Below are 138,818 nucleotides of genomic sequence, written 5' to 3' on the forward strand. Positions count from 1 at the left end.
TGGCTGTTATAAGGACGATAAACCTGGTTGTTATAAGGACGTTAAACCTGGCTGTTATAGGGACGTTAAACCTGGCTGTTATAGGGACGTTAAACCTGGCTGTTATAAGGACGTTAAACCTGGCTGTTATAGGGACGTTAAACCTGGATGTTATAGGGACGTTAAACCTGGCTGTTATAAGGACGTTAAACCTGGCTGTTATAAGGACGTTAAACCTGGCTGTTATAGGGACGTTAAACCTGGCTGTTATAGGGACGTTAAAACTGGCTGTTATAGGGACGTTAAACCTGTCTGTTATAGGGACGTTAAACCTGGCTGTTATAAGGACGTTAAACCTGGCTGTTATAAGGACGTTAAAACTGGCTGTTATAGGGACGTTAAACCTGGCTGTTATAAGGACGTTAAAACTGGCGGTTATAGGGACGTTAAACCTGTCTGTTATAGGGACGTTAAACCTGGCTGTTATAAGGACGTTAAACCTGGCTGTTATAAGTACGTTAAACCTGGCTGTTATAGGGACGTTAAACCTGGCTGTTATAAGGACGATAAACCTGGCTGTTATAAGGACGTTAAACCTGGCTGTTATAAGGACGTTAAACCTGGCTGTTATAAGTACGTTAAACCTGGCTGTTATAAGGACGTTAAACCTGGCTGTTATAAGGACGATTAAACCTGGCTGTTATAAGGACGTTAAACCTGGCTGTTATAAGGACGTTAAACCTGGCTGTTATAGGGACGTTAAACCTGGCTGTTATAAGGACGTTAAACCTGGCTGTTATAAGGACGTTAAACCTGGCTGTTATAGGGACGTTAAACCTGGCTGTTATAGGGACGTTAAACCTGGCTGTTATAGGGACGTTAAACCTGGCTGTTATAAGGACGTTAAACCTGGCTGTTATAAGGACGTTAAACCTGGCTGTTATAAGGACGTTAAACCTGGCTGTTATAGGGACGTTAAACCTGTCTGTTATAGGGACGTTAAACCTGGCTGTTATAGGGACGTTAAACCTGGCTGTTATAGGGACGTTAAACCTGGCTGTTATAGGGACGTTAAACCTGGCTGTTATAAGGACGTTAAACCTGGCTGTTATAAGGACGTTAAACCTGGCTGTTATAAGGACGTTACACCTGGCTGTTATAAGGACGTTAAACCTGGCTGTTATAAGGACGTTAAACCTGGCTGTTATAAGGACGTTAAACCTGGCTGTTATAAGGACGATAAACCTGGCTGTTATAAGGACGTTAAAACTGGCTGTTATAGGGACGTTAAACCTGGCTGTTATAGGGACGTTAAACCTGGCTGTTATAAGGACGTTAAACCTGGCTGTTATAAGGACGTTAAACCTGGCTGTTATAAGGACGTTAAACCTGGCTGTTATAGGGACGTTAAACCTGTCTGTTATAAGGACGTTAAACCTGGCTGTTATAGGGACGTTAAACCTGGCTGTTATAAGGACGTTAAACCTGGCTGTTATAGGGACGTTAAACCTGGCTGTTATAGGGACGTTAAACCTGGCTGTTATAGGGACGTTAAACCTGGCTGTTATAGGGATGTTAAACCTGGCTGTTATAGGGACGTTAAACCTGGCTGTTATAGGATGTTAAACCTGGCTGTTATAAGGACGTTAAACCTGGCTGTTATAGGGACGTTAAACCTGGCTGTTATAAGGACGTTAAACCTGGCTGTTATAAGGACGTTAAACCTGGCTGTTATAAGGACGTTAAACCTGGCTGTTATAAGGACGTTAAACCTGGCTGTTATAGGGACGTTAAACCTGGCTGTTATAGGGACGTTAAACCTGGCTGTTATAGGGACGTTAAACCTGGCTGTTATAAGGACGTTAAACCTGGCTGTTATAAGGACGTTAAACCTGGCTGTTATAAGGACGATAAACCTGGCTGTTATAGGGACGTTAAAGCCCTTAAAACGAAACACACACACTCACAAATATAGTGTTTTCCATATACTGACACGCCAATTACAAATACGTAGGTGTATATAAGGTGGGTACCTATTAAATTCGGAAAAAAACTGACATGTATGATGCGATCGACTTTACTTGGTATTAACACAAAGCTCATACCTTAGTCAATCCCGGGAAATCATAGCTATAAAACATCTCCAAGGGAGCAAAAACTGAGCGTAAATACGCGCGAACCATTGTCTCTTTACCTTAGAGTTGAAATTGAAATGTCGGTTTGTACAATATTCGACAGTGCACGCGTTATTGTAAAACAACACATACTATTATTTGAAACACAAGTCATCTATTCTGAATTAGTTTTCTAGTTTGATAGTCGTTACCGAGTATTAACTGGGATATTTAACGATATCTGGTTCCTCTTTCCTGTGGATTATGCTTCCGTTGGTGCAGGTGTTTGATATTCCCAGGGTGGCACCAGACTGTCACATCATAACACGGTATGTTTCTATATCGGATTCACGGTCCGGTACAGAGTTTGGCAATTAGACACGACCCGAGTTACATCACACCCAACAGCCGGGAGGGAGTGGCCCCAAAACAATGGTCCGCAAACTTTAAACACAAGGAATCTAATGTCCTGTAAACAGATCACTTGAAACGGACACGTTAACATATTTGCATTGCTTCCTTAACATTAGACATTTGAGATGGCATTAAGTGTAGGGTATAGCTAGGCTGATCGTTACATACAGAGGATCTGTGTTAATTATCAATCCATTAAGACAGTATGTGTATAAGGTCACCAACATAATATAGATCCCTGTCGTTGGCAATCTCATTGAGAGAATGTCGGCGAATGATATCTTTAGACTTGCATTAGATACAATATTTATTGCATGGTAGAAAGACTGTCTGTTTTTGTTCCGATATATATTCAAAACTAATCATACTATAAAAAGCGTATTTCTAAATTTATTATTAAACATAGGCAAAATATGAACAACTATTTTATGAATATCCTTGAAAACAAAAATATGAACGAGAAGCATACTAACTTTTTTCTTTCAGGAGCGACTCGGTTATTAAATCTAATCATTGTAGAGAAGACACGAAGATCCGACTTCCAATATACAAATGTATATAAACACACATGGAGGTAATTAGTTAAACATATAAACTCCAACTGATATACGGGAAACAATCGTACTTCCCTGTTATAACAAAGCTTTACCTAAGTAACTACATTACTTGCCAAGTTTACAATCCCATCACAAACAGATACTGTCTATTATGTGAAAATTATCATGAGCAAAATATAGGGTGTTGAAAATAAAGTAAGAGTTCGGTGAGAACTGAGGAAATACACAACTATGATGTCTTTCTTCGTCTACATTGAGACTTCATGGAACATTTTCAATTCAGAGATGTTACAAACCGTATATAGCACCTTTAAAAAAAACTCGTACCCAGTTCCCCATTTAACGTTTAACGATATAGAAGCTTACACCTTTAAGAATCATTTCTAATACCAATAATTAAACTACAATCAAGTTTATAATCCCCAGTTAAATGTACTTTGTTGCACTTTGAATCATGTTACACTGTTTGTAATTACGAATTGGACGTCTACAATATATAAACGTGTTAAATAGCACGCTGATATAAACCATTCTATTGGGATTTCTTCACGCTATTTTATTGGACATTAGGAGCTATATTTCCTTGTGGTTTATAAGATTTATATGTTGTGATATGTAAAAGGGTTATACAAACGTGTAGACCAAGAGAAGGTAATGGAGTTGGACCATAGCCGTTTGCTGGGCATCGGCGTAAGATATGATATCAATAGTTTGGTTATCCAGTCTCTGTTTAAGGACAAGGCGAGTTACGATGTCTCTGTACCTTCAGCGCGACGTTGAATTCTAGTTATCTCATTAGTAGCCTGTATGTCCTTTAATGTCCGTATAATGGTGAAGATGTTGGGATGTACATGCATGGTGTACGATCTTTTTGAATTTCCTGTGCCAGGCTTCTAAGTGATTGGTCGTCCTTGGTCGTTGTCGTAGTGGTTTCAAACGGTTCTGTCTCCCTCTATCCTTTTGTGCTCGGAATCTTACGTCTTTTCATTGGTGTAGTGGTACAAGTGGCAATACAGCTGCGAGGCGAACCAGTCTCCTAGTGTCGTCGTTGTATTGGGTGAAATGGAAAAGCATCCCTTGATGTTGGTCCACGGGAAGATGGTGAGGAGTGCAAACTGATGATAATTTTGAAGTTTATATAGATACATACATGTAGCTCCGGTATTCATCTTCAAGTGTTATGCCATCCCGTAGCCAGGGCTACATCACAGCTCACCGTTTTAACTGATCTCGATCAGTAAAATGAGCGATTTTTACTTATCAACATCATTATCTTCAGTCTTTGTGATATCAGAGAGGTGTTCAAATGAGATAAGAGAGCCGTTTGGGTATAACTTGTAATTAAAAACAAAGCAAAGTATTTGATTTACATTTTGGTTGGATGAAATTGATAATTAAAGAATTATTAATGAATATTTTATAATATTAATTTCAATGAATTATTTATTTATATTTTATGCAATGAATTATTAATTAATTTTAATTTGATAGTTATTAATATTTATTAATTAGATCATTTCTTATTTGTTTAAATACGTATTGACAAATATCATGTGCATATATAGGTAATTCTAAAATATTATATTTTTGTCCAATATTTATTCATTGAATATTGACCTTTGATTTTGATGAGAAATACTATAAAATCTACAGGTAACACACACAGGTAAAATACAGGTGACTTAAGTGACTTCACCAGAACAGACTATAATTACTGTACAAACATACTCAGTAGGGTGTTATTTCAAAATGTAGGCGTTCAGGGAATCAGCCCTACGTATGGTGAACGACCTGAGCGTACAGGTAGATGTACAACTGTTTCACCCTTCTAGGACTCGTCATAGGCCTAAAATGTTGATACCGAGGCGGTGACAGGGAATAATAATATAGACCGAAAGAGATGTTAAAATGTACATTAGGAAGCACACAAGTCCCGTAATTTAATTAAGAGGTATGGCGTATATTGGCCTGCTTCGACCTAGCGGTGACCTTTTTAGACATAAAAAAAAAGAGAAATAAATATTCATAATTTAAAAGTTGACTTTTAGTATACACCTCAAATCTGTAACATATAAATATTCTTAAACGTGAAAAATGTGTTTATTAGTTACAATGAATGTTAATTTGCAATTTTGGAGGTAAGATTTCCCGAATTCAATTTTTTTTTTTTTTTTTTTTTTGACGTAGAGCTCTTCGGATGACCAACATTTACATTGTCTTTTTTAATCTATGTACCAAAAGACATCTAAAATCCTATTCCTTAAAGGTGGTCCTCCGATGTAAACTTCATTTTGCTGCAAGTCCACCTAGATCATATGGTAGAAAGATATTGAAAGATATTTTCAGCAGTAAAAGCATAGTTAATATAACTATTTTAGTATTAAAGCTGAAATGTCTAGAAAATTTTCACTTAAAAAAGAGTAAAATAACCGATTTACTGCGTATCGTTTAATATAAATTGCGTCGACAGGAAATATACATAGATGGGTGGTGTAAAATTTCTGTTTGTCAATTTTACAGTTTTTCATCGTCTTTATTGACTTCATCTACGCAATGTTTTCGTAACCCGTTTACAGTGTACCAATGGACCATGGCGACAGTGTACCAATGGACCATGGCGACAGTGTACCAATGGATCATGGCGACAGTGTACCGATGGACCATGGCGACAGTGTACCAATGGACCATGGCGATCTATGTTGGTGCTGTACTGTGGGAATCACAATAGGTTATATAATTACTTGATACATGGATCTTTCCGGTATTTTTATAGCAGACAATCGCTATACGTGGCTTGAGTCTTGATAAGCGGAAATGACCAGTATTCTTTCGTAATTTTCAATATTGTAATTCGAAACAACGTCACGTTTATGGATTAAAAAGTGACATAATTACTTCGGTATAGATCGGGGATAAAAGCCCTCTGTCAGTGAAGATATCTAATTGTTGTTTGTTGACGTCATTTCGATCTCACAGCAGTTATTCCAAACATTTTAGCACGAAGCTCATCAACAATTCAATAATGATATAAGTTATGGCAAACCACAGAGAGGGACTGTTGTATCAGACTACAGTACATATTAGATTATGTTAGTTAACCTGATTTGGAATGCAGCAGAAGTCGTTTTTATTTGGTTCCTATCATTATCAGAGAGACGAAGAAGTATTTTTGGTATTTCTTGGGTTTTGTGTATAGTTCAAAATCGTCAACTGACCATACAATTGTATTAGTGGGACAGTTTCCACAATATAGCAGAGCGATAGGCCAGACAATGACCGGTGACATTCAAACCACGTCAAAACGTGGTAAATGTTACTGACACCGATAACCAAATCACTCCAGTGCCTCAGTTAACGTTGTGCGTGGGCTGACACAGACATCATATTATACAGGATTAAGCGTTTCCCGATTATCGACATAGTACCAATACACCGATTTCCTAAATCTATATTACCACTGCATTTTTGAATAATGTAGCAAATACTTTCTCATGTTTTGAAAATATATCATTCCTGTCATCAGTATCAAGATGAATGTAATACTAATAAAAAGGCGTGCCTTTATGAATTGCATTTACACGTTATGATATTCAAAACTTTTTGTCAATTGACACGTGTGATATAAGAGATGACCTCAATATCCAACACACCATTTGTATTTTTTTCATATTCCTTTGGTACCATCGAGTACATGCTAGCTCTGTGTTTCCCACTGATGGATGACCAGAGCGTAGGTTCAGATGTGATGAATTGGTAGATATCATCTTTCCGTGAATATCTAGATAAATTTCGCAGATATTGTATCGTTATTATATTAAAATGGTTGCTTCATAACAAAAGTACATGTTGATATTAATATCACAATGGATTTATGTAGGTATTTATAACAAGTAGATCCAACTGGACAGTACAGACACGTGCCATTTCCGCGTTACTTACTTAAATACCAAATATATCTCACATTGTTGATCGGAGGACAAATCGAACCTTATAGACACAGCAGACATTGATTACGACGGCAGTCTGGTGCAAATGGAGTGGAGACAACGCCAACTTTACAAACAACCCAGGATATAGCAACACCATACGTAACTGTTTCAATCTTCGAATCCTTAGTGTATCAATATCGTATGTTATGTTTTGTTTCCCTTCTTTTTTTTCTCTCTCTCTCTTTTTTTTTCTTATTTTCATTTTTATCTTATTTTACTGTTGTATCTGTTCCAACACTAGCACAAACCTAAATCGAACAACAGACAGAAATACTTGTGGCTCATTTCCGAGCAGACTGGATGTCGACAGATGTCAATTAAACTGACCAAGATCTTTCGTAAATCACATTTTGTAATAGATCAGTTACATGTATTTCACCACTGGGATATTATCCAATGACAATTAACTACAGCACAAAAGCGAGATCGAATCCTGTTGTCGTGAGATGTTGTTGAATGAGCCGCGCTTTTAAACCAGGATGATGTACACGGTGATCATGGCCATACTTGACGTCAACTAATATAGTAAGTAATTTTTTACCCAAAAAAATGCCACTTATTTGATAAATAGAGGATATTGAATGGTTTCCCGTTTAATATAACACATTTTTCACGAGTATGACAGAATATCGATATTTTTACGAGTGCGATGCACGAGTGAAAAATATTGAAATATATTGTCATACAAAATTAAAAACATCGAAAAATTAATACAATGTAGTATCAAAAAGTGCGAGAATCAGTAACATTATTAATGACGTCATTTCTTTGTGACGTTACTCCACGTCAACTTGACGGCGCCATTTTGAAAGGACTGATCAAAGCAATTTAAGCGTTTTCTAGTGTTATCGGTAAATCTGTGCATGACTATCTAACGGCCAGTGAGTATTCTGTCAAAAACTAGAAATAGCTATCTTCGCTTCGACTGGAAAAATCAGCAAGTTTCAATGAGTTTCAATGTTTCAAAGCCCTCCTTCGTAACAAGCGTTGCTGGGAAAGTTCGCATACCGAACCTCACGGACCAGCCCCAGATTGTTAAGCGTAATGAACATTTCTGTAAAGTTCGAGCTGCTGTCGTACCTAACACGGAGGTACCTAATCCTCAGTGCCCGATCTCCTCAACTGTGTCTACACCAGCACCTTCTAACAGGAATCACAAAGGCATTCTGCAAATGTTAACCTTGACCCGGACAACTTGATGCCCCCTGAAGTGAAGGACAAATTTCGTGAAGTTTTAAATGAGTTTGACTCTGTGTTCAACCCAAATTTCAGTGGCTATATCGGTGCCGCTGGCCCATTTAAGGCAAAGGTCAATATGGGTCCTTCACAACCACCTCAAAGGAAAGGTCGCGTCCCTCAATACTCCCGTTCTCAGCTTGTAGAACTACAAGTGAAATTCGATGAGCTTGCGAAAATAGGTGTTTTTAAGGGACCCGAAGATATTGGTATGTGTGTGGAGTAAGTCAACCCATCCTTTCTAGTTAAAAAACCTAATGGTGGCTTTCGGCTCGTCACAGCCTTTGCAGATTTTGGGAGGTACAGCAAACCCCAGCCATCACTTATGCCCGACGTGGACTCAACTTTGCGCCAGGAGGCTCAATGGAAATACATAATCGCGTCAGACCTGACAAAGTCGTTCTATCAGATCCCTTTGAGTCGCGTCTCAATGGAGTACTGTTGTGTGGCCACACCATATAAGGGAGTACGCGTATACGTGCGTTCGGCCATGGGCATGCCTGGGTCCGAGACCGCTTTGGAAGAACTGACTTGTCAGGTTTTAGGAGACTTAGTAGAAGCCGGGTGCGTAGCTGAAGTTGCGGATGACTTATACATTGGTGGCAATTCCTTTGAAGAACTATGTCAAAATTGGAGAAATGTTTTGCAAGCCTTACACCGTTGTAACTTAAATCTGTCTGCCACAAAGACTACTATTGCCCCGAGGCAAACGACCATCCTTGGCTGGGTGTGGCGACTTGGCACCCTTCAGGCCAGTCCGCACCGTCTTGCGACTCTCATAACATGCAGCCCTCCGATTACAGTATTCGGCCTCCGATCATTCATCGGCGCATGCAAGGTTTTAGCCCGCGTTGTTAAAGGTTGTTCTGCATTGTTATCACAGCTAGATGAAATTGTAGCTGGACGTGAATCAAAAGACACCTTTCTGTGGTCTGATGGACTACTCGAGACATTCAGAAAGGCCCAGTCAGCCTTATCCCAAAGTCGCACTATTGCGCTACCTCGCCCAAGTGACCAGCTCTGGATCGTTACCGATGGTGCTGTGAGAAACCCCTGACTCGGTGCTACACTTTATGTGTCACGCGACAATCGAACAGAACTTGCTGGATATTTCAGTGCTTAGCTACACGATAACCAAGCAACCTGGATGCCTTGTGAAATTGAGGCTTTATCTATCGCTTCCGCTGTCAAGCACTTTAGTCCATATATCATTCAGTCATCCTTGAAACCATGTGTTCTTACAGACAGCAAGCCGTGTGTCCAGGCTTTTGAGAAGCTGTGTCGAGGTGAATTTTCAGCCAGTCCTAGGGTCACCACATTTCTGTCGACAGCTAGCCGTTTCCAGGTATCCATCCAGCATGTGTCTGGATCAGCCATTCTGCCATCGGATTTCGCTAGCCGTAATGCCCCGGAGTGCGACATTCCTACATGTCAGATCTGCACGCTTGTTATTTTAGAGAGGGGTGCCGTAGTTCGAACCGTGAACATGAATGAAATTCTAGACGGATCCACAAAGTTGGCATTCACAAGCCGCTCCGCTTGGTTGAACATACAATCTGAATGCTCCGATTTGCGTCGCACATGTGCCCATCTACGACAGAGAACACGCCCCTCTAAGAAACTTACTAACATAAAAGACGTCAAGCGTTATCTGAATGTTGCATTTCTTTCTAAAGATGGGTTGCTTGTCGTGAAGTCGAATACCCCATTCTGCGCGTCGAGGGATCGAATCCTCATTCCGCGGCAGGTGCTTGATGGTCTGTTAACTTCGTTACACATCAAACTTCAGCATCCTACCTGTCATCAGCTTAAGACGGTTGTCCATCGTTATTTCTTTGCCTTGGATATGGATACAGCTATACAGCGGGTTACTGACACCTGCCATAAGTGCGCGTCGCTCAAGAAAGCTTCTTCCTTTGCCCTTGAGCAGACTTCACAAGACCCACCTCTATATGTCGGGTGCATATTCGCGGCAGACGTTGTTAAACGGGAAAGGCAACTTATTTTGGTTGTCCGCGAGTGTGTCACATCATACACTGCTTCATCTCTACTTGAGAACGAACAGCGTGAGACTCTACGGGATGCACTTATACGTCTTTGCATTGAGCTTCATCCTCTTGATGGACCATATGCAGTTATACGCACTGACCCTGCTCCCGGTTTCAAAGGTCTTGTCAACGACGAACTGCTACGGAAATACAGGTTGACATTTGAATTGGGAAACCCTAAGAATGTAAACAAAAACCCAGTTGCGGAACGTGCGATACAAGAACTCGAGGATGTGATCTTACGTCAAGATCCGATGTGTCGCGCGGTAACCCCTCTTGTCCTTTCACTTGCCACATCTCGGATGAATACGCGCATCCGGGGTCGCAGGCTATCTGCACGAGAAATGTGGACCCATCGAGACCAGTTCATGAACAGACAAATCCCTATTACTGACCAGGACTTAATTATGTCACAATATGACCGCAGACTTTCCAATCACCTGTCTAGTCAGCACGCCAAGGCTCTAAATGGGCGTGTACCCACTGTTCCTACTATCCAGGTTGGTGATCTGGTTTATCTTTACGCGGATCGTAATAAGTCATCAGCTCGCGACAGGCATTTGGTGTCGAAGCTTGATGGTTTGTGGTGCCAGATACAGAAATTTGTTGGTAACCAGTTACGTGCCAATTCCTACAGAGTGAAGAAGTCTGACTGGTACAAAGTAACTGAGTGTGGCACAACTCGTAGCTCTAGAGATACTCCTACTGAAGACCTAAGCATTGATGATGATGATAATGACAACAACAACTCAGTCGTACCTATTGCAGCACTTCCAAACCCAACTGCAACTCCAGACGTTCCAACTGTCATCTCGATGCCACCCCCGGATACAAGCCCTCGCCCAAGTTGTGACGATCTAAAGAGATCAGGGATGAGCCCAGAATATATTACCAGCGATGATGTTTCCCCTAGTTCTTGTAGTTTGGACAATCAGACCAGTCGTCCGAGACGCCAAAAGACTGTGCCAAAACGTTATGATGACTATATCCTTTATTAGCGCTAAGTGTTAGTGCTCAGCGTGTTCCAGTTGTCTTCATTCGCTAGACATATTGTGCCAACGACTTTAGTTATTACCTTGTGCATAAAGTAAATATACCGTTCGGTAAACTGGTATACGATTTTTAAAGACTTTTAAGTTTACACCCTTCCATAATGTGCAGGACTTTTATTGTAAGGAAAAGGGGTGGCGCCAACATTAATATGTTGTGTAATATTAATTATTGCATTCCGAAATTCCGGACCCGGATCCGGCTTTATATGTATTATGATTAGTGTACTCCCTCTTGTTTCCGCTCTGCTGTGAGTAAAAGCCTATCGTTATGTCAGTGACTTGTTTTGTGGTGATTAACCTTACTGGCGGTGAATAAAAAGGTTCGGTCTGATTGGTCAAAAACGAAAACCTTTTTCATTGCAAACCTTATATTTTCACTGAAAAATCTTATATTTCCACTGCAAAATCTTATATTTCCACTGCAAAATCTTATATATTTTCACTGCTCATCGCTGTAATGAAAATATAAGTTTTATTAGTTTGATAAATTTCTATATTTCACTGGCAAAAATGCAATAAATTTTTATTTTACCATAATGTTCGTTTGATAATTTGATCATTCAAGACATTTCACCAAAATTTTACGTTGAATTAATCAAAGACAAAAACAATATCATTATGTTGAAGAAGACAGTTACCAGATAGCAAATGTAATTGTCTAAATTCATCACTAAGAAAACCCTACACAATGACTAGCCTGGCATTATACAAGAAAAACGCAAACATTAATGTGGGGAAATTGTAAATTTTCATATTTGATAATGTCATGATTTGGATATTGAACCTTTATCCTTTGGAGAAATATAAGTGGACATATTCAGTTATAAAAAGTGTGGTTTGCATCCTCCAACAACAATGGCAATGTTCACCAATGGCAAATTCATTTTTGCAAGATCAAGAAACAAACTGAATTATTTATTTCTAAATCCTAAAAAGTGAAAGTTAAACTTCAGCCGCTAAAGTTTTCCTCTTATATATCATACTATCATTTTGTGATTCAGATGCTTTAAGTTTCATGCATTCTACGCGATAAGTGACATACATGCAATGCCATGCTTAAAATCTCATTACAGTTTTTTTTCTGATACCTAAGTTGGGTTTAACCAGATTTCACTTTAAAATGTTTCACGTGTCCCTTTCGAGTTCTGTATAAGCTTCGGTTGAATGATTGATTGTTGGCGAGAATTAGGCATCATACATGCAGATAAACGAATAAGGCTCAGAACATTTAGCTAAAAGGGAAGGATAAAGCTAAGATTGATAGAGTAATAGAACTTTATAACCCTGCAGTGTAGCTCTTTGGGCACAAGCTTTTATATCGAAACTCCCTAGGGTCCAACATGACGATATGCTTTTAATTTTGTTTTCTGTACGCGCTGCACTGAGTGTCTGTAATTGTCCTATGTGACTGTAACTTCAAACATACACCATATTACAATCTGGATTGTATCATTAACATGTGACGCTGCCGTACATGCCTAACATTAACTATCGGATCTGATGGCTCAAAGCTTGGTTTGAAACTCATTGAATTTATTCTGTATATCAGCTCTAGCTACATCTACGTCATGTTTATCTGACTGGCATTCAAGATGATATGGAAATCATAATGGTTGAAAATAAGGTGCTTCTAAAAAAAAAATCAAATTCTGTATGTACGATATTAAAAACATGTCTTTCCTAAAATGTCCCGGTCATCATTAGTGAAGTATGGAGATTGACGATAAAGTATGCTTAGATGAATTGCTTCTGCAATCAATGACGTCATCAAATTATGATGAGTTACAGACAAGAGATTTTGTACAGAGTACAAAAAGGCCAGCATCCCATCAAATACCGCTTAAAATGATAAACAGAAGAGGTTTTATATTGATAAAATTGAGAGCACTCGCCTATAATCACACTGAATGTTGCGGTCTTGCTCCAATTTATTCCTGTGGCGCCACGAGAAATAGTGACCATAACCATAATTTTAGTATCGAATTATATCTTTCAATTGGAATTTATCTGCATTCCATACTCAGGATACTAAAAACATGGGAGGTTATATTATTCAATATTCCGGATACTAAAACCCTTAGAGACTATATTAATCAATATTCCGGATACTAAATGCATTGGCAAATATATTATTCAATATTCCGGATACTAAAAACCTAAGAGATTATATTATTTAATTGTCTGCATACTAAAACATTGGAAGTTATATCATTCAATATTCCGGATACTAAAACCTAAGAGATTATATTATTCAATATTCCGGATACTAAAAACATTTGATATTATTTCATACAATATTCTGGATACTAAAAACATTGAAGAATATATCATTCAATATTCCGGATACTAAATGCATTGACAAATATATTATTCAATATTCCGGATACTGAAAACCTTAGAGATTAAATGATTCAATATTCCGGACACTAAAAACCTTAATTAGAGATTATATTATCTATTCTTACACGATTCGTTTGCAACGCGTGCTTTGATTGGTTACGGACCATGTTCTAATCTGCGATAGAACCATGATCTATCGTGTTAAGCCACGCCCCGTTTCTAATCAAAAACAATATGGCGTCAAGTTCGACTCGTAGCGAAATTCAACACTCTGCACCATTTATGATTGATGACCCATGAGATCGGAATCGAAAGTGAAGAAATCGAAAAGAATAAATTAACTGAATACATTTAACAAAAATCGTTAACATCATTCTTACCGTCATTTATTGATTGAAACGTTCATTTCGTCCGTGTGTAGGCATCTAGCCAAGTAATATCCGAAATGAAATGAAACAAGTGCACACAACTTTCACATAACGGTTGAGCCTGTAGAAACACATCAACTCTGACTTTGTCAAAACGTCCATGTCGTTATGCATACTGCGTAAATCCAAATACTTCGTTAAATCTTCGGTAACAGGACTTTCACAACAATCCAAATACACCGCTTCGTCAACATACAGATCGAACTCTCGCGATTATGACCTATCGGTCTCGAGTTCAAACCAAATTTCATGTTCTAATCGCCAGTATAGCCACTCAAAACAACGTACTATCCCCTAAATATTCCGAATACTAAAAACCTTAGATTTATATCATTCAATATTCCGGATACTAAAAGCATTGGAGATTATTTCATACAATATTCCGGATACTAAAAACATTGAAGAATATACCATTCAATATTCCACATGCTAAAAACACAGAAGAAAATATTGTTCATTCTAACACGATTCGTTTGCAACGCGTGTTTTGATTGGTTGCGGACCGACTTCTAATCTGCGATAGAACCATGACATATCGTGTTAAGCCACGCCCTGTTTCTAATCAAAACAATATGGCGTCAAGTTCGACTCGTAGCGAAATTCAACACTCTGCACCATTTATGATTGATGACCCGTGATATTGGAATAGAAAGTGAAGAAATCGAATAGAATGAATTAACTTAATAAATTTAACAAAAATCGTTAACATCATTCTTACCGTCATCTATTGATTGAAACGTTCATTTCGTCCGTGTGTAAGCATCTAAGGTCAAGTAAAATCCGAAATGAAATGGAACAAGTGCACACAACTTCACATAACGGTTGAGCCTGTAGAAACACATCAACCCTGACTTTGTTAAAATGCACATGTCGTTATGCATACTGCGTAAATCCAAATATGTCTTTAAATCTTCGGAAACAGGACTTTCACAACAATCCAAATACCCCGCTTCGTTAACATACAGACCGAGCTCTCGCCAGTATGGGCGTGGCCAATTGACCGACTTTGATAGCTTCTCTCTGATTGGTCAATCCGCCACAGTATGACGCGTCACTAACGGAGGTAACAGAGTACTTAACAGCGTACTTGTAGCACTGTAAAACAATGTTTCTAAATATATGCGATAGTAAACGTGTTAGAATGGGGATAGTACGTTGTTTTTCGTGGCTATACTGGCGATTAGAACATGAAATTTGGTTTAAACTCTCGACCTATCGGTCTCGAGTTCAAACCAAATTTCATGTTCTAATCGCCAGTATAGCCACGAAAAACAACTTACTATCCCCTAAATATTCCGGATACTAAAAACCTTTGAGATTATATTATTCAATATTCCGGATACTAAAATTCTTGCAGATTATAACAAATAATCCATCAAGTTCACGTTACTCATGTTTTTTTCGTAAATCACACTATAAATTTGATTACGGTAAGGTTTGTAAAGAGTTAACGTTGAAATCTGAGCACATGTTCCAGTAGATTGATTATAATAGTTACCACTCCTGTACATGTACTATTGGATATCAAGTTAGTGTTTCTGTTTGCACAGACATGTATTCAGTATTCACCGTGTATTTTATCTATCCCTAGATTGATTCATACTTGCTATATATATATATATATATATACAGATAATAAATTGTTTTTATCCTTACGGACGAATTATAAAAGTAAAACGGAGAGTTTTTTTTTTTATTTTACTTATATATATACATATATACTCATCTATATTCTATAAATATGTAAGTATCAGTCCTTAGATTATTGTCTTAATTAACAGTTTGTATTAATTAATCGTTAAAAATACTGATCACAAGCTTAGTGGAGACGGATGGAAGCGCATTAAGGTTATTCCATCTCTTTAAACTTAAAATGAAAATAAAGCCAGGAACTTTTTTTCTAAAAAATAACAACAACAAAACGGGTATTCTATTGTACTTAAATACAATAATAAAAGTGGTGCTTACAACCCGTCAATTGGTGACGCACTGTCTTATACTCACCATCATATAGGTAACAACAGTAACGACATAAAATACCGGCTATCTAACGTCTAGGTGTCTCCTAGACGAAATTAATTATGATATAAATACAGTATATTTACAGTTTTATATGTTTTCTCTCCGTAATATAACCCGACTTAATTTCATTGCAATGTGTAGGATATCACTCTTTAGTTGTCTGGATTCCGAGTGGAAACTATTGCAAAATTACCAGAATCCCGAGTTCTATTTTAACAAAATATCAATACAGATCCCACGTTAAAACAAAGTCGTATATCATCTAAAACACGACTGAATGAATATAGACAATCATTTGTAGGTAGTTTTGAAAACATAATAGCAAACGTTCATGACGAGTAAGTGTCCTTTGCTTTATTGACGACTCCCACAATTGAAATCTGGTAATGCCAGTGGCGTAAAGCAAATAACAAGAAGGTCCAATACATGACCCTACGCAAGTAAGATTCACCTCTAATCATCCATAAACTTCAAATAAACACAATTTTGATTTGTCAATTTGATTATGACATGCTTGTGTTATTTACGTAAATCATCTTTACAAACTGTAAATGTAAATTATAAATTCATGATATTCGTTTGTTTGATTTAAAGCTGTATTGAACGATAGAGGACCCAACTATTCGTGGTTGGTAAAGCTCATCTGAATATATCTGACACAAATGACGCAGGAAAAAACGAACAATTTGTATTACGGATGTGTCTCGAAACCAACAACGCTTTGTAGCATTCCCGTGTGTAAATAAAGGAGAAATCACCATATCCAGAACGGCTGTTTCATTCCGCAAGCACCGTTTCGTATTTATTTGTCAGTCGAATAGTTTAACAGATACATATTTATGTTTCGGAAACAAACATTCATAAGTAAAGTGAACATGTTAATCATTTTATGATAAACACTGATCATATTTGTATAAAGCACATTTTAGTGTAAGTTTCACACGTGATCATAACTGAATACAAGTCTAGCTAAATTTAGGTCAGCGCTTTTGCTTCTGGGATATCATCGATCATCAATTTTCAATCGGCGGAAAACTATTATCAATATCTCGTTAATTAGGATAATGTCAGGGAAAATTAATAATATAAGGAATTTTTTATTCATTTTTTTCAACTTAAGAGGCTTTGTCCTGAAAACTAGACATTATCGTTTCCATGTGAATAGCGTAGATCCACTGACTTTGAAATGTAGCGATTTGTTTGTAGTTCTCACAGAGAAAGTGATTATAAGGAAATCTTCAGGGTTAACTTCTCTAAGACATGTCTCTCCCTTATACAGTTATGACATGCGACAAAAAAACGTGGAAATTGCATAAATCTAAATAAATATGGTCGGTAACGCAATGTAGCGTTTGTTCTTATCGTTGTGTTGTCTGTTGCTGTCTCTGTACGCATGCGTAATTATGTCCCGTTGAGGGATCAGGTCGATAAGGACAGATAGGGTCAACATTTGTGTGTCACCGTTTGATACTGTTTTACCATGCATGCAAATATTCTCAATGAATATTAACATTGTATTGACGGAGACTCCTCAACAGGATTAAGAGATCGCTAGATCTCTAGTAACACACCGATAACCTCTTTTCTGTATTGACATTTGATGGAGGACATTTCTGATTGTTCTATAGTTCCTTCTTTTTTAAACACCTGCTCCAGCGCTCTTTTTTACCGCTCAGTCAAAGCATTGTTATATTGCAGTCCTATAAGGATGGAACAGTTATATAATGTCCCTACCATCGCTCACAAATCTAAAGATTAAACAGCTATATGATGTCCCGACCATCACTGACAAATCTAAAGATGAAATAGCTGTATGATGTCCCTACCATCACTGACAAATCTAAAGATGAAACATCTATATGATGTCCCTACCATCACTGACAAATCTAAAGATGAAACAGCTATATGATGTCCCTTACATCACTGACAAATCTAAAGATGAAACAGCTATATCATGTCCCTACCATCACTGACAAATCTAAAGATGAAACAGCTATATGATGTCCCTACCATCGCTGACAGATCTAAAGATGAAACAGCTATATGATGTCCCTACCATCGCTGACAGATCTAAAGATTAAACAGCTATATGATGTCCCGACCATCACTGACAAATCAAAAGATGAAACAGCTATATGATGTCCCGACCATCACTGACAAATCTAAAGATGAAAAAGTTATAAGATGTCCCTACTGATGAATGTAGGATTGACTAATCTAGAAGGATAGAATAGCTGAATGATGTCCCTACTAACGAATCTAGAAGGATAGAATACATTTTGTACCTGTATGATTTCCCTACAATCACTGACGAGTGTCACAAAGACTAAACAGCTGTGTTTTAGGCCCCGACAATCACTGGCTAACCATAGAAGGATGAAATGACTATGATCTCCCCACCATCAATTCCAAATCCATAACCAGCTGTGGTTATCACTAGTACGTCTTTGGCCCAATCCTACATATTATTATTAATGGTGTAAATAATGTTTACGTTATCATCTCTTCTGTTTGAAAGAGTTCCTACCCGAAGGTGTATAATCAGTGTTATTAGAATACCACTCCCATCTCAACGGATGCTTTTGTCCATGGCGGCATCAATTTGTTAGGCTATAGTAGTTAAGCCGTTGACCTATGTTTCTGTACACGGCATGTGTTTCGTGTCTCCCTGTGTGCTGTTCCCTGAGGACTGACATGTAAGCGTTCCTGTCATGGACTTTATCCTTTGATTATAAATAAATGCATGTCGACAACACAATTAATCAACATCTAGAAGCAGCATATGTCTCTCTTACACCATGTCGTGTGACTTGCGCCATAAACGTATTCCCAATAACTCCACGAATCAAACATCCCAAAGGAACTATTTGAGAGTTTGTTTTGCCTGCCTTTCGGGACTACTGTTTTACGTGTATAGCTTTAGAAGAGTGTTTTGGTCATAGTCGGTATACAGCTATGGTAACAGGATGTTTCTGGTGGTGGCGAATGCATGTATAAATGATACTGCCGCCGTAAAAGCGTTAAAACATGTACATAAATGCAAGTAATCAATTACCAGTAAAAGGCTATTTGGGAGAAGGACAACATGCTTTCAGCTTGTAAAATGATTTTAGACATATCCAATCTCATATTATGGATAATTGTTGTATTTTGCATTAGTGTTTATTTTCCTTCGGTCACTGTTGTTATTAACCGAATAAAAATTCACACAAAATGATAAAATAACAACAGCGACCGAACGACAATCCAAATTAATGGATAAAATAACAAAAGTGACTGAAAGAACATCAAACTAAAGGGAAATATAACAACATCGACCAAAGGAACATCAACACAAAGGGGAAATATAACAACATCGACCAGAGGAACATCAACACAAAGGGGGAATAAAACAACATCAACCAGAGGAACATCAACACAAAGGGGAAATATAACAACATCAACCAGGGGAACATCAACACAAAGGGGAAATATAACAACATCGACCAGAGGAACATCAACACAAAGAGAAATATAACAACATCAACCAGGGGAACATCAACACAAAGGGGAAATATAACAACATCGACCAGAGGAACATCAACACAAAGGGAAATATAACAACATCGACCAGAGGAACATCAACACAAAGGGGAAATATAATAACAGTGACCAAAGGAACATCAACACAAAGGGGGAATAAAACAACATCGACCAGAGGAACATCAACACAAAGGGGGAATAAAACAACATCGACCAGAGGAACATCAACACAAAGGGAAATATAACAACATCGACCAGAGGAACATCAACACAAAGGGAAATATAACAACATCGACCAAAGGAACATCAACACAAAGGGGAATATAACAACAGTGACCAAAGGAACATCAACACAAAGGGAAATATAACAACAGTGACCGAAGGAACATCAACACAAAGGGAAATATAACAACAGTGACCGAAGGAACATCAACACAAAGGGGAAATATAACAACAGTGACCAAAAGAACATCAACACAAAGGGGAAATATAACAACATCGACCAAAGGAACATCAACACAAAGGGGAAATATAACAACATCGACCAAAGGAACATCAACACAAAGGGGAAATATAACAACGTCGACCAGAGGAACATCGACACAAAGGGGAAATATAACAACATCGCCCAGAGGAACATCAACACAAAGGGGAATATAACAACATCGACCAAAGGAACATCAACAAAAAGGGGAAATATAACAACATCGACCAGAGGAACATCAACACAAAGGGAAATATAACAACATCGACCAAAGGAACATCAACACAAAGGGGAAATATAACAACATCGACCAGAGGAACATCAACACAAAGGGGAAATATAACAACAGTGACCGAAGGAACATCAACACCAAGGGAAATATAACAACATCGACCAGAGGAACATCAACACAAAGGGAAATATAACAACATCGACCAGAGGAACATCAACACAAAGGGAAATATAACAACATCGACCAGAGGAACATCAACACAAAGGGAAATATAACAACATCGACCAAAGGAACATCAACACAAAGGGGAAATATAACAACATCGACCAGAGGAACATCAACACAAAGGGGAAATATAACAACATCGACCAGAGGAACATCAACACAAAGGGAAATATAACAACATCGACCAGAGGAACATCAACACAAAGGGGAAATATAACAACATCAACCAGGGGAACATCAACACAAAGGGGAAATATAACAACATCGACCAGAGGAACATCAACACAAAGGGGAAATATAACAACATCGACCAGAGGAACATCAACACAAAGGGAAATATAACAACATCGACCAAAGGAACATCAACAAAAAAGGGGAAATATAACAACATCGACCAGAGGAACATCAACACAAAGGGGAAATATAACAACAGTGACCAAAGGAACATCAACACAAAGGGGAAATATAACAACATCGACCAAAGGAACATCAACACAAAGGGGAAATATAACAACATCGACCAAAGGAACAGCAACACAAAGGGGAAATATAACAACGTCGACCAGAGGAACATCGACACAAAGGGGAAATATAACAACATCGACCAGAGGAACATCAACACAAAGGGGAATATAACAACATCGACCAAAGGAACATCAACAAAAAGGGGAAATATAACAACATCGACCAGAGGAACATCAACACAAAGGGAAATATAACAACAGTGACCGAAGGAACATCAACACAAAGGGAAATATAACAACATCGACCAGAGGAATATCAACACAAAGGGGAAATATAACAACATCGACCAGAGGAACATCAACACAAAGAGGAAATATAACAACATCGACCAAAGGAACATCAACACAAAGGGGAAATATCACAACGTCGACCAGAGGAACATCAACACAAAGGGAAATATAACAACATCGACCAGAGGAACATCAACACAAAGGGAAATATAACAACATCGACCAAAGGGACATCAACACAAAGTGAAATATAACAACATCGACCAAAGGAACATCAACACAAAGGGGAAATATAACAACATCGACCAAAGGAACATCAACACAAAGGGAAATATAACAACATCGACCAAAGAAACATCAACACAAAGGGGAAATATAACAACATCGACCAAAGGAACATCAACACAAAGGGGAAATATAACAACATCGACCAGAGGAACATCAACACAAAGGGAAATATAACAACATCGACCAAAGGAACATCAACACAAAGGGGAAATATAACAACATCGACCAGAGGAACATCAACACAAAGGGAAATATAACAACATCGACCAAAGGAACATCAACACAAAGGGGAAATATAACAACATCAACCAGGGGAACATCAACACAAAGGGGAAATATAACAACATCGACCAGAGGAACATCAACACAAAGAGAAATATAACAACATCAACCAGGGGAACATCAACACAAAGGGGAAATATAACAACATCGACCAGAGGAACATCAACACAAAGGGAAATATAACAACATCGACCAAAGGAACATCAACACAAAGGGAAATATAATAACAGTGACCAAAGGAACATCAACACAAAGGGGGAATAAAACAACATCGACCAGAGGAACATCAACACAAAGGGGGAATAAAACAACATCGACCAGAGGAACATCAACACAAAGGGAAATATAACAACATCGACCAGAGGAACATCAACACAAAGGGAAATATAACAACATCGACCAAAGGAACATCAACACAAAGGGGAATATAACAACATCGACCAGAGGAACATCAACACAAAGGGAAATATAACAACAGTGACCGAAGGAACATCAACACAAAGGGGAAATATAACAACAGTGACCAAAAGAACATCAACACAAAGGGGAAATATAACAACATCGACCAAAGGAACATCAACACAAAGGGGAAATATAACAACATCGACCAAAGGAACATCAACACAAAGGGGAAATATAACAACGTCGACCAGAGGAACATCGACACAAAGGGGAAATATAACAACATCGCCCAGAGGAACATCAACACAAAGGGGAATATAACAACATCGACCAAAGGAACATCAACAAAAAGGGGAAATATAACAACATCGACCAGAGGAACATCAACACAAAGGGAAATATAACAACATCGACCAAAGGAACATCAACACAAAGGGGAAATATAACAACATCGACCAGAGGAACATCAACACAAAGGGGAAATATCACAACAGTGACCGAAGGAACATCAACACCAAGGGAAATATAACAACATCGACCAGAGGAACATCAACACAAAGGGAAATATAACAACATCGACCAGAGGAACATCAACACAAAGGGAAATATAACAACATCGACCAGAGGAACATCAACACAAAGGGAAATATAACAACATCGACCAAAGGAACATCAACACAAAGGGGAAATATAACAACATCGACCAGAGGAACATCAACACAAAGGGGAAATATAACAACATCGACCAGAGGAACATCAACACAAAGGGAAATATAACAACATCGACCAGAGGAACACCAACACAAAGGGGAAATATAACAACATCAACCAGGGGAACATCAACACAAAGGGGAAATATAACAACATCGACCAGAGGAACATCAACACAAAGGGGAAATATAACAACATCGACCAGAGGAACATCAACACAAAGGGAAATATAACAACATCGACCAAAGGAACATCAACAAAAAAGGGGAAATATAACAACATCGACCAGAGGAACATCAACACAAAGGGGAAATATAACAACAGTGACCAAAGGAACATCAACACAAAGGGGAAATATAACAACATCGACCAAAGGAACATCAACACAAAGGGGAAATATAACAACATCGACCAAAGGAACATCAACACAAAGGGGAAATATAACAACGTCGACCAGAGGAACATCGACACAAAGGGGAAATATAACAACATCGACCAGAGGAACATCAACACAAAGGGGAATATAACAACATCGACCAAAGGAACATCAACAAAAAGGGGAAATATAACAACATCGACCAGAGGAACATCAACACAAAGGGAAATATAACAACAGTGACCGAAGGAACATCAACACAAAGGGAAATATAACAACATCGACCAGAGGAATATCAACACAAAGGGGAAATATAACAACATCGACCAGAGGAACATCAACACAAAGAGGAAATATAACAACATCGACCAAAGGAACATCAACACAAAGGGGAAATATAACAACGTCGACCAGAGGAACATCAACACAAAGGGAAATATAACAACATCGACCAGAGGAACATCAACACAAAGGGAAATATAACAACATCGACCAAAGGGACATCAACACAAAGTGAAATATAACAACATCGACCAAAGGAACATCAACAAAAAGGGGAAATATAACAACATCGACCAAAGGAACATCAACACAAAGGGAAATATAACAACATCGACCAAAGGAACATCAACACAAAGGGGAAATATAACAACATCAACCAAAGGAACATCAACACAAAGGGGAAATATAACAACATCGACCAGAGGAACATCAACACAAAGGGAAATATAACAACATCGACCAAAGGAACATCAACACAAAGGGGAAATATAACAACATCGACCAGAGGAACATCAACACAAAGGGAAATATAACAACATCGACCAAAGGAACATCAACACAAAGGGGAAATATAACAACATCGACCAGAGGAACATCAACACAAAGGGAAATATAACAACATCGACCAAAGGAACATCATCACAAAGGGGAAATATAACAACATCGACCAGAGGAACATCAACACAAAGGGAAATATAACAACATCGACCAAGGAACATCAACACAAAGGGAAATATAACAACATCGACCAGAGGAACATCAACACAAAGGGGAAATATAACAACAGTGACCAAATTAACATCAACACAAAGGGAAATATAACAACATCGACAAAAGGAACATCGACACAAAGGGAAATATAACAACATCGACCAGAGGAACATCAACACAAAGGGGAAATATAACAACATCAACCAGAGGAACATCAACACAAAAGGAAATATAACAACATCGACCAGAGGAACATCAAAACAAAGGGAAATATAACAACATCGACCAAAGGAACATCAACACGAAGGGAAATATAACAACATCGACCAGAGGAACATCAACACAAAGGGAAATATAACAACATCGACCAAAGGAACATCAACACAAAGGGAAATATAACAACAGTTAACATAGGAACATCAACACAAAGTGAAGTATAACAACAGTGACCAAATTAACATCAACACAAAGGGAAATATAACAACATCGACCAGAGGAACATCAACACAAAGGGAAATATAACAACATCGACCAGAGGAACATCAACACAAAGGGGAAATATAACAACATCGACCAGAGGAACATCAACACAAAGGGAAATATAACAACAGTTAACATAGGAACATCAACACAAAGGGAAATATAACAACATCGACCAAAGGAACATCAACACAAAGGGAAATATAACAACATCGACCAAAGGAACATCAACACAAAGGGGAAATATAACAACATCGACCAGAGGAACATCAACACAAAGGGGAATATAACAACATCGACGAGAGGAACATCAACACAAAGGGAAATATAACAACATCGACCAGAGGAACATCAACACAAAGGGAAATATAACAACATCGACCAGAGGAACATCAACACAAAGGGGAAATATAACAACATCGACCAAAGGGAAATATAACAACATCGACCAGAGGAACATCAACACAAAGGGGAAATATAACAACATCAACACAAAGGGAAATATAACAACATCGACCAGAGGAACATCAACACAAAGGGGAAATATAACAACATCGACCAGAGGAACATCAACACAAAGGGAAATATAACAACAGTTAACATAGGAACATCAACACAAAGGGAAATATAACAACATCGACCAAAGGAACATCAACACAAAGGGAAATATAACAACATCGACCAAAGGAACATCAACACAAAGGGGAAATATAACAACATCGACCAGAGGAACATCAACACAAAGGGGAAATATAACAACATCGACCAGAGGAACATCAACACAAAGGGAAATATAACAACATCGACGAGAGGAACATCAACACAAAGGGAAATATAACAACATCGACCAGAGGAACATCAACACAAAGGGAAATATAACAACATCGACCAGAGGAACATCAACACAAAGGGAAATATAACAACAGTGAACATAGGAACATCAACACAAAGGGAAATATAACAACAGTGACCGAAGGAACATCAATACAAAGTGATATAATATTAACATCGACCGAACGATATAACAACAGCGACTGTTTTGACGTCCTGTTTAAACTGTCACTTATTTTCCGTATTGTTAAAAGTTTTTACGCACAGGTCATTGTTTTATTTATTTATCTCTATTTTTGCTCCGTATGTGAATGATGAATCTGGACAGTCTCTGGGAGCAGTTTGGAAAATGGTGTCCTGAGGTAGGATTTCGGCAATGTTTTGAATGTTTTGACGGATTATTTTCTTTGGATGTAGGTTAAGGATAAATGTTTCTTCATGACGATGGTATATAGTATGCGCTGTATCAGTTAGATTGAATGTGGTTTTAAGTAATTGAAGTGAGGTGGGTGCCGTTTCGCTCTTAATGGAGTTATCAGCCTTGTACTTTCCACAGTGCACATACTTCTTTCCGTATAAAAAAATAAAAATATTCTAGCGCCCATGATTTAGGTGTAGTCAAAAGACAGTAAGTCATTAATGGCAACGTTTTAATATTACAAATTGAACATCCTACCGTCCAAGTAGCGACCGACCAGTCGGTGTCGCTGAGCCCAATCGAGATCATTAGTGCGATGACGTTGCCTTAAAACGGGACTTGTGATTCTTTTAAGACATCTGATCATAGCAAGAGTTGCCTTTTAAGACAAATTGTTAACCTGCTGAGTTTGGGGCCTTTGTCAGTAATATGCATATTTTACCCAAAATTCAATGGGGTTCAACATTTTTTACTAAAAACATTCTTCTTGTCAAGTCTAGAGTTCTTTATAGTATCTAATAAGTGGATAACATGAAACGGCACTGGCATCAGTTGTCGACAAATTAACATCATATAGGTTCGCTTTACATACATATTCTATCAGATTTGGAAAGTTAAAAACCTGTCAATTATTAAGAAAAAGAAAAATAATGAGTTTTTAAAGTGAATACCTATTCTAGGTAAATTTTCCCTTTTCTCGGAGGAGGACATTTTTTTATAGCCTTAAAAATGGAGAGAAAAAAATCGGCTCGCGCCTACTACATAAACTATCATGGGGATGTTGAAATGATAATTATTTGCTAATTTTGCGGAGATGGCATACAATTTGTTGAGTGCGTAAAAAAATATCGGTCAAGGAATAGCTAAGTTTCGTTTCGAGTTTTAGTGCTATGAAACGATTTACATCTGGATGCGATTGGGTTATAGTGCTATGAATCGCAAAAAAATATGAATACGGATGCTTTATAGTGTTATAAATCGAAATAAGTATGAACACGATCGGGTTATATTGTTATGAACCGCGAAAAGTATGAATACGGTCGGTTTATAGTGCTATGAATCGCAATAAGTATGAATACGGTCAGTTTATAGTGCTATGAATCGCAATAAGTATGAACACGAACACTTTGACAGAAAAAGTCGCTGATGTTTCATTCCTGATTAAATTATCAACCTGTATTACGTTGTTGGCGTAATTGAAATAACTTGTTTAAAACATTAATACATTATTATGTAAGTACAAACAACAGAGGAAACGGTTCTAATCATTCATTGTCAGCCATTTGTAGGCCCTAGTGATTGTCAGATTACAGAATCGTCTGAAATAAAGCAAGCATGTACGCTAACCGATATATTTTAAGAAATATTATTTGTACCCATATAAACAGTGAGGTCTATAAGTAATATTCATTCGGCTCTGATTTGACTAAATACAGAAACGCCGTTACTCCAGTTTGTACAATCAACCAGACGTCGACATGTGTTTCCATGATGACCGCAATAATGTGGTGTTACTGCACTTTAAGACAAGATGACATTTTTTAACTGATTCTCCTGACAAATACTGTTACGGTAGCTGCGTGTTATCTATCATAGCATTTCCCCGCGTTTCGGAGAACAGCGGGAAATATTTGTCTTGTATACACGGAGTATACATTGGTCCGTATCGTGCAAAGGTTTTGGACCAATCAGAAAGAAGCACTTGTTACGGGTTTATTAAGGGTACGTGTATGGTTCATTCTAGCTTCGAACGTCGCACAGTTTGAGAAAACCTTAAGCATTGTCGGGCTGGTACACCTTCTGTTCGCCTAATATGGTTTTTAGGTTGGGTGGCGCGCTCGGTTTTTTAACATATATTTACGGTGATGGTCCATGTGAGATTATGATCGGGAGGAATGTTGACCGAGAAAAGAAAAGAAATGCAAGCGTATTTTCAGTTAATAATTTCATTTTATTGAATAAATGCCGACTCTCCCCATTTAATTGCTATTGGTGTGTAGGTTTAATGTATATCGAGATAATTTACATTTACGTATAGGAGTATATAGAGGACCTATATTTCTCAGTACGGTGGGAAAAAAACAAAAACGTATGAAACGATTATGCTATGAGTTCAGCTGATTTTACCTCCAAGCAGTTTCTGAGAAATGTAATCTGTATTTACTGTAGTAGCTATTTTTCAGTATTGTGGTAAGGGTTGGACTTGTATAATAACTCCAGCGGTTCATGCTATTTTCTTGTAATTCAATGGATGTTCATTTGCACGTAACCCAATACGGAATGCAGTTTGATGTTTCAATGTAATAATCGGTGTTAAATCCAAGACAATATCGTAGTTTGGAAGGTTACAGCATATGATATTATGGAGCGAAAGGTTATTGCTCTAAATCAGTGACATTGTGTGGAAAATTACAGCAGGTTTAAATATGCAGTGAAATGTCATTACTCCAAATCAATGATATTATTTGGAAAATTACAGCAGATTATATATTGTAGCGAAAGAGTTGGTCCAAATCAATTTCATAATTTAGAAGGCTACAGCACATGGAATTATATAGCAAAGGGTTATTGGCCCAAATCAATATCATTGTTTGGAAGGTTACAGCAAATTTATTAACGTAATTATTGGTAATTTGTACGAGTCAATATCCTAGTGTTCAAGACGGCAGTAGGTTTACATAATGGTAGGAACTGTGTTTTGATGTTGGGATTTTATTTGTGCACTAATACTATATAAACATGTTTATATCAAACAGCACCTGCTATCTGACATTCATTGATGCTACTATTTTTTTCTCATTAAGACGTCTGCTTTCTTAAACATTATCCATAATGTTCAAAGGAAGTATTTCATCAACACTCGAATGTATAGAAAGTGATACCAGAAAATTACCTCCTGCTATTAACTATATGCTGAGATTTCGTGCTTCACACCTCCTCCTGAAACGCCCGACTGTTCCTTCTGATCAAGTTTAATTTTGATAGGAAAATAATTCCATACTACTTCAAAGTGCCAGTGGGTGGTCTAATAGGACAAATCCCAATTTGTCGGAATTGATTCAGCTAACATTTTTATTAATTATTAAATTATTTGCTATATCAGCAGGATTTTAAAGGATTTAGGAAAACCACATTATCTAAAGTGTGGCAAAGCTGATATAAATACGTAATTATACAGGGTATCTTATACACATATCAGGGAACTGTACTGTTATGTAGTTCGATGCAGTGCTAGTGACCTGGGTAAAATTTGTTTGAAGTCTTACACCTTTAAGTTAAATATGTGCTTTTGATATTGGAGCTGGCTATAAGAAAGAGGACACAATCCGATGTGATTTGAAATCAGGTATTGTTGTCAAGTGATGGGAGTTGATGCATATTGTGATTAAATCAATTAATATCATTGCTTTAAACAATATGATCATATGTATAATCGGGTACAAATCTACTCTGAAGCCAAAGAATACCGACATGTGAACCAAATCGTAACTCTAACTCAAAATCAATTAACCTGGTGCAGTGATGAACAAATGATAAATCTAGACTGATACCATTGAAAAATAACAAAGACGATAGTGTCAGTTTGTTCCGGAGGGGATAGCGTCTTCAACACTCCATACCTATAAGGTTATATATTTTCATTATTTGTGTTGTAATTATCAAATTCCTCATTGTATATCGGTCTGATCCAGCGAATTTCCCTATGTAATATTTCCACATGTCATTAGTGTTATATACCCTGGAGCGATTTTCATTGACTTCGCCAGTCATATATCAATTGTGACGTTATTTTGATATAAACAACAACGTTGCATCAGGAATTGAAAATGGCACAGCAAAATGGCTGTCTGCGTTTGTTTGCTCCTCCATATTTTGACTTTAAAACCTGTGAAATGTTTGTTTTGTTTGTTTTGTTAGCTTTTCAATCAATGGTATTTTAAATCGGTTAACATTTCACATGATAGTTCATGCTACAAGCTCTGCAAGGCTCACAAGAAAAACTTCCAAGAGTCGTTTCATTAGTCTCATATGATATAAAAATCATTGAAGATGCCATGTTTATTCTGATTTGGAACGGTTAGTGTATGATTTATTTTGTGCGTCTTAAGAGACTAATTTCCTTTTTAAAAGTTGCTATGTCGCATCAAGCTCATCAAATTTCCATTAACCTACATGCTCGCAGATGATTCGTGACCTGATTGGACCATATAGACAGCTTCACGTATAAGCCGCATTTTGTTGATGTTGATGACGTCAAAGTGACATTCTAACATTCTACCATGTTTGCTTTGCAACGCCAGTTTTGATTGGTTTAAAATCATGTCTTATTTTCCCAATAATACACGCTCGTGCCAATAATACACGCTCGTGAGTCACGGCTGTTACAATTTTATATATCTAATATGAACTTATTTCATATATGGTTACAATAGCCGAGTAGGCTAATGGGTTAGTCTTTCATTAAATTTTTATCACGACGCGAGTTCGAATCCTACGGAGGCCCCCTTTTTTTCTTTTTTTTCCCTTCTTTTCTTTATCCTTTTTTTTTAAATTTTCATAATCAATGCCATATTATAGATGCTCTTGATCGTAGTACTGTAGTGCCTGTAAAGAAATGTATATTTCATCAACAAATAATACGATACTCAAGAAATAAATTACAAGGTTTTCCCGGGGTTTCTTTGCTGTTTTTCTATTAGAAAGAGGTCGATCTCAGAACTAAACAGTACATGGTAGAATTGAAATAATCAACTTTGACTCGTGTATTGTTGCAGGATATACAACTCGGACTCGGATATTTTGCAATTTTAATTAATAACTCAGGCCTGCGGCCTTCGTTATTAATTTAATTGCAAAATATCCTCGTCCTCGTTGTATATCCTGCAACAATACACGAATCATCGTTAATAATTTCTTAAGTATATGATATATATATATATATATATATTAAATCAGAGTACAACTACGACATGACATTCAAATCTTGTGCTGAGAATTAGATACGTGAAATAGCAACACAACTGACGACGGAAGACAACTCTATGACTCGTGCCCTGACCGGGCTCGAACTCACGATCTACGGCCCCCAATCGCCTTGCCAGAAATACCTGCAGCGGATACCGCTTCGCCTAATCACCGTTCATAAAACGTATCATATGCACTATGTGTTGGTGATCCGAAGGTACATAATTGAATTTCCTGCCGTAGTTGTACTAGTGATGAATATTTGTAATATGCGTACAATTCGCATCCATATATGTAAATACATAGCGATCCAGGTATTCATATCATCTAATAGACGACTTGTCACTATAATCATGTCGGGGTATCTGGCCGACCATCCATGTGTCATTGATTTGGCGCTGCTGTATAAGCTTTTCTTGCTCAGCGATTAGGTGCCGTATATGGTGAGTTCGAGGCCCGGTCAGGACACGAGTCATTAAGTTGTCTTCACTCTATAAGGTTTATATTTGACGTCACGAAAAATTATCCTTCCGGATTGGAAAACACAAATGATCAATGGAACTCGCAACAAATATGAAGTTATGCTGTGTAACAAGTGATTATCCTGACGGTGTAATGTATTCATTAAAACATTAATCAAACCAAATGAAGATTTTGTATTTTTTCCAAGAGTTATATTTTTGGCCGGTATATGTAGTAACATTTTCACAAGATGGCAGGCAAATTAATCATAACGCGCGTCATTCAATTTGTCGTCAATCCTGTGATATACTTTGTATAAGCCTGTTTCTGCTTATGAGTGCACTCCTACACCGACAGAACAAAATTTACAAAAAAAACTTTGTTTCTGTACACAATGTATTTATGTTTATCATTACATATAGGCACGCTCTATTTGATTCCAGATTAGCTAACATATAAAAGAGGCATTCCGATTTCCGCATTGGCTGGATTTATAAAAACAATTAATTTATTTCGGAAATCAGCCTTCGTGGTGCTACATCCAGTAACTTATCATGGCAGCCATATTGAACAGGAGATTACAATGAAGTAGAACCACTGTTAAAATATACGAGAAAGACTCCTTATTACCAGACAAACCTAAGTATGATATAGAAAATCTACAAAATCTCTAAAATCAGGTCACAGTTAACTATTTTTTCACACTATTTGCATACTATGACTTTATATAAAAAAAACACACACTTATCTTTTAGAGAAAAATGGGTAAAAAATAATCTCGGGGGTGAAACATTTTTTGAAAAATGAAAAAAGGTAACATACTTTGGTATAACAATTTTATTACATGAGCAGGTTTTTTTTAAACAAAAGTTGATTTTTGACGTGATTGTACAATATGGTTTACATATGTATGGTCACAAATACTCTTGGATATGCTTCAATTACGGACATCTAACCATTTCATCTGAAAAGATTGTCATCTACACTTTCAAAACTCACCCGTGGAAAAGCAATTATTTCGTGTAGCCTATTCTCCATCGTACCGTGTGGTTAACAAGAGATTTACTAACGACCGGGGACTACTTTTACACGCGGAATGACACAGGGTCAAGTCACCCGGGAAACACTGATCGTTATAGGCCTACATCGCTGTTGAATCGGTCGTTATTCCATCATGGTGTGCGATCCAGGATCCAAATAGATAGTGCTGTCATGTCCATAAATATGAAGTGTTGATGGATTACTCCTCGTCGTCCACATAGCTCTCTTTGGTAGACAGCCATACCTCGAGGGATCAATATGCCATCTTACAACAATGACCGGGACACGTTAGTTATGGCTGCTACAGTTTCATCAGAAATTAATCACTGATGATGGGCTACCAACCAACAAGTTAGCATAAATGTATCTACAGAATGAAAATGATATAACGACTATGATTAATTTTGTTCCCAGCCAAAACATCTCGTTAATGACGTTAGACATATCAGTTCACAAAATCTCTCTCAAGGTTCTATGAATATAGGTATCGCAGACATTGCCCGCCAGTTAACACAAGTCTGACACGAAGTCTCTTTCCACGGGGCGGGCCGAGGTGACAGAAGCAGGGCGGAATAAAGTAAATATAAGCAAATGTGACGTAATTAAGACATTGGCCTTGGCCTGGGGGTTGTATAGACTTTACACACGTATAATTAACTTATGCGGATCACTCTGTCTTTGGTCATCTGTAAATAGACAAAAATCAAGCCATTAGTATGTGATTAATAGCACCGAGATAGTACAAAGTCTAGTTCGACATATGATCGATAACATCGATATGCTGGGAGTGAACGATATCTGTTTATGTATATGATGGATATGTATAGCTTCCAAATGTCTATTTAACTTTTTAAAATGCTGTTTCAGTAAGGGAAGTATTTCTTATAAATTTGAAGCCTTAAGATCGCATTTAGAAATACAGTTTTGGAACTTACTATGTTTTAGTACTTTGTAAATGTATTGTCAATGACATTGACTGAAAACACAATACCGTCAAGTAAGCTTCAACTACACTTTAAGTTAGTCAGAGAGGGGGAAACGAATAAAGTATGTACAACTTACAATAACTTTAATAGTTGATACATCTTAAGATTACTACTCCACCTTAGAATAGCTGGTATATTGCATTGCGTTATCTACCTTATCTACAAATGTACCTCGTTCAAATCCGGCGCATACCAGCAGAACAATAGGATGGTCGGAGGTTGAGATTCAAGCTTGGATACTATTGTTCCACCTTTTTAAACTTCCCGACTATCTTATCAAACAAACAGCATTGCTTCTTACCTATTTCATTTAATTAGTAGATCCAAGAGCTAGTTCATGTCTTCTAAACATCGCCAAAGTAAGGTTGTAAGGGTCAATAACTACAATGAACTACTCCATAAAATAAGATGGCATTAAAACCAGTTACAAACACGACGTTCTCTGGAGTTCATTCATCCGTAGAACCACCAGAACACGCTGAACATTCTCTGCTACTAGGTACAGGTTCAAGAAAACGCTTGTTATCATAAGTTGTTTGAGCAAACTGTTGCAAACGTGTTTTTGAGGTAGCAGATAATCGGTTAGTGTTGGTGTTCCATTTACTGTTGATGACAGTGCTTTGACGTCGGAGGATCACTGTTTCGTTCGTACAGGAGCTGCTGAGTCGGGGCATGGCATGTTTCAGACATCCACAGCATGGCATCCACATGTAAAACAGTGTTGCCAAGTCAGCCTGTAACAAAAAATTACATGGATAAGAAAAATTATAAAACATTAAAAACATGTATTTACCACTGTCATTATTATAATAAAATAAACAAATACAAATAATGAGTTATTTTGAATAATGAAACCATAACACGATATTTACACTTAATTCAATAATGTTCATGTGTTGATACTATACCAAAATCTAAGGACCTTCTTTTTACAAAATAAATTCCGGAAAACAGAATATAATCATCTTTGTTTCTTTTTTTCACACATATTATCGATTTTTAATTTTAAATACAGTTTAATTTGCTTGTTTGTATTTTCTGATGGTTTTTGCACAGTTTGGTGTAGTATCGTGTTCGTGTTATCGTAACGACTAAAAATCATCCTTTTATCGCGATAAAGCGCCAAGGGTGCAGTTTCCAGCAGAACGCTAACTAGACTTCCACATCTTCGTACCCCTTAACAACGATCTGAATTTGGAGAGTAACCTTATCCCCGTACTGTCTACTTATGTTCTAATTAGTAAATAGCCCAGCCACTTACTCTACCACATCAGCATTTGTCAACAAACTAAACAATGTCGACAATTACTATAATGTCAACAAACTTAACAATCTATCACACTCACTAAACCAAAAAATCCACCACATACACCCACCAAACCAAGCAATGCATAATACACAACAAACAAAACAATACATTACACTCAACAAACAAAACAATACATCACACTCAACAAACAAAACAAAACATCACACTCAGTAAACAAGCCAAAACATCACACTCAAAAAACAAAACAAAACATCCCACTCAACAAACAAAACAAAACATCCCACTCAACAAACAAAACAAAACATAACACTCAGTAAACAAAACAAAACATCACACTCAACAAACAAAACAATACATTACACTCAACAAAACAAAACATCACACTCAACAAACAAAACAAAACATCACACTCAACAAACAAAACATCAAACTCAACAAACAAAACAAAACATCACACTCAACAAACAAACCAATACATCACACTCAACAAACAAAACCATACATTACACTCACCAAACAAAACAAAACATCACACTCAACAAACAAAACAATACATTAATTACACTCACCAAACAAAACAATACATTACACTCAACAAACAAAACAATTCAATTCATCAAATTCAACAAACAAAACAATTCATCACATTGTCAGCTAGGAAAGACGTCTTCCTGTTTTGTTGATTTACACGCCCCTGCACGACAATTAGTTATTTTGGTATCATACATTGCTAACCGGTTTCCTAAATGACTGCTAATTTAGCTGTTAATACCCTACAATGTTTGAGAAGGAAGGAATTTTAATCTTGAGACAATTACGAAGGACCATTTTGCAATAAATAATGTTGAAAGTGGCATATTGTGATGCTGAGGTGCGTCATTGGCATTTTGCTATTTTTACTTTGGACCAGATACTGGGAGTCGTCTTCAGTCATACATAACTATACTAGTGACATGTCGCGGATGTCACTGCGTGATTGGCAAAACTATATATACAATAAGGAAGTCACTAAAGTATTGTTTTCAGTGCGATCTTTCTATAAATGGTTACTTTCCTATTTTCTATTTCCGGAAGGATTAATTGCTTCTTTTCTCTGACGTAAAATATGACCAGTTTTATGCAATAAATATTTAATCACGAAATGTGATATATTAACAAAACAGTGATGGTCATTTTATCTTTTTAAGAATTTAGCATATAATGATCAATACTATAAATGCTTAAAATGTTTTGAAATTTAATGATGCAAGAAAACAACTAAATAATTGTAAAGAACGCAGTCAGTATTAATCCCATTTCACGTAAAACTACAAATATTGATCTGAATGTTGCCCCTTTTGAAATAATATGTTCTTTTTAATCCGCTTGATCAGGTGCTTAACCGTCTCTCTGACGTACATTACGCAGATTTGTATGACTTTTAATAAACAGAAGATAAAAACACGCGAGAAAATGTATGTTATTAACAAGGTTTATTATCAAACATGCTGTCATTCCAGAAGCTGCCCAGATGGTTTCCTGCTACAACAAATGAAATGTTTACCGGGAGGCGTATGTTCGCACTGAACTCCGTGATGTAATGTGTTGTGATCACTGTAGGTGGCACCTGTTAGACAACCACCGTGAACCTTCTCCACATTACAAACGAACACCCTTAAATGTCGAAATCATCCTGATAGATAGCGTTAACCAGAGTGCTATGTGTATTACAGTCAACACTGTTTAAATATTTACACTAACTGGCCGTCCTTCCCATCACTTAAATCCTACCGCCGTTTATCATTTCGTTAGGGGCTGTCTACACTGAGGTTCACTTGGAGCATACCGGCGGAAAATCGTCCTTTATAAGGCTGATTAGTGACATCAGAGACAACTTCTGTTATTGGATAATTTCAGGAACGAGGAAGGATTTTGTACTTTCTGGTGGTGATGAATAGAGTCGATTCCTCGTGTGAATCGTGCCAGACATATTCTCTAAGCAACCAGCAAATTATTGATCTAGTCATTAAATGGTCCATTTAATGGACATTTCTCATAACCATACCATTTTAACCTAAAAGTAAAACATTAATAAAATGTATCGATCACCCTACAACTCCGTATTAATTCTAATTAGACATCAGCTATAAAAATGCCGAGTAGCCAAAACAGAATAATGCGATTTATTACCAATCTCGAAATCGTGGTACAGTTCCCAGAAATTTTACTGATAAAATTGAGGTATAAAATTGTATAGCATTCTGATTATAAATCAACGGACGATACAAAATAGCGATATCGATGTGGTACACAATCCAGAGTAATTTTATACGCCATACCCTGCAATCAGACTACGCTGAAAGCGATTTTGTTGTCATCCTCTAATATGCATTACACTATATCATGGAAAACAAAGATTAATATATAGTTAAGTGTTGTACATAGTTTTTGTCAGATTTAGTCTCATTTATGATAAGTAATATTTGGAATTGGAAGATATAACACGAGCATGTATGTTTGGCTGCTGATTCCATCAACCCAGTGTTATACTGATTTGTACCCCCTTTCTAGTAGCAGGTGACTACCTAACTTTGGTCCGTGGTACGCTGTTTAAAGCAATGAAGTAAAAACAAATGTCGAACATAACATTTTCCGGGAAATATAATGGGCAGGCATTGACCACTCACATCGGACTCCCAAATTCCCCCCCAAAAGAAGCTAGTTAACATATAACTTACCCTAAAACTTTCATTTGTAAATCCATATATGACTGGGTTAGCAAAACTGTTGGACATGGCTAGCCAGTGGACACAGAGAAATACGGCCATCGTTAACATTTGGTCGCCATTTTGGAAGACACTCGGGTAAAAGTCCATGATGATGACAAATACATGGATTGGCAGCCAGCATATCCCGAACACAGCCACCACGATTACCAGCATCTTAACGATCTACAAATAGAAATGTATTTTGTCTTTAGAACAGTAAATATACACTTCAGCGACAACACAGGTTTTAAAATAATAAATGATTTAGAATTGTTTAAATTCGATGCGAGTTCTGTTCGATAATCAACATTTTCCAGCGAGCAAAATGTGAATTGAATGAATTATCAAAAACGAAGGCCGCATGATATAGTGTAACGCTACAAATATAACCTTTTTTTTCTTTTTTACATTTTTATTTATTTTATTGAATTTGTTTCGGGTACTCGTTGGTACAACTTAATTACACATGTATGATATATGTGTGTGTGTATATATATATATTAACGGTTTTCCGATCTATTTGATTTAAACCGTCTTCATCAATGAATTTGGTGAAATGAAAGTAACGTACAATTACAGAATAAGTATGCATGTATAAAATGTCAGTCGAAGGCAACCTGCTGGATACTAGGTTAACGTGCGATCGAACCTATATGTACAAAAATTAGTGATGTGCGCATTTTATCTCCGTCGCCGATATTACTTATACAGAACACATTAATGGCGAAACGTTGATATTGTCAGTTTCTATCTTTGACAGACATCTTTCCCAATTTCAGAAAGCCAGATGTCATATTCCATACATATGCTACAAAAATTACCGGCTTTACTCTTTGATCTTGTCAACACAATTCGTTTAGGTCCACAGTGGTAAATCGATTGTTTCCAATGCACAATGAATCGAAAACCGACACATATCGTATCTTTGTCATGTTTTCATAGAAATGACATACTAATAGTTGTTTTCATCGTTGAAAGAAATTCCAAAAAAGATTGGAGCTTCAAACATTGTCAAGTTTTTAGTTTTAATTTCATCAAACATGTTGAAATTAACTTTGATGTACAATGCAACTACTTTATCAATATGTGTCTGACCGAATGTAATTTTAAATTTTAATTATATACATTATGTAAGTAGAGGCAACATTTTGATAGAAACATTATTTTTTTCATATGCATGTTCCAATGTGAACCATAAGTCTGCATAAAAAATGTTCTATTTGTTTACTCGAGTTAAATTTTACATTCGAAGGAGAAATAATGAAGGCGATGTAAAGAGATAGCACGGCCCAGTTTGTGGGACATAGAGACAATACACTAACTACAAACACCACTGACAAATACATTAAAGTTGTATGTTCGAATCAGACTTCTAAAGATATCCCTATCAAAATAATTGTACTCCGAATAATTTGATTTATTAATTGTTCATGTATATGAGTATAATTTTGCAAATTCATGTAAATGCTATGTGTTGGGATACCGTTTCAAAAAACACCTAAAACAGTAGAAGTAATATATAAAGAGCAGGTGCCCCGCAAGAATAAACGTCTTCTGCTTCATCGACGATGCCCAACATACAAATCAAGGTCAAATCCAATTGAAGTCGCAATCTCAAATGAGAGTTAGGGTGGTGACAACGAAACCATTTGGTATATTAACAAGCATCAAACAGGTCTGATTTTATATCACGTAAGGAAATAGAATATTTCCCAATGAGCTCATGGGTGTCAACGATAGATCTTTCTCGTGAGTTTAATCAGCCTGTATTTCTCAAAGTTTTAATCAATGTGTATCATATTCGGAAGTAAGATATGTGATTGTCCGTGGTATGATTCAGAAGGACACAGACATAATTGTCCGGATTTGTAATATCATTATCGGACGTAGGATACGTGATTGTCCGTGGTATGATACAGAAGGACAGACATAATTGTCCGAATTTGTAATATTATTATCAGACGTAGGATACGTGATTGTCCGTGGTATGATACAGAAGGACACAGACATAATTGTCCGGATTTGTAATATTATTATCGGACGTAGGATACGTGATTGTCGTGGTATGATACAGAAGGGCACAGACATAATTGTCCAGACTTGTAATATCATTATCGGACGTAGGATACGTGATTGTCCGTGGTATGATACAGAAGGACACAGACATAATTGTCCAGACTTGTAATATCATTATCGGACGTAGGATACGTGATTGTCCGTGGTATGATACAGAAGGACAGACATAATTGTCCGAATTTGTAATATTATTATCGGACGTAGGATACGTGATTGTCCGTGGTATGATTCAGAAGGACACAGACATAATTGTCCGGATTTGTAATATCATTATCGGACGTAGGATACGTGATTGTCCGTGGTATGATACAGAAGGACACAGACATAATTGTCCGGATTTGTAATATCATTATCGGACGTAGGATACGTGATTGTCCGTGGTATGATACAGAAGGACACAGACATAATTGTCCGGATTTGTAATATTATTATCAGACGTAGGATACGTGATTGTCCGTGGTATGATTCAGAAGGACACAGCCATAATTGTCCGAATTTGTAATATTATTATCAGACGTAGGATACGTGATTGTCCGTGGTATGATACAGAAGGACAGACATAATTGTCCGAATTTGTAATATTATTATCGGACGTAGGATACGTGATTGTCCGTGGTATGATACAGAAGGACAGACATAATTGTCCGAATTTGTAATATTATTATCGGACGTAGGATACGTGATTGTCCGTGGTATGATACAGAAGGACACAGACATAATTGTCCGAATTTGTAATATTATTATCAGACGTAGGATACGTGATTGTCCGTGGTATGATACAGAAGGACACAGACATAATTGTCCGAATTTGTAATATTATTATCAGACGTAGGATACGTGATTGTCCGTGGTATGATACAGAAGGACAGACATAATTGTCCGAATTTGTAATATTATTATCAGACGTAGGATACGTGATTGTCCGTGGTATGATACAGAAGGACACAGACATAATTGTCCGGATTTGTAATATTATTATCGGACGTAGGATACTTGATTGTCCGTGGTATGATACAGAAGGACACGGACATAATTGTCCGGATTTGTAATATTATTAGCCCTTGGGTCATGAAGTGTAGTCATTGTCCTTATTGACCTGAAGAGTTCGGTGTGGCAGTAAAACAAAGTTTACGTCGGTGATGTGACATCGTCCGCACCATTTTATTAATAAAAGCTGACATCGTTGAATATATGAATAAAGAAGTCATTTCTGTCGTCGGATTTTGTAATGTAGGGGTTGATGGAAGTACGTAACGACATATTCTATTGATTATTCAGACTATAAGTTTGCTCATTTGGCGCGACTCCATACTAAATACCTCACACTTAGATATACATACTTAATGTAATAACATCGTTGATCGGTACCACATTGAAATATTGCTTAATATCTAAACTTAATGAGAAATGTGGGCATTACAGCCAAACCTATATATCGTGATATGGCGAATTCGTTAATGACTTAGTTATTTTACCATATTAGATTTATATAACACACTTCCTTATATGTGTTTGGTTTGCCATTGCTTTAGAACCTTGAGGTTACGTACTACATTGTTCGGTATTGTTTAGTATACGTTCTGCTATTCATACATACTGATTTAGGACTGGAATGGGAATTCAATTTTATAATAAAATATATATATTTTGAAATTAATCATAATCCAAAGTTCTTTAGCGAAGCGCAATAGCACGTGCTGTTTTATAAGTGGCAATGATGTCATATATTAGCGGTTATAATTCAATGTCTAAGCATCATTGTCATGGTATGGTTGAAGGACCCGAGACTTCCTTAATTCTGCAGGTCTGGTTATGGCTGATCTAGGTATATCACAACTTGTATTTGTAAGATATGTTACTTATTACACTGTGACAGCCACAGGCACGCTGATTTGACAAGTTTGCACGGCTGATAAAAACACTGTCAATGTTACAAAGAAACGAAATGGTTATAGAACGGACGTCGTTATCATACTTATGTCAGATCGGGATGATAAACCTTTCAGCAGTCACGTGACGCGTAAAACGGCAAAATACTTCAAATTTATACCTGTATACCTTAAAGTAAAGAGCAAAAGGGAGATTGTCCATGCAATTGTCAAATGTTATACCATACTTCAATCCTAAATAACGTAGCTTATTAATTTGTCCAGTTATTATTTCAATGCTCTCAATATCAAACTAAATAAATAAATGAAAGAATAAATACAGACGTGAAAAATACATAGATAAATACAGAAAGAAATAAACGAATGCTAAAGTGAATTAAGAAATAAATAAATGCAGAAATGAGTAAATAAATAAAGTTACAAATAAGCTATAACCTTACATAGCGTATATAAATATTACTATGGTACTCAATAATATCCCTGCCCTTCCGACATTCAAAAGAAGCAGTGGAACAATATAACAAAAACTAACACAAAATTATTGTTTATGGCTGTGAATCGATGTCGGTAGATTTTCCTTCTCCCATAGATTTGAATATGGTTATGAAATATTGCATATTTTCGCAAGCTAGATAGCATGCACTCCAGTAATTTCAATATGAATGGCCGTTTCACATGCAATATCTAACATATATGTATTGGTAGGATTTTGAGGCGAGCAGCTAGCTATAGCTCTACAGCGGTGATTAACGTAACGTTGCGGTAGGAATAACATGTGTAAGGAATGCAATTTAATTACGAACTAATTATTACATATGGAAATGGTCATAACCAATTGGATGATATTTAAACATTTTCCAACATATGTTTATAGTAGGGCCTCCCAAATATTAGCGCTATGCTTTCCCCCATTTTCCAGCGTACTTAACACATTTCTAGTAATAATGATATATAACGCTCAGAAAGCTACTGGTGTCGCAGAGAACTTTAATAGTTTATTATTTACTTACAAATATTTCTTTCCAGTAAAATAATGACAATATCAATCTGACGATACCACTGGGTTACTATGAACAGTACATACACGTAGACATATAGAGGCTTGAACAGTAACATAATATTCAAAAGCTGAATCCGCACCAAGAGAGTGATATATGATATTGCTTATTTTTTTACACGTGTATATATGCGTTCTTTAGGTCTGTTGAGAAAAAGTAGGTCATTATCAAGCCAGATCAATATGCAGTTACTTAATTTCAGGAACATCCAATAAGATTTTCTGGATTGAAGCTACATATATATAAAAATCTGCCCGAAAATTATTTTCCTGAATAAAATGTAGATTTAAGAATAGAAAAATGGACAAAAAGTATATTCTTAATTGTCCATTGGAAACGTTTGAGGCGTTTAATCATATTGGTACGTATGCATTTTATTGTCATGCATTTCATATAGACGCGTCATAATCAATGTTTCGTCTAATTAAATGCTATCCATAACTAATTTTCGTTAACTGCTATTATAATATATTTAAAGGCTTGAATAACCCGTTTATGTCTTATAAACATATTTGTACAAACACGTATTGAGAACCTCCAAAGACTTCTTATTGTACACATACTGATCATATCAATCAAATACACATGTAATGAAAACGGATAGGAGCGTAATATATTTACTAAGTGAAATCGACCTAATATATTTATAAACAAAAAAATAATTTCCTCTCGATAAGTTACAGCGATATTTTAAGGGAAGAACATCCCTCTAGATAGATCCGTTGATTCGATAAAAATGAAATGATACATTCTATTTTTGTACAATATTACAAATAGTATGCACATATAGCTGATTTGTAGTCATAAAACAAATCTTCTTCTGGGAACTAATGCGAAAATAGGATAGCTGAGCAGACAACAGCAGATGAAGGACCAAATCAAAACCATAAAACCAGATAAACACAAAAGTATGATATCTTTTATAGAAATCGACTCATTTTAACGGAATTTACCTTTAAGGTATTTTATAGGAGAAAGATACAATCGGAGCTTTATTATCACGTCTCGGAGTCCGTAACGAAATACACGAAAATAGCATCCATCTATTACATTATATGACAGTAAGCTGTAGAAATAGAGCTGCTAATTTATCACTCAATTCTCTCCTATTTCTTATACTAAGAGAGACCCCACCAGTCATAGCCAATCACACAGACTGTTAAACTATTTTACGATTATTGTGCATAACTAAAGTCATTTTAATCATGATTAAATTGATTTATCAACAAAATTGGGAAGAGGGGTATGTAAAAGGCAACCAGGCACGATGTCTTACTGATAATGAGTCCATTGATAATTTGATATATCTGTAATGAAATAGTTCATTGTTATTGACAGACATTGCTCTTATATAGTCCTTGAAGAGCTGTATCGTCCTGATCAACAGCTGTGTACAATGTCCTTTACAACAACTTACATCAATTATTAGAATACCTAACTATGCACCATCTCGTCACGGCACACAGGAAATCCTGATAGTTACAAACACAATCATTCAGGACTGTTTCGGAGAAGACGGTGATATGATCTGGTTCTACCGATGATGAAGACTATACATCATCTTATCGCTTTCCTGTCATCTAGAAGCGGTGGCTCCAATGTTACAGAGGTGTCCCACATTAAATCACCTCTACAATGTTGTTGCGGGTAAATCTCAATATTCTTTACTCAAACTCCTACCTCCCTCCTCCCTCCCTCCTACCTCCCTCCTACCTCCTACCTTGTACATCCTACCTCATTCCTCCTACCTTCAGAGGATAACCACAGACAGCGTCCTTATCAAATAGCACTGACTGCTCGTTTGTTATAAGTTACAAGTCTTCACAAACACAGGCGAACGAACACGCTTCAGAGTAAATCATAAAGTGCTGACTGTTTAAAACAGATTTTTGCAAACGGTTTTGCTAACATTATATTGGGTTTGATATGTGAACCCTGTCACTTATACCTTCTGTTTGTAATACAAGTTGGTGTTACATTTTAAAACATTGGTAATAATGCAAACATATGTATCAATAATGGATGGTTCAAATATGTGTGCGATCATAGTTGAATTACCTTTGAACAGATTATACCATATATATACATAATGAAACATGATTGCTTAGTTCTTATCTGTTTGGTAAACATAAATATACATGTGGGACAAATTATGCACTAATATCAATTTTATCAAAAGGCAAACTTGTTCTCCTGTAATAAGACGCTTATTTTTCACAACGTCAGTTGAAGCAATGCAAACCAGGCACATACATAGTGATACTTTACATCATCAGACGTTCGACACGCTATAATGTAATCTCACCAAAACCCTAATTAGGAACACTTCCACTAATTATCACTGAAGCTGCCTTTGAAATTATCCCTGAACTTTTGAAACCAATATATGTCTTCAACAACTAAGCTCAACATAGCCTAGCTACGGCTCCCTGATTGGTTTCCTGATTGTAGTAACATGTACAACAGCTATGTCTGGGGACTGTTGCTGTTTAACGATTAGTTTAGATATTGTTCTCGTCAGAACACGGATACCACAACTGGAAAAATATCGGTAGCATATTTCTTACCTGTTATATTACAAATTTAAATTCCAAGACGTTTATAAGCTGGCTACTTTAGCGAAGTATTAATCTCGGACATCTTAACGATGACGGCAATTTCGAATCAATTATTTTGAACCGACTGAGCGTTAATAAGCATCGTCTGAGAGCTAGTTATAACTGTTAAATGTGCCGATGTATGGACTCTATAGTATCACGTAATAAATATAAACATAGTCACCCGGACACCTTTAATCAAATGTTGACAGGAAACATACAAGACTGTTTCTGTTTTGGGAACTATTCAATCAGGATCTCCTCATATATCGATATAAATGTATTAACCCACCCAATCAATGACACCTGTGTCTCCTAGTATATTAATCTCCCGCCAAATGCTCACGCCGTATGACGTATGACCTATCGGTAGATGCACGTGCATCATCATACGTTTATGGTTATGATGCATGCCGGCTATCCGATGCTGCAACTTCTACATTCCAGATTGTATCCAGATAGTATCACATATTCGTTTCCCTGTCCCTGAATGTTTTCTGTCAAACAAAGCTGTATGCTAACAAATGATTAGCATCTCTTTGTTTGTGAAAACCTAATTAGAACTGGTTCTTGGGTGCACCATTTAGCCAATGCATATTCTATGATTCATAAGCCAAAGCAAATCCCTGTCGTAAGTTGGCAGATTCTGTAGTGAAGTATTCATACATAACAATAGCCACGTTATATATGACATCTTTCATTTTATTTCTCTGAAATCATATATTGATAAAGAGCACAAACACATTTGATTTTTTCTCGTGAATTGTGTACTGATACAGTTATATCATAATTGATAATATGAAAAACATTTCAACGTATACTACACATCAGGTTTGTTATATTTGCTCACTACATATTAACAAGCACGAACTATGCTATCTCTGTACGTTGGTATACATATATGAGAAGTATATTGTTGAAATCCATATATAAACCAATGTTCTTCACATGGATTTTTTTTTCATATTTAAGTGTCACTTTTCGTTCAATCAAGCGAATCATGACTAGACCCTATCAAAGTAATTTGAAAAGGTCAGGAAGCAATTGAAAAGATCGAACTAAGAAATAGATAGACACTTGTGCCTTTATCAGAGAATATCAATAGAGAGATGGTTCGCTCTCCTGTGAATCTAGCAGTGCTTTTATCAAACACGACCCAATATTCAAAGAGTGTCGTCAATACTATACTATTAAATTCATCAATGGCCAGCTCTACACTGTTCATACAGTACACTCATTACACGGCTACATTAAAAGCTACCAATAACAAAGATATGGCAATAAGGCAATTTGTTTGTGTCGTCTGACATGCGTTTCGGTAGATGCGTGCCGGTTTGGAGTCGTGACGCTTCTTGACCACAGCTAGCTATTTGGCACAAAAGATTAAAAAGGCAATATCAGATGAACACGAAATGCACACGTCTTTAGACCTTATACGACTTGTCTAGACACTGAGAAGCACTAATTAAAAGGGAGATGGGCCAACACAGGACTCCGAAATGAATTGTCAAAATCATTGAACGGGAAAGGCATTCATCATTTTCGACAATACATATTCGCCTCTCTTTAACAAGGAATGGTCATGTACTGTAAACATAGGAGGACAGTGCAGAAGAACTCAGTGCTGGAATCATTGCCACTATGATTTGGTTGATGTTGTAAACGCCCGCGTTTTATCGCTTAAAAAATATGGCGAATCCGTTTCAATTTCACACAGATAAAAGAAATAAGCATGCTATTTGTAAGAATTTGTAAGAATGATTACAAGACAAATATCGGATGGCAAAAATGAAATGAGGATGGATCAAATAAACCCACCAGTTAATTGCATTATGGTTCTTTGAATGCTTGGGGACTATGTCGATGTCGGCTCATACAATGTATTCATAGATTTTAAAACAGATTCTTCTTTTGAAATCGAAATTGCTAGGTTACAGACACTGAAGGAATCTTTAAAAAGACTTCTTTTTTCAGATATCGCCGGTTTTCGAAAACATCTGCTGAAACATGTATTGATTCACGTAATCAATTCAATTCATTGGTTTATTTTTGAAACAGGGTGAAATATGAATATTTTAGTTTGTCCCCAAATAAAAACAATAACACTCAGAAACAATGTTGATGCTTAATGCAATTATAATGTAGATCCCATAGTCCTCAAACTGAATTTTAATAACATGCCAATAATTATAATGTAGATCCCATAGTCCTCAAACTGAATTTTAATAACATGCCAATAATCATGTTATACTCAATCATGCCAATGAATTCTTCTACTACAATAAATCAACTAGATTACATTTGAAATGCTGCAAAGATTGAATTGTAAACATTAATAATCTTGCGCCAAGATCACTTGTCGTTTTTGAGAATACTCATTAACTTCTATAGAGTAAAGCACATACGTCTTAGTAATTCCTGTTTTTCTCAGTAAGATCTGCCCTAAAGGTATGGAGTAGGAATTGATTGTATGCACTGTCCCACTACATGATCGAAATTCGGGGTCTTATCTTTTCTCTTTTTCCTTTGTCTCTTTGACGCTGGCACCCTTTTGATTTGATTTTTATTTTTATTTTATTTATATATTTTATCCCCCCCCCCCCCCCCCCCCCCCCCTTAAGTTGGTCGTTCGCTGCTGTGAGCCGGTTGTCAGCTAAACATGTCTTCAGCAGTATGCTTCAGTGAGTTAGCACTATAAATCGGCATCAGTTCGGCTCTATAAGGACTCAAGAGGAAACAAAAACGAATATACAAGAACCTCCAAAAACACCTAAATACTACATGCATGCGTGTCCCGTACCTGGGAGGCCGTCCTTTAATTACCATAGATTGTGATACATGTAGGACGTTAAGTAATACAAAGATAAACTAATGTCAATCGGCTTTAAGCAACAATAACACACAACCAGTTTAAATAGCAATGAACGGTTCCCTAACAGACAGTCATTTTTTACAGTTTAACTTCTTTAGTATGGCGGAAGATTCAGTTACATTTTAGTTCTTTATAACACATTCCTGTTGTTATCAATATTTTGTCAGGTAATGTTATTGGTCATTTCTAAATATCGGATTGGACCTAGATGATCACGAAGAGTGACGTTGGTGAAATAGAAGACGCTTACCCTCTCTTAACACATGGCCTTATTATCCTTTTCAAAGGTTTCTATGTAAATCTATATTTTGCTCCGTTTGTCGTCCTACGTTGTGTCGATTCTAAGTTCGAATCATTGTTGGGTATACAAAGCTGTAGATGGTCTCAGCAATATATTTAATATAACATTTGTAGAGCAATGTTAGGTATGTATACCTACTTGTACTTGTAGAAGACTGCACGTGATGATTAGTCATAGAACATTGTGGAATACAAACGTTCATTAACCCCAGGTCTAGTTGCACATTATAGCTGGGTTACTTAACTAATGGATTTACGAGTTGGATAATCAAGATTCCTCGGAAGGTTTTAAGGCAATGGATTCTTTCTCAAGTAACCTCCTCACATTTCGGTATACCTCCAGCCACCAACAAATCTTAATTTGTTGTCAGCTGAAAACTTAGCATCCGAAACTAAATACACATATTTTGGTAAGTAATCTGGCGTTGGCAACATTTCTGTTCGTCTTTGAAAACGTAATTAGGTGAATAGAAACCGCTAGATGTAGTTTATACCATGTTACCGTAGTATAAATCGTATGTCAATCTACAGTGAACAAATAGGAATGTTTTGATTCACCATTACTGTAATAAATACTTGGAGTTTTAACAATGACTGTACGTAGACAATGACAAAAGCGAATTCAAGGTATGATTCACCTTATCTTTACATAGACTCTAGAATCTGGACTTATGTTTAATTAATTGCCATATAATATTATAGTAATAGAGGTGATATGTCACTAAACTACCCAGCTTATCGTACAACATATTCACAGACAAGACGTACATGTAGCTATGCTCTTGGACGGTTAAGTTGCTCTCACGACACACGATGATGTTACGGCTGTTTAGGGCGGAGTGACATAACGTGACTTGTGCGTCTTTGTACAGAAGTACAGTGTCTTTTTCTAGAGTGTGATTGATTCACTTGTACATAGAAATAGGTATTATTGATACAAGACATGAATTCGTATCATGATATTGGAAGTAAAACATTTATTCCACAAGCACTCTCGATTCTGACATCACCGTTTTGGTATAATGTTGACCGTTGTAATTAAATCTTATTAAAGACAGCTCTATCAAACATGACCAATGTGTCATGGTCAGTTGCATGTACTGTGCCTCATTCATTTTATTGCGCTGTAAGACCTGGCCTCCGTAAACTCGGTTGTTCTTGTAAACATGTCTATCAGACTGATCATGGCTGCTGATGTTGATACTGGGAGCAAAAACACGTCCCCAGAGTCAACACGTACTTAATTACTGATTGCTGTGTAAACAAACCGAGCTATTTAGACCAAGCAATTACCAGTAAACGAAGTCCTACGGGCGGAAGAAATTGTCGGTTAACCAGCAGGATATCATCAGCTTGTTATCATTTATGAAAGAATAAATTAATACTTTTATTCAGTTTGATAGCCTGCTGTGCATTTTACCTTGTCTTGGAATGCAAAGAATTCATAGTGGTAAGTATGCATGTTGGAATCGTGTACAGAAATGAAAAGTAAAGAGGTGTTAATACCACAAAAGTAAAGAGGTGTAAATACCACAAAAGTAAAGAGGTATACATACCACAAAAGTAAAGAGGTGTAAATACCACAAAAGTAAAGAGGTGTAAATACCACAAAAGTAAAGAGGTATACATACCACAAAAGTAAAGAGGTGTAAATACCACAAAAGTAAAGAGATGTAAATACCACAAAAGTAAAGAGATGTAAATACCACAAAAGTAAAGAGGTGTAAATACCACAAAAGTAAAGAGGTGTAAAAACGATTTGGTAATACTACAAAAGAAAATCAAATAATCAGAAAGCCTTCAATCTGATGACAAATAAAGCTAATCAAATTAGTAGATACACAGAAATGAGACCTGAATACAACGATACGAATACTTTCTACCTAAAGAAGACACATACAACTATGTGTGGTATCAATGTACATGTACATCAATTCCGATATTAAGACATGTCACATCCATTGTAAATCCTGATTACTTGCATTTGGTGTAAATATTTAGAAGTGTTAAATGATCCTTAACTAGATCGCAGACGTAGTCATTGATAACAGGGTCTCATACTTATTCAGTGATAATAGGAGTCTCGCACGTGTTCATTGATTATAGGGATCTCTCACGTGTTCATTGATAATAGGGGTCTCATACGTGGTCACTGATAATAGGGGTCTCTCACGTGTTCGGTGATAAAAGGGATCTGATACGTGTTCATTGATAATAGGATCCCATACGTATTCATTGATAATAGGGATCACATACGTGTTCATTGATAATAGGGATCTATCACGTGTTCGATGATAATAGGGATCTCAAACGTGTTCGATGATAATAGGGATCACATACGTGTTCATTAATAAAAGGGATCACATACGTGTTCATTGATAATAGGGGTCTCATACGTGTTCATTGATAATTGGGATCTCATTCGTGTTCATTGATAATAGGGATCTCATACGTGGTCACTGATAAAAGGGATCACATACGTGTTCACTGATAATAGGGATCACATGCGTGTTCATTGATAATAGGGGTCTCATACGTGTTCATTGATAATTGGGGTCTCATACTTGTTCATTGATAATAGGGTTCTCTCACGTGTTCGGTGATAATAGGGGTCTCTCACGTTTTCGGTGATAATAGGGATATCATACGTGTTCATTGATAATAGGGTTCTCTCACGTGTTCGGTGCTAATAAGGATCTCTCACGTGTTCGATGATAATAGGGATCACATACGTGTTCATTGATAACAGGAATCTCTCACGTGTTCACTGATAATAGGGATCACATACGTGTTCACTGATAATAGGGATCACATACGTGTTCATTGATAATAGGGATATCATACGTGTTCACTGATAATAGGGATCTCGTACGTGTTCACTGATAATAGGGATCACATACGTGTTCACTGATAATAGGGATCACATACGTGTTCATTGATAATAGGGATCTCGTACGTGTTCACTGATAATAGGGATCACATACGTGTTCACTGATAATAGGGATCACATACGTGTTCATTGATAATAGGGATATCATACGTGTTCATTGATAATAGGGATCTCAAACGTGTTCATGAAAAATAGGAATCTTATATGTGCTCATTGATTATAGGGATTCCATACGTATTCGGTGATAATAAAGATATGTACATACATTGTATGTACATCATGCTAAAGCACAAACACCAATAGCCCCTACTATGGTGAAGCTCCTTTACCTTATGGACTATTCTAGCCTTACAATAAGTAATCTAACGACAATAAACAGCCTGGTCAATACATAACAATGTTATTCTCTTGATTTTTTTGATTTTTTTTTTTACAAAATGTCCTTATCAAATACAAATAACTCGTGTATCATTTGATTACGGCTGTATTTCTACGCGATTATCGTGGTTACTGGTTAAACTAGCCCGGTTTTCCGCTTCAGCACTAACATCCTTTGACGGTTATATAAGCTTGGCGTTAGAGGGGGGTATCTGAATGGTAACGGATGTGTATTCCCGTAATTCCTGCCATTCTGTTCTTGGTGCGCGTGCCGGGCCACCACAAGTGGGTCATTATCCCGGACGATTAACCATGGTTATTATTGTAACGTGATGATGTGGCGAAATACTGTCACGCTAATAAACTAAACGGTTAATGTGATGTTTACAGTAGCACGCGCGGGACGTTCGTGTACGTCTCCGCGCGTAACCACAGTCGTAACAACAAGTGGTCGGATTTTGCGGTGTCGTAACGTGCAATATACAAAGGTTCAGATTTCAGAGCCGGGGAAGGTGTTGACATTGATTAACAGGGGAGTTAAACTGATTAGCGAGTTATTGAGTGATGTGGAAGGAAACGTACCCATTCAGCATAACTCGCCGTAAACGATATAATATGTACCCTATGTTGATGTTAAACAGTTTCTAAGAATGGTTAGACAGCGATATGTTACTGAATACTATTACTCCAACATGTTTTACAATTATCCATTGTTGTAATTCAAACGTCATATAAACGGTGGGACGAATTAAACACGGACTATTCTTTGGAATGCCTTTAATACAAACACTCACTTTGTAGTGCTCACAACCTTAACTCACTAACGAAGTGATTCCGATACACACGTTGTAATAATTATGATGATGAAATGGAACGTATGGTACCTATAAATAGACAGTAGCAGCGGACCACTTACTTGCAGTAAGTAAATACGAATGCTATAGATTACTTCCGCACACAAAAATACACAATAGTTCAACCCCCGGTACCTGTGTTTTACTTGTCGATCAGCCATACGTACTTATGTCTACACTGGTGACAACTCGCCCTGATCAAAACCTATCAAAATTTTGTACACACTACAATGAAAAGTAATAGAATACACAGAGGTCGAAATCGTAGACAGTAAATTCCTGGTTGACAAACATATGTCGAGGTCGGTGATACGATCTTCCAAAAGAAAACTGACATAGCCTTAGAATGAACTGTTCCTTCTCTTGGTCGATATTTTTAGTTTCATGTGTGTCTGCTTTAATCGAAGTTCATTGTAACATAGGTGTTGATAATTCCTTGTCTCGTGTCATCTGTCTTTTAATTCGATATTTTACCTAACAAGACAACTTACAGGTCGCTTCTCTGTCAGGTAATATATACTGTCACATACTGACAAGGCGCCTTTATAAGACTTTGGAACACTTGGTCCCATCATCATTGTACTTTAAGTAGCCTCCGTGGAAATCTTCTGTTTCGTTTTCTGTATTATGATTTCATTTGCCCGTCGATAGAAGAACCCATAAACAACTAACGGTCTTTAAATGCAATATTCGTGCAGTGTTAGGATTTAATGCCTTTTTAATAGTTTACATTAATTTCCAGAACGAAGTGATCGCCATTCAATCATCGTTAAACACCCGTAAAGATACCTCAATATCTGCTGCAGATGCTGCACTTTCTAACGATGGTTATTAGGATCACCTTCAAGGCCTTGACTTCGTCATTATGTTTGTATGTTAGAACACCAAATGTGTGTGTGTCTTAGTGGGCACCGATTTGCATCAGATTCTCCTCAAGACGGATATCCTTCCGCGATATACACAATGTAGTACCAGTATAGATATTCACGTAAAATATTCAACAATTAAGTAAAAAAAAAAAGATGTTTTCTTAGCCTGTCTTATCTATGGTGTCGAATAATACAACTGTACATTATACGTGTATATTGAACTCCTTACAACTGTACATTATAAGTGTCTATTTTATACAATGCGTTAGTCTATTACCAAATAGACAAAAAGAAAGTGACATTTGTCGAAACCACATGTTGTATATTATGCGTCTGTTAGATTTTTTTTTTCCATCGATAAATATACATTTCACTCTACATCATGAATTATATACTTTCCTAGATGAACGGGGTTCAGCAATTCTGTTTTATCAAACGTTACTAGAATATGTATATATCTCACACCGTTCTTAGATACATCTGATACATCAGGTGGATATTTCTATGTCAATCATGCTTAAATCTGTAACTTTTGTTTCATAATGTTTATTTTCAGCAATACCACACGTGACGAATATTCCTGGTTGGAATGAGAAACCGATTCTGGTAATAACGCATTATTGTATTATTCTGGTAACGAGGAGCTCTCCGCATCTGGATAAATACAGTCATCAAACACATAGTGTTGGAGAACACAGTAAACATGGCTCGTTAAATGAAATTCGATTGTATCCGTGATTTCTTAAGATGTGACTTACTCCCTTTATGTTGGTACTAATACATCGACATTAAGTGAATACCTTTAGCTAATGCCTTTCTGTAAAGTTACTGTTCACATCAATAACAAAAATGAACAACAAGATAGTTTTATCTTGTTGTAATTATTTTGGTTTCAATCACAGCTTTGCAGCTGCTGTTTTTACCTTTGTGCCCTGATCCAACGCTTCACATACCCGCGTGACTAATGCAAGAAACGTGCAAAGTCGTTAATTAAAAGTTTATGAGAACTTTATTTTCAATACGCCTCTCTAGGCTATTTATCAACACTACGCCTTCAGATTTCTTGTCAGAAGAAGGGTGTACTTACAAATACCAAACGATCGGTATCGGAGACAAACGACATTGCCACACAGACCATTTCTCTTTCTGATCGCTTCTCAAAATAACATCAGGACAAACCAACTAATTAACTAAGAATTCGTTCGGGACAAAATGACATAAAAGAAAAATATTAGGCTCCTATTTCATCATCGTTCTTTAGCTTAAGAACTTTCTTAAATTCATATTTTCCATAAGAAACTATTATTGAATTTAAGGAAAGTTTCTCATCTAAGATGTTTCCTAAAATCCAATAATACATTCTAGTGGAGACGGTAAGGGACTGCATTAAGTTAAGGAAAGTTAATGAAATCGACACATAACTTATTACAACTTTACATAATCAGTTTGGTAATATATAACCAGGAGATATGCATGGATCGTGATACTAAGGTAAATATAACGTCTTAATTACATGCCCTACAATTATAATGAGGTTTTCCACAACTATATAATATATATCTGTAATAGCTTCAACAGCGGCAGTTTCATGGTCCTGATAACATAGCTTGTTGATGTACACAGCCGATACATACCTGTTACCAATTGGCCATGTAATTGTTTTGCGTCTGATGTTTGGCCACTGCGACAGAGGGTCGCTTTATCGCTGACTGTACGAAACGCCTTGCTGCGAATGATGTCGTTCGGACGTTCTAGTCATTAAGATGTTCATATCTCCTTCATAAGCTATCATATTTTCAGAGAACGGTGTCCATATCACCCGTGGGGTGTCCAATACCCTTATGTATTAATGCTCTGATCTCCTACACTCCTGACCCGACTTGGAATGCTGCCTCCCTCTTTCAAGGGCAATTAAGGAGCCATGGTTCGTTACTAAACTAAGGTGCATCTAACCAAGCAGTTAGTTTAAAACTGTAAAAATGTCTTGAAGGATCAGACAATATGTACACGTGCATAATACAAACGCAACAACGTATGTGATTTAACATCACTGGACATCCCAACACTTACTGTACATATAACACACAGATGGATGATTCTGGTAACAATGGTAACTGTATTGGCACCCGGGCGCAAAACATGACAGAAATTCCTACGATAGTGACAAGAAATTTTGAAAAGTGCTGTTCCAAAATCACAAAATCCCTCATTAACAAATATCTGATAACATAACGCTCAGCAATTCTCAATAACTTTGCCTGAGAAATATTCAAGTCTCGGGTAAAGATATTAGTTCCCACAATGCCACTAAAATGGCCTAAAATCTTAGTAGCGGTCGATGGGTAAGTAATCACCGCAACATTTGAGTACGAACTATTTCTAGGGCGGATTTAGTACGGAGACGGAAAACCCTCCGGATATTGGTCAATTCTGGAACAATCTCGGTATTTTAAGATCACTATTGACCTTGAAGCATTTTGAAGAATACCAAAAGCCTCAGAAATCGGCGCTCCCGTAGAGTAATCGAGCAAAGACGCAGTCATGTGGTTTCGGTTTAGGATTTATCCTTTAGCGTTAACTTGATCAATAATCCCATCCAGATTTAGAGTATATTACTACTATAAAACCTAGCTGTTTACATCCGAATCCTACATAAATATACTCCTTGTTTACCTACCAGACTCGATATGCACATTTCCTTCAAACAGGTTCTGTGGATAAAACTTTATTCCGGTATCTGTTTACAGAAATTAAATGCCGAAGGTCAAACAAAAGTCATTAAAGGTCTCAGTGAAGTTTAATGTTTTGGACGGTATGGATGTCTGTTTGTTAAAGTTTCCAAAGTGATTGATGAGTCAGGCAGTTAAGTAATGTATATGAAATATCTGGTCTAATGCCACCGAAAACATTTTACCTACATTTTAAAGATCGTGATCTGGATAATTCAATTACATGTATGTTTGAATTATCAAATATTCCAATATATAACACATATTTCGAGTGCATTGAAGTTCAAAATTTAGTTGTTTAATGAAATAGCCATTGTTTCAAATAAAAAAAGGAAAACAAAAAGTTACATATAAATGTTTCAGTACAATCGTGTCTACGAAGGGTTTCACACACCTATAGTATACGTAAGACGATGGTCTGAGGTATGGTATTGAATCCCCATAGCACGGAATAATGTACAGTTGATGTTCTCTGGCCGAATGAATGATTCTATATTGGACAGAATTTGGCATTAACGGTCACAAGTGTGTATGTGGGCTCACAAAAGGTAGTGTTTAATCCTCGTATAATATGTATTTTGATTAGTTCAAGTTAAGATAAATAAAAATCAGACATCATAATGATGTTAGAATATTTGTTTAAAGTTTCGTATGTATATGCACTAACGATAGGCAATATCACAACAAAAGATTGTTCACGGAAGATGACAATTAACATACATCACACCTGCTCATTTAAACCTCGAAAAATATTTGTTTGCGATATGGAACAAAATGAGCTGATCCTTTGATTTAAAATCAACTAACGTGAGATTTATTCTGTCATATCTGTGTTAAACTGATGTAGGTTTATGTGTCGTTTAACACATGACATCAAGATTAAACTGTTTAATCTTCTTTATTCTAATGGAAAATAACATTCCTTTTCTGATTGGGTGGGAATTGTTTGTAAGCACATCCTTTAATCGTAACAATAGGAGCTCAGTATATATTCCCATGGAGATCGCTAATTGGGGAATTTCTAAGCACGAGCGTAAGTCGCGATCGAAGTGATTTGATTTAATCTCGGTGTACTAGCGATCTGTCAGAAGTATTGAGTTTACATGTATGAAACAGAAGAGACATCGTGTATCCCTAATCTAGAACAACATAAATAATCTAATGCTATAAGGAATGTACTTAATAGCTGTCAATAAACTCAAATATTTCTAGAAAATTTCCGTTTTTGAAACAAATTTAAGCTCAAACCGATTAATGTTTTCCCATAAATTTCTTTGATTGTGTCAAAAGGTTGATAAAATCAAGCTTTTCAATTTCATCATTTTTTAACTCAATCTTGATCAAACTGTTTTACAATTGCAACTCCAGTCACTTCAAATGTCTCCCTTTTAAGTATTATCAACACGGTCGATGTTCACATTGTATAACCTTAACAGATCTCGCATGGGAATCATGTGTGTTATCAAAGACATGAAAGCTCTCAAATAGATTGCAAAGAATATACTATATATCAACATTCGATATTCATTACCGACAGTAAATTACTTTAACGGATCACACAATCTACACTAACGGATCACATAATCTACACTAACGGATCACACAATCTACACTAACGGATCACACAATCTACACTAACGGATCACAGACCATAATGGATCACAGACCATAACGGATCACACAATCTACACTAACGGATCACACAATCTACACTAACGGATCACACAATCTACACTAACGGATCACACAATCTACACTAACGGATCACACAATCTACACTAACGGATCACACAATCTACACTAACGGATCACACAATCTACACTAACGGATCACATAATCTACACTAACGGATCACACAATCTACACTAACGGATCACACAATCTACACTAACGGATCACACAATCTACACTAACGGATCACAGACCATAACGGATCACACAATCTACACTAACGGATCACACAATCTACACTAACGGATCACAGACCATAACGGATCACAGACCATAACGGATCACACAATCTACACTAACGGATCACACAATCTACACTAACGGATCACACAATCTACACTAACGGATCACAGACCATAACGGATCACATAATCTACACTAACGGATCACACAATCTACACTAACGGATCACACAATCTAGTCTAACGGATCACACAATCTACACTAACGGATCACACAATCTACACTAACGGATCACAGACCATAACGGATCACAGACCATAACGGATCACACAATCTACGCTAACGGATCACACAATCTACACTAACGGATCACAGACAGTAACAGATCACAGACAGTGACAACACAGACAGTGACAACACAGACAGTAACGGATCATACAGTAACAGATCACAGACATTAACAGACCACAAACATTAATAGATCACAAACATTAACAGATCACAGACAGTAACAGATCACAGACTACACTGCAGACTTTACACTTTTGTACATAATGTACCTTAAGTCGGGAATCAGCCAAACCGCGCACGTGACTACATAACAACAATTTCATGAACCAACTCGGTGTGTGTGATTCATAAACATGTATAATTCAAGCATTACCGAATATACATCAAAGTACGCATGATTTAATCGTCAAAATATCTTCACGGAAACCAATGATACGTGTATCAAGATTTTAATTCAGCGTTATTCTTGGGGAGGTGTCTGTATCAGTAGCGATACTTATCCCGGTGATCACGGATACATGAAGCAGTGTTCAACACGTGGCCAGGACGTAATCCAACTAAAACGTGTTTTTCCTACCATGATTGACAGCTGTTTATTAGATTGGATGGTTCCGGGCAGACTCTGTGTCGTGATACGTATATGAGTGTGTAATACGCTTGTGAGTAATGATATTATATCTATTTATCTTCTACTCCTGATGCCAAGTTTCATCCCCAATATTTGTTTTATTTTTGGCAATTGCGTACAGAAACATTTTGTCATCTTGTCATTCAAGATATCCGTATACTCTAGCCATTTGATAAGTCTGAATCCTCTGCAAACAATATCTATAGAATTGATATTGGCTGGCGTAACCATTGATATCACAATCCGATACCGTAGACCTGTCTATCTACTCATTGTCATCCTACTATACACTACCGCAGTGGCGTTAACACGAGGTGTTGGTCCTCACGCTGACACAACAAAGTTAAATTAAAAGAAAACAGTCCTAACCAGCAAAATATTGGCCATTACATTTCTCGAAATGCAAAAGAAAAAAAAAGTCAATATTTTCACAACTCTGGAACACCACGGAACATATAGAAGTGTCTTCTTCAAAAGCACGCCACTTCCGGTGCTAGGCTTCCTGATATTGAGAGATGCTGATGAAACAATTGGCGCCATTTTGATTGCCTCGACAACGATATTCATTTGCGGAGATTGTTAATCTAGGAACATGACGAGGGTTTAAAACAACAATTTACTTCATTGATGTGGGAGCAAAATGTAGTTCAAAGTACGCCGGGATGTTGCAATTGCTGATCCATATTAACGGCTTTTGCAAATCTCCATTTTGCTACAGTTAAGATATAAAAGTACTGTATTATACTCCAGTCAGTCAAAAACAATAAATATTGTCCATATTGTTCAGTTAAAATGTAACAGAGTATGCTTTCAGTAATTTTCTATCTCTCCATATTCACTGAGATTAACAAACACGGACTCCGTTAAGAAGGCTCATTACATTGACGGGGCTCGTCCACTTCTGTGTTATCCGAGTACTCAAATCAACAGTCACATAATAAAAACATTCAATGGGACGGGGAAAAGACGAGCAATACTTTTAATGTACAAATGTACTTAGTAAAAAATCTTAAGTCGCGACATCTCCAGGAAGTAATGTACGCGTCCTGACAGTAAGGCGCGACATCTCTGGGAGGTAATGTACGCGTCCTGACAGTAAGTCGCGACATCTCTGGGAGGTAATGTACGCGTCCTGACAGAAAGTCGCGACATCTCTGGGAGATAATGTACGCGTCCTGACAGTAAGTCGCGACATCTCTGGGAGGTAATGTACGCGTCCTGACAGTAAGTCGCGACATCTCCGAGAGGTAATGTAAGCGTCCTGACAGTAAGTCGTGACATCTCTGGGAGGTAATGTACGCGTCCTGACAGTAAGTCGTGACATCTCTGGGAGGTAATGTACGCGTCCTGACAGTAAGTCGCGACATCTCTGGGAGGTAATGTACGCGTCCTGACAGTAAGTCGCGATATCTCTTGGAGGTAATGTACGCGTCCTGACAGTAAGTCGCGACATCTCTGGGAGGTAATGTACGCGTCCTGACAGTAAGTCGCGACATCTCCAGGAGGTAATGTACGCGTCCTGACAGTAAGTCCTGACAGTAAGTCCTGACATCTCTGGGAGGTAATGTACGCGTCCTGACAGTAAGTCGCGACATCTCCAGGAGGTAATGTACGCGTCCTGACAGTAAGGCGCGACATCTCTGGGAGGTAATGTACGCGTCCTGACAGTAAGTCGCGACATCTCCAGGAAGTAATGTACGCGTCCTGACAGTAAGTCGCGACATCTCCGAGAGGTAATGTACGCGTCCTGACAGTAAGTCGCGACATCTCCAGGAGGTAATGTACGCGTCCTGACAGTAAGTCCTGACATCTCTGGGAGGTACATGTACGCGTCCTGACAGAAAGTCGCGACATCTCTGGGAGGTAATGTACGCGTCCTGACAGTAAGTCGCGACATCTCCAGGAAGTAATGTACGCGTCCTGACAGTAAGTCGCGACATCTCCAGGAGGTAATGTACGCGTCCTGACAGTAAGGCGCGACATCTCTGGGAGGTAATGTACGCGTCCTGACAGTAAGTCGCGACATCTCTGGGAGGTAATGTACGCGTCCTGACAGAAAGTCGCGACATCTCTGGGAGATAATGTACGCGTCCTGACAGTAAGTCGCGACATCTCTGGGAGGTAATGTACGCGTCCTGACAGTAAGTCGCGACATCTCCGAGAGGTAATGTAAGCGTCCTGACAGTAAGTCGTGACATCTCTGGGAGGTAATGTACGCGTCCTGACAGTAAGTCGTGACATCTCTGGGAGGTAATGTACGCGTCCTGACAGTAAGTCGCGACATCTCTGGGAGGTAATGTACGCGTCCTGACAGTAAGTCGCGATATCTCTTGGAGGTAATGTACGCGTCCTGACAGTAAGTCGCGACATCTCTGGGAGGTAATGTACGCGTCCTGACAGTAAGTCGCGACATCTCCAGGAGGTAATGTACGCGTCCTGACAGTAAGTCCTGACAGTAAGTCCTGACATCTCTGGGAGGTAATGTACGCGTCCTGACAGTAAGTCGCGACATCTCCAGGAGGTAATGTACGCGTCCTGACAGTAAGTCGCGACATCTCTGGGAGGTAATGTACGCGTCCTGACAGTAAGTCGCGACATCTCCAGGAAGTAATGTACGCGTCCTGACAGTAAGTCGCGACATCTCCGAGAGGTAATGTACGCGTCCTGACAGTAAGTCGCGACATCTCCAGGAGGTAATGTACGCGTCCTGACAGTAAGTCCTGACATCTCTGGGAGGTACATGTACGCGTCCTGACAGAAAGTCGCGACATCTCTGGGAGGTAATGTACGCGTCCTGACAGTAAGTCGCGACATCTCCAGGAAGTAATGTACGCGTCCTGACAGTAAGTCGCGACATCTCCAGGAGGTAATGTACGCGTCCTGACAGTAAGGCGCGACATCTCTGGGAGGTAATGTACGCGTCCTGACAGTAAGTCCTGACATCTCTGGGAGATAATGTACGCGTCCTGACAGTAAGTCCTGACATCTCTGGGAGGTAATGTACGCGTCCTGACAGTAAGTCGCGACATCTCCAGGAGGTAATGTACGCGTCCTGACAGTAAGGCGCGACATCTCTGGGAGGTAATGTACGCGTCCTGACAGAAAGTCGCGACATCTCTGGGAGATAATGTACGCGTCCTGACAGTAAGTCGCGGCATCTCTTGGAGGTAATGTACGCGTCCTGACAGTAAGTCGTGACATCTCTGGGAGGTAATGTACGCGTCCTGACAGTAAGTCGCGACATCTCTGGGAGGTAATGTACGCGTCCTGACAGTAAGTCGTGACATCTCTGGGAGGTAATGTACGCGTCCTGACAGTAAGTCGCGACATCTCTGGGAGGTAATGTACGCGTCCTGACAGTAAGTCGCGACATCTCTGGGAGGTAATGTACGCGTCCTGACAGTAAGTCGCGACATCTCCGAGAGGTAATGTACGCGTCCTGACAGTAAGTCGTGACATCTCCGGGAGGTAATGTACGCGTCCTGACAGTAAGTCGCGACATCTCTGGGAGGTAATGTACGCGTCCTGACAGTAAGTCGCGACATCTCTGGGAGGTAATGTACGCGTCCTGACAGTAAGTCGTGACATCTCTGGGAGGTAATGTACGCGTCCTGACAGTAAGTCGCGACATCTCTGGGAGGTAATGTACGCGTCCTGACAGTAAGTCGCGACATCTCTGGGAGGTAATGTACGCGTCCTGACAGTAAGTCGCGACATCTCTGGGAGGTAATGTACGCGTCCTGACAGAAAGTCGCGACATCTCTGGGAGATAATGTACGCGTCCTGACAGTAAGTCGCGGCATCTCTTGGAGGTAATGTACGCGTCCTGACAGTAAGTCGCGACATTACCAGGAGGTAATGTACGCGTCCTGACAGTAAGTCGCGACATCTCTGGGAGGTAATGTACGCGTCCTGACAGTAAGTCGCGACATCTCTGGGAGGTAATGTACGCGTCCTGACAGTAAGTCGTGACATCTCTGGGAGGTAATGTACGCGTCCTGACAGTAAGTCGTGACATCTCTGGGAGGTTATGTACGCGTCCTGACAGTAAGTCGTGACATCTCTGCGAGGTACATGTACATGTAATGTGCGCGTCTTTATGATTTTTTTTTCTGATGTACAACCACATGTTCTGTCTGCTGCTATTGAAAATCACTTTCTGTCACAAACGGTACAGAACTCGTAGTTCCGAATCCTTTACACAGCAGGCTATAATTGTAATGTATACTAAATGAAGGACGGTGTCACAAGCGTGCTGAAATCAACCGACTGTTAAACAATTTGTTGAGGAGTTCATTGTCATAGGAACGAAATCAGATTAAATGTTAACTGTACAAACCGAAGACTGAAACAAGTCCACACGTGACAAACGTGCCAACATCAAATTTTAAAAACGATGTTTAATTTTCCTGTTACATCTTTAGGGAGGCAATCGAAGTATTAGAGCAGACCATTATTTATGTCAACGCTGTATTTTATATAGTTTAGTATGACTTTAGCGGAATGATGGAATAGATAAATCGCAGAATCCTAGCTTGAATGTAAGGACTGCCTTATAAATCTGCTAGATTTGTTTGTTTGTTTGTTTTGGATTAACGGCCCATCGACGACTTCATTAAGACCATGAAAATGAAAAGGGGGGTCGAAATAATAGAAAAGATAACGATTTGATGATGTGGACTATATTATATATAAAACGTCAATGAAGGTAAGGTAGGTAAAAGACGTCAGAGTCTATAGAATGGATCGATGTCGTTCAAATAGCTGAATAGTGCATTCGAATCAACAGTACTGAAAAGAGTTTTCATATCTGGAACTCGAAATGTATTTATCAGGAATGTCCTTTAAATCGGAACATTCTATTAAAAAAATGCCCCACTGTCATTACTGTAAATTGAGTGTCGCATGCGTGACATGTTGGCGGGTCTTCCCGATTTAAGATGAACGAATGTGTAGGATATGTGTGTCCAGTACAGAGCCGAGAGAGGACTACTTCCTCTATTATCTGTCCAACTGGGAATCGATGCTTTAAGATTAGGTTGTACATCAAAAATTGTGTTGCTCTTCTCGAGAGACCAGCGTTGCTGCCGTTTACTTTCAATGGCTGTACCGATAACATGTTTGAACTCTGTGTACGGCTGTTTGATATTTGTTTTTTGGAGATTTAAAGCATTTTTTGCTTCCTGTCAACAAGTTCGTTGTCTTTGATTCCAACCTGGCTCTGAATCCAAAGTAAATTTTTGTATTGTTTTTTTATTCGAAAAACAAGATTTTGTACGAGCGTGTTTTTAGGATCTCGTAATTGTAAGATTCAAAAGACAGAAAGAGAGTCAGAACAAATGTGGTGTTCATCGACATGGTCGAGGACTATATCTACCAGGACTAAACATATGTATGTACTGCATATCATAGTGGGCATTCCATACCTTAACGCATACTGTGTGCATACCTGACTCGCATCATGTTCCATACGTCATCATCGTGAAGTATAGCCCACCTCCCAAACCGATTATAAACTAATGTTAAAACTCGTGTTGACCTTGACCTTGACCGTGGCTAATTTGAAGTGTATCCAACTTTGCATTGCTATGTGTGCGTGACTTTTCTCACTCCACACACCAGACCTGTAGACCAATAATATGTCTTGGATCCGATAGAAAACCACAGGAAGGACACCAACTCTACATTAAGGAAGTGATTTGTCTTTGTCATTACAGACAAGACGAAGATTAATGAATACATAGGATATGTGTTACCGGCGGGAAGACATCAAATAGATATTTTGTGCACTCATTACATAACATCAAATTTGCTGTTAAAACAGCTTACGTCTTATTTAATATGTTGTTTAACATCCATACCTGTGTGAACATGTCTTTACAGCCAATACGTTTTAAGTACATCATTTATTTACATCCACAACTATATGAACTATATTTACGTCTTTACAGCAAAAACTATTAATACACATTTTTGTCTTTACAGTCATAATTCGAAAAGCACATTTTTTTACAGGCCATGCTTATATAAAATACCACACATCAATATACACTGATGGTGAGGACAATATTTACTGGACAGGACTGATTGACCCGGTTGATGAGGGCAATATTTACTGGACAGGACTGATTGACCTGGTGGTGAGGGCAATATTTACTGGACAGGACTGATTGACCTGGTAATGAGGACAATATTTACTGGACAGGACTGATTGACCTGGTGGTGAGGGCAATATTTACTCGACAGGACTGATTGACCTGGTAATGAGGACAATATTTACTGGACAGGACTGATTGACCTGGTGGTGAGGGCAATATTTACTGGACAGGACAATATCTACTTGACAGGACTGATTGACCTGGTAATGAGGACAATATTTACTGGACAGGACTGATTGACCTGGTAATGGGGACAATATTTACTGGACAGGACTGATTGACCTGGTAATGGGGACAATATTTACTGGACAGGACTGACTGACCTGGTAATGGGGACAATATTTACTGGACAGGACTGATTGACCTGGTGGTGAGGGCAATATTTACTGGACAGGACTAATTGACCTGGTGGTGAGGACAATATTTACTGGACAGGACAATATTTACTGGACAGGACTGACTGACCTGGTGGTGAGGACAATATTTACTGGACAGGACTAATTGACCTGGTGGTGAGGACAATATTTACTGGACAGGACTGATTGACCTGGTGGTGAGGACAATATTTACTGGACAGGACTAATTGACCTGGTGGTGAGGACAATATTTACTGGACAGGACTGATTGACCTGGTGGTGAGGACAATATTTACTGGACAGGACTAATTGACCTGGTGGTGAGGACAATATTTACTGGACAGGACTGATTGAACTGGTAATGAGGACAATATTTACTGGACAGGACTGATTAACCTTGTAATGAGGACAATATTTACTGGACAGGACTGATTAGCCTTGTAATGAGGACAATATTTACTAGACAGGACTAATTGACCTGGTGGTGAGGACAATATTTACTGGACAGGACTGATTAACCTGGTGGTGAGGACAATATTTACTGGACAGGACTAATTGACCTGGTGGTGAGGACAATATTTACTGGACAGGACTGACTGACCTGGTAATGAGGACAATATTTACTGGACAGGACTGATTGACCTGATGGTGAGGACAATATTTACTGGACAGGACTGACTGACCTGGTGGCGAGGACAATATTTACTGGACAGGACTAATTGACCTGGTGGTGAGGACAATATTTACTGGACAGGACTAACTGACCTGGTAATGAGGACAATATTTACTGGACAGGACTGATTAACCTGATGGTGAGGACAATATTTACTGGACAGGACTGACTGACCTGGTGGCGAGGACAATATTTACTGGACAGGACTGACTGACCTGGTGGCGAGGACAATATTTACTGGACAGGACTAACTGACCTGGTAATGAGGACAATATTTACTGGACAGGACTGACTGACCTGGTGGCGAGGACAATATTTACTGGACAGGACTAACTGACCTGGTAATGAGGACAATATTTACTGGACAGGACTAATTGACCTGGTGGTGAGGACAATATTTACTGGACAGGACTGACTGACCTGGTAATGAGGACAATATTTACTGGACAGGACTGATTGACCTGATGGTGAGGACAATATTTACTGGACAGGACTGACTGACCTGGTGGCGAGGACAATATTTACTGGACAGGACTGATTGACCTGGTGGTGAGGACAATATTTACTGGACAGGACTGACAGAACTGGTGGTGAGGACAATATTTACTGGACAGGACTGACTGACCTGGTGGCGAGGACAATATTTACTGGACAGGACTGATTGACCTGGTGGTGAGGACAATATTTACTGGACAGGACTGATTGACCTGGTGGTGAGGACAATATTTACTGGACAGGACTGATTGACCTGGTGGTGAGGACAATATTTACTGGACAGGACTGACTGACCTGGTGGTGAGGACAATATTTACTGGACAGGACTGACTGACCTGGTGGTGAGGACAATATTTACTGGACAGGACTGACTGACCTGGTGGTGAGGACAATATTTACTGGACAGGACTAATTGACCTGGTGGCGAGGACAATATATACTGGACAGGACTGACTGACCTGGTGGCGAGGACAATATTTACTGGACAGGACTGACTGACCTGGTGGCGAGGACAATATTTACTGGACAGGACTGATTGACCTGGTGGTGAGGACAATATTTACTGGACAGGACTGATTGACCTGGTGGTGAGGACAATATTTACTGGACAGGACTGATTGACCTGGTGGTGAGGACAATATTTACTGGACAGGACTGACTGACCTGGTGGTGAGGACAATATTTACTGGGCATGACTAATTGACCTGATGGTGAGGACAATATTTACTGGACAGGACTGATTGACCTGGTGGCGAGGACAATATTTACTGGACAGTACTAATTGACCTGATGGTGAGGACAATATTTACTGGACAGGACTGATTGACCTGGTGGTGAGGACAATATTTACTGGACAGGACTGACTGACCTGGTGGTGAGGACAATATTTACTGGGCAGGACTAATTGACCTGATGGTGAGGACAATATTTACTGGACAGGACTGATTGACCTGGTGGTGAGGACAATATTTACTGGACAGGACTGATTAACCTGGTGGTGAGGACAATATTTACTGGACAGGACTGACTGACCTGGTGGTGAGGACAATATTTACTGGACAGGACTGACTGACCTGGTGGTGAGGACAATATTTACTGGACAGGACTGACTGACCTGGTTGTGAGGACAATATTTACTGGACAGGACTGATTGACCTGGTGGTGAGGACAATATTTACTGGACAGGACTGACTGACCTGGTGGTGAGGACAATATTTACTGGACAGGACTGATTGACCTGGTGGTGAGGACAATATTTACTGGACAGGACTGATTGACCTGGTGGTGAGGACAATATTTACTGGACAGGACTGATTGACCTGGTGGTGAGGACAATATTTACTGGACAGGACTGATTGACCTGGTGGTGAGGACAATATTTACTGGACAGGACTGACTGACCTGGTGGTGAGGACAATATTTACTGGACAGGACTGATTGACCTGGTGGTGAGGACAATATTTACAGGACAGGACTGATTGACCTGATGGTGAGGACAATATTTACAGGACAGGACTGATTGACCTGATGGTGAGGACAATATTTACTGGACAGGACTGACTGACCTGGTGGTGAGGACAATATTTACTGGACAGGACTGATTGACCTGGTGGTGAGGACAATATTTACAGGACAGGACTGATTGACCTGGTGGTGAGGACAATATTTACTGGACAGGACTGATTGACCTGGTGGTGAGGACAATATTTACAGGACAGGACTGACTGACCTGGTGGTGAGGACAATATTTACTGGACAGGACTGACTGACCTGGTGGTGAGGACAATATTTACTGGACAGGACTGACTGACCTGGTGGTGAGGACAATATTTACTGGACAGGACTGACTGACCTGGTGGTGAGGACAATATTTACTGGACAGGACTGACTGACCTGGTGGTGAGGACAATATTTACTGGACAGGACTGACTGACCTGGTGGTGAGGACAATATTTACTGGACAGGACTGATTGACCTGGTGGCGAGGACAATATTTACTGGACAGGACTGACTGACCTGGTGGTGAGGACAATATTTACTGGACAGGACTGATTGACCTGGTGGTGAGGACAATATTTACTGGACAGGACTGACTGACCTGGTGGTGAGGACAATATTTACTGGACAGGACTGACTGACCTGGTGGTGAGGACAATATTTACTGGACAGGACTGACTGACCTGGTGGTGAGGACAATATTTACTGGACAGGACTGACTGACCTGGTAATGAGGACAATATTTACTGGACAGGACTGACTGACCTGGTGGTGAGGACAATATTTACTGGACAGGACTGACTGACCTGGTGGTGAGGACAATATTTACTGGACAGGACTGACTGACCTGGTGGTGAGGACAATATTTACTGGACAGGACTGACTGACCTGGTAATGAGGACAATATTTACTGGACAGGACTGACTGACCTGGTGGTGAGGACAATATTTACTGGACAGGACTGACTGACCTGGTAATGAGGACAATATTTACTGGACAGGACTGACTGACCTGGTGGTGAGGACAATATTTACTGGACAGGACTGACTGACCTGGTGGTGAGGACAATATTTACTGGACAGGACTAATTGACCTGATGGTGAGGACAATATTTACTGGACAGGACTGACTGACCTGGTGGTGAGGACATTTCAGTACTGTACTATGTTCATCACCTTTATCTATATTGGAATCTAAACTACAAAGTACCACACAAGACGGCCACCCGGAGCATCACTAGGACCCTAGTCTTTGAGAATCCCTTTTATTTGTAAAGCCTTATCCATTTTTAATTATAAGTAGGTAAGTCCTGATCTATCTGCCAGACGACCACACCTTCATCTGTTAAACACGAAACATGCGAATTGTCGATTAAGTAGAAGACTATCAAGTTAGATTAGCCAGGAGACAGTTAAATAAAGGTAACGAAAGTTTAATAAATACACCAAAACCTCTCGTTATTGAGACAGTAAACTGTCACATAATATTAAATCTTTTTGTCACCTCTCCTCGGAGGACTAGGCGCTATATATATCTAACGTTTCCCACAGAACATCGAGCTGACAATTAATACCCTCTTTATAGTAAATGTGTGACGTTTATCGCGAGCTGATAATAACACCCTCCGTATAGTAAATATGTGACGTGTATCGCGAGCTGACAATAACACCCTCTGTATAGTAAATGTGTAACGTGTATCGCGAGCTGACAATAACACCCTCTTTATACTAAATGTGTGACGTGTATCGCGAGCTGACAATAACACCCTCTGTATAGTAAATGTGTGACGTTTATCGCGAGCTGACAATAACACCCTCTGTATAGTAAATGTGTGATGTATATCGCGAGCTGATAATAACACCCTCTGTATAGTAAATGTGTGACGTGTATCGCGAGCTGACAATAACACCCTCTGTATAGTAAATGTGTGACGTGTATCGCGAACTGATAATAACACCCTCTGTATAGTAAATGTGTGACGTGTATCGCGAGCTGACAATAACACCCTCTGTATAGTAAATGTGTAACGTGTATCGCGAGCTGACAATAACACCCTCTTTATACTAAATGTGTGACGTGTATCGCGAGCTGACAATAACACCCTCTGTATAGTAAATGTGTGACGTGTATCGCGAGCTGACAATAACACCCTCTGTATAGTAAATGTGTGACGTGTATCGCGAGCTGACAATAACACCCTCTGTATAGTAAATGTGTGACGTGTATCGCGAGCTGACAATAACACCCTCTGTATAGTAAATGTGTGACGTGTATCGCGAGCTGACAATAACACCCTCGGTATAGTAAATGTGTGATGTATATCGCGAGCTGATAATAACACCCTCTGTATAGTAAATGTGTGACGTGTATCGCGAGCTGACAATAACACCCTCTGTATAGTAAATGTGTGACGTGTATCGCGAACTGATAATAACACCCTCTGTATAGTAAATGTGTGACGTGTATCGCGAGCTGACAATAACACTCTCTGTATAGTAAATGTGTGACGTGTATCGCGAGCTGACAATAACACCCTCTGTATAGTAAATGTGTGACGTGTATCGCGAAGTGACAATAACACCCTTTATATAGTAAATGTGTGACGTGTATCGCGAGCTGACAATAACACCCTCTGTATAGTAAATGTGTGACGTGTATCGCGAGCTGACAATAACACCCTCTGTATAGTAAATGTGTGACGTGTATCGCGAACTGACAATAACACCCTCTGTATAGTAAATGTGTGACGTGTATCGCGAGCTGACAATAACACCCTCTGTATAGTAAATGTGTGACGTGTATCGCGAACTGACAATAACACCCTTTCTATAGTAAATGTGTGACGTGTATCGCGAGCTGACAATAACACCCTCTGTATAGTAAATGTGTGACGTGTATCGCGAGCTGACAATAACACCCTCTGTATAGTAAATGTGTGAGGTGTATCGCGAGCTGACAATAACACCCTCTGTATAGTAAATGTGTGACGTGTATCGCGAGCTGACAATAACACCCTCTGTATAATAAATGTGTGACGTGTATCGCGAGCTGACAATAACACCCTCTGTATAGTAAATGTGTGACGTGTATCGCGATCTGATAATAACACCCTCTGTATAGTAAATATGTGACGTTTATCGCGAGCTGACAATAACACCCTCTGTATAGTAAATGTGTGACGTGTATCGCGAGCTGACAATAACACCCTCTGTATAGTAAATGTGTGACGTGTATCGCGAGCTGACAATAACACCCTCTGTATAGTAAATGTGTAACGTGTATCGCGAGCTGACAATAACACCCTCTTTATACTAAATGTGTGACGTGTATCGCGAGCTGACAATAACACCCTCTGTATAGTAAATGTGTGACGTGTATTGCGAGCTGACAATAACACCCTCTGTATAGTAAATGTGTGACGTGTATCGCGAGCTGACAATAACACCCTCTGTATAGTAAATGTGTGACGTTTATCGCGAGCTGACAATAACACCCTCGGTATAGTAAATGTGTGATGTATATCGCGAGCTGATAATAACACCCTCTGTATAGTAAATGTGTGACGTGTATCGCGAGCTGACAATAACACCCTCTGTATAGTAAATGTGTGACGTGTATCGCGAACTGATAATAACACCCTCTGTATAGTAAATGTGTGACGTGTATCGCGAGCTGACAATAACACCCTCTGTATAGTAAATGTGTAACGTGTATCGCGAGCTGACAATAACACCCTCTTTATACTAAATGTGTGACGTGTATCGCGAGCTGACAATAACACCCTCTGTATAGTAAATGTGTGACGTGTATTGCGAGCTGACAATAACACCCTCTGTATAGTAAATGTGTGACGTGTATCGCGAGCTGACAATAACACCCTCTGTATAGTAAATGTGTGACGTGTATCGCGAGCTGACAATAACACCCTCTGTATAGTAAATGTGTGACGTGTATCGCGAGCTGACAATAACACCCTCGGTATAGTAAATGTGTGATGTATATCGCGAGCTGATAATAACACCCTCTGTATAGTAAATGTGTGACGTGTATCGCGAGCTGACAATAACACCCTCTGTATAGTAAATGTGTGACGTGTATCGCGAACTGATAATAACACCCTCTGTATAGTAAATGTGTGACGTGTATCGCGAAGTGACAATAACACCCTTTATATAGTAAATGTGTGACGTGTATCACGAGCTGACAATAACACCCTCTGTATAGTAAATGTGTGACGTGTATCGCGAGCTGACAATAACACCCTCTGTATAGTAAATGTGTGACGTGTATCGCGAGCTGACAATAACACCCTCTGTATAGTAAATGTGTGACGTGTATCGCGAGCTGACAATAACACCCTCTGTATAGTAAATGTGTGACGTGTATCGCGAGCTGACAATAACACTCTCTGTATAGTAAATGTGTGACGTGTATCGCGAGCTGATAATAACACCCTCTGTATAGTAAATGTGTGACGTGTATCGCGAGCTGACAATAACACCCTCTGTATAGTAAATGTGTGACGTGTATCGCGAGCTGACAATAACACCCTCTGTATAGTAAATGTGTGACGTGTATCGCGAGCTGACAATAACACCCTCTGTATAGTAAATGTGACGTGTATCGCGAGCTGACAATAACACCCTCTGTATAGTAAATGTGTGACGTGTATCGCGAGCTGACAATAACACACTCTGTATAGTAAATGTGTGACGTGTATCGCGAGCTGATAATAACACCCTCTGTATAGTTAATGTGTGACGTGTATCGCGAGCTGACAATAACACCCTCTGTATAGTTAATGTGACGTGTATCGCGAGCTGACAATAACACCCTCTGTATAGTAAATGTGTGACGTGTATCGCGAGCTGACAATAACACACTCTGTATAGTAAATGTGTGACGTGTATCGCGAGCTGATAATAACACCCTTTATATAGTAAATGTGTGATGTGTATCGCGAGCTGATAATAACACCCTCTGTATAGTAAATGTGTGATGTGTATCGCGAGCTGACAATTAACACCCTCTGTATAGTAAATGTGTGACGTGTATCGCGAGCTGATAATAACACCCTCTGTATAGTTAATGTGTGACGTGTATCGCGAGCTGACAATAACACCCTCTGTATAGTTAATGTGACGTGTATCGCGAGCTGACAATAACACCCTCTGTATAGTAAATGTGTGACGTGTATCGCGAGCTGACAATAACACACTCTGTATAGTAAATGTGTGACGTGTATCGCGAGCTGATAATAACACCCTTTATATAGTAAATGTGTGATGTGCATCGCGAGCTGATAATAACACCCTCTGTATAGTAAATGTGTGATGTGGATCGCGAGCTGACAATTAACACCCTCTGTATAGTAAATGTGTGACGTGTATCGCGAGCTGACAATAACACCCTCTGTATAGTAAATGTGTAACGTGTATCGCGAGCTGATAATAACACCCTCTGTATAGTAAATGTGTGACGTGTATCGCGAGCTGACAATAACACCTTCTGTATAGTAAATGTGTAACGTGTATCGCGAGCTGACAATAACACCCTCTGTATAGTAAATGTATGACGTGTATCGCGGGCTGATAATAACACCCTTTATATAGTAAATGTGTGATGTGTATCGCGAGCTGACAATAACACCCTCTTTATAGTAAATGTGTGACGTGTATCGCGAGCTGACAATAACACCCTCTGTATAGTAAATGTGTGACGTGTATCGCGAGCTGACAATAACACCCTCTGTATAGTAAATGTGTGATGTGTATCGCGAGCTGATAATAACACCCTCTGTATAGTAAATGTGTGACGTGTATCGCGAGCTGACAATAACACCCTCTGTATAGTAAATGTGTGATGTGTATCGCGAGCTGATAATAACACCCTCTGTATAGTAAATATGTGACGTTTATCGCGAGCTGACAATTAACACCCTCTGTATAGTAAATGTGTGACGTGTATCGCGAGCTGGCAATAACACCCTTTATATAGTAAATGTGTGACGTGTATCGCGAGCTGACAATAACACCCTTTATATAGTAAATGTGTGACGTGTATCGCGAGCTGACAATAACACCCTCTGTATAGTAAAGGGGAATGCAAAGGTTTAACAACGACTTCCAAAAGACGAAGACAAAAACACTACATCGCAATAAAGTTGATACATTCATCACAAACTTATAAGATGGCGTCTTATCAAACATTTTACACCACAGAGTGAAATTTACACATTCATCACAAAGTAAAGATGGCGTTTTTCTAACGTTCTCCACTATAGGGTGAAATAGGTGTATTCCTCATAAACCTATCATGGTACGTGTACACTACCTCTATCATGCGTTCCACAAAACAAAGTGAAATTCGCCGTCATCATACTATGTTCTTTGAGGTAATAAGGTGGTATGACTATCATTATTTTTGAGCTGATTTTGCATCATCCGAAACAAAAGTGGCGTTTAATGTCCCGCATACCGAAATACTTATGTCAGCAAGTGTAAATTCCAGAACAGCCAAACATTTTACATGAAGAAATAACAAAGTCATAATTAACAATACAGTCACAATTAACAATACATCCATAATAGAAAACAAATACAGTCATACAACATATAATTTACAATACAGTCATACAGGAATTCAATTGAACGGTTTATTTTTACCTTTACGTTCATTGGGTGTGTGTGGGGTGTGTGTGTGTGGGGGGGGGGGGGGGGGGGGGGGGGGTTGTCGCGTATTTATATATCATAAAGAAATGTGGCGGAGTGTATGTCCCAACTGAAGTGTTTCCTTGGAAATGTTTATGTCTCCATCACCCGGTATGATGTTCCTTTCATAAGAAAAGACCCCCACGGAAACTGTAAATTAAAGTCGCCCTGCCAGTAGAAGAATCGATCCCAGGGACACTGAGTTACCTTCCATGTATTGCTAACAGACAAAGCTGACATACTTGGTATTTTGGTATCTGGAACTGTATGATTCGTAAAGCTTTTTAAAAAGTCTATAACTTAAATTGTATAGTTAGATGTATACCTGCTCTAAGGACAATGGGGCCGATATCCTACACAGAAAACTCCAGACGTTAAATGAAAAGCAGATCAGTTTTCCCTTGTTTCCTTGATCTGAAGTTTGATGTGATGGGTAAGTCTTTGTTTGGTGTGGGGGGAAATTCTGTTAAGTGTCGAAACCCATTCTTTTGTTTAGTGTGGGAGGTAATTTTGTTCTTTGATGTGGTTGGTTGTTTGGTGTGGTGGGTTGATTGGTGTGGTGGGTTGTCTGGTATGGTAGGTTGTTTGGTGTGGTGGGTTGTATGGTATGGTAGGTTGTTTGGTGTGGTAGGTTGTTTGGTGTGGTGGGTTGTATGGTGTGTCGGGTTGTATGGTGTGGTGGGTTGTTTGGTGTGATGGGTTGTTTGGTGTGGTGGGTTGTTTGGTGTGGTGGGTTATTTGGTGTGGTGGTTTGTCTGGTAGGTAAGTTGTTTGGTGTGGTGGGTTGTTGGTGTGGTGGTTGAATGGGGTGGTAGGGTTGTCTGTTGGTGTAGTTGGTTTGGTTTGTTGTGTGGTTTTTGGTGTGGTTGGTTTGTATGTTAGTGGTCATGTTTTTTGTTTGGTATGTTTAGTTGTTGGGGGGGGTTTAGTTTGGTGGTGGTGTTTGTAGTGGTATGGTTAGTGGTTGTGGGTTGTGGGGTTGTGGTTGTGTGTGGTGTGGTAGGTATTGTTGTGGGGTTTTTTGGTGTGGTGGGTTGTTTGGGGGTTTGGTGGGGTTGTTTTTATGGTGTGTAGGGTTGTATTGTTTGTGGTGGTTGTTTGGTTTGGGGGTTGGGGTGGGTTGTTTGGTGTGTGGTTGTTTTGGGTGTTTGTGGTGTGTGGGTGGGTTGTATTGGTGTGGTGGTTGTTTGTGGCGTCCTTTGGTGGATTTTTAGGGGTGGGTGTATGGGTGTGGGGGGTGTTGGGTGGGGGGTGGTGTTGTGGGTTGTATGTGGTGTGGGTTGGTTGGTGTGGGTTGTTGTGTGCAGGTTGTTTGTGGGGTTGTTGGTGTGCGTGGTTGTGGTGTGGTGGGTTTTGTGGTTGGGGGGTTTGATGTTATTGGGGTGTTGGTTTGGTTAGGTGGGGTTGTTGGTGTGGTGGGGGTTGTTGGTGGGGTAGGTTTGTGGTGTCGGTTGTTGTATGGTGGTGGGTGGTATGGTGTGGAGGTGTTTGGTGTGTGGGGTTTGGTGTGGTTGGTTTAGGTTGGTGTGTGGTGGGGTTGTTGTGGGTGTTTTGTATGGTGGTTTGGTGGTTTGTGGGTGTTTGTGTGGTGGGTTGTTTGGGGTGGTGAGGTTGTTGGGGGCGTGGTGTTGGTTGTGTTTTGGTGTGGTGTATGGTTGTTGGTTTGAGGTTGTTTGGTCTGGTAGGTTGTTTGGTGTGGTAGGTTGTATGGTGTTGTGGGTTGTTTGGTCTGGTAGGTTGTTTGGTGTGGGGGTGTTGGTGGTGGTGGGTTTGTATGTGGTGGATGAGTTGTTGGTGTGGTGTGGGTTTGTAGGTGTGGTTGTTTGGTGTGGTGGGTTGTTTGGTGTGGTGGGTTGTATGGTGTGGTGGGTTGTTTGGTGTGGTGGGTTGTATGGTGTGGTGGGTTGTTTGGTGTGGTGGGTTGTATGGTGTGGTGGGTTGTTTGGTGTGGTGGGTTGTATGGTGTGGTGGGTTGTTTGGTGTGGGAGGTTGTTTGGTGTGGTGGGTTGTTTGGTGTGGTAAATGTAGGTTGTATGGTGTGGTCGGTTGTTTGGTGTGGTCGGTTGTATGGTGTGGTCGGTTGTATGGTGTGGTCGGTTGTTTGGTGTGGTAGGTAATTTTGCAATTAGGTGTTGTAGGTAATCGTTTAGCGTGATGTTGTAACTAATACTGTTTCAGAATTTGCGACATTAATATTTCGTGACTTTTTTGTATTGCATTGTTAAGTATATGTTTACCATTATCAATGGCTCGTATTATCACATTGAAAGCTCGACCTTGACCTGAATTAAAATAAGGTAAGTAAAAGGTCATGCATATTTTGCAACCACATGTAAAATGCAATTCATTAGCAAATCCTACTAGTAACATGACACATAACAGACGTCTACCTACAAACCGTGGCACCACGCGCGGGGTTTCCGTGTCTAGTGAACGGTTTACGGCTTTAGAGAAGGTTTATTGTTTGAAGCCGTGTACATTTTACTGTAAATCAATTAAAGACAACCTTTATAAGATCGTGCATTTGAAATACAAATAACACATTCACCGGTATTATCATATTGATAGTTGGAGTTTAACATATAAATAGCTACAATCAGTGGATTGCGGAGTACGTGTATATAAAAGTATTTTTCAGCATTTTAATTTTAAGTCAAAGCCGTATCCGACTTGTGACGATTAACACCATTTCAGGTGTAGGTATTATCTCCACATTCTGTTCTATCTTATCAAGTTACATGTAGTACCTTCAGTCTCACTGAATCGAACGATGAAAGGCAATACCTAGGTCAAGAATTTTATATCTAAGTATCCGTAGTAGATCTCCGTTCTGTAAAACATCATTTCTAAAGTACTTACTGGAATACAGCTTGAAATGATCGTAGGAATAAAGTAGATTAATGATAATATTTTCAAGACCCACGTAAGTCTCATGCCAGTTGTGATGACTGACGATGTCTTTATGGTACCAAGGACGTATCAATCAATGAGTTTTAGAGAATAGATGAGACAGGAGTTCGTGACAGATATAACTCCACAAGGTAGGAATAACCTTTTAGAATCTATTAATTCAAGATGACGGTTGATCTGATATTTTTTGATAAGTTGATCGTTTTTCAAGTTCATATCAAAGTATGGCCACGAACCACAGTTAATGTCACGTACCGCAGTTAATGTCACGTACTACAGTTAATGTCACGTACCGCAGTTAATGTCACGTACTACAGTCAATGTCACGCACAACAGTTAATGTCATGCACAACAGTTAATGTCACGTACAACAGTTAATGTCACACACAACAGTTAATATCACGTACAACAGTTTTTTTTTTTTTTCTTTTTCTTTTTTCTTTTTTCTTGTTTTTTTTTTTCACTCAGAAATGATCTGATTGTCAGCTCTATTATATGGGTACAAAGCGACATACGAATAATAAATGTAATATTTTTGTGATATTGTTAATTTATTCAATTATGTTTTATTTAATATTATCATATAAAGATAGAAAGATAATAGAGAGGGGAGAGAGAGATGAATCTGGAGGGGGAGATAGACTCTGGAGGGGGAGAGAGACGTGGGGGAGGAGGAGAGAGAAAAAAAAACGAGAGGCAGAGAGCTGAGGAGGTAGAGATTGGGAGGAGAGCGAAAGAATGTGTGTTGAGTTGAATAGAGGAGAGAGTGTTTTGTGACAAATACAAATATATGTCAGAAATGGAAATAATTTAAATATATGATACATGGTAAGGATATGAGAATAGCTTAAAATATAAGGAGTAGGAAATATTCAAGGTAGATAGCTAAAGAGAAATATATAACCTTTCTTCCAGAACATTCTTTCAAAACTCTTTGTTCTTTCATTCTTTTTATTTGTTTATGCACGTAAGTCACGCTCAATCTTACTCCGAACTCATCTTTGCAATATCACATACAAACGATTGAAAAAGGTACGTTAGGATTAAAAGTTCAAAGGACCTAAATATCTGAATATTTTATTTGTATAATTTTCTTGTGTTGTTATATGTTTTTGAGATAATAATTATTCCATGTCGCATTTGTTCATATCTGCTGAAGTAGGTTTTTTCATATCATCATCGTGCAAGTTTTATCCTTATTATTTTATTATTTCATTCTTCATGTTTCACTTCTTATATTAATATAAATATTTGATGTCTATTCTATTATATCAAGAGTTCAGCTTCCGTGTTGGTCATATCAACTCTTACCACTTTCACTGACTGTCGATATAACAGAACAGACGATACATTAGATATATCTATATTTTTCACAATTTTTCAATAATAGTTAGACATACACATAACTTCAATAATGAATAATATGCATTACAACTGTCATTATTATCAATAGAATAAGCTCACATTGTAATCAATATAAATAATTGATCGATCCATTATTATTTTAATTATTTTCAGCTTCCGTGGTCAGACAAAGGAACAAATCAATATTTATTATATGTTTTCTATCAAATAGTTAATCATCTTATATTTTCCATAGATGCAACCCCAACTCATATTTCAAAACTAAATCACGTACAACAGTTAATGTCACGTACCACATTTAATGCCACGTATCACAGCTAATTCACGTGTCACAGCTAATGTCGCTTAGCGCAGTTAATGTCACGTACAACAGTTAATGTCACGTACCACAATTAATGTCACGTACCACATTTAATGTCACGTATCACAGCTAATTCACGTGTCACAGCTAATGTCGCTTAGCGCAGTTAATGTCACGTACCGCAGTTAATGTCACGTACCGCAGTTAATGTCACGTACATCAGTTAATTTCACGCACAACAGTTAATGTCACGTACAACAGTTAATGTCACACACAACAGTTAATGTCACGTACAACAGTTAATGTCACGTACAACGGTTAATGTCACGTACAACAGTTAATGTCACACACAACAGTTAATGTCACGTACAACAGTTAATGTCACGTACCACAGTTAATGTCACGTATCACAGCTACATGTAATTCACGTGTCACAGCTAATGTCGCATAGCGCAGTTAATATCACGTACCGCAGTTAATGTCACGTACCGCAGTTAATGTCACGTACATCAGTTAATTTCACGTACATCAGTTAATGTCACATACCACAGATATTCTCACGTACCGCAGCTAATGTCCGCTGAACACCTATTTATATATATAACTTCGTGACAGATATAACTCCACAAGGTAGGAATAACCTTTTAGAATCTATTAATTCAAGATGACGGTTGATCTGATATTTTTTGATAAGTTGATCGTTTTTCAAGTTCATATCAAAGTATGGCCACGAACCACAGCTAATTCACGTGTCACAGCTAATGTCGTTTAGCGCAGTTAATGTCACGTACCGCAGTTAATGTCACGTACAACAGTTAATGTCACGTACAACAGTTAATGTCACGTACCGCAGTTAATGTCACGTACAACAGTTAATGTCACGTACAACAGTTAATGTCACGTACCGCAGTTAATGTCACGTACCGCAGTTAATGTCACGTACAACAGTTAATGTCACACACAACAGTTAATGTCACACACAACAGTTAATGTCACGTACAACAGTTAATGTCACGTACCACAGTTAATGTCACGTATCACAGCTAATGTCGCATAGCGCAGTTAATATCACGTACCGCATTTAATGTCACGTACCGCAGTTAATGTCACGTACCGCAGTTAATGTCACGTACATCAGTTAATTTCACGTACATCAGTTAATGTCACATACCACAGATATTCTCACGTACCGCAGCTAATGTCCGCTGAACACCTATTTATATATATAACTTAGATATGTTGGCGGCCATTTTCTCCGTATGATACTTGTGTTAAAGGGTGTCTTCTGTTTGAAGATTCAATGATGTTATAGGATGCCTATAGAGAGAGATACAGCAAAACTAAGATAAAATGGAAAACTGAAAATTGGTTAACACAACTTTATGTTCTCCCTCATTATATTCGTCCGAACATAAAGTAATTAATTTCAAATGAATAACAAACACATTAATGGGATTGCAGCTCGTTGCTCATTCATTTTAATCGATAACACATCAAAATCAAACATGTTCAAGAACAAAACCATCGCCCCCACAACGCCTATCCTCCTATAAACCTCTGCTAACCGGCATAACTACGATATACGCGACTATACATTTAACCTGAATACACCTTACGGTTCTAGCACGTATATGTATACGAAGAGAACCAAATATAACAAAAATCGCGTAAAAAATAAATCAACATGTATGTAGTGTTGAGCAACGAACTCGAAAGACCGCATAGAGCACTTGCGTGCCTTATATAGCCCTACACCACGTGACATCCACCCCGATGACCACCCTATGAACTACCGAATACTTACGAAAACAACCGAACTTAATTTCATATATGTTTTACAAAAATGGAGGCTTTATAAGAACGCTATGCTTAGCAGCACGCGTGCGGTACATATGTTGATGCCATCATTGGCCGACATGAACTGCGTTTGTATCCATGCGTAGATGTTTTGAAAATAGCGTTGGTATTTGTGCCAACAATGTTTAGTGTTATAAGCTGACAACCCCAGAGAAATTGTAAATGGTGATAAAGTCAGTCTTATTGACCCGTACGCCATGACACATATTGCCTGATAGTCTATTCCAAACATGTTATTGTTAAAATATCGTATTTGTAGAATATGATATAAAACACTCATTCTATGATGTTTCATTAATGAGTAAACCTGACACAAAGTACAAAATCACGTATATTTAAACCACGGTTAATTTCGAGAAAAATAATTACCTAAGGACTTAGAATATGTATACATATATTTCAATTTGCTCTACATTGTCACTGTATAACCTTGCCAAACAAAAAGAAGGTTATAATTCTCACAGAACTCCCAATGGTGTAGTGATTTGGAAAACAATGCTCATGACGTCGCCGCAAAATGACTTCAATTTGTCTGACGTCGCTATATTAAGGCGTCAAGAAAATCCCTGGTACCGGATTAAAAATCACGATTGATGAATGTAACTCGCAACAATTAATGTATTCTTTGGAAGGTTATTGTTCCATCCTATTCTTTGGGAGGTTATTGTTCTGTCCTATTCTTTGGGAGGTTATTGTTCTGTCCTATTCTTTGGGAGGTTATTGTTCTGTCCTATCCTTTGGGAGGTTATTGTTCTGTCCTATTCTTTGGGAGGTTATTGTTCTGTCCTATCCTTTGGGATGTTATTGTTCTGTCCTATCCTTTGGGAGGTTATTGTTCTGTCCTATTCTTTGGGAGGTTATTGTTCTGCCTTATTCTTTGGGAGGTTATTGTTCCATCCTATTCTTTGGGAGGTTATTGTTCTATTCTATTCTTTGGGAGGTTATTGGTCTATTCTATTCTTTGGGAGGTTATTGTTCCATCCTATTCTTTGGGAGGTTATTGGTCTATTCTATTCTTTTGGATGTTATTGTTATATCCAACTCTTTGGACAGTTAATGTTCTATCCTGCTCTTTGAAAAGTTATTATAGAATTATAGGATGGAACAATACCTTTCAAAAGAAGACAGCTTAAAGTTTTATAAATAAAATTAACTCATTTTACAATAATTCATTCCAATACAAGTCATATCCGCTTACATAATTCGTTTTTGGTAGCCCTGAGAAAAGGAAAGAATTGCCTCAATGTGAGAGGAGAATACTGGAGGACCATGAGGAGTAAAACGACTGGCCGAATGAGGGTTGGTATTTCATTCTACTATTCTTATTACAATAATATATTGGCGTGTGTCCAAAAACCAGTCGAAACGTATTAGCTAAATTAATTAGTTTACAAATAAAAACAGCTTAAGCTAAGATATTAAAAAATATATATTTTGTTGAAACAACTATTTTCCAACTGTTTTGGTTCCAATATGTGTTAGCTTGCATATACATCAGGAAATTTTCTCCTTTTTGCAGACTGATTTCTATGAAAATGATGTGTCGTGTCATACATATTACATCAAAGTTCTCGAAAACTAATCTTATAAGCATTGGAACCTCCTACAAACAAGCGAGATGGATAAGTTTTCCGCGGAGATATTGTGCAACAACACGGGCTATTTTACCATCACGTGGACTACTTACAACGGCCTAACAACTAGGAAGGCCAAAAACCTCGACTCTGAATAAAACCTCCAGTGTGATCTGTACCATCGAAAGGTGACAGAACTAGACTACCACTGACATATTTCCAGGTTTCCAACCTTTCTTTTTTTTATTTAGAGCAGGAAAGATCGATACCTGCACTTTCTGAGCGTAAGAATAAAGGTAGTGTCAAGTTTGTCGCCTTGGGACTATTTTTACCGGAGGACACGAATTATATGTTAAAAATATAGTGCTTTTATAGGGCGTGTTTACGACAGTCGCGGTAGTAACTACTATACCTTGGCATCAGTCCCTCCTCCTAAAACCCAATTTTACAATAATGACATAGTTATTGTTTCCAATATGTTCTCTAGGAATAGGGTCATGGAATGCAAGACTTTTTTAAACACGCTTTTTAACACAAGACAAAGTTTCTCTGAAACCTTTCGCATGTTATTTCTCCTTGTTGAAAATAAGTCAAGGTGATCAATATAAGGTTATACTCTTTATATAACTTGATACTAGCTATATAACTTTATACTATTTATATTACTTTATACTATTTATATAACTTTAAATTATTTATATTACTTTATACTATTTATATAACTTTAAACTATTTATATTACTTTATAATATCTATATAACTTTATACTTTTTATATAACTTATACTATTTATGTAACGTCATGCTATCTGTATAACTTTATACTATTTATATACAACTTTAAACTATCTTTATAATTTTATACTATTTATATATCTTTATAATTTTATACTATTTATATATCTTTATACTACATTGTATCTATATAACTTTATACTATTTATATTTATACTATATATTTAACTTTATACTATTTATATTACTTTATTCTATGTATATTACTTAATAATATTCATATAACTTTATACCATTTATATTTATACTATATATTTAACTTTATACTATTTATATTACTTTATTCTATGTATATTACTTTATAATAGTTTAACTAGGAAAATGACCCTGGAATCTGAGATCATTTTCCATGGACGTTTGAAATAAAGTAAACTGTCTTGTAACAAATAGAAAACAATTTAATTTAGTACACATAACTCTAGCAGTTTACATCAACCGAGAAAAATGGTTTTGGGTAGATGGATATGATATTTATATACCGGTATTCTACATCAGAAATCATGCTTGAATATCCAGCCCTGACAGAACGTAGTAGTCACTCTCTAGCTACCGACGTGTAATACCAGTAAGGTTAATAAAGACATGGTAAATCTTCCAACTAAGACAACTTCCTCTGTATAAGCTTAGGATTCATGGTCCCTCGGCATATACATCGTCAGCGAAAACAGTTCGCTCCGTCTCTTTCCCGCGTTAGTGGATTCGCTGGGGATAGCATTGGCCATGCCAGATTTTGGCGTGGAATGTGACAGAAACTGAATGTTATAGTGGAGTAATTTCGATAGCGCCCCCTAGGGGTGATAAGGCTGGACCTAGGTCATACTCTGTGGTACTCACTGACAACATTAGTTGGTCCTGTCGATATTTGTAACCGTGAGGCAATTTGATTGAAGCACATCAACAGAAAACTCTACTTGCGGGTTTTAGCCGTAGAAAATTAATCTCAATTAAAACAGAAGTCTTAATGGTTGTTTCAAGGGCGGTAGGAACATTACGCAAACTATTACGCATGACTTGCGATAAAATAAATTCTTCGAAACATATCACGTGCATAATTGCGGTAGAAATATCCTCGCGTAGTAATATCTTTACCAAGTTTGGCGTTTTAGGTATTCCGTATGACTAAAGACACGGTTTTTACTTTACGATTTTGGCAGACTTTTCAGTTTTGTTTTGTTGTCTTCTGGTTTCGTGTATTTCTCTGACTCAAACTCCATATATACGAGTTTAAGTAGCTAGTACAGTTTTATTGTAATACATAAGTGAATGGCTCATCATTGTACAGAACATTATATACATGTATCTGCATCGACAATGCTATTTATATAAATGTTTTATGCAAAACAAAAAACAAGTTCCTTGTGCCATCGTTACCAATGTGAACACAAAATTGACTTGGTATTAATTCTACAAAAGTGTCACATTGTCGTAATTAATTAGATCTTTGACTAAGTGGACGATTCAGAATAAAGTTGTTATACAGCATTGATACATGATTTAGAAATGATCAGGTTGGGTTCATATTTATTGCAGTGAGAGTCTCGAGTATTTCCATCGAAAATGGTTCTATTTCCATCGACTGGATTTACGTAATCATAAGAATGATATCAATTTTGTATTCGTATCAATAGGGAGAAACGATTCCAAAGACTATAGCAGACGATTCTGACGAACTCGGTATGTGTTTATTATATCTTCGTTTTCGACGTTTTTCTATATCGATAAAGTCATAATTTTGTATTCGTTTACATGCTTTATATTTTTCTTTGCAGTCCATGTAATTAAAGGCTAACAAATTCAAAATCTCTTTACATTGACACCGGAAGTGACCGGCGGCCAAATTTGTTTACCTAGGATCTCTTTAGCTGTATTCCTACACTGACCGAATCACTGCCAATTGTACATGTAGTATACAGATTCATACACTATAGATTGGCGTGTAAACGACATATAGGCAAATCCCACACAAAATGTAGATATAGACTTCATTACAAATTAGCATGTTTTAATTTCCGGTAGTACAATGGGCATTCGAATGCATATAACCAGAGACAGGAAGCAGTTTATAACTTTCCCATGGCTTACCATATACAAAAAAACAAATTAAATACAGTTTTTCGGAACAACCAAAAGCGCGTTAGCCCATCTCCGCGAAGGAAAGTTTTTTTTTCATGCTTTCGCCTGGAACGGAGACTTGGAAATTAAATCCATGTAAAATAGCTACCGTTAAAAGGATTTGATCATGAATAAGTTCAAACTTTTTTTCTTTTGCATCGTTCTTGACTAAAAGTGCTGTTAAACCACACTGGGTATTATGACCGTTACCATTATTGGCATCGTGTGTCTACTGCGTCATACTGCCGAGGTAATCCGTAAACTGAATAATGCGGTCTCCATAGACACTATTTTGCGTCATTTGGTACGGCTACTGAGCCTTGTGTTGTGTTACGTCATTTGGTACGGCTACTGAACCTTATGTTGCGTTACACGAGAACCGGAATGATTACATGTCATCGTCGGTCGACTACAGTGTTTATATGATACCTACCGTCTTACACCAGATACATGTATGTCATGTCACAGCTTGGCGACAATGCCTACATCAATTCAGACGACACACCTACTAAAACGACACATTCCGACAATCAGGAACTCTGCTACGTAATACATGCTATAGAGTGAGCGATTAAAACCTAATGCGAGTGGTGTCGACGATTATTTTTCTTATCTTCAGACAAGTTTATTGGATTCTGTATAAAAAAAATACAATATGGTAATTTAACTGGAATAACACCTTGTAGACTAACAGGTATATATTAGACTAACAGCCAGTTTTCACTAACAGCCCGGTTAGACTTGCATGTAAGATGAACTTAGAGGAGGATTAAACAAAGAGGTAGGTCAGTCTAACGGCTAGGTTAATATAACCGCTAGATATGTACAGGCTATGTTAGCAGACCACAGTAGGACAGCCTGGCCATGGGTGATTTCTTGTTAAGCAAAAAATAAATGTATACTATCTATGATTGGTATATTAATTATGAAGTATTGCATCATGGCTTCGCATTTGCTTAAAAAAGTAACGAAATGGGTTCGAGATTATAAATTTCCGGATTTTCCAAAAGTATGTTTACACAGGAAATTTAGTTTTACTTGCAGCAAAATGTGATGCGTAGCAGACGTGGTAAGATAGCAGAAAATCCCAATGATGAACATATGTCAAAATAAGATTATTTCTGTCTTTGGGATAGAGATATTTAATTTCCAATATGTTTCAGAAAAATATAGGTAGGAAATTGTGACATTTTGATTAAGAAATCGTGATATTTTGTATTTTTAAGTTTTTTTGAAGTGAAAACAATGATTTTCATACGTCTGAAATACAGAGAGAAAAAAAGTTGACTTATCATTCATAGCTGTATTGACTTTGCGAATGTTGTACAGATTACATAGATTACAAATACATACGTATGTATACATTTGTATAGCTCATATGTAGGGTTAACTGGCTATGTCTACATATCTAAAACAAGTGCCTTAATTTTTAGGATTGGGTGGGCACTTTTAATGTACAATGCTGCCTATTAATACGGAGAGACTTATAATATCATTAAAACTAAGATAGTTTTGTACCATTTAAACTAAAATATCTATATATTTACATATAGGTGTTTGTACAATCTTTTAGCATTTTATCTTAATCTCATATAAATAAAAACGACTCCAACAATGAATTATTATATCATGTTTAATCTTCATAGCTGATGCTGAATATATAAATAGCCGGTCTTACAGTTCTGTATTCGTTTCAGACATAGTTTATCCCGATGTGAGAGGAACGTCTCCTCATATAAATCCTACGAGAGAAATACCACAGTTAGGAGTTAAAAGCGAGTTTTATGGCTCGGTTGTGGCAGTAATTATAATAAATGTTTTCATAAATTGTCTTGAAATCCAGTATTAAAACGTTCATACGGAGTTAGGTTTAAAGTCTCTATTCTCTCATTTGTAGAATAAAATAAAGAAATCCAAGGTTACTGAAACCGTTATACGCTCGTAGAGGATAAAGACAATGTTTATTCCACTAGGAAATACATAGAAATACCATCATTTGTAATATCACTTAGCCAACATCTTTGGTGTTTTTGTACTTTGAAATTAACACAAAAAATATCCATATTGCTTCGTATACAATATATATAGAAATAATCCGCATTACATGTTGCAAAAATTGATCTAAGATCGAACGGAAATGTACTGTTATGAATACTTAGAGGGACTTAAACGGTAATATCAAATTAGCAGTTGAATACGGTAGATGGAGCTACATTCCCATGGAAAATAGAATCTGTAACCTTTGCAACCAGAACGATATTGGAGACGAGTTTCCTTATTTAATTATAGTCATCGACAACTATGAACATGTAGGAAGCATTTTTTCCCTCGATACCGTTATGAAAGACCAAGTGCTTTTATATACCATACTTTATTTAGTTTTGTAGAAGATGAAGAATTGGTTTCACTTATGAAGTTCATTACGAAAATAAGTAATCGGCTTACTCTATGTAAGTAGTAGCCTTGCTTATAAAATGTATATTATGTATGTAATTCTCTACACTATTAGTTTATGGGAATAAATTCATTGTCGTTGTCATTGTCATAGCGTGAAATGTAGCACATTCATATAGAACAGGTTACCAGACGAGAACTAATCAGTTTTACCCGAGATCTGTGTTCAGGAGGGAGATCGTACGACACAAACACTCTCGACCAAATATACTAACAAAAACAAATACTCTCGACCAAATATACTAACAAAAACAAATACTCTCGACCAAATATACTAACAAAAACAAATACTCTCGACCAAATATACTAACAAAAACACCGTTACTGAACAGTCACAACAAATGATAGACCATCCGTGACTTCGCGCGACAGCCAAACCATTGTAGGGGACTTTTTTCGTCGCCGAAATGTGTTTATCTTCCCATTGTCTTCTCATCGAATCAGACTGACACAGAAACGTAACACGTCAGCTTCGAACCTGCCGTGTGTCTTTCTTCTTCGAGGACGAATATCATTTCATTTTCAAATGCCCCTTGTACAGCGAGCTGAGAGTTGAAACATACCGCCTGATTAAACGTGGTGCTAACCAAGCTTTTACGGTTGTTTTCTGTAGTAACAGAGCCATCCTCCATTCTATGTCTGTCTATAGGTCGTGAAGGGTTTATTTTTCTCAGTGGACCTATGTTTTCGATATTTACAAAACGTTACCATCAGTGTCTGTCAGATGGCTGGGAAGTTACCAAGCGCGAGAAGGCAATGAAAACTAGCAAACATATGTTATAAACCTTATGTATCGCTGGATCGAAGTAATGTGATTGACGGTCAACGGAACCAATAATGGACGGAATGAATTTCTGGTTCCTGTGAGAGTACCAATAATGGACGGAATGAACTTCTGGTTCCTGTGAGAGTACCAATAATGACGGAATGAACTTCTGGTTCCTGTGAGAGTACCAATAATGACGGAATGAACTTCTGGTTCCTGTGAGAGTACCAATAATGACGGAATGAACTTCTGGTTCCTTTGAGAGTACCAATAATGGACGGAATGAACTTCTGGTTCCTGTGAGAGTACCAATTATGACGGAATGAACTTCTGGTTCCTGTGAGAGTACCAATAATGGACGGAATGAACTTCTGGTTCCTGTGAGAGTACCAGTAATGGACGGAATGAACTTCTGGTTCCTGTGAGAGTACCAATAATGGACGGAATGAACTTCTGGTTCCTGTGAGAGTACCAATAATGGACGGAATGAACTTCTGGTTCCTGTGAGAGTACCAATAATGACGGAATGAACTTCTGGTTCCTGTGAGAGTACCAATAATGGACGGAAGGAACTTCTGGTTCCTGTGAGAGTACCAATAATGGACGGAATGAACTTCTGGTTCCTGTGAGAGTACCAATAATGACGGAAGGAACTTCTGGTTCCTGTGAGAGTACCAATAATGACGGAATGAACTTCTGGTTCCTGTGAGAGTACCAATAATGGACGGAATGAACTTCTGGTTCCTGTGAGAGTACCAATAATGGACGGAATGAACTTCTTGTTCCTGTGAGAGTACCAATAATGGACGGAATGAACTTCTGGTTCCTGTGAGAGTACCAATAATGGACGGAATGAACTTCTGGTTCCTGTGAGAGTACCAATAATGACGGAAGGAACTTCTGGTTCCTGTGAGAGTACCAATAATGGACGGAATGAACTTCTGGTTCCTGTGAGAGTACCAATGATGGACGGAATGAACTTCTGGTTCCTGTGAGAGTACCAATAATGGACGGAATGAACTTCTGGTTCCTGTGAGAGTACCAATAATGGACGGAATGAACTTCTGGTTCCTGTGAGAGTACCAATAATAACGGAATGAACTTCTGGTTCCTGTGAGAGTACCAATAATGACGGAATGAACTTCTGGTTCATGTGAGAGTACCAATAATGACGGAATGAACTTCTGGTTCCTGTGAGAGTACCAATAATGGACGGAATGAACTCTGGTTCCTGTGAGAGTACCAATAATGGACGGAATGAACTTCTGGTTCCTGTGAGAGTACCAATAATGGACGGAATGAACTTCTGGTTCCTGTGAGAGTACCAATAATGGACGGAATGAACTTCTTGTTCCTGTGAGAGTACCAATAATGGACGGAATGAACTTCTGGTTCCTGTGAGAGTACCAATAATGGACGGAATGAACTTCTGGTTCCTCTGAGAGTACCAATAATGGACGGAATGAACTTCTGGTTCCTGTGAGAGTACCAATAATGACGGAAGGAACTTCTGGTTCCTGTGAAAGTACCAATAATGGACGGAATGAACTTCTGGTTCCTGTGAGAGTACCAATAATGACGGAAGGAACTTCTGGTTCCTGTGAGAGTACCAATAATGGACGGAATGAACTTCTTGTTCCTGTGAGAGTACCAATAATGACGGAAGGAACTTCTGGTTCCTGTGAGAGTACCAATAATGGACGGAAGGAACTTCTGGTTCCTGTGAGAGTACCAATGATGGACGGATTGAACTTCTGGTTCCTGTGAGAGTACCAATAATGGACGGAATGAACTTCTGGTTCCTGTGAGAGTACCAATAATAACGGAATGAACTTCTGGTTCCTGTGAGATTACCAATAATGGACGGAAGGAACTTCTGGTTCCTGTGAGAGTACCAATAATAACGGAATGAAATTCTGGTTCCTGTGAGAGTACCAATAATGGACGGAATGAACTTCTTGTTCCTGTGAGAGTACCAATAATGGACGGAATGAACTTCTGGTTCCTGTGAGAGTACCAATAATGGACGGAATGAACTTCTGGTTCCTGTGAGAGTACCAATAATGGACGGAATGAACTTCTGGTTCCTGTGAGAGTACCAATAATGACGGAATGAACTGCTGGTTCCTGTGAGAGTACCAATAATGGACGGAAGGAACTTCTGGTTCCTGTGAGAGTACCAATAATGGACGGAATGAACTTCTGGTTCCTGTGAGAGTACCAATAATGACGGAAGGAACTTCTGGTTCCTGTGAGAGTACCAATAATGACGGAATGAACTTCTGGTTCCTGTGAGAGTACCAATAATGGACGGAATGAACTTCTGGTTCCTGTGAGAGTACCAATAATGGACGGAATGAACTTCTTGTTCCTGTGAGAGTACCAATAATGGACGGAATGAACTTCTGGTTCCTGTGAGAGTACCAATAATGGACGGAATGAACTTCTGGTTCCTGTGAGAGTACCAATAATGACGGAAGGAACTTCTGGTTCCTGTGAGAGTACCAATGATGGACGGAATGAACTTCTGGTTCCTGTGAGAGTACCAATGATGGACGGAATGAACTTCTGGTTCCTGTGAGAGTACCAATAATGGACGGAATGAACTTCTGGTTCCTGTGAGAGTACCAATAATAACGGAATGAACTTCTGGTTCCTGTGAGAGTACCAATAATGACGGAATGAACTTCTGGTTCATGTGAGAGTACCAATAATGACGGAATGAACTTCTGGTTCCTGTGAGAGTACCAATAATGGACGGAATGAACTCTGGTTCCTGTGAGAGTACCAATAATGGACGGAATGAACTTCTGGTTCCTATGAGAGTACCAATAATGACGGAAGGAACTTCTGGTTCCTGTGAGAGTACCAATGATGGACGGATTGAACTTCTGGTTCCTGTGAGAGTACCAATAATGGACGGAATGAACTTCTGGTTCCTCTGAGAGTACCAATGATGGACGGAATGAACTTCTTGTTCCTGTGAGAGTACCAATAATGACGGAATGAACTTCTTGTTCCTGTGAGAGTACCAATAATGGACGGAATGAACTTCTGGTTCCTTTGAGAGTGCCAATAATGGACGGAATGAACTTCTTGTTCCTGTGAGAGTACCAATAATGAAAAGCATGTTTCACTTTCACGTTTAACCAGTTATGCTTTATGAAAATCATCATTCGAATTGGTTAAAGGCAGCTTAAAATCCAATATGAAAACAAAAACACCGGTCTTAATTTCTTGATCCCGATGTCCAAACCGCACTTAATGGTTTGAATGACAGGTTTGTGACTGTGTCTGCTGATAAAGCATCTAATAATGTGATTCCTGTCTGTAAACGCTATTATGTTTCCTGTTTACAAAAAAAACACTAAGCTTGCTTGACAACCAGGGTAACCCTATATGCTCATTTTTGACGTTTTTTATGACGAATTTCTGTCCAATCATTCTTCCGTATTGACATTTTTCAAAATCCCTGATAGTGTGTAGGATCTACCGCGGTTACATTGGATTTCTAAATTCCATAATAATCCTTTTAAACAACGTTGTGTTGCTAGTTACAGTAGTTGTTTAAACTTTTACTCAACTAACGAAACCATTCTTAGTACAATTTAGTCGGGGCTGCATCCATATTGGATAGAGTTTACGCCAGAAATTGAATTAATGGTATGTTTATTTCCAAAATAAACTCCAAAAATCTTTTTAATTACATTAAACATTTCGCTCCTGACGAACGTTTTCCCCATCAACATGTTTGATTTGTCTACCCTTTACACTACTATTCCCCATGTTGATTTGTCTACCCTTTACACTACTATTCCCCATGTTGATTTGTCTACCCTTTACACTACTATTCCCCGTGTTGATTTGTCTACCCTTTACACTACTATTCCCCATGTTGATTTGTCTACCCTTTACACTACTATTCCCCATGTTGATTTGTCTACCCTTTACACTACTATTGCCCGTGTTGATTTGTCTACCCTTTACACTACTATTGCCCGTGTTGATTTGTCTACCCTTTACACTACTATTCCCCATGTTGATTTGTCCACCCTTTACACTACTATTCCCCATGTTGATTTGTCCACCCTTTACACTACTATTCCCCGTGTTGATTTGTCCACCCTTTACACTACTATTCCCCGTTCCAAACTTAACGAACGCCTTGGTGCTCTTGTAATAGATGAACGGTGATATAAACTACATACTACATGTACATAGTTGTAACTACTGGTTACGGTAGCATATTTCCTAAACATAAATGTACGACTAGGGCTCAGAGAAAATACATGACGAAATCGTGAGAACGATTTAATTTCTGATCGACCCACATGTTCTACCAGACAATTGACATACCCATAGAAACATACGCCCTCTGTCGGCTGACTTGTTTTGTTTTCATACGAAGTTATATTATATAGCAGAGCTAACCAGAACAGGTAACAGAGACCTGGTCAAGTAAGTCCGTGTTACAGAGACCTGGTCAAGTAAGTCAGTGTCACAGAGACCTGGTCAAGTAAGTCAGTGTCACAGAGACCTGGTCAAGTAAGTCCGTGTCACAGAGACCTGGTCAAGTAAGTCCGTGTCACAGAGACCTGGTCAAATAAGTCCGTGTTACAGAGACCTGGTCAAGTAAGTCCGTGTCACAGAGACCTGGTCAAGTAAGTCACAGAGACCTGGTCAAGTAAGTCCGTGTCACAGAGACCTGGTCAAGTAAGTCCGTGTTACAGAGACCTGGTCAAGTAAGTCCGTGTCACAGAGACCTGGTCAAGTAAGTCAATGTCACAGAGACCTGGTCAAGTAAGTCCGTGTCACAGAGACCTGGTCAAGTAAGTCACAGAGACCTGGTCAAGTAAGTCCGTGTCACAGAGACCTGGTCAAGTACGTCCGTGTCACAGAGACCTGGTCAAGTAAGTCCGTGTTACAGAGACCTGGTCAAGTAAGTCCGTGTCACAGAGACCTGGTCAAGTAAGTCCGTGTCACAGAGACCTGGTCAAGTACGTCCGTGTCACAGAGACCTGGTCAAGTAAGTCCGTGTTACAGAGACCTGGTCAAGTAAGTCCGTGTCACAGAGACCTGGTCAAGTAAGTCCGTGTCACAGAGACCTGGTCAAGTACGTCCGTGTCACAGAGACCTGGTCAAGTAAGTCAGTGTTACAGAGACCTGGTCAAGTACGTCCGTGTCACAGAGACCTGGTCAAGTAAGTCCATGTCACAGAGACCTGGTCAAGTAAGTCCGTGTCACAGAGACCTGGTCAAGTAAGTCCGTGTTACAGAGACCTGGTCAAGTAAGTCCGTGTCACAGAGACCTGGTCAAGTAAGTCCGTGTAACAGAGACCTGGTCAAGTAAGTCCGTGTCACAGAGACCTGGTCAAGTAAGTCCGTGTTACAGTGACCTGGTCAAGTAAGTCCGTGTTACAGAGACCTGGTCAAGTAAGTCCGTGTTACAGAGACCTGGTCAAGTAAGTCCGTGTCACAGAGACCTGGTCAAGTAAGTCCGTGTCACAGAGACCTGGTCAAGTAAGTCCGTGTCACAGAGACCTGGTCAAGTACGTCCGTGTCACAGAGACCTGATCAAGTACGTCCGTGTCACAGAGACCTGGTCAAGTAAGTCAGTGTTACAGAGACCTGGTCAAGTACGTCCGTGTCACAGAGACCTGGTCAAGTAAGTCCGTGTCACAGAGACCTGGTCAAGTAAGTCCGTGTCACAGAGACCTGGTCAAGTAAGTCCGTGTTACAGAGACCTGGTCAAGTAAGTCCGTGTCACAGAGACCTGGTCAAGTAAGTCACAGAGACCTGGTCAAGTAAGTCCGTGTCACAGAGACCTGGTCAAGTAAGTCCGTGTCACAGAGACATGGTCAAGTAAGTCCATGTCACAGAGACCTGGTCAAGTAAGTCCGTGTCACAGAGACCTGGTCAAGTACGTCCGTGTCACAGAGACCTGGTCAAGTAAGTCAGTGTTACAGAGACCTGGTCAAGTACGTCCGTGTCACAGAGACCTGGTCAAGTAAGTCCATGTCACAGAGACCTGGTCAAGTAAGTCCGTGACACAGAGACCTGGTCAAGTAAGTCCGTGTTACAGAGACCTGGTCAAGTAAGTCCGTGTCACAGAGACCTGGTCAAGTAAGTCCGTGTTACAGAGACCTGGTCAAGTAAGTCCGTGTCACAGAGACCTGGTCAAGTAAGTCCGTGTTACAGAGACCTGGTCAAGTAAGTCCGTGTCACAGAGACCTGGTCAAGTAAGTCCGTGTTACAGAGACCTGGTCAAGTAAGTCCGTGTCACAGAGACCTGGTCAAGTAAGTCCGTGTCACAGAGACCTGGTCAAGTAAGTCCGTGTCACAGAGACCTGGTCAAGTACGTCCGTGTCACAGAGACCTGATCAAGTACGTCCGTGTCACAGAGACCTGGTCAAGTAAGTCAGTGTTACAGAGACCTGGTCAAGTACGTCCGTGTCACAGAGACCTGGTCAAGTAAGTCCGTGTCACAGAGACCTGGTCAAGTAAGTCCGTGTCACAGGGACCTGGTCAAGTAAGTCCGTGTCACAGAGACCTGGTCAAGTAAGTCCGTGTTACAGAGACCTGGTCAAGTAAGTCCGTGTCACAGAGACCTGGTCAAGTAAGTCACAGAGACCTGGTCAAGTAAGTCCGTGTCACAGAGACCTGGTCAAGTAAGTCCGTGTCACAGAGACATGGTCAAGTAAGTCCATGTCACAGAGACCTGGTCAAGTAAGTCCGTGTCACAGAGACCTGGTCAAGTAAGTCAATGTCACAGAGACCTGGTCAAGTACGTCCGTGTCACAGAGACCTGGTCAAGTAAGTCCGTGTCACCTAGGGGTATATTGACGATGTTTTATCTTTAAATGACACAAAAATATTGACCATGTCGATTGGATATACCCAATAGAACTTGGAATCAGGGACATTATATAGACTCTTCAACATCTGGCGTTTACCTCGATCCTTACTCACAACATCATCAGGGACAGCTTACAACTAAGCTGTATGGTAAGCGTGACAATTTCAATAATCCATTTCTATACCGCCACACCACAGCATCCTCGACATGTAACTACAGTTGTTTTATGTCCAAGTTTATTTGATATTCTAGGACTTGTTCCAATTCTCACGATTTCCTAGACAGATTACGGCCTCTGACGGAGAAGTTCACATACAATTTCGAATGATTCAGGGTGATGATGGCATCATTATATCACTGGAATCTGGATGTCAGAGATGTTCGACTCTTGTTGTAATGCCTAGTGGTTATGTAGTCACTACCCTAACTCTCATTTGAGGTTGTGGCTTAACCCGGATTCGAATTCGATTTGTATGACGGGTGTGGTCGATGAAACAAAAACAAAACAAACAAAAAATACAAAAAACACGCTGACTCTTCCGGATCACATTGTCTTACATTGTCTTCATTTTGCCCTCGTTTGATCGAGTTAGAATTATCTTATATCAAATCAGAAAAAAATACAGACCAGATAGACTGATGTTACAACATTGTTACCGCATTGTCACAGCATTGTCACAACATTGTCACAACATTGTCACGGCATTGTCACAACATTGTCACAACATTGTCACAACATTGTCACAACATTGTCACGGCATTGTCACAACATTGTCACAGCATTGTCACAACATTGTTACAGCATTGTTACAACATTGTTACAACATTGTTACAACATTGTTACAGCATTGTCACAGCATTGTTACAACATTGTCACAACATTGTTACAGCATTGTCACAGCATTGTCACAGCATTGTCACAGCATTGTTACAACATTGTTACAGCATTGTTACAACATTGTTACAGCATTGTTACAACATTGTCACAGCATTGTCACAACATTGTCATAGCATTGTTACAACATTGTCACAACATTGTCACAACATTGTGACAACATTGTTACAAAATTGTCACAGCATTGTTACAACATTGTCACAACATTGTCACAACATTGTGACAACATTGTTACAAAATTGTCACAGCATTGTCACAACATTGTCACAACATTGTTACAAAATTGTCACAGCATTGTTACAGCATTATTACAACATTGTCACAGCATTGTTACAGCATTGTTACAACATTGTCACAGCATTGTTACAGCATTGTTACAACATTGTCACAACATTGTTACAGCATTGTTACAACATTGTTACAGCATTGTTACAACATTATTACAACATTGTCACAGCATTGTTACAGCATTGTTACACCATTGTTACAGCATTGTTACAGCATTGTTACAGCATTGTTACATCATTGTTACAAAATTGTCACAACATTGTCACAACATTGTCACAGCATTGTTACAACATTGTCACAGCATTGTTACAGCATTGTCACAGCATTGTTACAACATTTCACAGCATTGTTACAACATTGTTACAGCATTGTTACAACATTGTTACAGCATTGCCACAGCATTGTTACAGCATTGTTACAACATTGTCACAACATTGTCACAACATTGTCACAGCATTATTTCAACATTGTCACAGCATTGTCACAACATTGTCACAACATTGTCACAGCATTGTCACAACATTGTCACAGCATTATTTCAACATTGTTACAACATTGTCACAGCATTGTCACAGCATTGTCACAGCATTGTCACAACATTGTCACAACATCGTTACAGCATTGTCACAGCATTGTTACGGCATTATTACAACATTGTTACAGCATTGTTACAACATTGTTACAACATTGTTACAGCATTGTTACAACATTGTTACAACATTGTCACAACATTGTTACAACATTGTCACAGCATTGTTACAACATTGTCACAACATTATTTCAACATTGTCACAGCATTGTTACAGCATTGTTACAGCATTGTCACAGCATTGTTACAACATTGTCACAACATTGTTACAGCATTGTTACAACATTGTTACAACATTGTTACGGCATTATTACAACATTGTCACAGCATTGTCACAGCATTGTTACAGCATTGTTACAACATTGTTACAACATTGTCACAACATTATTTCAACATTGTCACAGCATTGTCACAGCATTGTTACAGCATTGTTACAACATTTCACAACATTGTCACAGCATTGTCACAACATTTAAAAGGACACTTCTCATAAATGTAGCTAAATAAAAGGCAAGTTTCTCACACGATTGATATATCAAAGCCTCGATTGGATTTCGCACCATAACCCGATACACTTTAGGTAGATAGTATATAAAGTAAGTTAGATTATCGTAAATAAACCTACCTTGATGAATACCATCGATTAAGATCATATAGCACGCGCACAAGGGTCACCTAAATAGGCGAAGAGATTCAGCATTACCCACCAATTGTTTCCGTCATAGAGAATACGTGTTTCCTTTTCGACCACAACTTGATTATATACCTTGATAACATCAAGTTATTATAATATAATACGAATACCAAGTCCAAGCTTTTGTATCCTGCTTAATCGATTGTATCGCTGCTATAACCTGATATTAATTTTAGATAAGGTTTCAACTAAAATCTATCAATTACATTATGTGGAAACATTAAAAAAAAATATATAACCAAAAAAAAATAAAAAAAACAAAAAAATACAATTAGGCTTTGTCAGTTTGATTCCTGGATACTGTTTTGTTTTTATTTAACGTTATTACGGCTGTTTAATAGACGAAAACGACTGGAAAATGAGTAGAGGAGGTATAGTATCGAGTAATGTGTAATCGTCACCATATCAGCGCTACATAATATCGGACACAACACACTGAAATGCGGATAATTCCGCCACTAAAGCCGCAATGTTTTAAATATTAGAAGGGGTCATATTCCTTTATTGATCACATAGAAATGTGCTGACATATCATTTCTACTGAATTCCATTGAATATATATATTTTATCTCGTGCAAAATACACATGCACTTAGCCTTGCCATCTGTTTAGGTATATTTCAAATATTGATGGTATAAACAGATGTGAACGTATCCATTCCTTCAGCTAATTCAGACAAAATGCAACAACAAATTTCTCTCGATGACATATGAAAATCTCGTTCTATCCAGATATGACGCTTTTTCTTAACCTTATGACCTTTTATAGTGTTGATGGGACATTAATCACTTTAATTAAGTAACTAACTATCCATAAACATATACTACACTTGAAAAGTTGCCTTACTCTCCGTACAATCGTATGACTACTACTTTTTGTACCGAAATAACATTCACTTTAATTTCTATCACACGTGGAATAAACTCTAACTTCGTTTTGATTTTTTGACTTAATGATTATTTTTTTAATCAGTTTTAATTGACTAACACTTGAAAGCCGTCTCATGAGGTCCAAGAAATGATAACGCACAAAAACTATTTCGAGATAGAGATTTCAATCAATTAATTCCTTTGAAAAGAACAAACTTGTTACGATGTTACGATTACATACATTTCAGAAATTGTCAGTTATGCATACATTAATTAGCGGCAATTCACTTCAGTTTTATACCTTACACCTCGGCTGATATTGTGCAAAGAACACATGTTGACATAAGTCAATTTGTGGTAGAATGAAGGTTACACAACTCGTCGTTGTTGTATATGGTATTTCACTCTCGCTTAAGCTCGTGTTTTTTTTGTTTTTGTTTTTTGTAACTTTAAAAAAATAACTAAGTCGAATGAAAGAAATACATATACAACTCGTTGTGTAAACTCTATTTATTGCACATGTGTAAAATACGTCTCTACAAACATTTTATTCAGGTTCGTGTCTTAGTACAACCACGTCGATCATTTACGTCCATAAAATTAACCTCTAGACCTTCAGCTGGGGCTTGTACACTGCATGTATATTTTGATAGGTACTGTCATGATCAGACAGCTTCATCAAATTGTATCTAAGATATGATACTGAGAACGCCTCCAATCTAGATAATGGATTTTGCAATAAATGATAAACAATGGTCCTTGGAAACCAGTATTGACTTTTCGTCAAGCTTCATTGTTATCTTTATTTCACATCTCGATTCCAGCATCAAATGTTTGGATATTACACATTTCGATCGCCTTCTCCCAAAGTGATTACATAACTTGTGTATCCACACCATCCATGTATATTTACATTCATCTTCCCATGGTATCAGGTTAATTAATATATGAAAGTTTCATTGTCATTTAATGACACGGGGAATGTTGATATACCCCAAGTGATATTAATAATAAAACTATAGCGATATGATAATGGAACAAGCTACATGTACGTTTACATTAAAATAAAAGGGGAGTAACTCTAGTGTTCATGATAAAAATATAGACTTCATTCCCTTTCCATTGTTTACACTGTCGTCTGTAGTGTAACGTTTGTCTGATATAAACTTTCTTCCTAATCCATATGTCGTACCAGAACACGAGACAACTGCATATTGTTCTTTGTTCCGATATCTTAGGTCAGTGCGGGTAAAGTCGTAAAAGTTTCCGCCTGAGACAATCATCAGAGATTTGACGTTTTTGTTATTACGTCAAAAACCGTATTGCATTTAACTTTGTATAGGCACACAACGCTATTAGACTCGATGTTGTGTGAGAATAATTTACAATCAAACTTCCAAATATACACGAGACGCGTGCCAACTCCCTCGGGAGTCTGGTCCAATCGGCACAGACGCCGTTCTAAGTAACTCATGCACACGTAGCACTATGCGATTGCATTGACAAGACGTGGGGCAATAAATCCTGATATGCGAGGCATATTACCGACAGCGATATCAATGTGATTTTAGTTTGTATAATGGAAGCATTAGTTGGGCTAATCCCACCATGTCTGAAGAACAATGCGTTACATGTGGCCATATATCGGTAACGTCGTCACGTACGGCCATGTATCGGTGACATCGTCACGTACGGTCATGTATCGGTGACATCGTCACGTACGGCCATGTATCGGTGACATCGTCACGTACGGTCATGTATCGGTGACATCGTCACGTACGGCCATGTATCGGTGACATCGTCACGTACGGCCATGTATCGGTGACATCGTCACGTACGGTCCTGTATCGGTAACATCGTCACGTACGGTCATGTATCGGTAACATCGTCACGTGCGGTCATGTATCGGTAACATCGTCACGTGCGGTCCTGTATCGGTAACATCGTCACGTGTGGTCCTGCATCGGTGACATCGTCAAGTACTGTCATGTACAGATACCGTTCCATTTCAGATCGTTGCTTTAAACAGACAATTATGCGATAGTTCTTGCATCCAATGTAATGATTATTTTCAAGTTTGTTACGTCTATAATGAAGTAACCCCGTATCATTTTATACATAAAAAAAAAAAAACACACACACACACACACACACACACACCCACACACACACACACCCACACACACACACACACACACACACACACACACACACACACGAAAATGTATAAGTTTAAAATCGATTTTTTGTATTGTGGTGTTGGACTACCACTTTGGAATAGCAGCTTTAGACTGTTGGTGCAATTGCATATTGTATCGAGCTAAAATCTTATGTAAAATATATGAAATAGAAAGTTTATACAAATCAATAAAAGTATACAATATAAGTTTGAAACTTTATTCATTAAGGCACAGTTTTCGATATAAATTCACATCTATATAACAGAAGTCTACTTAATTCTGATTTAACACGATATATGGAATCCTTTAGTCACTGCGAGAATCGAATTGTAGGTCGGGTTGATAGGTCAGCCAGTGTATGTCATCAGAGGCGACTAATGTGAGAATTTCAACCGATTTGAGGTTTATCTTTGTATGGCCTACTTAGGCTCACAAACACAGTTAAATATCTGCGGTACTCAATGCTGACGCACCTCATTCTTCCTTATTCTACTGACAACACCTGACCTTTCGTCATGTGTTGTTTCCCTGATCGAGACACACCAGATCATTTAATTATTGTACAAAAGGCGCACAATATATTAGCACCTTTATAATTTCAGAGATAGACACAGTAGAGAAAAACGAATTTAAGCTGTATTTTACAGCAGTTAGTAAGGACCTAGGAGGCGATCGTAAAAGCTGGAAATATTTCAAACGAAATGTCAAATCTGGATTGGGAGGCGCAAAATACCAATAATTCAGCGAAATACCTAATTTGCAATATTGTGTTCCAAAAACGTACTGCTCTATGCATTGCTTATTGTTAAAAGGGTTTTAAGGATCGATTAGTCTGTTTTCACGTTTATGTGAAAAAGGTAGAGTAGGTTATCATACCGTTGTAATCAAGGTCATGGCATTTCAGTGAGACGAAACTAAGACATTTCAGTGAGACACCACTATGATATTCAGTGAGATGACACTATGACATTTCAGTGAGACGACACTGACATTTCAGTAAGACAACACTATGACATTTCAGTGAGATGACACTATAATATTTCAGTGAGATGACACTATGACATTTCAGTGAGACAACACTATGACATTTCAGTGAGACGACACTGATATTTCAGTGAGACAACACTATGACATTTCAGTGAGATGACACTATAATATTTCAGTGAGACGACACTGACATTTCAGTGAGACACCATTATGATATTTCAGTGAGATGACACTATGACATTTCAGTGAGATGACACTAAGACATTTCAGTGAGACACCACTATGACATTTCAGTGAGACAACACTATGACATCTCAGCGAGACGACAATATGGTATTTTATTGCATAATGCGTTTGATTTTCCTTAACTATAAACATAAGCTGCATTTTCAATTATTGCACGGCTAAAATGACTATTGCACGGTCACGTGCGAACTATTGAACACCTGTGACGCTTTGGAATTTGGTCACGTGCAATTAATTGAACACCTGTGACGTTTCGGAATTTCGTCCTACCCTTTCTAGCGTCTAAGTCACTCAGATCATGTCAACACTGCCGACGACAGTCATGATGACTTCTAGGCTTACAGAAAAGTCGAGATGTCAGTGATTCCAAATGTGTTTTAAGTGATTATGTAATAAGACACGTATATCATGGGCGTCTGTGCAATAGTTCAGAATATTTGACGCGAGGTACTGGTAATCGACCGATGTTCTAGTGAAATTAAACATCGGTCGATTACCAGTACCTCGTGTCAAATATTCTGGACTATTGCACAGACACCCATGCTATATTTGTATAATAGAAAGACAACACTATGACATTCCAGCTAGACAACGCTATGACATTTCAGTTAGACGACTCTTTGGCATTTCAGTAAGACGACAATATGACATTTCAGTAAGACGACAATATAACATTTCAGTGAGACGACGCTATGACGTTGAGGCGACGCTATAACATTGAGGCGACGCATAACATTGAGGCGACGCTATAATATTGAGGCGACGCTATGACGTTGAGGCGACGCTCTGACGTTGAGACGACGCTATGACGTTGAGGCGACGCTATAACATTGAGGCGACGATATAACATTGAGGCGACGATATCATATTGAGGCGACGCTATGACGTTGAGACGACGCTATTAAATTGTACGTGAATGACAACTTCATCCTTTGACAGTGTCTTTAAATGACATACTTCTAGCAAGTACTTGAATTACAAACAAATACATATGTTTAACTAAGGGTCAAAATGGTGTTTCAATTATGATGATATTAGAGGTAATATATTTCTTCTGCTCCAAGCAGGATGGTGTCACGAAATTGTAGATTTATTTGCGAATTGAACTACCTTATTAACCGAGATCGGGATGAAATTTATTTTTAAAGATTCCTAAAACTAATTAGAATTGGTAGAAATGACTCTTGATCCAGCAACACATTGCACATGTTTGCACATAATTCATTTTTCCGAAAAGATTTCATCGAGCTACGTGATTTAATGCCTTGCAGTCAATGAGAAAACACAGCTTAATTATTTAACAATAAAATGCGCTCTAATTGGTGGTTAGGCCGTAAATCCTTACATCAACAGACACACGGATCTGGTAAACATGTGAAGCTGTACATCATGATCCAGCGGTACCATACTGCGCTAGATTCATGTTACTTTAGTCATATCGATAAAGCTTTTTTTCTACAAATATAAACGTAATGTATGGTTTTTTTTACTATTATTATAAAGACTATTTACAATATATTGTCAGTGTTCTATGCTATTGGCAAGATTATTCGTATGGTGGAAATACGTACATAAGTTTTGAAGGTTTTTTCAAACGAAATTTTACATGCTCATTTTTTATAATCTGTAGGTGTTGTCTGTCAGATCCGATATATATTTCATATATATTCTATAAGGACAGTAGCATGTAATACATAACGCTTCTAGTAAACGGCAAAGGTAAGATGTACATCTCTTATTTAACGGAACCTGTAGTTAGACGTACATCTCTTATTTAACGGAACACGTAGTTAGACGTACATCTCTTGTTTAACGGAACACGTTGTTAGACGTACATCTCTTATTTAACGGAACCTGTAGTTAGACGTACATCTCTTATTTAACGGAACACGTAGTTAGACGTACATCTCTTGTTTAACGGAACACGTAGTTAGACGTACATCTCTTATTTAACGGAACACGTAGTTAGACGTACATCTCTTGTTTAACGGAACACGTAGTTAGACGTACATCTCTTATTTAACGGAACACGTAGTTAGACGTACATCTCTTGTTTAACGGAACACGTAGTTAGACGTACATCTCTTATTTAACGGAACACGTAGTTAGACGTACATCTCTTGTTTAACGGAACACCTAGTTAGACGTACATCTCTTATTTAACGGAACACGTAGTTAGACGTACATCTCTTATTTAACGGAACACCTAGTTAGACGTACATCTCTTATTTAACGGAACACGTAGTTAGACGTACATCTCTTATTTAACGGAACACGTAGTTAGACGAACATCGCTTATTGAACGGAACACGCAGTTAGACGTACATCTCTTGTTTAACGGAACACCTAGTTAGACGTACATCTCTTATTTAACGGAACACGTAGTTAGACGCACATCTCTTATTTAACGGAACACGTAGTTAGACGTATATCTCTTATTTAACGGAACACGTAGTTAGACGTACATCTCTTATTTAACGGAACACGTAGTTAGACGAACATCTCTTATTTAACGGAACACGTAGTTAGACGTACATCTCTTATTTAACGGAACACGTAGTTAGACGAACATCTCTTATTTAACGGAACACCTAGTTAGACGTACATCTCTTATCTAACGGAACACGTAGTTAGACGTACATCTCTTATTTAACGGAACACGTAGTTAGACGTACATCTCTTATTTAACGGAACACGTAGTTAGACGTACATCTCTTATTTAACGGAACACGTAGTTAGACGTACATCTCTTATTTAACGGAACACGTAGTTAGACGCACATCTCTTATTTAACGGAACACGTAGTTAGACGCACATCTCTTATTTAACGGAACACGTAGTTAGACGCACATCTCTTATTTAACGGAACACGTAGTTAGACGCACATCTCTTATTTAACGGAACACGTAGTTTCTTATTTTCATGGCTGAGGTATTTATGACTGCGTTAGGAACATTTAATTTGTCATCTGGTAATTATACTGGTTATAAAATAAGTAAAGTTTTCATCTAAAGATGTACGTCAAGAAAATAGTCATTGGCAAAATAAACTGTTATAAATATGTAGATATGCAAATCACCTTAATTAATGGTAAACGGACTATTAAACCGAAAACAGGAACGAACGTGAAAATAAAACAACAGTGAATTGGACAGGAAAACGCGTGTATCGGATATTTGTGTTAATATACCATGCAAAACACGTGTTTGTCTTACCTTTATTTTTGATCGCAGTCTATGCATGTCACGTATGTGGTCCTTATTCCCGGGTGCCGTTCGTTTCCAAAGTAATATCCCCACTATAGAATAAGTAATGGCTAGTATCAACAGAGGTACCAAATAGGTGACAATGAAAATAAAAATTGTAAAAGTTCTCCTCGAATCCTCACCGGGCCAGTTTTCTGAACATTTCTTAGTTCCGTTTCCGTAACCAGGTATTTCAGTTGCACGTCCAACAAAAAACATGACAGAGCCTAAAATGAAAGCACTTATCCAAATCACTATTATAACATATTTCGCACGAGCGTGCGTCAATCGGGACCGTAAAGGAAACGTTACGGCAAGAAAGCGATCTATTCCTATCGCCATATTTGTGAAAACACTGGCTGCAACAGAAAAAATCTGAACAAATAACACGAGAGGACAAAGTACTTCAGGAAACAACCAGCGTCCAAGTATCACATCGGCAAAGGTGAACGGCATGCAGAAAAGGGCCATCATAAGGTCTGCTGCAGCCAAGTTAATCAAAAACGGCCGAAGGTCCGTTCGAGATCTCCGACCCCGAACAAAAACAAGAACAACAAACACATTTCCAGTTATTGAAAAGACAGTTGTAAGAGTATAGAGGACTGTTAGCCATGTAAGGGTACTATCCGACATGGCCACACCATTGGGGAGCGTCTCATTTCCGGTTCCAGGTTCCAGTTCTGTTTCGTTGTGCCGTGTGCTGGTCATGTTGACGACAGTTGTAGGGGTAATAATGCCATTTAGAAACACATCTTCATTATCCAAAGAAAATATTTTCTTTCCCATGTCTACAACGTAATCCCCCATCCTCTCTTCTCCTGCGGAAAGGTACGTGGGGTGTATCAAACTCTCAAACAATCATAGATTATCATACAATCATATCTTTGACACCTGCATAAGCTTTCAAAAGATTACCAGGCCACACCATTGTACACACTTGACATTTGTCGACATGTTTGAAGCTTCGTATCCCTTTCCTATAAGTAAGACACACTACTGCATCTGACTTATTTAATGCCTGTCAGCTCCAGAAGTAATTCAGACTGTCTCGAGAGAACCCGATAGAAGAACACCACGTTTATGAGCGGAATCGGTGTATCGAATAGAACAGGCGCGGGAGGTTTGGGCCTTCTCGTGCTGCTCGGGTGCGTTCGAATTGATCACTAATTAGTACAGACCTGAGCGGTGCGTAGTATGAGGAAACGTATTGTATGCAGTGTATATTGTAGCTATGGGATATTCGTCAGCGATGTGTGAAGGAGGGGGCGGGCGCGCGTGTATTGCTAGTGTAATCAATACACTACCTATCACAGAACGGCACATGCTGGTTATGCCATTATCGATACGTAATGTATCAGCCAGGTATCGACATATTTACACCTTTTATTTGTACGTACGTACTCCTTATCTTTCCACCTACAGCGTGACATTTTACCAACACTTACAATAATGTAAGTTATGTGATCCTGATCACCCAAAATAATATAAACGTTTATTTATATAAATCCATGAAATTGAGATGCCGAATAAATTGTCATGATAAATTTATAAGATTGCTTAAATTTTATTTGAAAGTATTTAATTGTGTCTCTCGTCGGTTTTTTACTGTGTTTTATATAGTCTCTCCTCTCTTATTATCGTCATTAAATCTGTTCTTCTTTTGCTTCCCTCCCAACATCAAGAACTACTACTCTCCGGACCAACACCACTATCAATTAGTACAACTTATACATGTATATTATAATTAGTATAACTAAGTTTTACCTTTTAATTTATCACAATTTATCACAGAGAAAACATACATAGTAATAGTCGTGTTGGTTTTTTTTTGGTTTTTTTATTTTTTTTTATTTTTGTGCTTTACAATATCTCTCAATATATCAATTAGATATATTCATTATATTATGAAGCATCTACATTATTATATATATGTAATTGTTACAAATTGTGTTGTTGTTTCAACAAAATAAAGGTGAATTTTGTTAGTTATTTTATGCTTAACACTCACTCAACGTTCCTGTACATTAGGGTTGATTTTTTGGTGAAAGGTAGAGGGGGTATTATTTGGTCCAAGATGGATTCAAATACTCAGTAAAGACAAGGCGCAATGATTGCTGCTGTTGGAGATTTTGTAGTGTAACTGAGTCTTGGGTAGGTGATAAGTAACACTGGAATCATGATGGACCACGGACCACAAACAATGTAGAGGGCAGACACAGCGAGCTGAACAAGTTCTGTCAGCGTCCGCATCCGAACATATTCGCCATAAAGAAACTGTTACAGGGAATTGAGATACCAATGATGCGACGAACATATATTTCGTAAAGTTACTTGAGGGATTATGATATACTTTTGGATCTTTCACTGTCTATTCTGAACATGCAGAGTTTAAGAAAATACAATGTAATAATATATAGTTGCTGTGTAATAAATAGGAACTATATATTACTTAAATAATTTCGTATGTATAATGACTTTGCATAGATGTGTGTTGATATCAAAGTGAGTTTAATGAAACGCTGAGCTTTATCTGTGATTTATAAATAATACTGTGATAAGTGCTTTATCATGTAATAGATTTAAATGAAAATGATCATGCATGAATGGGTTTACTTGAACTATTGAAATGGCATTTAAGTATTTTGATGTTTAATGTTTTATCATAATTGTCTTTTAGATCTGAGGTTGTTCAACTACATATGCATTATCAATTGTTTAGAGTGTATACATATCACAATGAAGTAGTTGACTTTAAATAATTGATAATATGTCAATTCAATATTAAAATCGATAGGTTCGATATGTCTCACAGTCTTGTTTGGTATCTTTACCTACTGTTTTAGTCCGATAGGTGTCGCTGTCTTGTTTGGTATCTTTACCTACTGTTTTAGTTCGATAGGTGTCGCTGTCTTGTTTGGTATCTTTACCTACTGTTTTAGTTCGATAGGTGTCGCTGTCTTGTTTAGTATCAATACCTATTGTTTTAGTCCGATAGGTGTCGCTGTCTTGTTTGGTATCTTTACCTACTGTTTTAGTCCGATAGGTGTCGCTGTCTTGTTTGGTATCTTTACCTACTGTTTTAGTTCGATAGGTGTCGCTGTCTTGTTTGGTATCTTTACCTACTGTTTTAGTCCGATAGGTGTCGCTGTCTTGTTTGGTATCTTTACCTACTGGTTTAGTCCGATAGGTGTCGCTGTCTTGTTTGGTATCAATACCTACTGGTTTAGTCCGATAGGTGTCGCTGTCTTGTTTGGTATCATACCCTACTGTTTTAGTCCGATAGGTGTCGCTGTCTTGTTTGGTATCTTTACCTACTGTTTTAGTTCGATAGGTGTCGCTGTCTTGTTTGGTATCTTTACCTACTGTTTTAGTCCGATAGGTGTCGCTGTCTTGTTTGGTATCTTTACCTACTGTTTTAGTCCGATAGGTGTCGCTGTCTTGTTTGGTATCAATACCTACTGTTTTAGTCCGATAGGTGTCGCTGTCTTGTTTGGTATCTTTACCTACTGTTTTAGTCCGATAGGTGTCGCTGTCTTCTTTGGTATCGATACCTACTGGTTTAGTCCGATATGTCTCACAGTCTTGTGTGGTATCGATACCTACTGTTTTAGTCCGATAGGTGTCGCTGTCTTGTTTAGTATCAATACCTACTGGTTTAGTCCGATAGGTGTCGCTGTCTTGTTTAGTATCAATACCTACTGTTTTAGTCCGATAGGTGTCGCTTTCTTGTTTGGTATCTTTACCTACTGGTTTAGTTCGATAGGTGTCGCTGTCTTGTTTGGTATCTTTACCTACTGTTTTAGTCCGATAGGTGTCGCTGTCTTGTTTGGTATCTTTACCTACTGTTTTAGTCCGATAGGTGTCGCTGTCTTGTTTGGTATCTTTACCTACTGTTTTAGTCCGATAGGTGTCGCTGTCTTGTTTGGTATCGATACCTATTGTTTTAGTCCGATAGGTGTCGCTGTCTTGTTTGGTATCAATACCTACTGTTTTAGTCCGATAGGTGTCGCTGTCTTGTTTGGTATCTTTACCTACTGTTTTAGTCCGATAGGTGTCGCTGTCTTCTTTGGTATCGATACCTACTGGTTTAGTCCGATATGTCTCACAGTCTTGTGTGGTATCGATACCTACTGTTTTAGTCCGATAGGTGTCGCTGTCTTGTTTAGTATCAATACCTACTGGTTTAGTCCGATAGGTGTCGCTGTCTTGTTTAGTATCAATACCTACTGGTTTAGTCCGATAGGTGTCGCTGTCTTGTTTGGTATCTTTACCTACTGTTTTAGTTCGATAGGTGTCGCTGTCTTGTTTAGTATCAATACCTACTGTTTTAGTTCGATAGGTGTCGCTGTCTTGTTTAGTATCAATACCTACTGTTTTAGTTCGATAGGTGTCGCTGTCTTGTTTAGTATCAATACCTACTGTTTTAGTTCGATAGGTGTCGCTGTCTTGTTTGGTATCTTTACCTACTGGTTTAGTTCGATAGGTGTCGCTGTCTTGTTTAGTATCAATACCTACTGTTTTAGTTCGATAGGTGTCGCTGTCTTGTTTAGTATCAATACATACTGTTTTAGTTCGATAGGTGTCGCTGTCTTGTTTAGTATCAATACCTACTGGTTTAGTTCGATAGGTGTCGCTGTCTTGTGTGGTATCAATACCTACTGTTTTAGTTCGATAGGTGTCGCTGTCTTGTGTGGTATCAATACCTACTGTTTTAGTCCGATAGGTGTCGCTGTCTTGTTTAGTATCAATACCTACTGTTTTAGTTTGATAGGTGTCGCTGTCTTGTTTGGTATCGATACCTACTGGTTTAGTTCGATAGGTGTCGCTGTCTTGTTTAGTATCAATACCTACTGTTTTAGTTCGATAGGTGTCGCTGTCTTGTGTGGTATCAATACCTACTGTTTTAGTCCGATAGGTGTCGCTGTCTTGTTTGGTATCGATACCTACTGGTTTAGTTCGATAGGTGTCGCTGTCTTGTTTGGTATCGATACCTACTGGTTTAGTTCGATAGGTGTCGCTGTCTTGTTTGGTATCTTTACCTACTGGTTTAGTTCGATAGGTGTCGCTGTCTTGTTTGGTATCGATACCTACTGGTTTAGTTCGATAGGTGTCGCTGTCTTGTTTGGTATCAATACCTACTGTTTTAGTCCGATAGGTGTCGCTGTCTTGTTTGGTATCTTTACCTACTGGTTTAGTTCGATAGGTGTCGCTGTCTTGTTTGGTATCGATACCTACTGGTTTAGTTCGATAGGTGTCGCTGTCTTGTTTGGTATCAATACCTATTGGTTTAGTCCGATAGGTGTCGCTGTTACTTACTTGTCCCCTACTGGTTGTCTGTAGTCTTACTTGTCAGATTCTGTTTTTCATAGTATTATACCTTTCCTTATTTTAAACTATATAAGAAGTAGACAATAGAAATTCTATATGAACAACATCCTCCAAAAATGCTATTAACCAGGTTAATAGTCAAAAGTGCTATTTACCCGGAAGGAATGCATTCATATTTTCGCGGGCTTTTCTGCTTCGTTCACACTGATTGCACAATGCAAACGTTTTCAAGACCAAGACGAAGCAGTCGAAATAGATGATACATGTATATCTTGTCAAAAAACGGGCTATAAGTCCACCGATTGCTAAAGTGGCAAACGAACATGGCCGAGCTGTTACATTATTTCAACTTGTTATTAAGATTCATGGAAATCTCTCCGAATACAATAACTGTAGTAAATTTCGAGAAAACTGACAATCAAATGTGGAAGCCTTTATGGCATTATCCAGGTCACCAGAGAAAAAAGTCCAACATTTATTGCACGGAAGCGAAGAATGGACGAGTGTGTGAGAGATGGACAAACCCAAACTAAAACTCCCCCGGCTTTGCTTAAATTTATAGGATAAAGTGCTCATCTCTCAAAAGCGGTGACAATAGCTTGCACCTATGGTTTTAGCGCTAAAACTTAATCCCCGAAATCTGTCAGTGTGTATCTAAAGTCTCTTGGTATTACGACAAATAGTACAGACACATGTGGTAGCCAGATATCTCTAGACATACTAAATAGTAAATAATTATGTCTGTATGTTAAGGCTGCCAACATATAGCGGAGAATTGCGGTAGAAAATCATTGTCTTTTACAATCAATCAAAACGCCCCTCTCGGTGAGAGTACCTGGATCTGTAATAGATACCACCTAGGAATCATCCTACAGGCAAATCGATACGTCTGGGTCTCTGATTAAACCTTCAAATTCATATTTCATCGGAATTATGTTGATAGATGCTGACCCATATACCAGTTAGACAGACTTCTGGGAGGTTGGTTACAGTCGCCTGTGTTATAATGTTGTTAATTACCTGGTTCGTTTTGTACGCCACAGTACCTCACTGTGTTATATGTAATAATATTTTATATACAATACTGCAGTTTCGATTGCACTATGGTATGCTGAAGCACAACATTGTAGATATAAATTAGACACGCCATCCCTCAATGCCACGCCAGCACTACAAATGAATAAGTCATACTTACTATCTAGCAATCACAGAAAGCAAACTAAAACGAAATAATCCCATTATCCTATCAATGATATATGCTGGTAGGAAACAGCGGCACAAAACTATGAAATTGACCAATACAATAGTCATCTTTAGTATAAATGATGCATATACGAATAAGTCTTTGTAAGAATAATACCTAGATACAATATACATCTTACTTGATTTCCCTGAAACTTCGTTTGGATTTCCACGTTTCTTTCTGGACCCTAGCATTACCGGAGAGTGTTACGGAACTACGAGAATTACGGAACAGCTGACTGATGTAGTCTGATTTTCATAACTCGATAATCTAGTGCTAAAATCAAATTTAAAGTGCTATTTACAGAATGTCTTTATACCATTATTTGATATAGCTGGATGTTAAGCCCTGCTGGTGGACTTTAGTCCCCGATGTTTGACTTTGCCCTTCTGGTGGACTTTAGTCCCCGATGTTTGACTTTGTCCTTCTGGTGGACTTTAGTCCCCAATGTTTGACTTTGTCCTTCTGGTGGACTTTAGTCCCCGATGTTTGACTTTGTCCTTCTGGTTGACTTTAGTCCCCGATGTTTGACGTTGCCCTTCTGGTGGACTTTAGTCCCCGATGTTTGACTTTGTCCTTCTGGTGGACTTTAGTCCCCGATGTTTGACTTTGTCCTTCTGGTGGACTTTAGTCCCGATGTTTGACTTTGTCCTTCTGGTGGACTTTAGTCCCCGATGTTTGACTTTGTCCTTCTTGCGGACTTTAGTTCCCGATGTTTGACTTTGTCCTTCTGGTGGACTTCAGTCCCCAATGTTTGACTTTGTCCTTCTGGTGGACTTTAGTCCCCGATGTTTGACTTTGTCCTTCTGGTGGACTTTAGTCCCCAATGTTTGACTTTGTCCTTCTGGTGGACTTTAGTCCCGATGTTTGACTTTGTCCTTCTGGTGGACTTTAGTCCCCGATGTTTGACTTTGTCCTTCTGGTGGACATTAGTCCCCGATGTTTGACTTTGTCCTTCTGGTGGACTTTAGTCCCCGATGTTTGACTTTGTCCTTCTGGTGGACTTTAGTCCCCGATGTTTGACTTTGTCCTTCTTGCGGACTTTAGTCCCCGATGTTTGACTTTGTCCTTCTGGTGGACTTCAGTCCCCGATGTTTGACTTTGTCCTTCTGGTGGACTTTAGTCCCCGATGTTTGACGTTGCCCTTCTGGTGGACTTTAGTCCCCGATGTTTGACTTTGTCCTTCTGGTGGACTTTAGTCCCCGATGTTTGACTTTGTCCTTCTTGCGGACTTTAGTTCCCGATGTTTGACTTTGTCCTTCTGGTGGACTTTAGTCCCCGATGTTTGACTTTGTCCTTCTGGCGGACTTTAGTCCCCGATGTTTGACTTTGTCCTTCTGGTGGACTTTAGTCCCCGATGTTTGCTGTTGTCCTTCTGGTGGACTTTAGTCCCCGATGGTTGACTTTGTCCTTCTGGTGGACTTTAGTCCCCGATGTTTGACTTTGTCCTTCTGGAGGACTTTAGTCCCCGATGTTTGACTTTGTCCTTCTGGTGGACTTTAGTCCCCGATGTTTGACTTTGTCCTTCTGGAGGACTTTAGTCCCCGATGTTTGCTGTTGCCGTTTGGGTAGACTTTAGTCCCCGATGTTTGACTTTGTCCTTCTGGCGGACTTTAGTCCCCGATGTTTGACTTTGTCCTTCTGGTGGACTTTAGTCCCCGATGTTTGACTTTGTCCTTCTGGTGGACATTAGTCCCCGATGCTTGACTTTGTCCTTCTGGTGGATATTAGTCCCCGATGTTTGACTTTGTCCTTCTGGTGGACTTTAGTCCCCGATGTTTGACTTTGTCCTTCTGGTGGACTTTAGTCCCCGATGTTTGCTGTTGCCCTTCTGGTGGACTTTAGTCCCGATGTTTGACTTTGTCCTTCTGGTGGACTTTGGTCCCCGATGTTTGACTTTGTCCTTCTGGTGGACTTTGGTCCCCGATGTTTGACTTTGTCCTTCTGGTGGACTTTAGTCCCCGATGTTTGACTTTGTCCTTCTGGTGGACTTTAGTCCCCGATGTTTTAATTTGTCCTTCTGGTGGACTTTAGTCCCCGATGTTTTAATTTGTCCTTCTGGTGGACTTTAGTCCCCGATGTTTGACTTTGTCCTTCTGGTGGACTTTAGTCCCCGATGTTTGACTTTGTCCTTCTGGTGGACTTTAGTCCCGATGTTTGACTTTGTCCTTCTGGTGGACTTTAGTCCCCGATCTTTGACTTTGTCCTTCTGGTGGACTTTGGTCCCCGATGTTTGACTTTGTCCTTCTGGCGGACTTTAGTCCCCGATGTTTGACTTTGTCCTTCTGGTGGACATTAGTCCCCGATGCTTGCTTTTGCCCTTTGGGTAGACTTAAGTAATAATGTACGTTATGGCATCGTTTGTTTTATTGGTGGCATCTAGAAGTTTTCCATTGGCTGCGTTAGTAAGAAATCATGCATCTCGAAACTTCTAAAACTCGTCTCATAGCATCTCGTATTTAATACAAACTCTTTTCAGATTATATACACACAAAAATGCACGTGTTTATTAAAATGTAATAATGGTTTTATCTATTTACTGCCAAATGTTGACCAGGCGGTGTTAATTTCCAATACTGCATAGTACAGTAAAGAACCAACATATTAAGACATACAAGAGTTCCCATTATATATATATATATCAAATGACAACAGATAATCACATTTCTTTTACTTACACGTACACACCTAATAACCATATCTCTTTTACTCAGAAAACTGATTATCATATCTCTTTTACTCAGACACCTAATAACCATATCTCTTTTACTCAGACAGTTGAACACGTCAGCGGAAGTCCAAGAATGATGGGCTTTGATACCTTCCTACATGTACTTCTTCTTAATATTAAAATATACCAAAAAAAATTAATGCAACGGTATCATAGTTCATTTTTTAACAGTATTAATTACAATGTACCTCTCACTATAGGACGAGGAATACAGGTTACGTGAGGCAACCTCGCCAGCCAAACAAAATTGTCTGATACCGTTCTTGTAGGTGAGAGGTTCTTATATGTCTATCCGCCAGGGGATATGATTTATCAATTATAATAAAAAACTAACGTATGAATGAATATGAATGAAAAGTTGTATGTCGAATAAATCCCCTCCTGCGCGAGGACACCAATTATATGTACTTTCATGTTTTGATCAATAAAAATTATTTTGAACCTGAAAAAAAATTAGTCTCGCCTTTGGTTCTAACATCTACTCTCATTTCTATCTAGATTTGTCAGTTGGTAATCACCACTAGGGGGCCGTTTTGTCAGTTGGTAATCACCACTAGGGGGCCGTTTTGTCAGTTGGTAATCACCACTAGGGGGCCGTTTTGTCAGTTGGTAATCACCACTAGGGGGGCCGTTTTGTCAGTTGGTAATCACCACTAGGGGGTCGTTTTGTCAGTTGGTAATCACCACTAGGGGGCCGTTTTGTCAGTTGGTAATCACCACTAGGGGGTCGTTTTGTCAGTTGGTAATCACCACTAGGGGGTCGTTTTGTCAGTTGGTAATCACCACTAGGGGGTCGTTTTGTCAGTTGGTAATCACCACTAGGGGGGCCGTTTTGTCAGTTGGTAATCACCACTAGGGGGTCGTTTTGTCAGTTGGTAATCACCACTAGGGGGTCGTTTTGTCAGTTGGTAATCACCACTAGGGGGTCGTTTTGTCAGTTGGTAATCACCACTAGGGGGTCGTTTTGTCAGTTGGTAATCACCACTAGGGGGTCGTTTTGTCAGTTGGTAATCACCACTAGGGGGTCGTTTTGTCAGTTGGTAATCACCACTAGGGGGTCGTTTTGTCAGTTGGTAATCACCACTAGGGGGTCGTTTTGTCAGTTGGTAATCACCACTAGGGGGTCGTTTTGTCAGTTGGTAATCACCACTAGGGGGTCGTTTTGTCAGTTGGTAATCACCACTAGGGGGTCGTTTTGTCAGTTGGTAATCACCACTAGGGGGCCGTTTTGTCAGTTGGTAATCACCACTAGGGGGTCGTTTTGTCAGTTGGTAATCACCACTAGGGGGTCGTTTTGTCAGTTGGTAATCACCACTAGGGGGCCGTTTTGTCAGTTGGTAATCACCACTAGGGGGTCGTTTTGTCAGTTGGTAATCACCACTAGGGGGCCGTTTTGTCAGTTGGTAATCACCACTAGGGGGTCGTTTTGTCAGTTGGTAATCACCACTAGGGGGCCGTTTTGTCAGTTGGTAATCACCACTAGGGGTCGTTTTGTCAGTTGGTAATCACCACTAGGGGGCCGTTTTGTCAGTTGGTAATCACCACTAGGGGGCCGTTTTGTCAGTTGGTAATCACCACTAGGGGGTCGTTTTGTCAGTTGGTAATCACCACTAGGGGGTCGTTTTGTCAGTTGGTAATCACCACTAGGGGGTCGTTTTGTCAGTTGGTAATCACCACTAGGGGGTCGTTTTGTCAGTTGGTAATCACCACTAGGGGGTCGTTTTGTCAGTTGGTAATCACCACTAGGGGGCCGTTTTGTCAGTTGGTAATCACCACTAGGGGGCCGTTTTGTCAGTTGGTAATCACCACTAGGAGGTCGTTTTGTCAGTTGGTAATCACCACTAGGGGGCCGTTTTGTCAGTTGGTAATCACCACTAGGGGGCCGTTTTGTCAGTTGGTAATCACCACTAGGGGGCCGTTTTGTCAGTTGGTAATCACCACTAGGGGGCCGTTTTGTCAGTTGGTAATCACCACTAGGGGGTCGTTTTGTCAGTTGGTAATCACCACTAGGGGGTCGTTTTGTCAGTTGGTAATCACCACTAGGGGGTCGTTTTGTCAGTTGGTAATCACCACTAGGGGGTCGTTTTGTCAGTTGGTAATCACCACTAGGGGGCCGTTTTGTCAGTTGGTAATCACCACTAGGGGGCCGTTTTGTCAGTTGGTAATCACCACTAGGGGGCCGTTTTGTCAGTTGGTAATCACCACTAGGAGGTCGTTTTGTCAGTTGGTAATCACCACTAGGGGGCCGTTTTGTCAGTTGGTAATCACCACTAGGGGGTCGTTTTGTCAGTTGGTAATCACCACTAGGGGGTCGTTTTGTCAGTTGGTAATCACCACTAGGGGGTCGTTTTGTCAGTTGGTAATCACCACTAGGGGGCCGTTTTGTCAGTTGGTAATCACCACTAGGGGGCCGTTTTGTCAGTTGGTAATCACCACTAGGGGGCCGTTTTGTCAGTTGGTAATCACCACTAGGGGGCCGTTTTGTCAGTTGGTAATCACCACTAGGGGGTCGTTTTGTCAGTTGGTAATCACCACTAGGGGGTCGTTTTGTCAGTTGGTAATCACCACTAGGGGGTCGTTTTGTCAGTTGGTAATCACCACTAGGGGGTCGTTTTGTCAGTTGGTAATCACCACTAGGGGGCCGTTTTGTCAGTTGGTAATCACCACTAGGGGGCCGTTTTGTCAGTTGGTAATCACCACTAGGGGGTCGTTTTGTCAGTTGGTAATCACCACTAGGGGGCCGTTTTGTCAGTTGGTAATCACCACTAGGGGGTCGTTTTGTCAGTTGGTAATCACAACTAGGGGGCCGTTTTGTCAGTTGGTAATCACCACTAGGGGGCCGTTTTGTCAGTTGGTAATCACCACTAGGGGGCCGTTTTGTCAGTTGGTAATCACCACTAGGGGGTCGTTTTGTCAGTTGGTAATCACCACTAGGGGGTCGTTTTGTCAGTTGGTAATCACCACTAGGGGGTCGTTTTGTCAGTTGGTAATCACCACTAGGGGGCCGTTTTGTCAGTTGGTAATCACCACTAGGGGGCCGTTTTGTCAGTTGGTAATCACCACTAGGGGGCCGTTTTGTCAGTTGGTAATCACCACTTGGGGGCCGTTTTGTCAGTTGGTAATCACCACTAGGGGGTCGTTTTGTCAGTTGGTAATCACCACTAGGGGGTCGTTTTGTCAGTTGGTAATCACCACTAGGGGGCCGTTTTGTCAGTAGGTAATCACCACTAGGGGGCCGTTTTGTCAGTTGGTAATCACCACTAGGGGCCGTTTTGTCAGTTGGTAATCACCACTAGGGGGCCGTTTTGTCAGTTGGTAATCACCACTAGGGGACCGTTTTGTCAGTGAAGGCCCCCTCCCTTCCTGGTTGAACTATTTGGCATCTGCAACACAGGTTCTATGAATATGGAAAATTGATATACTAAATCACGGTTTAATATCAAATTAATCTATGATTGCTTTTGTCAGGGACGTGCTAATTCCCAGTTTTGGTTCCTAGATATAACATTGACAAAGCGTTTACAAGTTCTTTATTGTTTTGAGCTAATTAGCTCGTTAGTTTTGAATACACACATATGCAGCAATAAAGATTTCACAAATACATATATATTTAGGTTCAGCCGAAGAACGGCTAATACACAACAATAATTTGAGGGTGTATTTATATATTCGTTACACATACGTTGATAATAAATAAGTAATTACATATTAAAAAGTATGTGTACACACGAACTATCCATCGAAGTAATAAGTCATTTACCCAAACTTGTCAATTCATTAGGTCTATTTGGACACTGAAATTCCAATAATTTGTATACACTTGGATTCGGTACATATAATACCCTTTCAAGAATATAATTCTTAAAATTATAAAACAATGACACACTAATACAAAGTTGACCTTTTTTCAATATCATTCAGGTCACATAAATGACAAACTCTTTGGTGTCGCTCAGCGTTGTGATATCTGCCTTTACCAATATAAATAATGTGTGACTATAGTAGGATTTTACTGATTTCTTCTAAGTATTCAACCGATACTGGCTTTTTCAGATAGTTCTGTAAATTATTAAAAAGGCAATCGATTTTTTTTTCACACGCTAGCATATACAGATATAGAAAAATCTTTGCTTTATTATTGGAAGATCATTTTGTGATTTCCACATACAATATATGTATATCCTAAACCTAATCTATATAATTCGTTCCTTTTAAATCTATCATGTCGTCGTAGCAAGACTGTAAAATACGATTTTCGGGACTTTCTCAATCTAGTCCAATATTTCATAATGCCAATTGTTCGTAACCTGCCTACTTCTAGATAAACAATTTCGTTACTTGTACTTTTGCGTACACCTATGCACTTTCTCTATATCCGGGGCTGAATTCCCCATATTTCACAACCATATATTAAAATGTTTTTGCCAAATGAAGACAATTGTGTTTTCAAATGAAAAAAAAATAAAAAAAAAATCTTTTTAAATATTGCAAACCACCTTAAAAGACAAAAAATGGCAAGAGATCTAAAATATGAAATACTAAAAATAGCAAAATATAGCAAAACACAGAAATTGTAAAATTATAGCAAACTTCCGCAGCATTGAAAGCATAGAAAAAAATTGTGAATAGCGATATTTACGAACTATAAAATAAACTTATAGCAATGTCATAGGGTGTTGATTTGTGTCAAACAACATTATCAAACAATGGTAGAAGCTAATAAATAGTGCATACCAACGACACGACAACAGTGTAAACCGCTCAAAAACACAGAAACCTACATTATGGTAGTCTTATACAGGTACATACATGAAATGCACTAAAACGTGTAAGACACATTAATCTGCTCCGTTAACATTAAAAAGTTTTCGAAACACCCGGCAGATTATTTCCTATATGTAAAGTAATCTAAATTGTTCAATAAATCAGGTGATGGAAATCCATGAAATAAACAAAAAATAAATAAAAGTGGGACTGTAAGTTTAAAAACGGAATTGATTTTGATTTTCTAAATGATCTTTTATCACCAACCGTTGTATTGAACCATCCTTATCCATTTAAATCTGGCAGGCTTTGTTGTTCCTGACGGTAACTTCCCAGTAAGATGACGATTTTTTGCCATATATTTTTTCCTTTTGAAGCAGGTTAGACTGTAAGAACTTCAATTTCCCAACGATGATCAAAAATAAAATATTGACCCATAGAGAGTAAACCTACTACAGAATGGATTGTTAACATATAGTAATCTTTAATATACTGACATGTGAATGGTTGTTATTTGTACTGAAGATCGATAGACGAAAATACAAATGTATAAGTAAAATATAGAAAAAGCACAAAGGGTATTAAGACCGTATGTTTCGTAAAAGACGTATTATGCTCCATTGATGGTACTTACTATATAAATGCAAATATAGGCTAAAACGAAACAAGAAAGCACTGAGAATCATTATCAAATCAAGACACTAACGCACTGGGGACAATTATGGTAGCGAAACAATAAATCGCCGAGTATCACTTGTAAACTAAACCATTGTAAACACATTAAAAAAAGTAACGGAATGTGATTTAATGAGGATTAACACTCTCTACTCTCTTTAACTCCACTTATTGTGAACGAAACTAAACATTCAACAGATAAGTTGATATACAATGTAGTGTGATCAATGTTCCACTATAGCGAAATTTTCCGAAAACAAATATACAGTTATAGATATCCGTGTAAAAATTATTATTCGTTAACGAAAATTTTTCTTTGTAAGTAAAGTTTTAATTCTTCAAATGTAGGATTGGCTTCATATTTCAGTTTGCGGGGCGACGGAACTCTTTACGTAGATATCAATTTATACACGTAAAGGTTTGAGCTCAATCCAGTTTCTGAAAATTCGCAAAACGTCCATTCGTTAGATTAAAGAAAACGAAACTTTTTTCTATTCGGGTTCTAAACCTTCATGAGATGTAGCTTTATTTAGAATTATAGTTTAAACGATTATATGTATGTAGCGTACCTCTATTTAATACTTTTTGTTATACATAACGGATGAATTATGTACCTGATATACAATGTACCTTTATATTATATTTTGGATATACATTACGAATACACAGTGTACCTGTGTATACGATGTACATTTATTTCATATTTTAATGTACATTTCGAACACATTATGTACCTGTGAAATGATGTACCTTCATTTTTATATTTTTGATATACATTACGAATACATTATGTACCTGTGTAATGATGTACATTTATTTAATAGTTTTTTCCCATTACGGACACGTGTACCTGTGTGTACGATGCAACAAGATGTGTATACTCTTGACAATTTTTTCTGGCAGTAAATAAGTGTTAACTTCTTTTTGGAAAGAAGAAGGGCAATTATGTTCGCTGAATGAACTAAAGACAACCGTCAGTTATAAATATTAAATAGTAACTTATCGAAAGTATTTACATTATATGTGTCTCATTATTTTGGAGGTTGCAGTCGTTTCAAACGTAACTGGACTAATTATCACCGAATATGTATGTCTCATACATCAACCTTAGTTTTATATAGTCATACATCAACCTTAGGTTTATATAGTCATACATGTACATCAACATTAGTTTTATATAGTCATACATCAACCTTAGTTTTATATAGTCATACATCAACCTTAGTTTTATATAGTCATACATCAACCTTAGTTTTATATAGTCATACATCAACCTTAGTTTTATATAGTCATACATCGACCTTAGTTTTATATAGTCATACATCGACCTTAGTTCTATATAGTCATACATCGACCTTAGTTTTATAGTCATACACCAACCTTAGTTTTATATAGTCATACATCAACATTAGTTTTATATAGTCATACATCAACCTTAGTTTTATATAGTCATGAATCAACCTTAGTTCTATATAGTCATACATCGACCTTAGTTTTATAGTCATACACCAACCTTAGTTTTATATAGTCATACATCAACCTTAGTTTTATATAGTCATACATCAACCTTAGTTTTATAGAGTCATACATCAACCTTAGTTTTATATAGTCATACATCAACCTTAGTTTTATATAGTCATACATCAACCTTAGTTATATAGTCATACATCAACCTTAGTTTTATAGTCATACATCAACCTTAGTTTTATATAGTCATACATCAACCTTAGTTTTATAGTCATACATCGACCTTAGTTTTATATAGTCATACATCAACCTTAGTTATACAGTCATACATCAACCTTAGTTTTATAGTCATACATCAACCTTAGTTTTATATAGTCATACATCAACCTTAGTTTTATAGTCATACATCAACCTTAGTTTTATATAGTCATACATCAACCTTTGTTTTATATAGTCATACATCAACCTTAGTTTTATATAGTCATACATCAACCTTAGTTTTATATAGTCATACACCAACCTTAGTTTTATATAGTCATACATCAACCTTAGTTTTATAGAGTCATACATCAACTTTAGTTTTACATAGTCATACATCAACATTAGTTTTATATAGTCATACATCAACCTTAGTTTTATACAGTCATGCGTCAACCTTAGGTTTATATAGTCATACATCAACATTAGTTTTATATAGTCATATCATCGACCTTCTTTTTGTGTCGCCACACATCTACCTTCTTTTTGTGTCGCCACACATCGACCTTCTTTTTGTGTCGGCATATCATCTACCTTCTTTTTGTGTCGCCACACATCGACCTTCTTTTTGTGTCGCCATATCATCTACCTTCTTTTTGTGTCGCCATATCACCTACCTTCTTTTTGTATATGTATCGTCATACATCATCCTTCGTTTTATATCATATAACTTGCACCAGTGACTAGTTTCCTCAATTTTCCTTAAGTAAATTTCTTAACTTTAAAATGTTCCTTAGGGAAGCATTAAGAATGGAAGGACGGTTCCTGAACAAAGTTTTTCTCCTTAGATTCTCAGTTTTATCTTTGGGACGTTGATACGCAGCCTTGATAAAATAAAAATCTGTGTATCTGTGTCAAATAGGGCGTGAATAAATTATATCGATTATTGAATGAAAGTTCTCTGACAATGCATGTACATGTTCGTGTACCTGGGCTAAATTGTAATTACATGCATGTACAGTATATCAAGTTATGTAAACTATTTTGTAAATTAAAAATGCATATGTATCAAAATAAAATTTTCAACTTGTTATCACGATGACACACACTGATCATAAAAATGATAACATATTTCCAATTATACTTATCTGTATGTAGAACGATTATCTCTTTATTTCCTGGGCTATCGCTGAATTCTAGGGGAATTAAATTCTAAAAGCAAGTCTGTATCTTAAGGAATCCCAAGATTGCAAAGTATACACCAGTAAAATGCAAACGATTAAAAAATTTCTGTTCTCAGCGGCGTGATGCATTCCGCTTTAATAAGATATAGTGAAGATATTTGTACATGTAGTACTTATAGATATACATGTAATTCCGTGCATCGTATTTTTGATTACCTTGGTTATTCCCGAATTATATACGTTAACCTGTATTGAGAGGGCGTTTCCCATCCCCTACTATATATATGTTTACCTGTATTGAGAGAGCGTTTCCCATTCCCTATTTAATACGTTTACCTGTATCAAGAGGGGACTTCCCATCCCCTATTATATAGATGTTTACCTGTATTGAGAGACTGTTTTCCAAACCCTATTTCATTTGTTTATCTGCCTTTAGATTGGGTTTTCCATCCCCTATTATAAACGTTGACCTGTCTATAGAGAGCGTTTCCAATCCCCTATTATATACGTTTATTTGTATTAAGAGGGCGTTTCCCATCCCCAAAATTAAACGTTTACCTGTATTTAAGGGCGTTTCGCACGCATCACTTATCACATATATGATTACCTGTATTGAGAGAGCGTTTCCCATCCCCATTTTAATACGTTTACCTGTATCAAGAGGGGACTTCCCATCCCCTATTATATAGATGTTTACCTGTATTGGGGGAATGTTTCCGTTTTCCTGTATTTACAGAGCGTTTTCTTTCCTCTATCAGATATATTTACCTTATGTAGAAGGCATTTCCCACCCCAATTATGGGGCCGCGGTGGCCGAGTGGTTAAGGTGTCCCGGCACTTTATCACTAGCCCTCCACCTCTGGCTTACGAATTCGAAACCTACGTGGGGCAGTTACCAGGTACTGACTATACCTGACACGTCCTTGACACCCTGGCTGTTAATAGGACGTTAAACAAAAACAAACCATCAAACCAACACCCACTATTATATACGTTGACCTGTGTCCGGAGGCGTTTCCCTCCCACTATAATATACGTTAACCTGTGTCCGGAAGGCGTTTTACACCCACTATAATATACGTTAACCTGTGTCCGGAAGGCGTTTCCCATCCACTATAATATACGTTAACCTGTGTCCGGAAGGCGTTTACCACCCACTATAATATACGTTAACCTGTGTCCGGAAGGCGTTTCCCATCCACTATAATATACGTTAACCTGTGTCCGGAAGGCGTTTACCACCCACTATAATATACGTTAACCTGTGTCCGGAAGGCGTTTCCCATCCACTATAATATACGTTAACCTGTGTCCGGAAGGCGTTTACCACCCACTATAATATACGTTAACCTGTGTCCGGAAGGCGTTTTACACCCACTATAATATACGTTGACCTGTGTCCGGAAGGCGTTTCCCACTCACTTTTATTTACGTTTACCAGTTATTAGATGGGTTTTCCAAACCGTCAGTTTCTCATTAATATGCATGACGTTACTCTGTGATAAGTGGTACCGGCTCAAAATATATGTATCTCTCGAAACTTCTTAATTTATTCAATATAGTTAATTTTCTTTGTTTTCATGGTAAATACTCAAATGTGATTTGTCGAAAAATTCTTTTCATTCTTCCATGAAAGAAATTCCGAGAATGGCGAGAAAAATGTGACGTCACAATACGACAATTGACGTTGCGTATTGATTTGAGAAAAAGAATCCCATTTAAAACCAGTAAAATTGTACATAAAACATGTTTTAAATTAGAAAATCATTTTCAAAAATTAATTATAAGCGTTGATGTCAATTATTTTTTAGTTTCATCGGGGTATGAAACAAATTTTGATTGCAAACTTCTGTAAGAATCCACTACGCGGATTCATACAGTTTGCAAACAAAATTTGTTTCATACCCCGATGAAACTAAAAAAAATGACATCAACGCTTAAATGTTTTTTGTTTCTGCCCTTTTGAATTTCCTCGTTGTTTGCCCCTAACATCACTGCAGGATGACACTGTTGTATGGAGTCCTGGTAAGACGGGACAGCAGTATTGTCTCCAGTGTCACTGACAAGACGATACAGATGTCTGGTCTCCCTAACGTCTTTGACATATACTTCAAGCACGAAACAACTGTATGGTATCCATAACCTTAATGACGAGTCCAATAAGGCCGGAACAACTGTATGGTATCCATAACCTTATTGACGAGTCAAACAGGGCCGGGACAACTGTATGGTGTCCCTAGTGTCACTTCCGAGTCCCACAAGGCCGGAACTGTATAGTGTCCCTAGTGTCACTTCCGAGTCCCACACGGCCGGAACTTTATTGTGTCCCTAGTGTCACTTCCGAGTCCCACACGGCCGGAACTTTATTGTGTCCCTAGTGTCACTTCCGAGTCCCACAAGGCCGGAACTTTATTGTGTCCCTAGTGTCACTTCCGAGTCCTGGAAGGACAACATAACTATATGGTGTCTGTATCATTACTTACGGTATACGAGTGTCACAAGGCCGAAACAACCATATGATGTCCCTAGCGTTACTTACGAGTGTCACAAGGCCAGAACAAATATATGATGTTCCTAGCGTTACTTACGAGTGTCACAAGGCCAGAACAAATATATGATGTCCCTAGCGTTACTTACGAGTGTCACAAGGCCGGAACAACCATATGATGTCCCTAGCGTTACTTACGAGTGTCACAAGGCCGGAACAACCATATGATGTCCCTAGCGTTACTTACGAGTGTCACAAGGCCAGAACAAATATATGATGTTCCTAGCGTTACTTACGAGTGTCACAAGGCCAGAACAAATATATGATGTCCCTAGCGTTACTTACGAGTGTCACAAGGCCAGAACAAATATATGATGTTCCTAGCGTTACTTACGAGTGTCACAAGGCCAGAACAAATATATGATGTCCCTAGCGTTACTTACGAGTGTCACAAGGCCGGAACAACCATATGATGTCCCTAGCGTTACTTACGAGTGTCACAAGGCCGGAACAACCATATGATGTCCCTAGCGTTACTTACGAGTGTCACAAGGCCGGAACAGCTACATGGTGTCCCTAGCGTTACTTACGAGTGTCACAAGGCCGGAACAACCATATGATGTCCCTAGCGTTACTTACGAGTGTTACAAGGCCGGAACAACCATGTCATGTTCCTTATTATTAAAGCTGCTATTCACGTCTGTGTCCTTTATACATGTACATTTTATTATCAATTTCGTTAACCTGTACTAATACGGCGTTCCTCGCCCCTGTCATTTCTCTGTTCATACTTTGGAAACAAGCCTTAGTGGTGTCTCCTCCTAGCTAGGATGTACTTGTATTTTAAGGCACGTGCTCTCCTCTCACTTTCACTGCTTACTTCGTATAATTGTCCCCAGGGAAATCAATGTGGTATCGTGGTAGTCTTTACATCAGCAACTTCTGGACAGCATGCTCAACATATTCCAATAACAGTGAAAAAAGTAGATATATCAAATTGAGACGTACATCAGCAAGTGTATTTGGTACTGGGGGAGAAATAAAGACGTGCTGATATATGTTACGACAATGTAATGTCGTCACGAAAGAAAAAAAAAGAAAAAAAAAAAAGAAAAAAAAAAACTAAATGTCATCTATTATTTATTTATTGGAAGTAAGCGATCGTTTTGTGTCCCAGAACGGGATTTTAATTGTTTATAGGAAAAACACCGACGTTATATTCCTACGGAAACGATTGGGCTAGCGATTACAACGTCTGTACTACAGTGTATCAGTACGGCAAAAGGTCACTTTACCTTTGTGAGGGGAGTGGTCATGTTATGACATATGTAGGCGGTCAGCTGACCTTGTAATGAGAAGACTAAGAGGTAATTTGACCTTGCTTTGGGAAGACTGGAAAGTCATTTGACCTTGTTATGAGAAGACTGGGGGGGGGGGGGGGGGGGGGGGTCCGTTGACCTTGTTATGAAAAGACTGGGATGTCAGTTGACCTTGTTATGAGAGGACTAAGAGGTCAGTTGACCTTGTTATTGGAAGACTAAGAGGTCAGTTGACCTTGTAATGAGAAGACTAAGAGGTCAGTTGACCTTGTCATGAGAAGACTAAGAGGTCAGTTGACCTTGTCATGAGAAGACTAAGAGGTCAGTTGACCTTGTTATGAGAGGACTACTGTAGGAGGTCAGTTGACCTTGTAGTGACATATGTAGGCGGTCAACTGACCTTGTTGTTAGAAGACTAAGAGGTCAGTTGACATTGCTATGATATGGCTAGGAGATCAATTGACCTTGTTATCAGAAGATTAGGAGGTCAGTTGACCTTGTAATGAGAAGACTAAGAGGTAATTTGACCTTGCTTTGGGAAGACTGGAAAGTCATTTGACCTTGTTATGAGAAGACTGGGGGGGGGGGGGGGGGGGGGGGGGGGGTCCGTTGACCTTGTTATGAAAAGACTGGGATGTCAGTTGACCTTGTTATGAGAGGACTAAGAGGTCAGTTGACCTTGTTATTGGAAGACTAAGAGGTCAGTTGACCTTGTAATGAGAAGACTAAGAGGTCAGTTGACCTTGTCATGAGAAGACTAAGAGGTCAGTTGACCTTGTCATGAGAAGACTAAGAGGTCAGTTGACCTTGTTATGAGAGGACTACTGTAGGAGGTCAGTTGACCTTGTAGTGACATATGTAGGCGGTCAACTGACCTTGTTGTTAGAAGACTAAGAGGTCAGTTGACATTGCTATGATATGGCTAGGAGATCAATTGACCTTGTTATCAGAAGATTAGGAGGTCAGTTGACCTTGTTTTGAGTTGGCTAGGAGGCCAGTTGACCTTGATATGAGATGGCTAGGAGGCCTGTTGACCTTGTTTTGAGATGGCTAGGAGGTCTGTTGACCTTGTTTTGAGATGGCTAGGAGGCCAGTTGACCTTGTTTTGAGATGGCTAGGAGGCCAGTTGACCTTGATATGAGATGGCTAGGAGGCCTGTTGACCTTGTTATGAGATGGCTAGGAGGCCAGTTAACCTTGTTTTGAGTTGGCTAGGAGGCAAGTTGACCTTGATATGAGATGGCTAGGAGGCCAGTTGACCTTGATATGAGATGGCTAGGAGGCCAGTTGACCTTGATATGAGATGGCTAGGAGGCCTGTTGACCTTGTTTGAGATGGCTAGGAGGCCAGTTGACCTTGATATGAGATGGCTAGGAGGTCAGTTGACCTTGTTTTGAGTTGGCTAGCAGGTCTTTTGACCTTGTTTGAGATGGCTAGGAGGCCGGTTGACCTTGTTTTGAGATGGCTAGGAGGCGTGTTGACCTTGTTATGAGATGGCTAGGAGGCCAGTTGACCTTGTTTTGAGTTGGCTAGGATGTCTGTCGACCTTGTTTGAGATGGCTAGGAGGCCAGTTGACCTTGTTTTGACATGGCTAGGAGGCCTGTTGACCTTGTTATGAGAAGACTAAGAGGTCAGTTCACCTTGTTATGGGAAGACTAAGAGGTCAGTTCACCTTGTAATGAGAAGACTAAGAGGTCAGTTCACCTTGTCATGAGAAGACTAAAAGGTCAGTTGACCTTGTTATTAAAAGACTGCGAGGTCAGTTGATCTTGTTATGAGAGGACTACTGTAGGCGGTCAACTGACCTTGTTGTTAGAAGACTAAGAGGTCAGTTGACCTTGATATGAGATGACTAGGTGATCAATTGACCTTGTTTTGAGATGGCTAGGAGGCCAGTTGACCTTGATATGAGATGGCTAGGAGGCCAGTTGACTTTGTTTTGAGATGGCTAGGAGGCCAGTTGACCTTGATATGAGATGGCTAGGAGGCCAGTTGACCTTGATATGAGATTGCTATGAGGCAAGTTGACCTTGTTTTGAGTTGGCTAGGAGGTCTGTTGACCTTGTTTGAGATGGCTAGGAGGCCAGTTGACCTTGTTTTGAGATGGCTAGGAGGCCAGTTGACCTTGTTTTGAGATGGCTAGGAGGCCAGTTGACCTTGATATGAGATGGCTAAGAGGCCAGTTGACCTTGATATGAGATTGCTATGAGGCAAGTTGACCTTGTTTTGAGTTGGCTAGGAGGTCAGTTGACCTTGTTTTAGATGGCTAGGAGGCCAGTTGACCTTGATATGAGTTGGCTAGGAGGCCTGTTGACCTTGTTTGAGATGGCTAGGAGGCCAGTTGACCTTGATATGAGATGGCTAGGAGGCCTGTTGACCTTGTTTGAGATGGCTAGGAGGCCAGTTGACCTTGATATGAGATGGCTAGGAGGCCAGTTGACCTTGTTTTGAGTTGGCTAGGAGGTCTGTTGACCTTGTTTTGAGATGGCTAGGAGGCGTGTTGACCTTGTTATGAGATGGCTAGGAGGTCTGTTGACCTTGTTTGAGATGGCTAGGAGGCCAGTTGACCTTGTTTTGAGATGGCTAGGAGGCGTGTTGACCTTGTTATGAGATGGCTAGGAGGCCAGTTGACCTTGTTTTGAGATGGCTAGGAGGCCAGTTGACCTTGTTATGGGAAGAATAAGAGGTCAGTTCACCTTGTCATGAGAAGACTAAGAGGTCAGTTCACCTTGTCATGAGAAGACTAAAAGGTCAGTTCACCTTGTCATGAGAAGATTAAGAGGTCAGTTCACCTTGTCATGAGAAAACTAAAAGGTCAGTTGACCTTGTTATTAAAAGACTGCGAGGTCAGTTGATCTTGTTATGAGGGGACTACTGTAGGCGGTCAACTGACCTTGTTGTTAGAAGACTAAGAGGTCAGTTGGCCTTGATATGAGATGGCTAAGAGGCCAGTTGACCTTGTTTTGAGATGGCTAGGAGGCCAGTTGACCTTGATATGAGATGGCTAAGAGGCCAGTTGACCTTGATATGAGATTGCTATGAGGCAAGTTGACCTTGTTTTGAGTTGGCTAGGAGGTCTGTTGACCTTGTTTGAGATGGCTAGGAGGCCAGTTGACCTTGTTTTGAGATGGCTAGGAGGCCAGTTGACCTTGTTTTGAGATGGCTAGGAGGCCAGTTGACCTTGATATGAGATGGCTAAGAGGCCAGTTGACCTTGATATGAGATTGCTATGAGGCAAGTTGACCTTGTTTTGAGTTGGCTAGGAGGTCTGTTGACCTTGTTTGAGATGGCTAGGAGGCCAGTTGACCTTGTTTTGAGATGGCTAGGAGGCCAGTTGACCTTGTTTTGAGATGGCTAGGAGGCCTGTTGACCTTGTTTGAGATGGCTAGGAGGCCAGATGGCCTTGTTTTGATATTACTAGGAGGTCAATTGACCCTTTGGTGAAATTACGGGGAGGTCAGCTTACCTGGTTATGAGATTACTAGCAGGTCATTTGACCCTGTTATGTGATGCTGATAATTCAGTTTATCGAAAATGGTCATTTGGCATTAATGAAAAGTAGTGACGTAAACACATACCGAAAGCTTGGCCATTGATGTGTTACTTACTGGTCTTCTGTAATATATGTTTACAGTACTGGTCAGTACAGCTCTTAGGAGAAAGTAGAATACTTGACATGTGGTAGATACATTAGAATAGGGCCAATTGACTGTTAGAGGAGGGGAAGGGTCATTACCGTGGCTCAAAGAAAGGACTGTTAGTGGGAGATCATTCGGACAACCTCTACATTGTTTGCATTGTGTAATCGACCTTGTTTTTCAAATAACATGCTTGCAGATAAAAGTCTATGCAAGTGTAAACATATAAAAAGTCAATGTTGGATACATTTGTCCGATTGATTGGCGTTCATAATTGGCTTCAGCATTAAACATCATCAAATGTCTCAAGGTTTAAGTCTATAACCTATTAGTTCTGCATAGGATGTACAAATAGTGTGTTCGACAGTGGAAAATATCAGGCAGTGCTATTGGTTTGCAGCCTTAAACTTCCTCGATAGGGAAAATATGTACCTTTCAATATAACACCAAACGTGCGAAGCATGTGTCTGTAAACACGCAATAGTTGTACAGGCGCGGACGTCCGTAATGTCAATCAAAGTTCAGCTCCCAATAGCAGGATTATAAGAGAAGGTTATGGTATTGACCCGATGGAAACCATGATTTGAGTACATCTGAGAGAGTTCACCCCTCTACATGACTCTTTGACGTGGAACCATGTCTGTTTTATATATACTCACAGATATATGTTAACTGCCAATGTATTCAAACAAAGCACTATAGCGAATTGTTCCCAAGATGAAAGCTCTAAAATGGAACTTGGATGCGAACAGATGAAATAGTTTGTTTTATTTCAATTCGTTCAAGGCTGTTCCGTTAGATCCTCTTGTACACGATTGTTATTGCAGGGGAACAAAGCATGCTCTACAAAGGTATTGTATGACAAAAGAAAGTCCAGAGTACTTTGCTTGGCTACAGCACGTTTTATACAAACTATTTCAGTTTCATTTTAATTGATTAGAGATATTTTGCCCATGTGTGCAATAATTTTCATTTTTTAAACATTTAGTTTTGTTATACATATATAATTAATACAAACATTGAACCTGAAACTGTATAATTGCATGCTACAATGTAATGTATATGGTGACGGGTAAATAAAGGGGTTCCTATTGCGATAGTAGTGTATAAGTTGGAATTAATTATAATGTTTATATTTACACTATCACAGGTTTAATTATAATACATTGTATATCTGTACATTATCACAGGTTTAATTATAATGCATTGTTTATCTTTACATTATCACAGGTTTAATTATAATACATTGTATATCTGTACAGTATCACAGGTTTAATTATAATATATTGCTTATCTTTAAAATATCACAAGTTTAAGTGTAATCATCGTGTTTTATTACAGGTTAATTATAATCATCGTGTTTATCTGTATATTATCACAGGTTTAATTATAATACGTTATTTATCTGTACATTATCACAGGTTTAATAATAATCATTGTGTTTATCTTTACATTATTACAGGTTTAATTATAATACATTGTTTATCTTTACATTATTACAGGTTTAATTATAATACATTGTTTATCTTTACATTATCACATGTTTAATAACAATCATCATGTTTATCTTTACATTATCACATGTTTAATAATAATCATTGTGTTTATCTTTACATTATCACATGTTTAATTATAATCATTGTGTTTATCTTTACATTATAACAGGTTTAATTATAATACATTGTTTATCTGTGCATTATCACAGGTTTAATGATAATACAATGTTTATCTGTATATTATCACAGGTTTAATTATAATCATTGTGTTTATCTTTACATTATCACATGTTTAATTATAATACGTTATTTATCTGTACATTATCACAGGTTTAATTATAATCATTGTGTTTATCTTTACATTATAACAGGTTTAATTATAATAATTTATATCTGTACATTATAACAGGTTTAATTATAATACATTTATATCTGTACATTATAACAGGTTTAATTATAATACATTTATATCTGTACATTATCACAGGTTTAATTATAATACATTATATATCTGTACATTATCACAGGTTTAATTATAATACATTTATATCTGTACATTATAACATGTTTAATTATAATACATTTATATCTGTACATTATAACAGGTTTAATTATAATACATTTATATCTGTACATTATCACAGGTTTAATTATAATACATTGTTTATCTGTACATTACCACAGGTTTAATCAAAGTGTCTATCTGTGCGGTAACACAGTATTGACAAAACCGAAGTGAAATACTGTTGAAAATTTTGACATTATTTATTGGCCGCTCTTTATATAAATTGTTTTATACAATTTAGTTCAAGTTGTCTGCCATCCTGATATACAATATGTGTGTGTTGATTGTCCAATGACTGCCACGCCGTTGATCCACTGGGCCGATAGGATCAGATTTTGACGTAGCTACTGTACGTTACGTAGCTCTGACACCTTGTTACACAGAACAGACGTTTGAACCTGACAATGGTACACCTTCTCCAGACGACAACGCCCGTCTGCATGTGATAGACACATTATTTATCTAAAGTCTAAACAATTCGATTAGGATCGTTTAAACATTTAACTCGATCTGATGTTTAACTTTTGTAGACCTGTTTTTGTGACGTCTAATTGACTGTTTTACCACAGTTACATAATAGTATTGTCCTGGTTTATTTCTCGGATTGCAAATTTACATCTCTCCCTTCTTCAGCTTAGTAAACGCTGACTGCGTTAAAATTAGCGTAAAGCAGTGAAAACGGTTGAGCGGATCAATAAGCGCGGGAATCAGTAACATAATCATGACGTCGTCTCTAAACTACGGCAGGTAATCCAGTCTATTTGTGACGTTACCGGAACGTCAACTAGACGGTGCCATTTTCAAAGGACTGATCTACGCATTTTTAGCGTTTTCTCCTGTTACTTGATGGTTTCTGTACAAAAAGCTAACGTCAAGTAAGTGTTTTGTTAAAAAAACTAAACTGAAGATTGCGGAAATGAGTGAATATTTAACTTCTCCACGAGGTAAGCTAACAACAAATTGCTGAATCGTACAGTTCAGGGTCATTGGATAGCGAGACGGACGTCAAGGAAGCACCAACAGCCAGGGTCACAGGGAGACGGTCATCAAAGAGACACCATATAATAGAAGATAACAATTCACAGAAATAAAGAACGAGTCGGAAAGAGAAATGATACAAATTCCCAATGTTGTAATTGGAGTCCGGAAATATATTAACTGTTTTAATGTACAATGTACTGTTATTATGGTGACTTGTTTCAAACATCCTGGCCCAAAACATTGGCCATTCTTTCGGGAACAGTTGATACACTTCCTGATGGTCAGAGCGGGCTAGAACGGAAGACTAAACTTAGACTTAAAAGTATTTCGTGTATTGTATTCAGAAAATCAGGAATAAATTATAACTCTATATCTCATATAATACAGTTGTGTGATCGCACAACGTTCCCAAAACATTGGGTCGTGCGCAAAAATGTGCGATGTGCGATACAAACCGCACAACTGAGCGATACAAACCGCACAGCTAACGATAGGGTTATAAATATTACGGAATAACTAGTTATACGAAAAGATATACGAACAAATTAAAATTATGATATAAGATGGTCGCTTTTATATATACGTGCTGCATAACAATTGTTTTCATTCATGGAACATGTATGACCTGTTAATGTTTGCCATTTAAGTACCGTCATTTTGTCTCGCAAGTATTAGTGATGTTTTCGACGGCCTGGTGATACATCTACATGTACATGTACATGTACATGTACCAGAATGGTAGACGGACATCACTACGATTATTTATCTTACTTAATACATAAATTTCATATATTATGTATTTTTAAACACAACAGAAATGTTTCTATTCAAAACAAGTCGCTTTATCTGTTGTTTAGTTCTACATGTATTAAATAGCCTGTAGATCTATATAATCTCGCTGAATACACATTTCTTCGACTCGCCAAGGCCTAGTGATGTCCTCGACGCCGTCCGAGCAAATTATATAAAGTTCTTTAATAATCATTTAGATAACTTATTTAACTATACATCGGTATTTAGTTTCATTCCTAATAATTATTGCATATATTTCACCAAATATATGGTTATTAGCTGCCTCGTAAAATGTTAATCGTTGTATATCTTTTACAATCGTTCCACACGTTTAAATAATTAGATACGCGCGCGTTCCTCATTTTATATCGACCACGATACATATCGCACATGTACCGTTCCAATCGCCCATCGTGCGCACATTTTCCTGCACGATCCGTATCGCACATATCGCACATCGTACGCACATCGCACATCGCACAGCGTGGAACGTTGTGCGATCACATAACTGTGTGTTCATCATTAATATCACATGTATCAGCATGCACTTTGGAATTTATTGTGAAGTTAATCAGATTAAGTCATGATCACACGGGCTAGTTCTATCGTGTTTATAGTAAAGGTTATTTGCAAATGAATTTAAGTAAATTACACCGAGACTTGATACAAATTTCCAACTCACGGTCCTCGTATAATTATTCATAATAGATAGATATGGACCGTGGATTAGAAATTGGTGCCAAGTCCCGATGTTAAGTTATATAACAAAATGTCACTCATTTTGTAAAACCAAGTCATAGTTCCCTTTTCTCCAAAGTTTTGCGAAACACCTATCCTTCTAATACCGCCATGTTGAACTTTATTGTAGTAGCAACGCTTGATGTAATGATCATTGTATTAAGCACTGGTATTACATTAATACAACATGTAGTTGCAATACAGGTAGGTATAGAATGATGATTGTGAATGTAGTAAAGGGTGGACTTAAAACTTGTTGCTTATTGAATGAGTATTTACTGAAAATCACGTGCAAGTGTTGGTATACAGTAACTGTCTGTCCAAGGAACGTACTGTCTGTACAAGGAAGGTACTGTCTGTCCAAGGAAGGTACTATATGTACAAGGACGGTACTGTCTGTACAAGGAAGGTACTGTCTGTACAAGGAAGGTATTTTCTATACAAGTAATTAAGGTACTGTCTGTACAAGGAAGGTACTGTATGTACAGAGAAGGTACCGTCTGTACAGGGAAGGTACTGTCTGTACAGGGAAGGTACTGTCTGTACAGGGAAGGTACTGTCTGTACAGGGAAGGTACTGTCTGTACAAGGAAGGTATACTGTCTGTACAAGGAAGGTACTGTCTGTACAAGGAAGGTATACTGTCTGTACAAGGACCTATTAAAATGTATTACTTTTTTCAAGCAATTGATTTTTTGTCATTTACAATTATCTTTGCTATTTATTGATATACAATGTACCAAGTAAGTAATGACTTTTTCTCCGAATTTATCAGTATCTCCGCACGTGCTTTAGATCTGTAGTTACGTCACAACCGGGGAGGGGGTCTCATCCGGCGGAGGTCATGCCCCGGGCACGTGACTTCCCCGTCCGGTTGGCCATGAATAATTGTTGATAATTAATCACGAGCGATGGTGACTGTTACTAACGGCCGGTATTCCTTAACAGTGTCTGTCTCTAAGGAATCATATATACATATGTACATAAGTCTTAACATTCTCTATTGTTGAATAATGAATTGCTCATCGCGAAAATATATACATATTCATGTTAAATGCAGTGAAATACGATATATATTTTAACGCCTACTGAATCATATTTACAGCATATATAGTTTATCGGAGTTAATAATATATACAATCAATGTACATTATTTGTTGAATCACAGATACAATTTACTGACGGACAAAATACAATTTAGGGAGGGGTATTTTGCGATAGGTTTTGAATTTATTGAAGATAATAAGAGATATATGTACATGCATGTATACTTACCATTTGTTCAATATTCATTCTGGCTTTATATAAACAATGAGGGAGTACCCGGGTTAAACCCTCGGTGACGCATACTTTTTCTCGGTCAACACTATAGATATTTTCATATCTACTGCTTTCTAACAGAATTCAAACATTTCCCCTATTTTCCGGAAGTCAGTTGATTATTTCCACATATCTCAGGATCATACTATATTTGAATGAAGTCAGGCGACAACGAACACTGAAAGATAAAAAGGACGAAAAAAAGGTGTTGTGATGGATTTAACCGAGACATACAATGTTGTGATGGATTTAACCGAGACATACAATGTTGTGATGGATTTAACCGAGACATACAATGTTGTAATAGATTTAACCGAGACATACAATGTTGTGATGGATTTAACCGAGACATACAATGTTGTAATAGATTTAACCGAGACATACAATGTTGTGATGGACAAATGTACTGATATGTCTACGGTAAACTCTCCTACGACACAAAACATCAACTTTAAATAACTTGTCCCCGTGAATTGAAAAGTGTTTCAATCACACACACGGCGGATGAGGACCGTCAGAACAGTCCTCGCTATGCTACTCGCTTAAGTAATGAAATAATGCTCCCTATGAAATATTGGTGTATGCGCGTATGTTTCATCAGGATGATTAATTACACTGTAATGATATAAAACATTCAGCTTTGGGCTGAAATTTATTTGCAGAGGTGTTAATCGTGTTACGGCATTTGATGAATATTCCATTTAGGAATGTTCTCAGAGCATATCAGTTTATTTATTTTTTTATTTATTTTTTTACATTTTACTGAGGAGGGAGGGAGTTTTTTTTAACCTGATTAGAATAAAAAGGAGGGTACGAATATATCTTGTTTTCTACCACAATGCGTTCTGTTATTCCGCTTTAGGTTCATTGTGTGACTTTTCGATGATTTATATCGATATACCACTAGTGGTATATGACCTTCCGTACTATTTTTACTCGCGTGCTTTGTATCGCTCGTATCCCATGTTCACGTCATCAGGAAACGCTTCGACGTCATACCGTCCTGTCAAGGCTGTGACTTGATGTTCAGCTGCTACTCAATCTAGGTCTCGATACCGGAAACTGTTACGTTCCCATACCTGTTGTAAAAATTTTCATGAACAATGAAAACGCAAAAACTTATGGTGACGTGAATTATGTCAATAATTGAAAAATATGTCGCACAGAACGATTTCCGTTACTATCTGAAGGTTCTACAACAATTACACGTTTGACAAGGGTCTTACGATCTGACAGTGATAGCGATTAACAGACTATTTCGATGGGAAGAAGATAGCACTGGGCCACACATACACGCGCATTTAATCCGCAATTGTTTAGTTTATGACTTACCGAACTATAGATATTAAAGTTTGAAAGACGTTGTTGGTTTGCCATATACTTGTCCATGACTAAATTATAGATTATTGACAAATGGCCTTTCACATATCATGATATCACTACCACTTATTTGTAGAAACAAAGTCCAAATCTCGCCTTTTTATCAACAACATTTTATTGCTGGCTCCATGAGCTGTCCAACCAAGCCTTTATATCAACTTCATACTACTATTCTTAGTACGATTTAGTTAGATTTGCAGTCATATTTGGGTAATGTTTACCATGTCAGGGCCTCAGTCATATTTGGGTAATGTTTACTATGTCAGGGCCTCAGTCATATTTGGGTAATATTACCATGTCAGGGCCTCATTCGTATTGGGGTACTGTTTACTATGTCAGGGCCTCATTCGTATTGTGGTACTGTTTACTATGTCAGGGCCTCATTCGTATTGTGGTACTGTTTACTATGTCAGGGCCTCATTCGTATTGGGGCACTATTTACTATGTCAGGGCATCAGTCTTATTGGGATACTGTTTACTCGGTCAGGGCCTCAGTCGTATTGGGATACTGTTTAATATGTCAGGGCCTCAGTCGTATTGGGGTACTGTTTACTATGTCAGGGCCTCAGTCGTATTGGGGTACTGTTTACTATGTCAGGGCCCCAGCCGTATTGGGGTACTGTTTACTATGTCAGGGCCTCAGTCGT

At 38.5% G+C, this 138,818-nt stretch overlaps 2 protein-coding genes across 2 annotated transcripts; one reads left to right on the top strand and one right to left on the bottom strand.

Moving 5' to 3' along the window:
- The first annotated feature begins 8,614 nt into the window (after positions 1-8,614).
- LOC117333788 lies at positions 8,615-9,346 on the top strand. Its single transcript, XM_033893237.1, has one exon. The coding sequence runs from the start codon at positions 8,615-8,617 to the stop codon at positions 9,344-9,346; it is 732 nt and encodes a 243-aa protein (XP_033749128.1).
- A 23,081-nt stretch (positions 9,347-32,427) lies between these two features.
- On the bottom strand, positions 32,428-107,020 carry LOC117327558 (QRFP-like peptide receptor). Its single transcript, XM_033884613.1, has 4 exons — positions 105,836-107,020; positions 37,620-37,832; positions 33,934-34,366; positions 32,428-33,332 (listed from the first exon to the last, which is right to left on the bottom strand). The coding sequence occupies exons 1-3, from the start codon at positions 106,670-106,672 to the stop codon at positions 34,082-34,084; spliced, it is 1,335 nt and encodes a 444-aa protein (XP_033740504.1). The 5' UTR covers positions 106,673-107,020; the 3' UTR covers positions 32,428-33,332; positions 33,934-34,081.
- Positions 107,021-138,818: the final 31,798 nt, after the last annotated feature.

This window comes from Pecten maximus, chromosome 1 (assembly GCF_902652985.1).
Source record: "Pecten maximus chromosome 1, xPecMax1.1, whole genome shotgun sequence".
In the NCBI taxonomy this organism is placed as follows: Eukaryota; Metazoa; Mollusca; class Bivalvia; order Pectinida; family Pectinidae; genus Pecten; species Pecten maximus.

Bases quoted from the DNA above. Each gene is read 5' to 3' on its own strand.
- LOC117333788 (XM_033893237.1), top strand. From the start codon at position 8,615: ATGCCCGACGTGGACTCAACTTTGCGCCAGGAGGCTCAATGGAAATAC.
- LOC117327558 (XM_033884613.1), bottom strand. From the start codon at position 106,672: ATGGGGGATTACGTTGTAGACATGGGAAAGAAAATATTTTCTTTGGAT. The intron at 37,833-105,835 runs GTAAGACAAACA...TTCTATTTGTAG, and splicing joins GACTGCGATCAAAAATAAAG to ATCGTTAAGATGCTGGTAAT. The intron at 34,367-37,619 runs GTAAGTTATATG...TTTTTGTTACAG, and splicing joins TTACAAATGAAAGTTTTAGG to GCTGACTTGGCAACACTGTT.